Source organism: Ustilaginoidea virens, chromosome 2, assembly GCF_000687475.1.
Source record: "Ustilaginoidea virens chromosome 2, complete sequence".
Lineage (NCBI taxonomy): Eukaryota > Fungi > Ascomycota > Sordariomycetes > Hypocreales > Clavicipitaceae > Ustilaginoidea > Ustilaginoidea virens.
The window spans coordinates 148,105-266,499 of NC_057317.1; the positions used below are offsets into that span (position 1 = coordinate 148,105).

At 47.9% G+C, this 118,395-nt stretch overlaps 21 protein-coding genes across 21 annotated transcripts; 6 read left to right on the top strand and 15 right to left on the bottom strand.

Moving 5' to 3' along the window:
- Nucleotides 1-5,900: 5,900 nt before the first annotated feature.
- On the top strand, nucleotides 5,901-7,915 carry UV8b_01804 (uncharacterized protein; the record flags this gene model as incomplete). The annotated part of the gene is made up of 2 exons (XM_043139302.1): nucleotides 5,901-6,273; nucleotides 6,333-7,915. The coding sequence occupies 2 exons, from the start codon at nucleotides 5,901-5,903 to the stop codon at nucleotides 7,913-7,915; spliced, it is 1,956 nt and encodes a 651-aa protein (XP_042995236.1).
- Nucleotides 7,916-8,812: 897 nt separating this feature from the next.
- On the top strand, nucleotides 8,813-9,448 carry UV8b_01805 (uncharacterized protein; the record flags this gene model as incomplete). Its single annotated transcript, XM_043139303.1, has 1 exon — nucleotides 8,813-9,448. The coding sequence occupies one exon, from the start codon at nucleotides 8,813-8,815 to the stop codon at nucleotides 9,446-9,448; it is 636 nt and encodes a 211-aa protein (XP_042995237.1).
- A 102-nt stretch (nucleotides 9,449-9,550) lies between these two features.
- UV8b_01806 (uncharacterized protein) lies at nucleotides 9,551-10,960 on the bottom strand (the record flags this gene model as incomplete). The annotated part of the gene is made up of 1 exon (XM_043139304.1): nucleotides 9,551-10,960. The coding sequence occupies one exon, from the start codon at nucleotides 10,958-10,960 to the stop codon at nucleotides 9,551-9,553; it is 1,410 nt and encodes a 469-aa protein (XP_042995238.1).
- Nucleotides 10,961-11,728: 768 nt separating this feature from the next.
- Nucleotides 11,729-12,532, top strand: UV8b_01807 (uncharacterized protein; the record flags this gene model as incomplete). Its single annotated transcript, XM_043139305.1, has 1 exon — nucleotides 11,729-12,532. The coding sequence occupies one exon, from the start codon at nucleotides 11,729-11,731 to the stop codon at nucleotides 12,530-12,532; it is 804 nt and encodes a 267-aa protein (XP_042995239.1).
- A 1,165-nt stretch (nucleotides 12,533-13,697) lies between these two features.
- On the bottom strand, nucleotides 13,698-14,528 carry UV8b_01808 (uncharacterized protein; the record flags this gene model as incomplete). Its single annotated transcript, XM_043139306.1, has 2 exons — nucleotides 13,698-14,114; nucleotides 14,178-14,528. The coding sequence occupies 2 exons, from the start codon at nucleotides 14,526-14,528 to the stop codon at nucleotides 13,698-13,700; spliced, it is 768 nt and encodes a 255-aa protein (XP_042995240.1).
- Nucleotides 14,529-16,195: 1,667 nt separating this feature from the next.
- UV8b_01809 (uncharacterized protein) lies at nucleotides 16,196-17,022 on the bottom strand (the record flags this gene model as incomplete). Its single annotated transcript, XM_043139307.1, has 3 exons — nucleotides 16,196-16,399; nucleotides 16,480-16,588; nucleotides 16,643-17,022. 3 exons carry the CDS (start codon nucleotides 17,020-17,022, stop codon nucleotides 16,196-16,198), a joined length of 693 nt encoding a protein of 230 aa, XP_042995241.1.
- A 287-nt stretch (nucleotides 17,023-17,309) lies between these two features.
- UV8b_01810 (uncharacterized protein) lies at nucleotides 17,310-17,651 on the bottom strand (the record flags this gene model as incomplete). Its single annotated transcript, XM_043139308.1, has 1 exon — nucleotides 17,310-17,651. The coding sequence occupies one exon, from the start codon at nucleotides 17,649-17,651 to the stop codon at nucleotides 17,310-17,312; it is 342 nt and encodes a 113-aa protein (XP_042995242.1).
- A 2,806-nt stretch (nucleotides 17,652-20,457) lies between these two features.
- On the top strand, nucleotides 20,458-21,549 carry UV8b_01811 (uncharacterized protein; the record flags this gene model as incomplete). Its single annotated transcript, XM_043139309.1, has 5 exons — nucleotides 20,458-20,818; nucleotides 20,874-21,084; nucleotides 21,129-21,220; nucleotides 21,279-21,433; nucleotides 21,487-21,549. 5 exons carry the CDS (start codon nucleotides 20,458-20,460, stop codon nucleotides 21,547-21,549), a joined length of 882 nt encoding a protein of 293 aa, XP_042995243.1.
- Nucleotides 21,550-22,619: 1,070 nt separating this feature from the next.
- UV8b_01812 (uncharacterized protein) lies at nucleotides 22,620-23,971 on the bottom strand (the record flags this gene model as incomplete). Its single annotated transcript, XM_043139310.1, has 4 exons — nucleotides 22,620-22,918; nucleotides 23,000-23,131; nucleotides 23,192-23,298; nucleotides 23,373-23,971. 4 exons carry the CDS (start codon nucleotides 23,969-23,971, stop codon nucleotides 22,620-22,622), a joined length of 1,137 nt encoding a protein of 378 aa, XP_042995244.1.
- An 11,787-nt stretch (nucleotides 23,972-35,758) lies between these two features.
- UV8b_01813 (uncharacterized protein) lies at nucleotides 35,759-36,097 on the bottom strand (the record flags this gene model as incomplete). Its single annotated transcript, XM_043139311.1, has 1 exon — nucleotides 35,759-36,097. The coding sequence occupies one exon, from the start codon at nucleotides 36,095-36,097 to the stop codon at nucleotides 35,759-35,761; it is 339 nt and encodes a 112-aa protein (XP_042995245.1).
- Nucleotides 36,098-66,810: 30,713 nt separating this feature from the next.
- On the top strand, nucleotides 66,811-67,125 carry UV8b_01814 (uncharacterized protein; the record flags this gene model as incomplete). Its single annotated transcript, XM_043139312.1, has 2 exons — nucleotides 66,811-66,844; nucleotides 66,920-67,125. 2 exons carry the CDS (start codon nucleotides 66,811-66,813, stop codon nucleotides 67,123-67,125), a joined length of 240 nt encoding a protein of 79 aa, XP_042995246.1.
- A 629-nt stretch (nucleotides 67,126-67,754) lies between these two features.
- Nucleotides 67,755-69,072, bottom strand: UV8b_01815 (uncharacterized protein; the record flags this gene model as incomplete). Its single annotated transcript, XM_043139313.1, has 2 exons — nucleotides 67,755-68,631; nucleotides 68,744-69,072. 2 exons carry the CDS (start codon nucleotides 69,070-69,072, stop codon nucleotides 67,755-67,757), a joined length of 1,206 nt encoding a protein of 401 aa, XP_042995247.1.
- Nucleotides 69,073-74,040: 4,968 nt separating this feature from the next.
- On the bottom strand, nucleotides 74,041-74,415 carry UV8b_01816 (uncharacterized protein; the record flags this gene model as incomplete). Its single annotated transcript, XM_043139314.1, has 2 exons — nucleotides 74,041-74,243; nucleotides 74,292-74,415. 2 exons carry the CDS (start codon nucleotides 74,413-74,415, stop codon nucleotides 74,041-74,043), a joined length of 327 nt encoding a protein of 108 aa, XP_042995248.1.
- A 2,142-nt stretch (nucleotides 74,416-76,557) lies between these two features.
- UV8b_01817 (uncharacterized protein) lies at nucleotides 76,558-76,801 on the bottom strand (the record flags this gene model as incomplete). The annotated part of the gene is made up of 2 exons (XM_043139315.1): nucleotides 76,558-76,706; nucleotides 76,780-76,801. The coding sequence occupies 2 exons, from the start codon at nucleotides 76,799-76,801 to the stop codon at nucleotides 76,558-76,560; spliced, it is 171 nt and encodes a 56-aa protein (XP_042995249.1).
- A 2,390-nt stretch (nucleotides 76,802-79,191) lies between these two features.
- Nucleotides 79,192-80,469, bottom strand: UV8b_01818 (uncharacterized protein; the record flags this gene model as incomplete). The annotated part of the gene is made up of 3 exons (XM_043139316.1): nucleotides 79,192-79,682; nucleotides 79,746-80,043; nucleotides 80,110-80,469. The coding sequence occupies 3 exons, from the start codon at nucleotides 80,467-80,469 to the stop codon at nucleotides 79,192-79,194; spliced, it is 1,149 nt and encodes a 382-aa protein (XP_042995250.1).
- A 2,560-nt stretch (nucleotides 80,470-83,029) lies between these two features.
- Nucleotides 83,030-86,355, top strand: UV8b_01819 (uncharacterized protein; the record flags this gene model as incomplete). The annotated part of the gene is made up of 9 exons (XM_043139317.1): nucleotides 83,030-83,320; nucleotides 83,385-83,835; nucleotides 83,906-84,027; nucleotides 84,088-84,303; nucleotides 84,405-85,424; nucleotides 85,492-85,563; nucleotides 85,630-85,747; nucleotides 85,809-85,956; nucleotides 86,082-86,355. 9 exons carry the CDS (start codon nucleotides 83,030-83,032, stop codon nucleotides 86,353-86,355), a joined length of 2,712 nt encoding a protein of 903 aa, XP_042995251.1.
- Nucleotides 86,356-87,059: 704 nt separating this feature from the next.
- Nucleotides 87,060-88,604, bottom strand: UV8b_01820 (uncharacterized protein; the record flags this gene model as incomplete). The annotated part of the gene is made up of 1 exon (XM_043139318.1): nucleotides 87,060-88,604. The coding sequence occupies one exon, from the start codon at nucleotides 88,602-88,604 to the stop codon at nucleotides 87,060-87,062; it is 1,545 nt and encodes a 514-aa protein (XP_042995252.1).
- Nucleotides 88,605-89,323: 719 nt separating this feature from the next.
- UV8b_01821 (uncharacterized protein) lies at nucleotides 89,324-91,519 on the bottom strand (the record flags this gene model as incomplete). The annotated part of the gene is made up of 2 exons (XM_043139319.1): nucleotides 89,324-91,397; nucleotides 91,470-91,519. 2 exons carry the CDS (start codon nucleotides 91,517-91,519, stop codon nucleotides 89,324-89,326), a joined length of 2,124 nt encoding a protein of 707 aa, XP_042995253.1.
- Nucleotides 91,520-93,717: 2,198 nt separating this feature from the next.
- Nucleotides 93,718-94,567, bottom strand: UV8b_01822 (uncharacterized protein; the record flags this gene model as incomplete). Its single annotated transcript, XM_043139320.1, has 2 exons — nucleotides 93,718-94,473; nucleotides 94,565-94,567. The coding sequence occupies 2 exons, from the start codon at nucleotides 94,565-94,567 to the stop codon at nucleotides 93,718-93,720; spliced, it is 759 nt and encodes a 252-aa protein (XP_042995254.1).
- Nucleotides 94,568-94,941: 374 nt separating this feature from the next.
- UV8b_01823 (uncharacterized protein) lies at nucleotides 94,942-95,766 on the bottom strand (the record flags this gene model as incomplete). The annotated part of the gene is made up of 3 exons (XM_043139321.1): nucleotides 94,942-95,121; nucleotides 95,212-95,343; nucleotides 95,431-95,766. 3 exons carry the CDS (start codon nucleotides 95,764-95,766, stop codon nucleotides 94,942-94,944), a joined length of 648 nt encoding a protein of 215 aa, XP_042995255.1.
- A 374-nt stretch (nucleotides 95,767-96,140) lies between these two features.
- UV8b_01824 (uncharacterized protein) lies at nucleotides 96,141-97,773 on the bottom strand (the record flags this gene model as incomplete). The annotated part of the gene is made up of 4 exons (XM_043139322.1): nucleotides 96,141-96,560; nucleotides 96,675-97,369; nucleotides 97,456-97,566; nucleotides 97,629-97,773. 4 exons carry the CDS (start codon nucleotides 97,771-97,773, stop codon nucleotides 96,141-96,143), a joined length of 1,371 nt encoding a protein of 456 aa, XP_042995256.1.
- Nucleotides 97,774-118,395: the final 20,622 nt, after the last annotated feature.

Genomic DNA, 118,395 nt, shown 5'->3' on the forward strand with positions numbered 1-118,395 from the left:
TTAAAGGTTATAAACGGGGAGATTAGGTGTATTATTTAACGAAATGATTTATCTATCGACCCTTAGATTAAGCTATTGGACCTAAAGTGGGTATTTACCTGTAAATAGGACTAAGATGGGTATTTCACCGGTTATAAGGCACGATTGTGCGTTCGTAGTAATTAATAACCCTATGATCTTTATAATATCTAGGCAGTAGCGCTTGCGGTATGTATATTTCGGCTTCTTATGGTGTTGATATGCTTTTTTAACCTGGAAACATACTAATATGACTTTATTACGGCCTTTCTTAATGTATTACTTAATGAGACTATCTATTGCAAATAACCCGATGGATTCTATAATAGTTTTATATTTATCAGGTTATTGCGTGCCTTATACGGGCTTCGAAGGTCTCCGCTATTATAGTTTAAAGAGTTATTACTGTCGGAATCGCTGTCATAAGGTGCCCAATTGGGCATATTGCGACGGATGTGCCGCGCACACCCGTTGCGCACGATGTGGCCACTTTGGCCACTTTTGCCCCTTTGCCCCTGTGCCCCTGAGCCCGGTAGGGCACGCGGGCAGCCCGGCCCGACCGCGCCGATGCACGTGACTACGGCACGCACAAAAAGGCCATATCGTGTAATTACTCTTTTACTTCCTTTCTTTCCTCTTAATTAGTCAGTCATAATCAAAGAAGTAATTATACCTTTAACCGGTGACCTCACGGTACTTAATACCACGCGCGCGACCCTATATATAACTAGGTACCCCGAGTTTATATTAATATTGATTAGTAGTGATAACCACCACTCACAGGATAATATCCCGCAAAGAATAGTGCATTACAGATCAGTAAGATATTAATATCGAAGAGGCAGTTAAGCAATCTTAGCTGTGCTAACTAGAGGGAGAACAATTTATGACCTCTCCTTCCCTTTGTCTATTACGAGGAAGAAACTTACGCTAAATATCACGATATTTGAAGATACCCTTAGCATCTAGAAAGAACGATTTGTAACCTCTTCCTATTCTTTCTTTCTTTTACTACTACGGTAAAAGCCCCCTTTCGAATCTTGCACTCTTTACAAAAGGGAATCTTGCACTCCTTGCAATATATCCCCCCCCCCCCCTCTCTTCAAACCCTCATCTTAATACTATAGCCTTATTATAACAACCACGAGAGCTACCTGAGAGGATATAACGATTTGCCTTACTCTTTGACGATAATTAGACCAACGCTATAGAGCCCGTCGACCCTAATAATGCTATAAATGTATAGCTACACAACCGTATCGCGTTCCTTATAGATACCTATGAGGAAAACACCTACCTGGATGATGATCTTTAGGAATAATTCCGCGAGGATTATAGCGAGTGGAATGAAGCCTTATTCTGCTGTATTAACGCTCAGGTTTTACGGCAATTCCGCTTAATATTACGGGAACGCGGCGTATATATTGGAGTATCGGGTTCCCTAACAACACCAACCCTATTTAAATGCCTTCAATAGCAACAAAACCCATAATGGCCTCAAGAGGAAATAACCCGGCAATTTGCTCGTAGTATATTCTTATCCCGGCTTAACCCTACTAGGGAAGCCTTATTACCTATCGGTAATACCGAGCAAGAGATATAGAGGCTCCAAAATACGCCCTCATATACACGCATAAGGCCCCCATCACGATAATCATTATTAATACGAGCACCTACAATAGTTATGCGAATACCCTCACTAAGGCTCGCGTTACGGCTCTTACAAGCCCCGTCAACGCCAAAGGAATTCGCAATACTAATGGCACGATCATAGTCATAACAACCTATCGTCCCCCCTCTATATCGAAGAAGCCTTATGCCCCTACCGAATAAGAAAGGGGCCGGTCCCTATAACTAAAAGGGAAGACGCCTATTTATAATAGGTCGCTATTCGAATTAGGGGAAAGCTCCCGCTAATAATAATATACAACAGCCGAAGATTATAGCCCGACCGACCAAATACTATACCCTAAGGGTTATACCCCTAGCCGGGCTAGCCGAGGCGGCTATCTCAATGCCCCTCGAGGTTATAGCATACCCAATAGAGCTCGGGTTACAGGCCCTGATGATATGCTTCCTTTAATAGAGGACCCCGATGACGATAATACCCTCTAAGCCAATGCCGCCCGTAATACCAGATATCGGGCCCAAACGCCTCACCCGATAATGCTAAAAATAGGTGCCCCGGCGGCCTATCCCGACAAGATAGATGCCCCGGCGGCCTGTCCCGACAGGATAGAGGCCCCGGCCCGTCCTGACAAGATAGGTGCCCTGACGGCCTGTCCCGACAGAATAGAGGCCCCGGCCCGTTACGACAAGATAGATGCCCCGGCCTATCCCGACAGAACAGATAGCCCGGCCCGTTATAACCGTCCTAATAAGATAGATGCCCCGGCCTGTCCCGATAGAATAGATGGCCCGGCCCGTTATAACCGTCCTGATAGGATAGATATCCCGGCCCATCCCAGCCGGATAGAGGTCCCGGCCCGTCCCGATAAGATAAAGGCCCCGGCCCATCCCAATAGGCATATATCTTTCGACCTACCCATTTCATAACAACAAAGGCCTAATTTTAAAGATATCGCGAGATAGAATAAGCGCCTTAAATAGCAGGTCGATAACCAGCTCTATATAGAGCAAGCATGTTATATATAGCGCAATCGCTTCCAAGCCGTAAAGTATAGTACGAAAGGGAATAACAATCTCGCCGATACAATAACCAAGGGAACGCCGAATAAAGCCCTTAAGACCTTTATCGACCGTAATCAGGCTATTATACGTGTAGAAGGGTGGGTAAAAAGGCCAGTCAATGTCTGACTGCATTTGGGAGGTATTGGTGATATCATGGGTGGCAAGTGTGTAGATTTTCCTATGTTTAATGTTGTGATTTTCCTATGTTTAATATTGTGTGCATTTGTTGCTTTTACTGCGTTTACTACTGCCCCTTTTTACCCCTTTATTTCGGCTGCGATATTTAATATACTGGCTGTACGGTATGATCCTGTACAAGCCGGCCGCGCGGCGCAACAGCGTTATCGGCGGCACAACCTGCCGAGACCGCGCCGCACTTTCTTTTCTATATGTGCGCCTTACATCCTGGCGATTCCGATATTTGCTTCTATAAAAAGAGAAGCTGCCAGTATCGGAATCGCTATCACAAGGTGCCCAATTGGGCACATTACGACGGATATGCCGCGCACACCCGTTGCGCACGATATGGCCACTTTGGCCACTTTTGCCCCTTTGCCCCTATGCCCCTAAGCCCGATAGGGCACGCGGGCAGCCCGGCCCGACCGCGCCGATGCATATGACTACAGCACGCACAAAAAGGCCACATCGTATAATTACTCTTTTGCTTCCTTTCTTTCCTTTTAGTTAGTCAGTTATAATCAAAGAAGTAATCATACCTTTGACCGGTGACCTCACGGTACTTGATACCACGCGCGCGACCCTACGTATAACTGGGTACCCCGAGTTTATATCAACAATTACGATTCCTATTATAATAAGGCTTCAAATAGGTCTGTAAGGACCTCTATATCTTTATCAATAGCTTCCTTATTGTGTTCTTCTATATTAATGACCTAGTCGTACTTTATTATAAGTCACAGATAGAGGCATTTGAATCGTTCTATACGGCATTAATAGCGGTATTTAAGATTAAAGATCTCGGCGAGCTATAGTAGTTCTTAGCAATTAAGGTTATTCGCAACCGTACGGCTAGAAAGTTGTAGCTTATATAGAGGGCTTACTTCGATAAGCTGGCGATAAAATATAACCTTACCGTATTTAATAATACTAAGGACCGCCTTCTAGAGCACCTGCTATATACAGTAAGACTTAAGGCATTCGATAGGATAGCTAAACCATACGATACGAAGCGATACTAATTAATAGTAGGCTCGTTGGTGTATCCGATTATAATTATAAGGCCTGAATTAGGCTATATTAGATCGCAGCTATTAAGATTCCTTTAAAACCTAGGTCTAGACTATTTATGAGCCGCAAGGAAGGCACTCGACTATAGCTATATATGGAAGAATACTGCGATAGAGTTCCAGGCTGATATAGCAGAAATAGAGGCATTTTTTAATACTTCTTATACTGACGATATTACGACGCGATAAAGTAGTTAGGGCTATATAATTAAGCTCTTTAGTGGCCCGATTATATATAAATCGGGTTAATAGGATACTATTATGATATTGTTAATAGAGGCAGAGCTTCTTACGATATCTTATACGGTAAAGGAGGTTATCGCCTTTAAGAGATTATGCGAGGAAGTTAGGCTTTAATTATATGCCGATATCCCTATAATTTAATACGATAATATCTAGACTATTCGCCTATTAAAAAAGGAATTCTTTAAGCTCGTGACACAGCTTCGTCATATAGATATTTATTACTATTAGTTGCGTTAGGAGGTTTAGAAATGAACAATCGATATTATATAGGTTCCAACAGGCAATATAGTTGCTAATAGTTTTATAAAGCCCCTAATAGGCCAGAAATTTGAAATCTTCTGCTGGCAGCTTAGGCTTATTATTTTGAAGGGATCCTATAATACCGGACCGTAGTCTTATGATGTTAATTTTAGTAGTAAAGAAGAGCCTTATAAGGATTAAAAGACGCCCTGAAAAATCAGATTGAAAGGGGCTTTTCAATAGCTATATTTGTTTCCTATGGAAAATTGGAATCTACGGTTTATTGCTATTTTCTTACTTTATATGTGTGCTATTGGGCCAATTTACCCCTGTACAGGTAGCCTGTTCAATAATGGCACCGTCATTTTGCGTATATTGTTTTGAGTGGATTGATATTTCTACTTATTATCTTGCTTTGCATTGAGTTTAGCTATATGGTAGGATATCCTAGAGAAAGCACATCCTGAGGGGGTATATTGGAGGGAAATTGGCTTGTCTGTAATGTGGATATCGGTTATGTCCGAGGTCGGATGTGCCGAGTTCTCCCTAGATTAGTAAGCCCTTAGGGGTACCCCCTATCCCACTATAAATAGCTGGGAACACAAGTCTCTTAGAGAGGACTTGGTTCCTTCAATCAAGCATTATCGCATTTTCCCTGTGCATTCTGACAACAAGCACCCACCCGGCCCTGGCGTTCAGCGGCAAATCGTTTCGGAGCTTTTTTTTCGGGGGCCGTGTCCCTTGCCAGTCGCGGGTTTTTATGAGCGCTCGGGCCATTTCTCGCTTCAGCCATGGTGGGACGTCACCAAAAAGTTGATGGCGCCATGGTTCGGCATTCTTTTCCTGAACAAAGGTGTTTCCGCATTTCGAGAAACCAGTGACTGTTTAGAGTCGTTGATGCGACAAGATTCCATCTGGGGCAAAATTGTATTGTCAAAAGACCTGCATGTCGGATGAGTGTCCCATATAGAAAGCATCCGAACGTCTACGCTGGAACTCTGGATAAGCCAATGTGAACAGTTGCCAAGGACCTGGAACAATAAATGGAGCAAGCACAGCGGTAGGGTCGATGCCTAGACTAGTCCTTCCAATAACTGCAGATAGACGCACTGAAGTGTAGCAAGGCCATCACTCTCGACGGCAGCCGGCATATGCCAGTTCGTCAACGCCTCAAGTCAAGTTTGGTCACTTTGCAGACTGGCTTGCAGACTGGCTTGCAGCCTCGGCGATTGCAATGAGGGGGAGACAACAAGGCGGCGTTGATGCTTGCTGGCTTTTGGTTGACCTCGTGTCCTGTTGCGTCTGGTCGCATCAGATGGGATGGGAAAATGGCATAACAAACACCCTTGTGTCTTTTGCATCGCAAACCACTTGTTAGTACGGACTGCTCCGTACGGAGTTTAATAACGTTACATACTGAACGGATTCAAGGCTCCAGGGACGTCAAGCGCTGGAGAAATGGCGCCAGTGGCCCCTATTGCCTGTGCTCAGACAATTGCGTTTTTGCACCTTCTGCATTCAGTTCCCACCCAACCAGTCCGCAACCCCACGGACTGTCACCGTCACTCCTTCCTCACGGGCCAGTCGAATCGACATGTCCTCCCGTTTGAGAAGGAGCTCTTCTTGGCCAGCACTCTTGCCTTTCTCGCCAGTATCAATGACAATCCGAATCGCATACCTGCCATTTGCGTGCAGGAGGACTCCGAGGCTGCATCGTTGAGGGTGCTTATTGCTGTCAACGAGGCCAAGTGCGGTGACGGCCGCTCCATTCTACACGACTTGAAACACGGCTTTGAGGGGATATTTTCGATCCTCTCCTCAAAGCCGCCCAGTGAGTAGCTGCCCGTCACGAGCCCGAATGCAGGAGGAACTAAGCGCTCGACAACGCAGCCGCCGAAAATGACGTTTTCGCCGCCATTGTGTCCATGTGCTCGAAGCGCATCCTCTGCCGCCTGCGACTCTCTGGGAGGAACAAAACCAGGCAATCCATCAACAGCCTCCTCCCGAGCGCCATACAGGCACTCGCCAAGAGATTTCCAAGCTTTGCCGAAAAAGCAAAACATGTGCTCCAACTTGCCGACTCGTGGAAGAAGCACCAAACATCCGATCGACTGCAACATGTTGTGCAGAGCGTTTACGAGCTCTCACAGACTGCTAGTATTTCCGAACTGCTGAACTCCATTCCCAACGGACAAATGAACCCCAGCTCAAGAACCAGTTTGACGAACATGATAAACAAGGTTGCAAGATACCGGTCGTCCGCCAGGCTTCTATACCGCATCGCCAAGAAGTATCCCATAGCTCGACATATGGAGGCAGTCCCGGTTACGCTTCCCAAAAGCGCCTTTGGGAACCGAATGCCTGATAAGATCCCACCACTCGAGCTTTTTCTGAAGGAAAGCGGAGTGTTCCACGACACCAAGAAGGGTCGTTTGCGGGTTTTCAGGCTGTTACAGTGCAACGAACAACAGGCCAGTGATGTGTTCGCTAGGCAGACGAGAAAGACCTTGTCAGAGGCTAAAATACACGCCGAGATGCAGCTCATATTTCACTGCGAGGTGGCAAAGTACAGCCCCTTCCCCCGAGTCATCAGCTCCAGCAAAGACGCCTGCTTCTTATGCAACGCTTTTATTCAAATGCACGGCAAGTTCTTCACCCCACGTTGCCACGGGCGGCTATATCCAGGCTGGCGGCTCCCAATCATGCCCGAAACAGCGGCCTTTGAGCAACGTTTCGTCCAGGTCTTGCAGATTGAAGCTCGAAAAAGTACAAAGACGTTGCTTGATAGGGGGAAAAGGACCGTGTTTCCGGACCCCAACGAAAGTACTGTCCTGACGATACCTGTAACCTCGTCAACGTCGAGCTCCGCGATGCCTCAAAAAGACATTTGGGTCACGTCTGGCACAGCATCATATAAATTCTTGGCTGGATCCTCAACATGTCCGATGGTAGCTGTTGCCGATGCTTCAGATAGTAGAGCTTCAGCCTTGGGTGCAGCAAAGAGCTGGAACAGCATGGAAAAGCCGAGTTCCGCTCGGTCTACTGGCGCATCATGTGGCCAAACTGCTCCGACATGCAGCGCAACAGTCGGAGCTGGCCCGGAAGACGTAAAAGGTTCGGGCGTACAGTATCAGACTGCTAGAGGCGGCTCCGCTGTCCGTCTTGGCAGCGAGGACCTGCCTTTCTCTCAACGTGTCACGATTGACCAAAGGCCCATGCAGCTCAGCTACGGAGCGGTGACGTTCCTTTTCGAGTTCCATGGCGTAAAAGACGGACGAATGTGCATTTCGCAGCAAGAGGTAAGCTGTATCGGGAAGCCTGCGCCGATCAACGTGCTGGACATTCCGACACACAGAGACCTGACCGTGGAGTGCTCCCGAGGAGGGTCCCGATTCTCTGTATGTATCTCGACGTCAGTTTTCTTGGAATTCGAGTTCACATGGAGTCTGCTGATGGATGATGTGGGTACTTGATGGCGTGAATTGGGACAATTGGGAGGACCAAGCCAGCCAGCTCTTTCCATCTGATCAACAACTTCGTTCAGCTGCATTTCGACAGAGAGTATATACATTGGACTCTCATGCGCTGGACTCGCTAACGCTACCAAAAAAAACACAGGCTGGCGTGGTAACACCTGATGGGTCGATCAAAGCCAGTGACTCATGATTGCACTAGGCGGGATAAGCATGCGGCGCCTGCGGAAAATATAGTGCTCTACAGTACATGCATCTGCATGGAGTTGACCACAAAAAGGAAAAAGACGGGTCTATGGAATCCCGCAGGGATCTACTTTGAAACAAATAGCTTTCTGGCAAATACATGTGCGGACGTGTACGTGTTCAACACCGCGCAGCAACGGATTCGAAGTGCGGAGGCGCAGCCAGCCCCAACTGTGGAGGTACTCCGCCGCATGAGTTTATAGGTAAAAACACCTCGCGGCACCTGGGCATACCATACTCCGTACCCACCCGTTGCTCCGCGTTGACGTACTCTACTCCGCAAATACTCCGTAGCGGCCCCGCTTTAACGCCATTTCAGGGCAAGCTGCAAGGAGCACCCCGCACGCAAACTCCGACTTGCCGAGCGCCGTGCCGGCACTGGGGGAAAAGACGACCTAATGTTCACGGTCGACGTGAACTTGCATAGTACATGATGAGTGAAGGTGCGTCTCACCATCGAACCCGATCGCGCTATAAGAGGCACACGCTTCGCCAACTGCGTCTTTCCATCAAACCCGCACACTCAGTCACAACCTTCCACCAGCGCTTCGTAAAGCTTTCATCAGCTACATTTTTTCTCCTTCCACCCCACGCAGCCATCCACTCGAGCCGCAAAAAGGAAGAAAAAAAGTAAAAAAAAAAAGTATCATCATGGGCCTCACGTTCTACTTTGCACCCTTTTCCACCGCGGTCATCACCGCCACGGTGCTGGACGAGCTCGAGCACGGCCAGTCCCCGCTGGCCGAGCGCGTCGAGCTCTCCCTCGGCGACGGTACCCGCTCCCCCGAGTTCCTGGCCGTCAACCCCAACGCCAACGTGCCGGCCATTGTGCACGACGGCGTCTCGGTGTGGGAGTCGGCCGCCATCACCATGTACCTCGGGGAGACGTTCGGGGTGCGCCGGTCGCTGTACCCTGACCTGGGGCCGCGGCGCGGCGAGGCCATGAAGTGGATCGTCTGGACCAACGTCAGTTTCCTGGCGCACGCGAGCCGGCTGGGTGCGCTGCTGCGCGCCGACCGCTCGGGCGACACCGAGGCGCAGGCCGAGGCCGCGCGGATCGGAGAGCGCGACGCGAGGGCGGGCGTGGACCGGGCGCTGGGCATCCTGGACGCCGCGCTGCGGGGCAGGGACTACCTGCTCGGCGATGCGTACTGCCTGGCCGACACGCACGTCTGGGCCCTTTTGCCCTGGCTGGCCATGCTGAAGGTGGATCTGGACGGGTTTCCGGACGTCAAGGCCTGGCAGGCGAGGGTTGCCGCCCGGCCGGCGCTGAAGAAGGCGGCTTGAAGAAAGGGGGCAACGGGGGGGGGGGGGGGGGGGGGCAAGAGAAGAGCCGGTGTACCGAACTAGACTACTCCGTATGTACGTGATTACACGCTAAATGCTTGCCTATTTGCTTTCCGCCTGCCGCTCAGGGCCCGCCATGTCGAGAATCGTCCGCTCCACCGTGTCCATGGCGCGCATGTCTTCGTTCTCCTGCTTGATCTGCATGACGCGCTTCTTGTACCTGCCGTCCCGCAGCACCGTCTCCACGCCCTCGAGGATCTGCTGCTCGGACGGGGACCCCGTGCGCAGGTTCACCGCGATGCCGGCGTACTCCCCCCGCGCCGCGTTGTCGGGCTTGTCCTCGGTGTCGCCCGCCAGGACCATGGGCACCCCGTTGAGCACGGCGTGGATGAAGCCCCCGTAGCCGGCGTTGGTGACGAAGACGGCCGCGTGGGGGAGGACGGCGTCGTAGGGGAGGAAGTCGGCGACGCGGGCGTTGGGCGGGACCGCGCCGTCCGGCAGACGGGCGCCCTCGCGGCCCAGGATGGCCACGACCAGCAGGTCCGGGCGGGCGGCGAGGGCCCTCAGCGCCGGCATGAGCAGGTGCGCGTAGTCGACGGCAAAGGTGCCCTGGGTGACGACGACGACGGCGGCGGCGGCGGCGGCGGCGGCGGCCACCACCTCGTCCCAGAAGGGCGGCGGGGCAAAGTCTCGCGGCGGGGCGGGCGGGAGGGCGCCGGCGAAGCGGAACCGCGGGTGCAGGTCGGACCGCGCGTACTCCAGGCTCGGGGGGCACATGAGCAGCACCACGTCGGCCGAGGTGACCATGAGGTCCGGCCACGGCATGGCGGGGGGCTCGGCGCACCCCAGCCCGAGGAGCATGCGCCTCTGCGCGGCCGTCGTCTCGGCCAGCCTGGCGGCGCGCTGCTCGTACAGCGCCGGGTAGGTGCTCCTGCTCTCGTCGGTGTAGTCGGGGAGGATGCCCGACGCGGACGGCGCGTGGTCGCGGCTGGGCAGCGTGTACGGGATCGCGTGGATGCTGACCGTGCGGGGGCGCTCGGCGAAGCCGCGCGGCAGCGGCGGGCCGCCGAGGTACATGGGCTGGTCGCCCAGGAAGAAGGGCTCCGTCAGGACGACGACGGCGTCGCGCGGGTGCTCCGCCCGCTCGCGCTCCAGCACCCGGCGCAGCGCCGCGCCGCGCTCCGCCGTCGGCTCGAGGAACATCTTGCGGGCGAACCAGGTGCGGTCCGCCAGGCCGCGCCGCTTGTGCTGCACGGCGGCGTGGTACGTGGTGGCGGGGATGCCGACGAACGCGGCGCCGACGGCCTCCACCCGCGCGCGGAACTCGTCGCCCGTGATCAAGGTGACGCTGTACCCGCGCTGGACCAGCCCGTCGACGACTTTGATGACGGGCAGGACGTGGCCCGTGAGGGGGGAGCCGCAGGCGATGATTCGGGGCTTGGTGCTGTCCGCGGCGGGCTCGGGCTCGGGCTCGGGCTCGGGCTCGCTGGCGAGGCGGTTGGACGCCGTCATGTCTGCGCGTCACGGTAGTATCCGGATCAAGATCAAGGCTGTCGGGGATGAAGCATCAGATGGGGCTTTCAACAGCTGCGGTGGTGCCGGATAATGGCCTCTGGGGTGTTGGGCAGTGGAATATTGGGCCCGGGCCGCGATGGACGGGAGAACCGAGCGGGGAGCTTGGCCGGCCATGCCGAGAGTCCAGACCCCAGGGACCCGAGACCCGAGAGATCCCCAGATTCCAGGCTCCAGACTCGACCAGTGTTGCTGGGGATATCGTTGGCTTTGGCGCGGTAATCGCCGAATCCCGGCTCGGTTGGGTTTCTTTGTCGACGGATGACTGGCGTCTCGCCGAATGGTGAGCCTCTGCAAAAACCCTAACAATGCAAGTGGCTAGCAGCAGCTAGCAGAGACCAATCCCTGCAGCTTTCCCCCGCTCGGCTCTGAGGAATACGAGGCAATAATTCAAGGAAATCCTTGCCAAAGCCCCGGACGGCGTGGCCGGATGCAACGCAGCGCAACGCAGCGAAACGCAACGTGACGCAGGCAGTCGTCGGGCACCAGGAACAGCGACGCAAGACGCCGCAGCGTTGCTCATGGGTCGAACCGTCATGGCTGTGCCCCGGACCTCTGTGCCGCAAGACTTGAGGCACCCCGATTTCCCGCAAGATGACCAAGCTGATCCCCGCCCACCTCCCCCATATCCGCAAGTGCCCCTACATCAATCGTCCGTCCTTGCCGCCCTCCCCGACCGGGAAACAAAGATGACCGCAAGCGCGCAAAATGCCCATCACTGGAACCCCCGACGCGGAGGAGCCCGAGTTTCAGCAACTCAAGCTGGCAGACGGATTCTCCGTCTACGCCAGCCCCCTCGCCTCCCGTGAAACCAGCTTCATCTACAAGGAAATCTTCCAGGACGGATGCTACGACGTTGCGCGCCTGCCCCCCGACGCCTTCGCGGTGGACGCCGGCGCCCACATCGGCCTGTTCACGCTGTACATCAAGGCCAGGTACCCGTCGGCGCGGATCCTCGCCCTCGAGCCCGCGCCCGCGACCTTTGCCGCCTTCCAGCGCAACATGGCGCTGCACGGCGTCGCCGGCGTGGACGCCCACCAGTGCGGCCTGGGCCGCGACGACGCCCGCCAGACCCTCGTGTTCTACCCCCGGCTGCCGGGGAACGCGACCTTTTTCGAAGCCGACAAGCGCAGATTTGTCGAGACGATGAAGCAGGCGAAGCCGGTGCTCGAGCTCCTCGCCGCGAGGGAGGAGGTCGACGTCGAGGTGAGGCGGCTGTCGGGGTTCCTGAGGCGGATCCCGGGCCTGGCGAGGATTGACTTGCTCAAGATCGACGTCGAGGGCGGGGAGGTGGCCGTGCTGGAGGGGCTGGACGAGGACCAGTGGGAGCTGGTGCGCAACGTCGTGCTGGAGGTTTACAACCACGACGGGGGGCTGGGCCGGCTGAGGGCGCTGCTGGAGGCGAGGGGGTTTCGGGTGGAGGAGCAGCGGGCCAAGTGGGCGAGCCAGACGACGGAAGTGTATATTGTGGTCGGGAGGAGGGAGTCGGATGAAGTAGCCGGGGGGTGTTGACGGGCTGGACGGGAGGGGAGACCGCCATGCATCATGAGCGCGCCTGTGAGAACTTGAGGATTTCCAAATCCTGGTCGAGGCTTTCTTGCATCCTGGTTGGTGGACGCAGGCCCATGCTGTGTCCGGAACAACGTAGGTCCGTCGTCTTACCCCCATCCCAGGGTAGCTGCCAGAGCCATTGCTGCCATTGCCTCGTCAGAGCATCCTTCGGCCTTGTTATTATTTTCTCAACTTTGCCGCTCAGATACGCTGGCGCCGCTAGCAAGCCGAGTTGAAACCAAGACCAGTAGCCGGCTAAGCCAGGCGCATCCGAGGCCCGAGACACCACGCCACTGGCCCCGACAGCTCTGGCAGCTCTGAACGGTTGGCCATGCAAATGAACCCCCCCAAGGAGGCAACGCAAAATTAGCCATGGCTCGCTTGTCGTGCTGAACATGGCAGCGTTTTGCATACGAAGAAGACGCAGGGTCTTCGGGACACACGCAGGATGACGTGTCTCAATCCGACCTGCGATGCTCCCGTCCGTGAGGTGCCAAGAAGCGGACAATCTTAACCCTTCAAGCCAAGGTTATGTTCTCATTCTCTATTAGATGCCAAGAAGCTTGGTAGTCAAGGCACATGGCTATGGAAGCCACCATCCAATTGCTGCGTTGTGACTGTACATGAGCACCTTTCTATAGTGGAAACAAGCAGAAACAGAAGGATACGTGATGGCTTCAGATGATGAAACAGTCATGACTGTGGCCTTTCCTGGCCGCCCTGAAATCGCCCTTTATCGACGAGGCCCCGTTGCGCCTCGTGTCCTTCTTGTCTCGGCGTCTGCCTACCCCAACTCGGCTGGCATGCTTGCAGCACTGGTCCTCCCGGCAGAGGGCAAGCAACATGTTACGCTCAAGCACCAGAAAGACCAACTCGTCGTGTACGCGCGGAAAGCACACCTCAACACGAAAAAAAACCGCCACCAACACGACGACGTTCCAGCTTCTTCGATCCCGGGTGGAGGTCCAAGCGGCACATCAAGCCCTGCTCAATTGAGGCACGTATGCCATTCCCACAAGCAGCATCATGGCGTACAACGACGTGCACATTACGCCAGAGGTGCACATGTTCCAACTTCGGCAAGCATGGACCATTGGCAAGGGCCCTTGGGCGAGTCTCGCCCAACTCAGGTCAAAGCAGCCAACAACCAGCAGAAACACCTGTTGCGGCCGCCGACGCCGCCTCGAGTCAGAGTCGAGAAATTCGAGAATGGATTTTGCAGGGGGGGGGTGTAATGCTTAACTGTTTCTGCCACATCTGCGAGGGCTGCCCCGATGTAGAACAACATGGCCGGGTTTCCGACATGCCGGGGAACGCTGATGCTGCCCAGGGCGACGGAAGTGAAGGACATTTCCGAAGCGTACAATCTTCGCAAAAGGCCGTCCAAGGCAAGCGCGAGGGGAGCCAAGACGGTCAGGTAGAGAAGCCTGAGCCGAATCACATCCAGGAAGCGACGCAGGAGAGTCCGCTTCTTCGGATATGAAAAACAGGCATCGGGGGCTCCGTGAAGGAGCCCTACGTTGCAAGGGTCGATGTCCAGTCTCTGCGCATGAGGTTAGAGGTACTAATTGGCTAGGGCCCCTGGAATAGCCGTGCTTGCACTTACGTTTTGTCGGATGGACTCCAAGGAGCCAAGGACTTGAAAGGCCAAGCAGCAGTGAGCAAAAGGACGAGGATCGAAACCAGGACGCGCGACGTCAGGAGCGGAAAGGCGGAAAGTCGAGCAGAAACAGCCCAGGGATATGAGTAGGGCGGCGGTGGCAATGTGATAAAGGCGTGGCCATGGTTCATCGCGCGGTCCTCTGACGACGAGGATGACGAAAAACGGCAAAAGAGGGACGAGGAGGACGTAGAAAAGCACCGCCGGGACGCCTGATTTCAAGGTCAAGACCTGGTAGATGGTCGCTGCTGCGCAGGCAACAAGCCAGTAAAGACAGTGATGCTTTACAGAACGCATGTTGGGGGGTTGCTGAAACGCCCGGCTGTGCTCTTTCCCATCAAGTGCTGGCGTAGATGCCGTTCTGGGTTGGAGTACAAGTGGACGTGAGCAAGGGTGACGTCAAATTTATTCCCATGACAGAGTACGGAGGGCTTTCACCTTAGGGCTAGGGTAGTGTTGAAAACTTTGGCGAGGTTTAAAGTTGCGCCCGACAGAGCGTTGTTTGCAAAAGAGTTTGGACTAGCCAGCAGCTTATAAAGGCTACAGGCTCAACATGTCAGTGGAAACACCAGCTACATGATTATTCACGATCAACCGCTCCCGTCCTGGGTGAATATATCAAGTGATGGCTGAAAAACTGACATGCAGAGTCTCTACTCGTTAGCTGAGATGTGCGACCGTCACCAACCAGACGGACAAGTATATCTCCGGACCTCTGACCGGACCCCTGCTACCCAAACGCCCAATTGCAGGAGCGAGGCCACTGACAGGCCACTTGCAGGGATATTTCAGCAAGTCTCGGGGCTCAGAGGGAGTTAGCAATGACACCAGACAAAGGATCTCTTAGGCATCGCAAGCCACTTCGCCCCAGGTCCATCTGCGGACAATACGGCTCCCTGGATAAAGGCGGAGCGCACGGCCAGCATGAACCCGCCGCGGACGGCTCAAATACAACAGACGTGGCCGAAACATGTAGCGCTTGAAGCATTCCCGCCCCAGAATCTATGGATACCTAGCCAGTGAGGGGGCCGTTACGACGCTGAGGCGAGTCAATAGGCTGGTCTGGTACCTAACTGCTTGACAAGGTTGTCATCATGTATCAAGAAAATCTACAATACCTTCTGACCTAGCTCGCAGCGGTCGCCAACCCAGCGTGTTTTGACCCCCGAGGTACACCGCGGTCTTGTCGTGCGTCAGGCTATTGATATTTGTTCTGCGCCTCACTTATGATACGATACTTGCTGGGCGTGCATTTCGCGGGTTGGGGTAGTATGGAAATTTCCTGTCGGCGTGATCGATAAAGAACGGCGGTCTGCTCTCTGGGCCAGTCGGATTATGAAGATGTCGAATATCGCGGTTGACTTTGTTCGCCATGGGTCTGCCAGCAGTGCTTACGCTTTCCTTCCGGCTGAGCGACACCAAGATGACTGGCAGCTCAGTTCCAGCGGGCACATGTCACTTGATAAACCTCTACATTCAACATCGCCATCATCAACCTGACTGCTGGAAATTCTCATAGATCATCTCACAGTTCGGAGACGAATCAGGAGCTACCAATCACTTCGTAACAGGACGGAGGAGTCAAAAGCACCGGCCCCAACAGCGTATTGAAATGCTATCCCATTCACCAGACGCATATACGCCTGACAATGCACAAACACCTCAATCAGTGAGTTTAGGGGCGGGGATGCCATCTCTATAGAGGCTCCCGTCAGGATAGGAGTAATCTGTCCAAACTGCACGGCCATTGACTTGAATCGTACAAAGACTCACCAGATGCCATACAGAGTGAGATTGCATGCCAAAGATCCGCAATGCATCAACATAAATATCTAAATGCAGACATCGACGTCGACTCTCCCGCTGGCCGAACAATTTTCGGCACGGGGAGTAAATACTCACGGAGTCGCTCCCTGGCGGTGAGCACGGCCCGATTCGTGACCTGCTACAATTGACCCCTTCATTCAATGGAAAACAGAATATCTGCCCAGGACGGATCCTTCAACAGGGGCCTTTTCGTGTTGCTGCAAAAACTCGTAAAGCCGCGTAGCATTCCGGCACTGATGCCAGCTTCCCAAGAGCGGATCTTGATCCCCTCCGGCCTCGGCTTCGTCGCTCAACCTGTTGATGGATTTTTCGAAGCTATCATCCGCCGCGCACAAAATAACCTGTACAATGCATCACCGAGCCGGGAGGTAAATCAGAGTCGTGCGTAAGACGGCGCTGGGGGAGCGGCTGCGGCACATACCTGCGCTACAAAGTTGAAGCAGTGCTTGATGTGGTCTCGTCGATCTTTCAACAGCCCGCCGCGCTTCAGGATGAGTTTCTCTTCCTCTGTGCCAAACATGGCGATTCGGCTACACGAGTGGTTTTAGCAAGCATGTACGACGTGTCTCGGACGGGATGCGCACATCATTTTAAGACAGTGCAGCTGGTGGAACATGGCTATCCCGACGACGTGCTCCTTGCCGTCGTGCATGTCGACTTTGATGAACCCTTGACTGGGCGGGACAAGCAAGTCCCAGAACTCGGACTCGTTTGACGGTAGCGTCCTGCTGAAAGCCGGGTGCGTCCATGGCTTCATGACAAAGCTTACAGATGTGAGTCCGGCAGCGAGGCTGTCACGCGGCTGGGGGAAGTCGTTGGATGCAGAGGGAGACTGTACACGGTCAAACAGGGTGGTGATGATGTTGTCGTGGCTGGTTCGAAGGAGGACGAGAATCGAGACGATTGTCACGACAGAAGAGAAGCTTGCCACGAGAGACGCGTACAGGACCGATGGCAGAGTCATTGTCAACTACTGGCATGATGGCTTGGGGTAAAGCATGGGATGTAACGATGAGCTGAAACGTGCTGTGCTGTCAACACCCAGATATTATGCGAATCAGACATGGGATGCCGTCAGGTGATTTTGCGATTCTGCCACCGGGTTTTTTCACGCGCAGCGCTTGTAACTTGGACGGAGATTTAACCATGACGCGATTATCGTGGCCGAGTTTCTGCTGTAGAAAGCACGGGTGCGTGGCTGTGATTGCCGAGTTTTTGGCTGTGATTGTGAGGCATTGACAGAACGCCACGTTATTGTAGATGCGAGGGGCCATTTAGCCATTTGAATGCTAATTTGGCCACTGCCCTGGCAGCCCAAGATGCGCCGAGGTTACCAAGAAGCGTCATTTGATTTGCTGCTGGATCTGGTGCCGACTGAGCCGATCGACATGGACCGGTGGGCCGAATCTGCGGGTGGTTCAAGCTTGCGCATCTCACCTCGGGTGGCGGCGACTCGTGATACACGGCTGCTTCGTTTCGCTTTTCTTGGCCGCCCGATGGTATCTTTAGAGGAATTGGGTGAGGTGCCAAAGTTTCACTCAGAAAGGCTTTGCCCAAAACACTCGTGAAAGCAGGCGTCATGGCTGGATGCATCGTAATTGAACCGTGTGAATAAATGCAATTGTCGGGCGCATGACTCCAAAAAAATGCTTCCTTTGAAGAGTACCAGTTGGGAGTGAAGGCTGCATGAGATGAGATGCCCCAGGATGCCTGGGTAGTAGGCAGCTTGCAGGGATTTGTCGCGCTCGGAAAGTCAGGCTGGATGAGCCCTATCAATCGTTATGGATTCGAAATTGGCGACAAATGATGCATCATATCGGTGCGCCACCTTGACGATCCTGTTGACAGGGCTCTCCAGGGTGCCGTACTCCTGTCTGCTGCATTTTCTCCCGACAGGCGGGATTTCTTGCGCTTTGTTCCAAAAAGATTACCTCTCGGCAACACTGCAGAAGCCTTTGGCATTGCGCATCACTTTCTCCAAGTTGCGTATTGACGGCCGTGCTGAGCGGACTGTTGACCTGCAGGAGTCGGGGGAGGCTCAGGACAAGGCTGCCTCTATTTGCCTAATAGCAAGATGGGATGAACCGGATGCGTAGGCATGTCGTCCATTTCACTGGTGAGTCAGTCTGAAATTAGGTGCGATGACCCTACAGACAGATGAGCTTCACCCAGGTATAGCGGGATCAAGTTTGCGTCCAAGCAGCTATTACGGCCTGGTTGTGTCCATCTTGACGGCATCACGGCCCAGATTTTTGCTTGGTTGGTAATTCGCTACGGAATGTGTTTTCTCAAGAGATGCAGTGTCTCCTAGAATCTTCATCGGTCAAGAACCATGCGCAGGCACTTCGAAAGACGGTTAGCTGCGCTTGGCACACAATATCCTTTTCAAAGTCGGAAACCATTTGGGTTGTGTGCCGGCTGCGGACCGGCTGCCATGCCGGCGCCGTAAAAGCCGTGACTAACAATAGAGTCGGAAGCAGGTGAATGGCGCCTCGTCTGGCCTCGCAGCCAGACATGGTGGTCTTGTGACGGTGTGAGTTGCGCCTCGTTGGATGCTCCAATTATAAGCCATACCCGGGTATGAGCATTCAGACTGGCGGCATTGAATCGGGCTCCAGCAGACAGTGCAACAAATGGCTAGAACAGCAGCAAAAGCAAAGCGTATACACGCATGCTTTTTGAAGTACGAGGCCACGGAAGCCAAGACGCAGTTTCATGCCTCGACTGCCCCTGCCAAAGGAAAAGAGACATGCTGCACAACGTCAATTAGGAAGCCAAACAGAAAGAGAGAGAATCCGCGGTGCACATCGAAGTGGTGCACGGCTCCTTCTTCTGGAGCGGTTTTTTTTTTTGCAGGACTTTTTGATCCGTTTGGCCATGTTAGGCTTACTCGAGATGCCGACCTAGTCGTTTCAAGCAGCCAACGACGCTGCCCCTATAAGTCGACATTAGTTACTTTGTACTCCATCGAGGCGCGGTTTCCCGAGGCTAGACATGTAGTCTCATAGATTGCTCCAATGTGCGGAACTCAATATCAAGGCTCTTGACACACGAGTATACACCTTCACCTCTGGTTCTGCCGAAGCATATCGATACATGTACGCCCGTGTCTTTTCACCGTACTGCTGAAGATGATCTTTACACAGCCTTCCATATGATACAGTCTCACATTTGGGATGCAGTGAAGAAGACGGCTGTCAAGAATTCATCGTCACATCTGGGCCAAGGCCCTGCCAAAGACAGATCATAGTATCGCGAAAAAAGGAGGACCAAAAGGACAAAGTAACGGCTTTGAAATCGCCTGGGTCGATGAAAAAACTTGTGCGTACACGTATGAGCAGTACGCGAAATCATGAGGTCCTGAGTTCATTCTAGATCGTAGATGGCGACTTATTTGCGCCGGTCCCTGCCACTTTGCTGACTGTAACGCGGGCGTAGCAGGATGGCGAAGCTAGATGCAAAAATACATGAACAATAGTTAGGACTGATTGCGGCTGGGTGGGGATTATACGTGGCGTTGCGAAAGTCTGATTTCATGTTCGGACGTCGATGAGGAAGCTTACTGGCATCCTAATGTTTTCTGAACAGCTTCATTAGGTAGTTATGCTGAAGAACTGTTTTGCATTATCTTCCGCGTTGGTCCCAGGTAGCTGCATGGCTTTGCAGAGGCCGATAGGGAATAATCTTGGATGTAATGGCCAAGGCAACTATGAAAAATTGTCTGTCCTAAAATAACTTATCATGAACCAGTGTCCAGCCTGACGGAAGGCTTATACATATCATCTGGAGACTCTATGCCTCATAGATCATCAGAGTACTAGTTTAGAAGAGCCTTTGTCCTCTTCTTGCTTCACGGTAGTTGTGTATGCAGGCTGGTTTCGTGAAAAACTGTCTAGTAATCTCGCCACTTGAAGGAAATTTGGAAGCGTTCCACGGCCGAATGCTCGGAGAGTCTGGAAAATATGCTATGGAGGAAACAGCGATATTATCCATGAGAAAATTTGCCTCTCATGATCGATACCTACCGAGGTTGCAGATTGAGTCACCAGAGCCATGAGTTGAATGTTTGTTCGCCAGCTGACCTTGGCATTTAGGCTGATTCACGAGGCCGCCACCGCTGGATGGAAAAGGATTGCGTGGTATATTTTCCAGGCAGCGGAGACATCAAGTGAAACGGCAGTGGCTGGTACAAGTCTTGTTGTCGTGCCAACAGCTGCAATTGAGACTACGTTCTACCTTGCCAGCTGTCTGCTCGCAAAGTGGACGGAGCAGGAGGACAAATTCAACTTTCAAATCTTCGACTGGCCATCGATGAAAGATGTTATTGAACTTCGCCAACCAAACCGTTTAGATTTACTCCCCAGCACCCGTTTTTCGATATCAGTTCTATAGCAAGGACATGGAAGTTCCTGGCCTTCCTCGAATTTCTGCCCATGTTATCATCAACGGCCAAGTGGCGAAAGAATACGCCCCACCCGAGTTTTTAGAAGAGGAAGCCAATCTTCCGACGAGAATTCGCTACATCGAATCTCAGTCAGGACAGACTTATACTGTCCGCGTCAAGCTCGACGACAGGAAAGCCCCGCTACAATTCCCAGATTTTAAATTTTCCATCAACCTCTACGTAGATGGAGAGCACATCGAGGGTCACTTTCTGACACGTCATGAGTCACGCTACGAGTTTGTCGGGCCTTGCCATAGAACCTCTGTGCCTGAACAATTAATGAGGCAGAAACTGGTATTCGCGCCCATTTCAGCAGGTACTGGATGCGCATTTCTGACTGCACCTAAGTAGCTCTACTTACCCATGTATAGTTGAAAGCGAGCCTACGGCCAAAAAAACCGCTCTGCAAAAAGGAGAAGAAGCTAGGGTGGTGAAGGATATTGGAACACTTCGTATTGAAGTTGTAAAAAATCTCGCTTTACTAAAGAAGGGGAAATTGTCCTATAAAATGATACGGGAAAAGCCTAAATTAACCATTTCTGAGAAGTTGATCAAGGGCAAAGCTATTTCTCATAGGACGGTGTACGTACATATCTTTTTCTCTTTATCGTTTGCTAATTTCGTAGCTTCTCCGAGGGCACAATTGAGGGGGATCCCACTGTCTACTATTATGATTATACTCCACTAGCCGATTTCATATTCCGCTATCGCTCTCACCGTACGATGCGAATGGTTCCCTTTCAAGCCGTGGTGTTCCTGACTGACTCCTGCTCTAGGTGCCCTTCAGCAGGAGTTCATCATTCCGCGAACTCCGTCTCCTGAACCACCATCCGTCTCACAAGAGATTGATTCCATGTCCGCAGCGGATATCAAGCGTCTTGCAGAGCGCATGCTCGCTATCGATAGACAAGACGTAAAAAGAGTGAAAAGAGTAAGCTGGATCGATGTATAAAATCAGAATGGAAGTAATCTGACCTGGCATAGGAGAGTAGCACTTCAGAGCGCCGCCGGGTGTTCATCGATCTTGTGGACGAACCGGACGAATAAAGTGCGAATGCCAAGATTGCGAGCGTTGCCTATTGGGAAGCGAGACATCACTCGCGCAAATACTGTCGATAGGACTTTGGTTTGAGAAAGAAAGGGCATGGTGACGTGCTGGAACATTGTCTGGGGGGTATTCGCCTTTGCCTACGTTGAGATCCGGAGCATGCAACAAGGTGACTCTAGCCCGGATACTGTGCTATATCGTTGAAACCATTGCAAACTGTGTCACTTGATTAGTATTAAAACTATATCGCTAGAGTGCCATGGCACAGTCTGAAAGACGCAATACATCATCATGGCAAGAAATGGAGGCGCAGCTGGCGGGTAGTGCTTGCGACGTTTGACACATTCTACGAGGCAGAGTATTTAAGGCAGATAAGATCAAGAGTGTGGTCCATTCGAGACTATGTATTCAGCATCTCGTCGGCTTCGACAGCGTATCATTTGGCCTCACGGGCTTGCTGATGGCGGTTCGTTGCAGAGCGCCATGACTGTTCCTTGGGCTTCTAGCTCAGATATTCTGGGAATCACCCCCTCGTTGAGAAGCACACTGAAGAGGTCTGGTTGAGCAGTATGCCCGTATACCGTGTTGCTAGAATGGAACATTTGCCCTCCTGACCTTGCTCATCTCCTGCCAAGCGACAAGCCAGGAAGACTGCTCTTTCTCGCCATGCAAGATGGCATTCCGACGCACCCGCGTCGACAGAGTCAGCTGTGAATTCCCAACCTGTCCGATCCGGGTGCCAGATCCATCCACGTTACAAGGTGCGAGTGCCCACTATACTCTGTAACATCGTTTCAATCGCATCGATTGCTGCCAACTCTCGATAAATACATTCTCCCACAGGGTGGTTGCGCCTCAAATATGCAACTTTGCTGGACCCAATCAGTTGCAGCCCAGCCCCCCGTCCTGGTCCATCGCGGCTGCTCGCCCCTCCCCCTGGGCCTGGCGGTTCCTGCGCAAACCTTTTCGTCCCAATCAGCCGTCAGCAACGGTCGAAGCTTATATCGACCCTCGAGTGGCCAGGTCCAGATCCAACAGATCAACAAGGAAAAACTCTCAGGTGCCAGAACTAAGCATACATGGTCCTGAGCTCCTCCCTTTGCAGCATCGCATAACGGCCCTCCTCCACCAGCCTCTGCGTGGTGATCCGCCCGGGGTAGTTCCTCATAAACATGTCGGTAAAGTGCTTGCCGTAGTGCACGCCCTCCCGCGGCTCCTGGCCGGCGTCGTACCCCGGCAGCGGCTTGATGACGGCCTGGAAGCTCGGCTCGTGGAAGTAGGCAAAGGCGAATCTTTCCTCGGTGTTGAGGCCCACCTTGTGCGGAGTGGACGGCAGCGCCGAGTTGGTCAGGAACTGCATCATGTCGCCTGGGAGGCATCGTCAGCAACCCGTTCAGCTTCTTCTCTCGCGGATGAAGAAACAAAAAAAAAAAAAAAGGGGGGACGCACCTGGGAAGACGGTAAAGACATTCTCGGCCGGGGGCACAAACACCCATCCTTCGTCGTCCTCTTTGAACCCGGCAGCGCTTTCGCTCCAGTTGGCGAAGCTCTCGTTTTGGTAGGGAGGGCGGATGAAGAGCGCTGTCCCGTGTCAGTCGGTACATGCGGGCAACAACGGCGGGCCAGACGTGTGCAACTCACCGCCAACGTTGTCGGCCGCGGCGAGAACGAGGAGACCGTAGTCGGTGTGGGAGCCGATCCCGCGTCCGTCCTTGCCTTTGCCGTTTGTGGTGTTGTTTGCCGGGAACCTATTTTTTTTTTCCTCTCCCCGGTCAGCAGTCTGTCCCCGTCCGCCGCTTGCCTTGGGTCCGCGTTTACGCACCTCAGAACCCTCATGTGGTGCCAGCCGTCGCGAGTGTACTGGACGAGAGAGCCCTCGGGGACGCCCAGCCCCAGCTCGGTCAGCTTGAGCAGGAGCTCGCCGCTGCGTCCCAGCCCGTCCATGTACCGCTCCATGGGCTGCTGGAAGGCGGCGTCGGGCCAGGGGCACCGTCCGTGGCAGGGCCACATGCCCAGCACGCGCTCCTCGTCGAGCGGCAGGTCCTTGGTCACGGTGAAGATTTCGCTGTAGTCGGCGATGCCGTCCGTCAGCTCTTCCCCGCTGGCAATGTACCCCGAGTAGGTCTGGCTGTCGACGCAGGCGGCCTTTTGGGCGTAGGGCTTGCCGAAGAAGCGCTTGCTGGCCTCGTCGGCGGCCTTGTACTGCGCCTGCTGGGCGGGCGTCATGGCAATCTGCAGGATGCCGTCCTGCTGCCACGCCCGGACGATGGCCCTACCGAGCTCCGCGTCCTCCTGCCCGCCGGTGAAGGTGTCGGGCAGGGTGAAGGTTTGCAGACGCCCGACCTTGGCCTTGTAGCCTGGTGGGATGCCGCTGGCCTTGGAAGGACGCGGGACGGTAAGCTCGGAAGTGGCGGCGGGCATCTTTTTTTTTTTCTCTCCAAATCTTTTGGGGAAAGAGAAGGAGAAGGACGTGCGAGAGAGAAGAAACAAGGTGCTGAAGAGTCTGGATGTTGGGAGCTGTTGGTGAAGCCTGGAGAAGCTGCATGAGAATCACGCACGGGGCTGGAAGCCGATATTTATATTCGCGGACCACTCGTCGAGTCTCCAACACGGGTGTCTTTTTTTTCTACGACATGGCAGGTTTGTATTGACATCGGAAATCTAGGTTGATCCGATGCCTCGGACTAACATTATCCCGACCCAATAATACTCTTCTCTCTATCTTCTGTAGACTCTATACATTAGTTCTTTATCGTATTAATACAACACAATATAATCATATTGCTACAATTAATAGGTTATAAGCCCGGATAGCAGTAAATACATAAGAGGATAATCAATATATAGACCTAACTAGCTATACTTCTACTTACAACCTAAAGACATCTTAGCCGAATATTTACCGATAATAACAAATAAGCTAAATTAAAAATATCTCTCCTAATTACTATACAGAAGACCGATAAACTAATAACTGTAACTATAAGTAACTATAGGTATAACCTTAGACCGAGGGAAACGATCTAAAAGGCTATTATAATCCGGTTCCTCTATAAGGAATATTTCCCGCTCTTAACTTAGGCTATTGGTGCGGCATATAACTATAACGCTTTTAATATTTCTCTACCGCCTAGCGATACCTATAGCCCAATAATACTAAGCTTTTATATTATTATAAGTAGATATTCTAATAAAAAAAAATACTTTTAACTCTAAGCTTGGATAAGATTTAGGGAATAGAAGCCCGTATAATCTTAGATCTATCTATATGCGATATAAATGCATTAGGATTAAAGTTTTTATATACCCTTATATCTAAAAACCTAGACTAAAGGGTTAGCCCTTAGGTAGAAATAGGGGGAGATTACTAAGAACTACTACTAACTCCTCCCTCTTATCTACAACCTTTATCTAATCCACTAGATGCTCTTAGTTATTCCTATCTACCTATTAAGCGCTTTCTTCTAAAAACTCTTAGCGATTATAATAAAAGAAATATCTAGTAGATTAGGAGGGCTCTTATCTATACTAAAGTTAAAAATGCTATCTTACTAGCTAAACTAAAAGCTTGAGATAGAAGACTAAATAGGTATAGTAGGCTATAAAGACCTCCTTAATTAGAACGCATTAGCCTTAAAATAACTAAAAGGAGAAATAGAAGAAGCCTATATTAATAAAGTCGAACTTTAGTAAGTCCGCTAAGATAAAGTTATATTAGGGATAAAGAATAGGCTGGGTCTCTTACCTAAAATAATTATAAACTATAAAATAACTACGAAAGAATTATTTAATCTTTTCGAGCTTAAATATTAGCCGTAAGGAGATGCTATCTTCTAAAAGCTTAATGCGAAATACCAGGCCCTATTACTTATAACTACCGAAAGCATTATAAACTTTATAAGATAACTTAAAGAAACCTACGATAAATTTAAATAACTCTATAGTATATATAATATTAAAGAACCTTATTTTATTAATAAATTCCTAATTAGGCTCGATTCTAGCTTTTACTCCTTCCAAATGGTATTCTATTAGAATAACCTACTTCTTCCTAAAAAAAATAAAAACGGAACTAAAACTCTAGCTATAATATTTAATACTACTCTTTTTACTGCCTAATAGGAAGAACTCGCCATAAAGCAATATAACTTAAAGATAGCAATAATCGCTAAACACAACCTACTATATTATAACTAATCAAAATACTTCTATATATACTATAAAATTAATAGATATATAGATAAATAATGCTTTATTCTATATCCTAAGCTTAAGCGAAAGCAAGCATAAAATAATAACTATAGAAGAAAATATAGATTTACCCTACGATAAGAATAGCTAAAAGAATCTATAGATGCAGATATAGTTGCCACTTTAGCCTTCCTAAACTCGGCCTTTATAAGCATAGATGCAACTACACTTAAGGTATTACTATCTAAAGTAGTGCAGACGCTTATAAAAATATATATCTTTAATAATAGCGCATCCTTATATACATTCTATAAAAGCGATAATTTTATTAACCTTATTAGCTACTCTAGAAGCCCAGTTAATAGTATTATTAATACTATAATTATACTATAGGGTTAAAGAATATATAAAATAATACTTTAGAATGCCTAGCTAATTATCTTAAAGAATACTTTATATATACTAAATGCATATATTAACCTAGTATTAGTCGCAGCGCTAAATAAAGATAGAATAACTATTATCTTTAAGAACGGTAAAGCAATAGTTACTCTTAATAGCATAATTATTCTTATAGCTATAAAGCAATATAGCATATATATCGTAGATAAAGATACAGAGAATTTTAATACGGCCTTAACTAGCTTTAATATTATAGACCCAAACCTATAGATCTAGCATAATAGGCTGGGTTACCTAAGCGAGGCTAATATTAAACGGTTGCAAAATATATTAATAGGCATTTAGCCTATGTAACTAGGTTATATTTACAATAGATACTATAAGGGTAAGATGCGTAAAATTCTATATACTTAGTTAATTAAAAGGGGAATTAAACCCTTTAAAAGCTTATATATAGATATTACTAGTCTATTCTCTAAGCTAAAGTTAAATAGCGAAAAATATTAGGCAGCCTTTATAAACGACTTTACCAATATAACCTAGGTTTTCCTAATTAAATTTAAATTAGAATTTAAATTTATTGCAATTCTAAAGGTCACTATAAAGCAAAGCCTTACTAGCTAGCTAGATGGCACAAGACTGTCTGCGACCTGTGACTTAATCTTAGTATAAATACTAGATTCGTCACTAAGTCCTAAGACTATACAAGTGCTATAAAGCGAGGCAAGTGTAAAGGCAAGGCAAATATAAGATAACCAGAATAACGCAGGAAAGGTGGGAGTTAAGATGCATGTAGTGCATTAACAGGTTCGATTGTGCTGCCCTTCTACTATCTAGAAAGAAGGGGAAAAGCTATCCTATATATACACGAAGGAGGGGTGGGCCTAGGCATCCAAGGTAGCCAGTAAGAAAGCTCCTCGTAATGCTCGCTTTGCCACGTATATAATACGTCAGCAGCCCCACTATATCGGGCCTTTTCAACCACCCTAACCACCGCACTAGTAACTAGTCACCGCACTAGTAACTAGCCACCACGCTAGTGACTAACCACCACATTAGTGGACTAGCCACCACGCTAGTAGGCCACCACGCTAATTTAGCAATGCCACACCACGCTAGTAGGCCGCCACCACGCTAGTAGGCAACCACGCTAATTTAGCAATACCACACCTTTTTAACAAGGCCTACCTTAAGGCCTACTTACTTGATATACAGTAAATAATCCACTAAAAATCCTAAGGTAAAAGGCAAAGGCCTAAGGTTAGTAAGACTACCGTAAGTCCAAGAGGCGGTATAAGGACTAAAAGGTCAGTAAGCCAGTAGGGCATTAGGCCAGCAGCCTAGTAGGCTACTATAGGATTTTAACACCCCCTCTGATTAGCTACTATAGTAGCAAGCTAATCGTATAAAGGATAGGGAAAGAAAATGCAGTAAAAAGTGCTAAGGAAAAACATAAGAAAAACCTTAGTAAAAGTATATTAGTATAAGTTAGCAGGCCCTAAGACCTAGTAACTCGCGGAACCTAGTAAATTTAGGGCCCAGCAGTGGCTTAGTAAGGCCGTCAGCAGGCATACTATTAGTAGGTAAGTAGGTAATTTTCACCAAGCCCAGCTAGGCTTACTCCCTAATATACCGGAATTTTAATAGTGTATGCTTAGTGCGAGCATACTGATTAAAGTCATTAGAATTTAAAATAGAGCCCTGGTTATCGCAATATAGCGGTATAGGGCGTAAAATATCAATTTCCAGCTCCTTACAAAGGTTAGAAAGCCACTATACCTCACGGATAGTCTCAAGTAATACATCAGATTTAGCTTCTAAAGTAGATAGCACTACTAAAGAGGCTCGCTTAGAACGCCAGCTAATAGGACCACTATTAATAGTAGTCAAGAAGCCTCCAGTAGATTTAGAGGTTTCTTTACAGCCAGCAAAATCGCTATCAGAATAAGCGGTTATAATAGGCTGTTGGTTGCTTTTAGTAGTACTAAAGCAAATAGCTAGGTTCTCAGTGCCTTTAAGGTAGCTAAAGCTGCCTTTCGCAGCATTTAGATATACATTAGTTGCCTTGGATATAAACCAAAAGAGGTATTGGGTAGGAAATACTAGGTCGGGCCTAATCATCATCATAAGCCACATTATAGTGCCAGTAAGGCTCTAATAAAGGCTCTAATCAGTAGGGCTAAGGTCTTTTCCACTAGATTCATTTAGAATCCCTAGTTAAAGTGGAATAAGCTGAGGTTTAGTATCCTATAGGCCGAATTTAGCTAGGACCTCTACTATAAATTGGGCTTGGTATAGCCATAATAGACCTTCTTTCCTATTTCGTATAATTTGTATACCTAGGAAGAAGGAAGCCAGACCGTAGTCTTCTATAGCATAGACCTTATGAAATTTCCTTTTTAGCTGGCTAATATAAGTTATATTTAGACCAACTAATAGGCAATCGTCAATATAGGTAATAATAAAGGTGCTGGTTTGCTTATTATAAAAGACGGCAGCATCAGAAGCTAAAGATAAGAAACCTTTACTAGAAATTAGGTCTTTTAGCCAATATTGCCATTCGCGGGGTGCTTGTTTTAGCCCGTATAGGGCCTTTTTTAGTAAAATAGCTTGCTTAATAGAAGGATTAAAGCCGGCTTTTTTTAAGTAAAGTTAGTAGCCATTGCCGTTGAATATCAGACCAAAGCTTGCTATCGCTATTAGTTAGTAGTAAGCTCTCTATAAATTCAAAAAATCTATTAGAAATATCCATATAAATAGTCTCAGAAAGCTCGCTATTTAGAAAGGCGCCTATAAAGTCTTCTGACTTAGGAAAGTAATCCACGGTGGCATTAGTATTAGTAATATCATCCGGGGTAGCATTAGTAATGCTAGTAAAATTAGTAGGGTCCGGCATGCTTTCTAGGTCATCCGGTATAGCATTAGTGTTAGTAATGCTAGTAAGGTTAGCAGAGTTAGTAGGGTCAGGAATGCTTTCTAGGTCATCCAGTAAAATAGCAGGTTCTTTACTGCTAAATACCCCCTCTGAACCTATATTTTGCCCTTTGTGAAAGTCTCCTTTTAGACCACTAGAAATAGGGCCTATACCTTCATTTTGGTGGATAAAGGTAATAAAGGTTGTTTTAGTAATAACCTTCTTCTTTAGAAGGTAGACAAGGTAGGTATTAGCATAGGTCTTTTTAAGTAGCTGAATACCTATATGCCCTAGCCGTACATGCCAAATGCCGGCTAATTGTAATAGCTTCTGATATTCTGTATCAGCAGCTATAAGGGCAGGAGTAGGGCTAGTAGCCACTACAGGATTTTCGCTAGTCGTAATAGCGGGATTTTCGCTAGTCGTAATAGCGGGAGAGTTAGTAGTAGGGCTGGTAGCCTCTACAGGGTCTTCGCTAGTTGTGGTAGCGGGCTGGTTAGTAGTAGGGCTAGTAGCCTCTACAGGTTCCTTACTAGTCGCAGTAGTAGGAACGGGGGTAATAGTAGTATCTTCAGGATTACTATAATCAGCAGGGTTAGTAGGGCTGGGGACCTCTACTGATATACTATTAGTAATAGTATAATGGCTACAAGGTTGATGTAGTAGTGGTGTGTCTATTCCTTTCTGTGGAAGGAAAAAGCCGTATTTATCAAAGTTAAAAATGCCGATGCATTTACGGCTTGCTGACCAAAGCTGATTTTTAATTAGTACCCCTTTAGCGGCATAGTGCTTTACACCGCTAATAATGTTAATATCCAAGGCAGGAATATATAGTGCATTCTTAAGCTCTATAATACCCCATTTGGTGGGATTAACGCCCTGTAGCACAGTAAATCGTGCTATGCCCCAACCAGTAGGGGAAATAGGGCTACCACTAGTAGTAATTACCGGCTTATTATCCTTCTCAAAATGGTGAAAAGTGGTGAAATACTTCTTGTCATTTACAATATGATAAGTAGAGCCTGTATCGTAAAGGAGGGCATCTTTAGGGGTCCTACTGCCTGATTTAGCACTATAGCTTATATCAGTGGATATAGTGGTAGAAGAAGAGGAATAGGATATATTAGTATTCTAGGTATTATAATTGCCTATAATAAAGGACTCGATATTTTGCTGTTTGCTGCTATTATTAGAGTCCTGTTCCTTCTTCTTTTGCTGCTTCTTCTTCCTATTATTAGTAGAATTATTCTTACTATTATTAATAGAAGCGGCATTAATAGTAGTAGGGCTAGTAGCCTCTACAGGGTCCTTGCTGTTCATATTAGTAGGACCGGAGATGGTAGGGCTAGTAGCCTCTACCAGTTCCTTGCTAATTATAATAGTAGGAACGTTACTATTTCGCCTACTAACTAAGCCTTATAAAAGGATAGTTAGGGTGTTCATCTGGGACTTTATATAGTCCATATCTAGCTGTAGTTGTACAGTAAGATCAGCTTTAGAGTCGGAATCTAAAGTGGCCTTATAAGTGGAAGACCTAGACTGTGCCATTATAGTGGCTAAAAGTCGTTAAAATGGTGCCAATAGCTGTAAGAACAGATGAATAACCAGCTAAATAGCTGGCAAAATAGTCGAGTAACTAGCTGGACAGCTAATAAATATAGTGGCTAGTAGCCTACTATAAAAGGTAACCGCAGAGTATAGCGGCAGGTCTCAGTATAAAAGCACAGATGCTGTAAGCGTTGTGCAAGTCCGTATTATAGCGTTGGTATTCAAGGTGCTTATATGGTGCCGTAATATAAAGGTGCCGTAAGTGCCGTAGGTGCCGTAAGTGCCGCAGGTGCCGTAGGTGCCGTAGGTGCTATAGGTGCCGTAATATAAAAGGTGCCGTAAGTGCCGTACCAAAAGTGCTATAAGTGGGAGAGTATAACAGGTGCCGTACAGTGCAGTAGGTATCGTGCACTAGGTGTAAGGATGTTATACAGTGGTATAGTGTGGTAGATATCACACTATAAAATCCGTAGGTGCCGTAGGTTACTCCGAAAATAACGTAAGATTACGCTAAAAGTGCCGTAAGGTTACACCGTAAGTTGCCGTTAGGTACGCCGTTGATTGCCGCAGGGTAATGCCGTAGGTAACAAAGGGTAAGCCAAAGGTGATAAGGGTAAGCCGAGGATACCAAAGGATAGCTGTTAAAATCCTATAGTAGCCTACTAGGCTGCTGGCCTTATGCCCTACTGGCCTACTAACCTTCTGGCCCTTATACCGCCTCTTGGACTTACGGTAGTCTTACCAACCTTAAGCCTTTGCCTTTTACCTTAGGATTTTCAGAAGATTATTTACTGTATATCAAGTAAGGTAGGCCTTATTAAAAAAAGGTGTGGCATTGCTAAATTAGCGTGGTTGCCTACTAGCGTGGTGGCGGCCTACTAGCGTGGTGTGGCATTGCTAAATTAGCGTGGTGGCCTACTAGCGTGGTGGCTAATCCACTAGTGTGGTGATTAGTTACTAGTGCGGTGACTAATTACTAGTGCGGTGGTTAGGGTGGTTGGAAAGGTCGGATATAGCGGGGTTGCTGACGTATCATAGCGAGCATTACGGGGAGCTTTCTTACTGGCTACCTTAGATGCCTGGGCCCACCCCCCCTTCGTGTATATATAGGATAGCTTTTCCCCTTCTTTCTAGATAGTAGAAGGGCAGCACAATCGAGTCTGTTAATGCACTATATGCCTCTTAACTTCCACCTTCCCTGCGTTTCTGGTTATCTTATATTTGCCTTGCCTTTACACTTGCCCTGCTTTATAGCACTTGTATAGTCTTAGGACTTGGTGAAAAATCTAGTATTTATACTAAGATTAGTTCACAGGTCGCAGACAGTCTTGTGCCATCTAGCTAGCTAGTAAGGCTCTGCTTTTATAGTGACCTTGAGAATTGCAATAATAGCTATATTAGTAGTACTAATAAGCAAGAGAGACCAAGGGGTGAACACAAAAGAGGTAGGGTAAAAACAAAGAAGTAAAACCCGGGCTCATAACCTATTGCAATTCTCAAGGTCACTATAAAAGCAGAGCCTTACTAGCTAGCTAGATGGCACGAGACTGTCTGCGACCTGTGAACTAATCTTAGTATAATACTAGATTTTTCACCAAGTCCTAAGACTATACAAGTGCTATAAAGCAGGGCAAGTGTAAAGGCAAGGCAAATATAAGATAACCAGAAAACGCAGGGAAGGTAAGAAGTTAAGAGGCATATAGTGCATTAACAGACTCGATTGTGCTGCCCTTCTACTATCTAGAAAGAAGGGGAAAAGCTATCCTATATATACACGAAGGAGGGGTGGGCCTAGGCATCCAAGGTAGCCAGTAAGAAAGCTCCTCGTAATGCTCGCTTTGCCACGTATATAATACGTCAGCAGCCCCACTATATCGGGCCTTTTCAACCACCCTAACCACCGCACTAGTAACTAGTCACCGCACTAGTAACTAGCCACCACGCTAGTGACTAACCACCACATTAGTGGACTAGCCACCACGCTAGTAGGCCACCACGCTAATTTAGCAATGCCACACCACGCTAGTAGGCCGCCACCACGCTAGTAGGCAACCACGCTAATTTAGCAATGCCACACCTTTTTAACAAGGCCTACCTTAAGGCCTACTTACTTGATATACAGTAAATAATCCACTAAAAATCCTAAGGTAAAAGGCAAAGGCCTAAGGTTAGTAAGACTACCGTAAGTCCAAGAGGCGGTATAAGGACTAGAAGGTCAGTAAACCAGTAGGGCATTAGGCCAGCAGCCTAGTAGGCTACTATAGGATTTTAACAAAATTATTATTTTATAAATTAGTCGATTAATATAAAATATTTACGTAATACCTATAGTACCTCCGCCTCGACTAAGGGGGAAAGAACTTAATATATTCGCTCTAACTTTTTTATAATAATTATAAAATCGAAGTGCTCTATACTGCGATAGACTAATACTAATAGAACAGTCTAACCGAAAGGACTAACTATATATTAATAGAGAAGCTTAACCTAACTCTTATCGATATAAGACTTAAAAAGAAATAATAGCCATATATCCTTAAGATAATTAACTATCTATATAATATTAGCCCTATATTAAGCATAGATAAAATACCTTATAAAGCCTAATATAACGAAAAACTAGATCTCTAATATATATAGGTAATAAGCTCCTATATATTCGTATTTCTACCTCTTAAAAAAAGGCAAAAGATAAAGGAATAAAGTACCCACTATCGCCTCCTCGGCTACTAAAGGAGCTATAACTATATACTACTCGACAATAATAGAAAGGTATTTATAACTAATAATATCTAATTCGCTAAGACCTAAGATAGGAAGTATAAAGACCTATAGCCCTATAAGTAGAAATAATAAATATTCTAGCTTTTCCCGAATAATATAACTCTACTAAGGGTGTTGGTGTCACATCAAGGGGTACCCAGTTGTACGTAGGGTTGCGCGTGTGGTATCAAGTACCGTGAGGTCACCGGTCAAAGGTATGATTACTTCTTTAATTATGACTGACTAACTAAGAGGAAAGAAAGGAAGCAAAAGAGGGTAATTATACGATGTGGCCTTTTTGTGCGTGCCGTAGTCATATGCATCGGCGCGGTCGGGCCGGGCTGCCCGCGTGCCCTACCGGGCTCAGGGGCACAGGGGCAAAAGGGGCAAAAGTGGCCACATCGTGCGCAACGGGTGTGCGCGGCACATCCGTCGCAATGTGCCCAATTGGGCACCTTGCGATAGCGATTCCGATACTGGCAGCTTCTCTTTTTATAGAAGCAAATATCGGAATCGCTAGGATGTAAGGCGCACATATAGAAAGAAAAGTGCGGCGCGGTCTCGGCAGGTTGTGCCGCCGATAATGCCATCGCGCCGCGCGGCCGGCTTGTATAGGCTCATACCGTACAGCCGGTATATTGAATATCGCAGCCAAAATAAAGGGGCAGAAAAGGGGCAGCATTGCACATAATATTGAATATAGGAAAATCCACACATTTGCCACCCATGATATCACTAATACCTTCTAAACGCAGTTAGATATTAACCGGCCTCTTTACCTACCCTTCTATACGTATAATAGCCCTATTTTGGTCGACGAAGGTCTTAAGGGTTTTATTTGGCGTTCCCTTAGTTATTGCATTGGCGAGGTTATTATTCCCATTGATCTAGCGAATCTTATAGATTTCCTGGCGCTCGTATGACTATCGTAAGGCTATAATATATATTATGAGCCTCTTCTCTTTCGTAGTGCCTAGCTTAATAAGGCATTCGTATAACAAAAAAGAATCTATGTATACTATCGTAGGAATCTTTGGTAGTCCCAACCTGCTAGTAATTATATTGAGGGTTATACCTAACGCATATGCAATATCGACCCCTTGTACCATACTATACAGCTCCGAAGCGAGTGCGCTACATATTACGCGCTTACTTTTTGTAGAGCTATAAGTGACGATATTACCGGTCAGCAGGAAGACGTTATCCGCAGTATCTGCCTCATTCCCTAGCATAATCACGTAACTAATCTAGGAGCTTAAATCTTTATTGTTAGCAAAGGATCCGTTAATAAATACAAAGAGTTTAGCTGTAGTAAGGGCTAGATTGATGTACCGTAAGCCACGATCCTGGTTATCATACTGCTATTGAAGGCGTTTATTTAACCTCGCGATATCTTCAGGGTCAGGTTGCTGGTGTTATACTGCGACAGATAGGTCAAAAGACGCCTCGGGCTGGCAGACCGTAGCCACGTAAGCACCGCGAGCGCGTTCCTCGACATAATTATGCTGGGCTGTGGGCGCATTCTTGTCGATGGTTGTGATCTTTATGCTTTGACCTTTCTGGCATAATATTATTATGCCGTCGGTAGTGACCGTTAGTATATATCCGTTGAATATTAGGGGCACGGTTGGTGATAGCCTCGTCTTAAGCTTGGCATTAAAGCCTGCTTTAGTAAGCTCTAATTCTTCCTATTAGAAGAAGGTATCGTCACTTAGGCCGAGGGTATCATCAGTCTATATACCCACAATACCGAAGTATATAGTATCGCTAGTACGGTCGGTAACGTCAGTAGATATTAGCAAATAGGGGTTATAGGTCGATATAGTTATGCCTAACTTCTCGCGATGGTGCCGAAAGTATGTCGCCTACCAGTGGGTGCCTGCCTTAGCTATTCCGTATAGTGGCTTCACCACTTCCATAATAGTGTTATTAGGGTATTGGTGAGCTATTTGCTTAGGTAACTTGGCGATGATCGACCGATTAAGGGTAGTTAATGACTGCACGTAAGCCTGTGTGATATTATATATCCAGAGGAATAAGCCGTAAGAGCATTATAGTAATAGGGCCAATGATATAAGTAACTATTGATTAGCCCGTTGGATTATGGGGGACTGAGTTAATATCAATTGCTTTTCATCATCACTATGACCTTGTATGACAAGTCGTGATTTCTTATATGGTATATCTATGCCTTTACCCTTAATCTCTCGTACTATATATGAGTTAAATAGGCGTTAGGCTCTATATTGATCGATATTAAAGGTAATAAATCGGAATGTATTACGGGCTTATAATGCTTTAATCTCTGTATGGTCCGACTGCTTAAAAGGATCTCTAGGGGTTATAATCTTGCCTTCCTAGTGTAATTAGCTAGCAAGCTATAGGTCGGCTTACTCTTTCGCGGTAAGGAAGGAGATATTAATAATAGTGTTAGAAGCTATAGTGTTAACGAGAGCTTCTTCTTGGTCCTTATTGATTATAATGTTAGATATTATATGTGCTGGTGATACTAGCCTGACTTGATTAGGGCTAGTGGCTGGCGACGGATATGTCGCGGCTGCTAGTGTTATCGCGGCTGGAGGGGCGGCTGCAGCCGGTATCCTGACCTCTAGCCTGCTAGGGCGGGCCGGTCCTTCGGCATAGACGATATCTTTAGGATCGTCTATATTAGGGTCGTAGTTATACGGTTTAACAACCGTTAACCGGAACTTGACCGGGCTATATAGCATCTGTACGATACAGGTCTTATTATTAAGGCTAATTAGCCGGTACGGCCCATGCTATCCACCCTTTTCTCTCTATACCTATTGTTAAAATCCTATAGTAGCCTATTAGGCTGCTGGCCTAATGCTCTGCTGGCTTACTGACCTTCTGTCCCTTATACCGCCTCTTTGACTTATGGTAGTCTTACCTTAGGCCTTTGCCTTTTACCTTAGGATTTTCAGTGGATTATTTACTGTATATCAAGTAAGGTAGGCCTTATTAAAAAAGGTGTGGCATTGCTAAATTAGCGTGGTGGGCCTACTAGTGTGGTGGCGGCCTACTAGTGTGGTGGCTAGTCCACTAGTGTGGTGGGTAGTCACTAGCGTGGTGGTTAGTCACTAGCGTGGTGGCTAATTACTAGTGCGGTGGTTAGGGTGGTTGGAAAGGCTGGATATAGTGGGGCTGCTGACGTATTATATACGTGGCATAGCGAGCATTACGGGGAGCTTTCTTACTGGCTATCTGGATGCCTGGGCCCACCCCTCCTTCGTGTATATATAGGATAGCTTTCCCCCTTCTTTCTAGATAGTAGAAAGGTAGCACAATCGAGTCTATTAATACACTATATGCCTCTTAACTTCTTACCTTCCCTACGTTTTCTAGTTATCTTATATTTGCCTTACCTTTACACTTGCCCTGCTTTATAGCACTTATATAGTCTTAGGACTTAGTAAAAAATCTAGTATTATACTAAGATTAGTTCACAGGTCGCAGACAGTCTCGTGCCATCTAGCTAGCTAGTAAGGCTCTGCTTTTATAGTAACCTTAAGAATTGCAATAGGTTATAAGCCCGGGTTTTTACTTCTTTGTTTTTACCCTACCTCTTTTGTATTCACCCCTTAGTCTCTCTTACTTATTAGTACTACTAATATAGCTATCCTTTAGTACCCTCGGCTTACCCTTATCACCCTTGGCTTACCCTTTGTTACCTACGGCATTACCCTGCGGCAATCAACGGCATACCTAACGGCAACTTACGGTATAACCTTACGGCACATTTAGCGTAACCTTACGTTATTTTCGGAGTAACCTACGGCACCTACGGATTTTATAGTGTAATATTCTTTACACTATACCACTATATAACACCTTTTCCCCTAGTGCACGACTCTTACTGCACTATACGGCACTTATTATACTCTCCCACTTATAGCACCTCTTAGTACGGTACTTACGGCACCTTTATATTACAACACCTACGGCACTCACGGCACTTACGGCACCTTATATTACGGCACCTTATATTACGGCACCTATAAGCACCTTAAATACCAACGCTATAATACGGATTTGCACAACGTCTACGGCATCTATGCTTCTTATATTGAGACCTGCCGCTATATTCTGCGGTTACCTTTTATAGTAGGCTACTAGCCACTATATTTACTAGCTGTCTAGCTAGTTACTCGGCTATTTTACCAGTTATTCGACTATTTTGCTAGCTATTCAGCTAGTTATTCCTCTATTTTTACAACTATCGGCACCATTTTTCAACGGATTTTTAAACCCTTTTTGCCTACTATAGCAGAGTCAGGATCCTATAAGGTCCCTAAATCCGATACTGAAGCTAATGTTAATGCACAACTACAGCTGGATATAGACAATATGAAGTCCCAGATAAATACCCTAACTACCCTTATATAAGGCTTAGTTAGTAGGCAAAATAGTAACGTTCCTACTATTATTATTAGCAAGGAACTAGTAGAGGCTACTAGCCCTACTATCTCCGGTCCTATTAATACGACTAGTAAAGACCCTATAGAGGCTACTAGCCCTACTACTACTAATGCCGCTTCTACTAATAATAGGAAAAAGAAGCAGCAACAGAAGAAGAAACAGGACTCTAGCAGCAATCAGCAAGACGTTAAGGCCTTTATTATAGGCAACTATAATACCCAGGATACTAATATATCTTATTCTTCTTCTACTATATCTACTGATATAAGCTATAGTGCTAAATCAGGCGGCAGGACCCCTAAGGATGCCCTCCTTTATGATATAGGCTCCACTTGTCATATTGTTAATGATAAGAAGCATTTCACTACTTTTCACTATTTTAAGAAGGATGATAAGCCGGTAATTACTACTGGTAGTGGCCCTATTTCCCCTACTGGTTGGGGCATAGTACGATTTATTATGCTATAGGGCGTTAATCCTACCAAATGGGGTATTATAGAGCTTAAGAATGCCTTATATATTCCTACCTTAGATATTAATATTATTAGCGGTATAAAGCACTATGCCGCTAAAGGGGTACTAATTAAAAATCAGCTTTAGTTAGCTAGCTGCAAATGTATCGGCATTTTTAACTTTGAAAAATACGGCTTTTTCCTTCTATAGAAAGGAATAGACACACCACTACTACATCAACCTTGCAGCCATTATACTACCAATAGTATAGTAGTAGAAGTCCCCAGCCCTACTAACCCTACTGATTATAGTAATCCTAAGGATACTATTAATACCCCTATTCCCGCTATTACAACTAGCGACGTTCCTACTACTATAATTAGTAAGGAACCTGTAGAGGCTACTAGCCCTACTACCTAACCTTCCGCTATTACAACTAGCGAAGACCCTATAGAGGTTACTAACCCTACTATCCCTACTCCTGCCCCTATAGCTGCTGATATAGAATATCAAAAGCTATTGCAATTAGCCAGCATTTGGCATATACGGCTAGGGCATATAGGTATTCAGCTACTTAAAAAGACCTATGCTAATACCCCTGGTCTACCTAACCTTAATAAGGTTAAAGATGCTGATTTTCGCTGCCTAGCCTATATATAGGCTAAGAAGGTTAGAAGACCTTCTAAAGATGCGATACCTAATCTAGCTAAATGCCTAGATATTATAGAAGGTGATACTTTTGCTATATCACCTATGCTATATAATAAACGACCTGTTGCCTTTATATTAGTGGACAGAAAATCCCGATTCCGTTGGCTTTACTTACTGCCTAATAGGGAAGGCACTATTGTTTTTAAAGTATTACAGAGCTTTATATAGAGCCTATAGATCAGATATAGTAAAACGCCTATTGAATTCTACTATGATGGTGGAAATAAAATCAACAAAATACTTAGTGATTAGCTTGTCGAATAGGGTATAGCTTTTAATACCTTTTGCCTTTATATTCACGAATAAAACGGCCTAGCTAAGCGCTCCATTAGGGTTATAGCTGATAGGCTACGTGCTACTATGGCCTGGTCAAGGCTACTATCTAACCTCTGGTCTGCTATAATTACTGGCGTTGTTATGCTAGTAAATATAATAGTAGTTACTAACAGACCTTCTAGCCTCTATCAGGAGCTACTAAAGGATTACGACTAGATAATACTAGAGCACTACCCTGACCTTATTAACCTTAGGGCTATTAGAGCAGCTATTAAAGTGCTTATACCACATAAAAAGCGTATAAAAAGCCGCAAATTAGCGCTCCATACCAAGCCTAGTAGGCTCCTTACCACTCTAGGTAATAATACTTACCTAGTCTACCTTCTAAAGAAGAAGGTTATTACTAAAACAACTTTTATTACCTTTATTCATCAAAATAAAGGTATAGGCCCTATTTCTACTGGCCTAGAAGGAGACTTTCACAGAGGGCAAAATACAAATTCAGAAGGGGTATCTAGCAGAGAACCTGCTATTTTACTGGATGACCTTGAAAGCATGCCGGACCCTACTAACCTTACTAACATTACTAATACTAATGTTATACCGGATGACCTAGAAAGCATGCCGGACCCTACTAATTTTACCAGCATTACTAACACTAATGCTACCTTAGATAACCGTCCTATAATACAGTCCCCGGCTACTGCAAAGGATGACCTTATAGATATCCTTACTAGCCTTAATCCTACCGACCTTGCTGGCCCTGCTGGCCCTACTAATCCTACCGACCTTATTGGCCCTACTGGCCTAGCTGGCCCTACCGACCCTACTAGCCCTACCGACTTATTCCCTCAGGAAGGTAATATCTTACACTACCTGATATAGGATTCCTGCTATACAGCTAAGCGTAAGCTAGCTAAAAAGGCCCCCAATAGTACGCCTAATAGCTGGAAGGATATGCTACAAAGCCCTAAAAAAGACCTTTAGATAAAGGCATTATTTAAGGAATTTAAGCAGCTATTAGATACTAAAGTCTTCCAATTTATTCCTAAGTCTAGCGTTCCTATTAATAGGAAAATTATACGCAATAGGCCTGTTTTTCGGGTTAAAAAGGATGCTAATAATCAGCCTATAAAATATAAAGCTAGATTAGTTATTAAGGGCTTTATGCAAATCGAAAGAAAGGATTTTCAGCATACTTATGCTTCTACCTCTATCCCACCCACCTGGAGGGTTATACTAGCTTTAGCTGCTAGTAATAACTAGGAGATAGAGCAAATCGACTTTATAGGCGCCTTCCTAAATAGCGAACTTTTTAAGACTATTTATATGGATATCCCTAACGGATTTCTTAAATTTACGGAAAGTCTACTAACTAATAGCAAGCTTTAGTCTAATATACAGCGCCAACGGCTACTAACTTTGCTTAAAGAAGCTGGATTTAACCCTTCTATTAAGCAAGCTATCTTACTAAAGAAGGCCCTATACAGGCTAAAACAAGCACCCCGCGAATAGCAACACCGGCTAAAAGACCTGATTTCTAGTGAAGGTTTTCTACCTTTAGCTTCTAATGCTACCGTCTTTTATAATAAGCAAACCAGCACCTTTATCATCACCTATGTTAACGATTGCCTATTAGTTAGTCCAAATATAACTTATATTAACCAGCTAAAAAGGAAATTCCATAAGGTCTATACTATAGAAGACCACGGTCCGGCTTCCTTCTTCCTAGGTGTACAGATTATACGAAATAGGAAGGAAGGTCTATTGTGGCTACACCAAGCCCAATTTATAACAGAGGTCTTAGCTAAATTCGGCTTACAGGATACTAAACCTCAGCTAATTCCACTTCAACCAGGGATTCTAAATAAATCTAGTGGAAAAGACCTCAGCCCTACTGATCAGAGCCTTTATCAGAGCCTTACTAGCACTATAATATGGCTTATGATGATGACTAGGCCCGACCTAGCATTTCCTACCCAATACCTCTCTCGGTTTATATCTAAGGCAACTAATGTGCATTTAAATGCTGCGAAAGGCAGCTTTAGCTACCTTAAAGGCACTGAGAACCAAGCTATTTGCTTTAGTGCTACTAAAAGCAACCAACAGCCTATTATAACCGCTTATTCTGATAGCGATTTTGCTGGCTGTAAAGAAACCTCTAAATCTACTAGAGGCTTCCTGACTACTATTAATAGTGGTCCTATTAGCTGGCGTTCTAAGAGAGCCTCTTTAGTAGTGCTTTCTACTTTAGAAGCTGAATCTGATGCATTACTTGAGACTATCCGTGAGGTACAGTGGCTTTCTAACCTTTGTAAGGAGCTGGAAATTGATATTGTACGCCCTATACCGCTATACTGCGATAACTAGGGCTCCATTTCGAATTCTAACGACCCTAATCAGCATGCTCGCACTAAGCATACGCTATTAAAATTCCGGTATATTAGGGAGCAAGCCCAGCTGGGCTTAGTTAAAATTACCTACTTACCTACTAATAGTATGCCTGCTGACGGTCTTACGAAGCCACTGCCGGGCCCTAAATTTACTAGGTTCCGCGAGTTACTAGGTCTTAGGGCCTGCTAACTTATACTAACTCACTTTTACTAAGGTTTTTCTTATGTTTTTCCTTAGCACTTTTAATGCATTTTCTTTCATTATCCTTTACACGATTAGCTTGCTACTACAGTAGCTAATCAGAGGGGGTGTTAAAATCCTATAGTAGCCTATTAGGCTGCTGGCCTAATGCTCTGCTGGCTTACTGACCTTCTGTCCCTTATACCGCCTCTTTGACTTATGGTAGTCTTACCTTAGGCCTTTGCCTTTTACCTTAGGATTTTCAGTGGATTATTTACTGTATATCAAGTAAGGTAGGCCTTATTAAAAAAGGTGTGGCATTGCTAAATTAGCGTGGTGGGCCTACTAGTGTGGTGGCGGCCTACTAGTGTGGTGGCTAGTCCACTAGTGTGGTGGGTAGTCACTAGCGTGGTGGTTAGTCACTAGCGTGGTGGCTAATTACTAGTGCGGTGGTTAGGGTGGTTGGAAAGGCTGGATATAGTGGGGCTGCTGACGTATTATATACGTGGCATAGCGAGCATTACGGGGAGCTTTCTTACTGGCTACCTGGATGCCTGGGCCCACCCCTCCTTCGTGTATATATAGGATAGCTTTCCCCCTTCTTTCTAGATAGTAGAAGAGTAGCACAATCGAGTCTGTTAATGCACTATATGCCTCTTAACTTCTTACCTTCCCTGCGTTTTCTGGTTATCTTATATTTGCCTTGCCTTTACACTTGCCCTGCTTTATAGCACTTGTATAGTCTTAGGACTTAGTGAAAAATCTAGTATTATACTAAGATTAGTTCACAGGTCGCAGACAGTCTCGTGCCATCTAGCTAGCTAGTAAGGCTCTGCTTTTATAGTAACCTTGAGAATTGCAATACCTATATATCTGACTATAGGGGTAGTCGGTGGATGGGCCGGGTATCCGGGCCGTTCTGTTGGACGAGGGTATCGCGAACCTATTGCTTAGCGAGGTATTTCCTAGCTTTATTAGTAGCCTTTTGTAATATTAAGGCGTGTTATAATACTGATAGGCTAGGCGGTGATTTATCTATAAGTCGAGGATACGCTCTAAAGACTAATAATATAGGCATTAGACCGTTAGGTCTAGCGGAATCGTTAATAGCTTTTATAGCGAGCTGTAATTTCTATTCCTTTGTCATTAGGTCGCCTATTTCGTTGTCAATAATAGTATAGGCTTGGCGTAACGGGGCGTAGTATCTTTCGACTTTGCCAATGCTGTTATGGGCTTCTATAGGAATTTTATCTATATTGATAGATAGAAGCCGGGTATTATAACGGAATTCGGCGGAAGCAAAGTTTGGTCTAGCATTATAGACTATCTAATCTAGTGGGCTAAGGTAGGTATCAATCTAGCATTCCTTAAAGGCATTTTAAATATCATGGGCCTTCTGCCTTTATGGATCAAGAAATCTAGCTGCCTGGAAGCTTATTGCGGCATTTATAACGTATAATACCGGCCGATTATTAATATAAAGGATATCAACGATAATCTCGTAGTTAAATTGGCTAGTATTATTATCTTTAAGCGTGAATTTAAATCGGCTGGGTGCTTTTGCGTTCATCTAATATTAATGGCATATATAGGTGATGCTCTCGATGATATTGCGGTCAATATCATTATAACTAGCCTATTAAAGCAATTTAGAGAGCCTATTAATGGAGGGGTGCCCGAATCGACGATATAGTTGACGGATTTCTTATAACAATAGATGGAAGGCTATAGTATCTATGGCATTAAGAGTCCACTATAGATATCCCCATTTCCTAATAATTGGAACCTTAATATCCCCTTAGATTAATAGGTTATTAATATTATTAAGCTTTATACCCATCCGATCTATATCTATAATAGAATAAAGGAAGGGGGTGCTACTATTAAGGACGTGAAAGGGGATATTGCCGAATATTATTGGGATATTTAGTATACCGGAAGATGTGGCAGAGCTAGCGCTAAAGTTCACTGTATGCTTTTTGTCAGTCGCCTCAATAGTTAGGGTCTTTATTAATCTTATTAGGGCCTTTGCTTAACCTAGGCCTACTGTGGATAGGCCGGAAGTGCCGGTATCTAGTAGGATTCCGCGGAAGGTGTGGTCACTATAGCGTTCTTCTTCTAAAAAGGCAGAATTATAGTCTGGTAAGGGCATTCGGAAGGGGTTAATTTGTAGGAAGGTATATCGGCATGATTCATCTTATAAGGCTTATAATATCTCGATAGATAAAGAAGGTAGCGGTTCTATTTGCATAGGGGCTAAGAAATACTGAGTGGCTGTAAATTGTAGTGCGATAGCGTCCTCTGTATCCTAATGTATAACCCCTGCTATTATGACTTTAATATCTTTAATAATATTATCAAAATCGGTATTTTTAAGGGCTTAATCGGCGGTCCCTTTGTATTCCTATAGGAAAATGCGGAATTTTTTATTATTAGGAGTAGTCCGATTAGAGCGGTTCTTTAGCTATCGTGCCTTTAATTCTTATTGCTCTTTATTAGTATGGTTGGATAACTAATATCCTAATTTATTGCAAACGAAGTATCTTCTTTAACAGAGCCTAGCTAGAAAGGCGCGATTCTATTATTACCGTTGAGGGGGTCTATATCGTTGGGGGCGTTAATACCGGTTGTGGGATTAACTATATCTACGATCTGTAAATAATGCCATATTATTATTAATATCTTTAATATCCTATTATTATTAATGCTGCTTTTGTTAAAGGAATTGATGCTATTGAGTCATATAGGTAGTCTTATAGATAGAAAGGGATCGCTATAGGTTAGCAGCGAGGCCTTCGAATATAGAGGTATAACGATATATAGCCTGGCTATACTTAGGGGTATCCTTTATAGCGTTAAGTATTTGCCGATGAAACTCCATATTAGCTATAAAAAGGGGAAAAAGACTATAATATAGGCGCTAAAGTTCCTCTAGTAGGATATTAAGGCATTCTAGCTTTAATTTATCGGGATGTTTCGCGATAGTTGATTAAAGCGTTATTCTATTCTAATAGTGCAAATAGAATTGCTTTATGCTCTCATTCTCGAAATGGCTTTTAACTTTACGGACTATATCGTTAAAAGTGAGGGTATTACAAATGCGTTCGATATTATTAAAGTAATATATCTTAGTATTGCCGATTAGTATGATTTAAAAGGCTCTTGTGAGTATATAATCGGGCAATCCTAGAAGGCAGCACTTGCTCTTAAAGGATACTACTTTTAGTATAAGGAAGTCATCTATTTTGCCACTATATCTATCCTCTATACGATAGCTGCATAAGAGGTTAGATATCTTCTTCGAAATATCGTCAAACCTAGCCCCTATATAGGCTCTTTAGGTATAATCTTCTTAGTGGTATTATTATTCCGGAGGGTGTTCTAGAATAGCTTATCGGTAGCCTTACGGTAGGCTGGCGGGATCTCTGGCTGGGTTATCCTATAACTCGGGTCGGTCTAGGTTTACTAGTCCTCCTATTAAAACGGTCTATTTATCGGCCTAAGTAGGCCAATAGTGCCGGGAGGGGTCCGGTGCTATGCCTATCTTTGGCATTATTAGGTGAGGCATTAGAGCCGGTGGTTGAGGCATCTGGGCCTATGGGTTGTGGCTGCGATACTATAATTCGTAATATCTGGCATTAGGGGTAGCTGTTTTATTAATATTAGGGGCTTGCCTGGTACCGCTAGTAGCGGTATATCGGGGAATATTGATATTAGTGGCTTAGAGGGTATCGCTAGTGTTAAAATCCTATAGTAGCCTACTAGGCTGCTGGCCTTATGCCCTACTGGCCTACTAACCTTCTGGCCCTTATACCGCCTCTTGGACTTATGGTAGTATTACCTTAGGCCTTTGCCTTCTACCTTAAGGATTTTCAGTGGATTATTTACTGTATATCAAGTAAGGTAGGCCTTGTTGAAAAGGTGTGGCATTGCTAAATTAGCGTGGTTGCCTACTAGCGTGGTGGCGGCCTACTAGCGTGGTGTGGCATTGCTAAATTAGCGTGGTGGCCTACTAGCGTGGTGGCTAGTCCACTAGTGTGGTGGTTAGTTACTAGTGCGGTGACTAATTACTAGTGCGGTGGTTAGGGTGGTTGGAAAGGTCGGATATAGCGGGGTTGCTGACGTATCATAGCGAGCATTACGGGGAGCTTTCTTACTGGCTACCTTGGATGCCTGGGCCCACCCCTCCTTCGTGTATATATAGGATAGCTTTTCCCCTTCTTTCTAGATAGTAGAAGGGCAGCACAATCGAACCTGTTAATGCACTACATGCCTCTTAACTTCCACCTTCCCTGCGTTTTTGGTTATCTTATATTTGCCTTGCCTTTACACTTGCCCTGCTTTATAGCACTTGTATAGTCTTAGGACTTAGTGAAAAATCTAGTATTTATACTAAGATTAGTTCACAGGTCGCAGACAGTCTTGTGCCATCTAGCTAGCTAGTAAGGCTCTGCTTTTATAGTGACCTTGAGAATTGCAATAGGTTATAAGCCCGGGTTTTTACTTCTTTGTTTTTACCCTACCTTTTGTGTTCACCCCTTAGTCTCTTTTGCTTATTAGTACTACTAATATAGCTATCCTTTGGTATCTTCGGCTTACCCTTATCACCTTTAGCTTACCCTTTGTTACCTACGGCATTACCCTGCGGCAATCAACGGCGTACCTAACGGCAACTTACGGTGTAACCTCACGGCACTTTTAGCGTAACCTTACGTTATTTTTGGAGTAACCTACGGCACCTACGGATTTTATAGTGTGATATCTACCACACTATACTACTGTATAACACCTTTGCACCTAGTGCACGACACCCACTGCACTGCACAGCACCTGTTATACTCTTCCACTTATAGCACTTTTGGTACGGTACTTACGGCACCTCTTATATTACGGCACCTATAGCACCCACGGCACCTACGGCACCTACGGCACTTACGGCACCTTTATATTACGGCACCATATAAGCACCTTAAAATACTAACGTTATAAGTACGGACTTGCACAACGCCTACGGCATCTGTGCTTTTATATTGAGACCTGCCGCTATATTCTGCGGTTACCTTTTATAGTAGGCTACTAGCCACTATATTTACTAGCTGTCTAGCTAGTTACTCGGTTATTTTACCAGTTATTCGACTATTTTGCTAGCTATTTAGCTAGTTATTCCTCTGTTTTTACAACTATCGGCACCATTTTTCAACGGATTTTTAAACCCTTTTTGCCCACTATGGCAGAGTCAGGATCCTATAAGGTCCCTGAATCCGATACTGAAGTTGATACTAATGCACAGCTACAGCTAGATATGGACGATATGAAATCCCAGATGAATATACTAACTGACCTTATACAGGGCCTAGTTAGTAGGCAAAATAACGACACCCAGGCTACCCAGGCTACTAATAAGAAGCCTACTAAAGCCACTGAAGCTGGACCTTCCACTAAGACTACCACTAAAGATGATAATAGTGAAGCTGACGTTATGGAAATCGACCAACCTTCTACTCCTATAAAATATAAGGGTAAAGAGCCTATTTATACAACGCCACCAATAACTATCACCAACCAAATTAGTGATGGGGCTATTAAGGAATTAGCTAAGACTGCCAACCGCTTTAAGGAGTCCCAAAAGCTAAAAAGCCCCTATAATTTCGACCAGTGGAAGCAGGCCCTTACAATACAACTCAGGGCCTTTAAAATAGCTAATTTTGTCAACGACCCCTCTATAGCAAGGCACTTTGATGAGTCTGAGCAGGCACTTTTACTACTAATGCTAAAGAATAGCTGTGGTGAAGAAGCTGCAGAGGCTATAGACTAGTGTAATGACCCAGAGGAAGCCTACCTTTTACTGGTGGCCCAGTACTGCCACTCACCAGAAGTACAGCGGGCACACTTATACCCTACGTTTCACACCCTTACATTTACCGGTTATAAAGGCACTTTGGAGGCTTTTAACAGCGAATTTAACAGCTATATATCTCGCCTCAGAATCCTAGGTTCTAAGATCGACTCTTTTGACCAAGTTAACCAGTATCTTTGGGCTGTAGAGGGGGTATTTACCCGCTGGACTGAACGCCAACGCTCTATGATTAGGGCTTATAGCGCCCAAGGTGTTATTAACAGCAGCAAATTTAACCTCCAGTATTTTATGGTTGACCTACTAGAAGAACAGCGTTCTAAAGGGTCTAATAAGGTAGCTGCTAATAATAACCCCAAGCAGCTCAAGGCTTCCAAGGACTCTAAGAATAAAGGGTCTGCTAATGCCGCTTCTACTAATAATAATAGCAAGAATAATTCTACTAATAATAGGAAAAAGAAGCAGCAACAGAAGAAGAAACAGGACTGCAGCAAACAGCAAGATATTGAGGCTTTTATTATAGGCAACTATAATACTCAGGATATTAATATATCTTATTCTTCTTCATCTATATCCACTGATATAAGCTATAGTGCTAAATCAGGCGGTAGGACCCCTAAGGATGCCCTCCTTTACGATACAGGCTCCACTTGTCATATTGTTAATGATAAGAAGCATTTCACCACTTTTCACCACTTTGAGAAGGATGATAAGCCTGTTATTACTACTGGTGGTGGCCCTATTTCCCCTACTGGTTGGGGCACGGCACGATTTACTGTGCTACAGGGCGTTAATCCCACCAAATGGGGTATTATAGAGCTCAAGAATGCCCTATATATTCCTACCTTAGATATTAATATTATTAGCGGTGTAAAGCACTATGCCGCTAAAGGGGTATTAATTAAAAATCAGCTTTGGTCAGCAAGCCGTAAATGCATCGGCATTTTTAACTTTGAAAAATACGGCTTTTTCCTTCCACAGAAAGGAATAGACACACCACTACTGCATCAACCTTGCAGCCATTATACTGTTACTAATAGTATAACAGTAGAGGTCCCCAGCCCTACTAACCCTGCTGATTATAGTGATCCTGAGGATACCACTATTACCCCTGTTCCTACTACTGCAACTAGTAAGGAACCTGTAGAGGCTACTAGCCCTACTACCAACTCTCCCGCTATTACGACTAGCGAAGAGCCCGCTATTACGACTAGCAAAAATCCCGTAGTGGCTACTAGCCCTACTCCTGCCCCTGTAGCTGCTGATACAGAATATCAGAAGTTATTACAGTTAGCCGGCATTTGGCATGTACGGCTAGGGCATATAGGTATTCAGCTACTTAAAAAGACTTGTGCTAATACCCCTGGTCTTCCTAACCTTAATAAGGTTAAAGATGCTGATTTTCGCTGCCTAGCCTGTATACAGGCTAAGAAGGTTAGAAGACCTTCTAAAGATGCGATTCCAAATCCAGCTAAATGCCTGGATATTATAGAAGGTGATACTTTTGCTATATCACCTATGCCATATAACAAACGACCTGTTGCCCTTATATTAGTGGACAGAAAATCCCGATTTCGTTGGCTATACTTACTGCCTAATAGGGAAGGCACTATTGTATTTAAAGCATTACAGAGCTTTATACAGAGCCTACAGGTCAGATATGGTAAAACGCCTGTTGAATTCCACTATGATGGTGGAAATGAAATCAACAAAATGCTTAGTGATTGGCTTATCGAACAGGGTATAACTTTTAATACATCTTGCCCTTATATTCACGAATAAAACGGCCTAGCTGAGCGGTCCATTATGGTTATAGCTGATAGGCTACGTGCTACTATGGCCTGGTCAAGGCTTCCATCTAACCTCTGGTCTGCTGTAATTACTGGCGTTGTTATGCTAGTAAATATAACAGCTGTTACTAATAGACCTTCTAGCCCCTATCAGGAGCTATTAAAGGATTATGACCATATTACGCCGGAGCACTACCCTGATCTTATTAACCTTAGGGCTATTAGAGCAGCTATTGAAGTACTTATACCACACGAAAAGCGTGTAAAAAGCCGCAAATTAGCGCCCCGTACCGAGCCTGGTAGGCTCCTTGCCACTCTAGGTAATAATACTTACCTAGTCTACCTTCTAAAGAAGAAGGTTGTTACTAAAACAACTTTTATTACCTTTATTCATCAAAATGAAGGTATAGGCCCTATTTCTAATGGCCTAGAAGGAGACTTTTACAGAGGGCAAAATACAGGTTTAGAGGGGGTATTTAGCAGAAAACCTGCTATTTTACTGGATGACCTAGAAAGCATTCCTGACCCTACTAACTCTACTAACCTTACTAGCATTACTAACACTAATGCTATACCGGATGACCTGGAAAGCATGCCGGACCCTACTAATACTAGCGTTATTAATACTAATGCTACCTTGGATAACCGTCCTACCTTGGATAACCGTCCTATATTACAGTCCCCGGCTACTGCAAAGGATGACCTTATAGATATCCTTACTAGCCTTACTCCTGCCGACCTTGCTGGCCCTGCTGGCCCTGCTGGCCCTGCTATACCTGCTAGCCCTACCGACCCTACTAGCCCTACCGACTTATTCCCTAATCAGGATTTATACCACCTGATATGGGATTCCTGCTATGCAGCTAAGCGTAAGCTAGCTAAAAAGGCCCCTAATGGTACGCCTAATAGCTGGAAGGATGTGCTACGATGCCCTGAAAAAGAAAAAGACCTTTGGATAAAGGCACTATTTAAGGAATTCGAGCAGCTTTTGGATACTAAAGTTTTCCAGTTTATTCCTAAGTCTAGCGTTCCTATTGATAGGAAAATTATACGCAATAGGCCTGTTTTTCGGGTTAAAAAGGATGCTAATAATCAGCCTATAAAATATAAGGCTAGATTAGTTGTCAAGGGCTTTATGCAGGTCGAAGGAAAGGACTTCCAGTATACTTATGCTTCTACCTCTATCCTACCTACCTGGAGGGTTATACTAGCTTTAGCTGCTAGTAATAACTGGGAAATAGAGCAGATCGACTTTATAGGCGCCTTCCTAAATAGCGAACTTTCTGAGACTATTTATATGGATATCCCTGACGGATTTCTTGAATTTACGGAAAGTCTACTAACTGATAGCAAGCTTTGGTCTAATATATAGCGCCAACGGCTACTAACTTTATTTAAAGAAGCTGGATTTAACCTTTCTATTAAGCAAGCTATCTTGCTAAAGAAGGCCCTATACGGGCTAAAATAAGCACCCCGCGAATGGCAATACCGGCTAAAAGACCTGATTTCTAGTGAAGGTTTTTTACCTTTAGCTTCTGATGCTGCCGTCTTTTATAATAAGCAAACCAGCACCTTTATCGTCACCTATGTTGACGATTGCCTATTAGTTGGTCCAAATATAACTTATATTAACCAGCTAAAAAGGAAATTCCATAAGGTCTATGCTATAGAAGACCGCGGTCCGGCTTCCTTCTTCCTAGGTGTACAGATTATACGAAATAGGAAGGAAGGTCTATTGTGGCTACACCAAGCCCAATTTATAGCAGAGGTTTTAGCTAAATTCGGCTTACAGGATACTAAACCTCAGCTTATTCCACTTCAACCAGGGATTCTAAATGAATCTAGTAGAAAAGATCTTAGCCCTACTGATCAGAGCCTTTATCAGAGCCTTACTGGCACTATAATGTGGCTTATGATGATGACTAGGCCCGACCTAGCATTTCCTATCCAATACCTTTCTCGGTTTATGTCGAAAGCAACTAATGTGCATCTAAATGCTGCAAAAGGCAGCTTTAGTTACCTTAAAGGCACTGAGAACCTAGCTATTTGCTTTAGTGCTACTAAAAGCAACCAACAGCCTATTATAGCCGCTTATTCTGATAGCGACTTTGCTGGCTGTAAAGAAACCTCTAAATCTACTGGAGGCTTCCTGACTACTATTAATAGTGGTCCTATTAGCTGGCGTTCTAAGCGAGCCTCTTTAGTAGTGCTATCTACTTTAGAAGCTGAATCTGATGCATTACTTGAGACTATCCGCGAGGTACAGTGGCTTTCTAACCTTTGTAAGGAGCTAGAAATTGATATTTTACGCCCTATACCGCTATACTGCGATAACCAGGGCTCCATTTCAAATTCTAACGACCCTAATCAGCACGCTCGCACTAAGCATACGCTATTAAAATTCCGGTATATTAGGGAGCAAGCCCAGCTGGGCTTGGTTAAAATTACCTATTTACCTACTAATAGTATGCCTGCTGACGGTCTTACGAAGCCACTGCCGGGCCCTAAATTTACTAGGTTCCGCGAGTTACTAGGTCTTAGGGCCTGCTAACTTATACTAACTTACTTTTACTAAGGTTTTTCTTATGTTTTTCCTTAGCACTTTTTACTGCATTTTCTTTCCCTATCCTTTATACGATTAGCTTGCTACTACAGTAGCTAATCAGAGGGGGTGTTAAAATCCTATAGTAGCCTACTAGGCTGCTGGCCTTATGCCCTACTGGCCTACTAACCTTCTGGCCCTTATACCGCCTCTTGGACTTATGGTAGTATTACCTTAGGCCTTTGCCTTCTACCTTAAGGATTTTCAGTGGATTATTTACTGTATATCAAGTAAGGTAGGCCTTGTTGAAAAGGTGTGGCATTGCTAAATTAGCGTGGTTGCCTACTAGCGTGGTGGCGGCCTACTAGCGTGGTGTGGCATTGCTAAATTAGCGTGGTGGCCTACTAGCGTGGTGGCTAGTCCACTAGTGTGGTGGTTAGTTACTAGTGCGGTGACTAATTACTAGTGCGGTGGTTAGGGTGGTTGGAAAGGTCGGATATAGCGGGGTTGCTGACGTATCATAGCGAGCATTACGGGGAGCTTTCTTACTGGCTACCTTGGATGCCTGGGCCCACCCCTCCTTCGTGTATATATAGGATAGCTTTTCCCCTTCTTTCTAGATAGTAGAAGGGCAGCATAATCGAACCTGTTAATGCACTACATGCCTCTTAACTTCCACCTTCCCTGCGTTTTTGGTTATCTTATATTTGCCTTGCCTTTACACTTGCCCTGCTTTATAGCACTTGTATAGTCTTAGGACTTAGTGAAAAATCTAGTATTTATACTAAGATTAGTTCACAGGTCGCAGACAGTCTTGTGCCATCTAGCTAGCTAGTAAGGCTCTGCTTTTATAGTGACCTTGAGAATTGCAATAGCTAGCAACTTCGAGGGTATTGCCGTCGGCGCTCTCTATTGATTGAAGCATATCATCGGGGCCTATAACCTGACCTCTGGTCTTTATAGGCATATTATGATTCCGAGGGGCATTAGGATAGCCGCCTCGGCTAGCTCGGCTAGGGGTATAACCCCTAGGATAAAGTATTTAGTCGGTCGGGCTATAGTTATCGTCCGTTGAATATTACTATTATCGGGAGCTTTCCCCTGTCTTAAATAGTGGCCTATAAATAGACGCTTTCCCTTTCTATTATAGCGGCCGGCCCCTTTCTTCTTCGGTAGGAATAGAGGCCTTCTTTAATATAGATAGAGGGATAAGAGGTTATTATGCCGTTGGTATTATAAAGTCCCTAGGGGTCGAAGGGGCTTATAAAGGTTTTCGCGAGGGTAATCGCGAGGGTGTTTGTAAGAGTATTTATAATGGTATCCATAAGGGTATTCGAACAATTATAGTAGGAAGTGAATTCCTTAAGCTTATAATAGAGGGGGCATCCTGGTTCATTTGCATCTCCCGTTCGGTATAAGCAGTAGGGACTAATTATTCCCTATCAGGGTTTAACCGGGATATGAAGGTCTTGCGTATAAGTTGGAGGTCTATTTCTTCTTAAGGCCATTTAGGCATATATTCTTGTTGTATGCAGTAGAGAAGGGTCCTAATTATTAATAATCCTATGCTTCTAATATACACCCTACGTTCCCGTAGGGTTGTTCGGAATTCCCATAGGAGCCGTTTATTGATACGGCTGAATAGCTCTTTAGTCCACTCATTATAATCCTTACGGAATTATTCCTATAGATTATCATCCTTCTCATCGCCTGTTATATAACTATTGATGAGGTAGGCGATACGATTGTGTAATTATTTGTCTGTAGTATTTGTAGGGTTAATTTGGTCTATCGAATCGATTTAGTCTTTTATAATAATCTTAGCGAAAGGGTTGAGCTTTTCCGGTAGTAGTGCCTCTATTGTGATATTGATAAAGGTAAGGATAAAGTAGAAAAGGCAGAGAGATAGGGAGCGTTTGGCGTAGGTATTAAAGGAAGTAATTGATAGAAGAAAGAAGGAAGGAAGTAAAAAAGGAAGTAATAGTCGGGTAGGATATTATAGGCGTTCCGGTTGCTTATTTAACTGTTGAATATATCGGTAAATAGGTCCTTTACTGTAGATGTTGTTGTTGCGGTTTAGAGTCGCTTGCGTAATAACCTGCGTTTTGTGCCTACTAATGGTATTATGATAGATTTAGTGCTCTATAGTTCCCGGCACAACCAAAGATATCGTGATATTTAGCGATCGTTACTGACTGATACAATCAATCAGTGTAATATTGGCGGTTATTCCTCGTGATAGACGAATAGGGAAGGTTAGACACAATCAATTTATCCCTTAGTCCGTAATATATAAGCCGTTTTCGACTAAATTAGGCTAAATCACGTTCCTTATTAGTACGATCTTTTTAAATCGCCTCTTCTTGCTGGTCTTAGCTAATCTATAAAGTGAACTTTAACTTCACTGATCAGTATTGGTGTCACATTAAGGGGTACCCAGTTATACATAGGGTTGCGCGTATGGTATCAAGTACCGTGAGGTTACCGGTTAAAGGTATAATTACTTCTTTAATTATAACTGATTAACTAAGAGGAAAGAAAGGAAGCAAAAGAGGGTAATTACACGATGTGGCCTTTTTGTGCGTGCTATAGTCATATGCATCGGCGCGGTCGGGCCGGGCTGCCCGCGTGCCCTACCGGGCTTAGGGGCACAGGGGCAAAAGGGGCAAAAGTGGCCACATCGTGCGCAACGGGTGTGCGCGGCACATCCGTCGCAATATGCCCAATTGGGCACCTTGCGACAGCGATTCCGACAAAGGGTAACCCTAATATGCATAAATAATAATTATATAATAGAACTATCTAATACTAATATATTAGGCAGCCTTTATATACTGGAAAACGAAAGCCAAAATAAATACAAACTTAATATATAAGTCCAAAATCCTTTAGATTAACTAAATAGAACGCAAAGTACTATTATTATTACCATACTAGATACTCCTTAATATATAATTATAAATAGAGTAGCTACCTAGTCGAGTCTATAACTCCCTAAAGATAACTAAACGAAACTAAACTATAAACTCTATACTTAATAGTACCTAACCGATAAAGATAATATCCTAATCAGGCTAATTTCGATAAATATATTATTAGCCGCCTAAAGGATTAATCTAAATAAACCTAAGATATATAAGCAGGCAATATCTAGAGTATATTAGGATGATTAATTAAAAGTAATATGTAATGAATTTAAATTTGTTAAAATCCTATAGTAGCCTACTAGGCTGCTGGCCTTATGCCCTACTGGCCTACTAACCTTCTAGCCCTTATACCGCCTCTTGGACTTATGGTAGTATTACCTTAGGCCTTTGCCTTTTACCTTAAGGATTTTCAGTGGATTATTTACTGTATATCAAGTAAGGTAGGCCTTGTTGAAAAGGTGTGGCATTGCTAAATTAGCGTGGTTGCCTACTAGCGTGGTGGCGGCCTACTAGCGTGGTGTGGCATTGCTAAATTAGCGTGGTGGCCTACTAGCGTGGTGGCTAGTCCACTAGTGTGGTGGTTAGTCACTAGCGTGGTGGCTAGTTACTAGTGCGGTGACTAATTACTAGTGCAGTGGTTAGGGTGGTTGGAAAGGTCGGATATAGCGGGGTTGCTGACGTATTATAGCGAGCATTACGGGGAGCCCTCTTACTGGCTTCCCTGGATGCCTGGGCCCACCCCTCCTTCGTGTATATATAGGATAGCTTTCCCCCTTCTTTCTAGATAGTAGAAGGGCAGCACAATCGAGTCTGTTAATGCACTATATGCCTCTTAACTCCCACCTTCCCTGCGTTTCTGGTTATCTTATATTTGCCTTGCCTTTACACTTGCCCTGCTTTATAGCACTTGTATAGTCTTAGGACTTGGTGAAAAATCTAGTATTTATACTAAGATTAGTTCACAGGTCGCAGACAGTCTTGTGCCATCTAGCTAGCTAGTAAGGCTCTGCTTTTATAGTGACCTTGAGAATTGCAATAAAATTAATTAAAGATAATGAGACCTAATATAAAGCCTACCTCTTAAAGGGGCAATAAGCGCTATAAGGAAAATAGGTATATAAACTCAAGCGAGGTCTAAATAGTAATATACTTAGGTATAAGGCTAGATTCGTAGTTAGAGGCTTTAAATAGGAAGAGGGCATTAACTACTATAAGACCTTTGCCTTAGTCGTTAAACCTATAAGCTATAAACTAATTTTCGTAATTGCTACTGCCTTAGATCTTAAAGTTAAATAGATAGATATAAAAACAGCCTTTCTCTATAGAAATATTAATAAGGAAATATAGCTTAAATAGCCAGAGGGCTTTAACGATAAATCAGGCAAATACTACCGCCTATAAAAGGCCCTCTATAGACTAAAATAATCACCGCGTATTTAGTATAATACCCTTAGTAAGTTCCTTCTAATACTAGGATTCTAACCACTTCACTTAAATATTAGGGTGTTGAAATCAGCGCCTTTTTAGCTGTATTTTGGTACTGGTCTCGCCACCATACGACGTCTCTGCGTTGAGATATCGCGGTGGCTATACCAGGCGCTATAGTGGGGCACAGCGCCCCACAACGCCGATTACAGTGGGCCACAGCGCCGGTCACGGCACCGGCACAGCGCCCCACAGCCGGCCACAGCGGCCGGTCACAGCGGGCCACAGGGCCCACAACAGGCGGCGCATTTCTACGGGATTACCAAATGGGCAAATCAGCACTTTCGGCCTTCTACATACAGTCACCCGCTACACCGCGCCTTTACGGCACACCGGTATAGGGCTTCCGGCCCGTACGGCACACCGATATAGGGCTTCCGGCCCGTACGGCAGGCTGTTATAGGGCATCCGGCACACCGCTATAAGCCACTGGGCTTGGTTGGGTGTGCACTGGGTAGGATATTGGGCACAGACTGGGCACGGTTGGGCAGACCGACTTTTCGTCGGGTTTTTCGCTATTTTTGCGGTTTTTCATTATTTTCAACCACTTTTTCAAGATGGTAGAAATATGCCCAAAATTCCCTCTTTCTAGCTAGAATAGTTACCAACAATTAGAATCAGATTTCCCTGATATCTTTGCTCTGGTCAACCTCTTGTGCGCTTTAAATCTTTAACCAGCTCTTTGTTTTATTCTGCAACGCCTTATACGCCACTGTCGGTATCCAGTACATTTCCAACAGTGTTCTGAATCACCATTTTGCAACAGGTTATAAGCCCGGTATCTCAAGGCTTCCAGCTTAAGACTTTTTTACGCTAACTTAGGATTTTAACGCATTTGGCAGCTAACCTTCCAGAAATCTACTAACAAGGGACTGATCATCCCAGATTTAGGAACCCAGCTACCACACCAAGCTGCAACACATCCTTGCAACAGGATTTTCTAAGGTTATTCCTTAACGCAGCTTTCTTCTAGTTTTATCTAGATTTTCAGTCTTGATTTTCTTCGCATTTTTAAGACTTTCCGGCACCTTTTCTCTTCCTACAATAGCCAGTCAGAACGTTCCTACCGCTAATAACCCAGGCTACCAAGTCCCTGATACGGCAGAGGTAGAAGAATCTGATAATAACCAGGAAATTGCCCAGCTCAGGGAAGACCAACAGGAAATAAGAAAAGAATTCAACCATAAATTTAATCGAATTAATTCTAAAATCGATTTTTTGGCTGATAAGGTAGGCACCTTAGTAGACAGACTAATTAAGCCTGCTACTAGCCTACCATCCCAGGATATAATGGATGTGGATACCTTCCAAACCCCTATAGGTAAAGGAAATAATCCACCATTACTACCTAAAGCCTAGCAGCAACCCCTGCCGGTTCCATCCAGCATTAGCAGCTAAGTCAGCGCTATAGCTATTAAGGAACTAGCCAAAACAGCCAACGGATTCTAAGAATCCCAAAAGCTAAGGGGGGCATCTAACTTCGACCAATAGAAACAGGCCCTTATAATTCAACTTAAGGCACTTAACATCGCTAAATTTATCGAAGATCCTTCTATTGCCAGCAAATTTAACGACTCAGAGCAAGCACTTTTACTATTACTTATCAAGAATAGTTGCATAGAAGGACCAGCTGCCGCTATCAACTGGTGCACTGACCCAGAGTCAGCCTTTACGTTACTCACCAAACAGTATTCTTACTTATTAAACGTACAGCAGACCCACCTATACCCTGCCTTCCATCAACTAAATTTTACAGGCTATAAGGGTACCTTGGAATCTTTCAATGCCTCCTTTAATAGCTACCTATCCAGGCTGCAAATTTTAGGCTCCCATATACAACCTTTCGACCAAATCAGCCAGTATTTACATACTATAGAAGGGGTCTTTTTTCAGTAGGCAGAACGGCACTACATAATAATAAGAATCGCCTATACTTAGGGAAATACATTAAATATTAACCTGCAATTTTATATGGTTGATTTACTGGAAGAACAACGCATTAAAGAGTCATCAGTAGCAAGGGCTACCACCCACCTCGCAAAGGTCAAGGGTGCCGCTACTAATAGCAACAGTAGCAAGCCAGCTAGTAACAACACTAGCAAGGGTGGTAAAAACACTACCACTAACGCCAACAAAAAGAAACAGGGGTCTTCTACCCAACAAAGGTCTTCTTCAGCCACATAGGGCAAGCCGGAAAATAAGAAGAAGAATAAAGAAAAGAAAGATTCAGCTAATAAAGCAGATACCCCACAAAAGACCAACGAAAAGGAAAAGACTATTAATTCCTTCGTACTAAGGAATTATAATACTCTAAGTCTTACACCCAGTGAGACAGTCTATTCTTCTTTCCAGGACCGCGAATATATGCAATTTCTAGCTACCAGCTATAGTGCATAATCCGGTGGAAAAACGCCAATAGATTCTTTGCTCTACGATACTGGTTCTACGGTGTATATCATCAACGATAAAAAGCACTTCACCTACTTCCAATACTATACCGGAAACAGACCAATTATTAGCACAGGTGGTGGCCCAATTAAGCCTAATAGGTGGGGCACAGCGCGTTTTACCGTGCTACAGGCCACCAACCTACCTCAGTAGGGCACCTTAGAGCTGACTAACGCCCTCTTCATACCAGCTTTTGATATTAATATCTTTAGCGGCGTTAAACACTATCTGAATCATAGCAGTATTCAGGGCCAAAGCCTAGTTAATAGCAACAACAAGTGCATTAGGCTTCTTAATTTTAAGAAGTATAGCTTCTTTTTATAACAAAAAGGGGTAGATTCGCCGTTTTTACACCATACCAGCCAACCGGTTTCACACAGTATCTCGGTCGAATTACCTGCCCTAGCCAACCCAGAAGAATACGAGGAATATCCCCTGCCAGAGGATTTACCTACCCTACCAGCTGACTCGGACTATCTACTAGCTAATTCTCAAGCTAATCCACCAGCTAATTCGCAAGCTACCCCACCAGCTAGTCCTGGTTTTTCGGTGGTACCAACAGAGGCTGCTATTCCCAATACAGCCCAACCACCACAGAGGGCCCCGGTCACCCTCGACCTAGCCCCAGCAGCTGATACTGAGTATCAAAAGCTGCTATTACTAGCCGGAATTTAGTATATCCGGCTTAGGCACATCGGAATCCAACTTCTAAAGAAAACCTATATATCAACCATAGGGTTACCTAATCTTAGTAAGGTAAAGGATTCTGATTTCAACTGCATCGCCTATAAAAGGGCAAAGTCAGTTCGGCGTTTTACATCAGGGGCTATACTAGACCCTATGCATTATTTGGATATTATAGAGGGCGATATCTTCCAAATCAACCCTCTACTATATAATAAACGCCCCATTTGCCTCATCTTAGTTGACCGGAAATCACGCTTCCGTTAGGTATATCTACTACCTAATAAGGAGGGACCCATAGTATTCCCAGTATTACAGGGGTTCTTCCAAAGTCTTAAGAATCGCTACGGCAAATCAGCTGTTGAATTCCACTATGATAGTGGCAAGGAAATCAATAACGTCATTATAGCCTAGCTAGCTCTTAAGGGCATAGATTTTTTAACCTCTTCCCCTTATATTCATAAGCAAAATGGGTTAGCAGAACGCTCTATATAGGTCATCGTTAACCGACTTAGAGCTACTATACTTTGGTCTCGGTTACCTTCTTACCTTTAGTCTATAGTGATTTTTAGTATTACTACCTTGGTAAATCTAATAGCAGTCTTAAACCGTTCCTCGTCACCTTTCGAGGAATTAAAGAAGGACTTTCCGGAAATTACGCACTACCACCTACCCGACCTTACTAGCTTTAGGGCTATTAGTGCGGCTGTAGAGGTGCTAATCCCTCTAGAAAAACGGGTCATCAGCCACAAGCTAGCCCCCCGGACCGAGTCAGGTAGGTTACTAGCTACACTAGGTAACGGCACCTACCTCGTCTATATCCCACATCGCCAGGTCGTCACTAAGACCTCTTTTATTACTTTCACCTACCAAAATGAAGGTATAGGCCCTATTTTAAGTGGCCTAGAGGGCAAATTCGACTTCCTACCGTCTTCCATTTTAGAGGGGGTAAACATCGACCAAATTGCTCTGGAAGAGCCTATCTGGAAGTCGCCTCGCCTAGATATGCCTATTTCGTCTAAGACCGACGGTATGGGCCTAGTCGAAGGCACAGGCCTACCACAGGCCACGGATCCACCACAACCAGTAGGCCTACCAATTAGCCCGCCACAGCACTCTGCAATATTTCCTAGCAATTCGCCGTCTTTCGATTCTAAATCGCTTTAGCCTAACTCAGCTTTTCAGCTTAGGCAAGATGGTCCTTTTTCACCAGCTAAGGAATTTGCGCCTTTTTCCCATACAAAAAGGCTGCAAATGCTAGGAAATACAGAAAGCTCTCATTACTAGGAATCTCAACTATAGAGATTTTCCGAATCTATCACAAAAGTGGGCATAACCCACACAAGTGAAAATTCTAACTTGCCCTATATAGCAAATTTTCAATAGTCTGAATCTCAAAGCCCTACACACACTGATTTTCTGCGACTTTCCGACACAATAGATTTTGCCTTTTCGCCCGGCTTCCTAGTAAATGCAGTATTTCGCTATAGTAAAACGCTGCCTACACTAGAATATCTAAAATTCGAGAGTCCAGATATCGCCTCAAATGAGAGACTGTAGGAGAAAATGTTTCGAGTATTAGAAAAGGTGCCTATTCAGCTATACCAGGTTAGGGCTACTAGGGGTAGAATTCGAGGAAGAATACAGCTACGGATATAAGACGTGCAAGGTATCCTAGGTTATGGATACTATAGGTCACTATTAGACCTACAGACTGACCAATAGTCTAACTAATAGTCTGACCTATAGACTGACTAATGGGGTGCTTTCCTACCCACCCAGCCGAAAAACGACCAGATTTTCGGATACCTAGGCAGCCTCCTAGAGGCTTCTACACAGGATTTCCCCCCTTCCTATGCTTTTTACGATATTTGCTGTGCAGTAAAGATTAAGGCTGCAAAACGGGCCCTAGAAGGTGTGCCTAATAGCTGGAAGGAAGTCTTATACAGCCCACAAAAGGATAGCTGGGTTAAGGCCTTATTTTCGGAATTCGAGTAATTAATCGACTTAAATATCTTCTAATTTATACTAAAGGCTAGTGTTCCTACTAGTAGGAAGATATTACGCAACCGGCCTATTTTTTGTATAAAGAAAGATGCGAATAATAACCCGGTTAAATATAAGGCACGATTAGTTGTTAAAGGCTTTATGTAGGTATCTGGGCAAGACTTTACGGAGACCTATACCTCTACTTCGATCCCACCAATATAGAGGATTATCCTTGCTCTTGCTGCTGCAAACAACTGGGAAATAGAGCAGATCGACTTTATTAGTGCCTTTCTAAATAGTAAACTACTAGAGACGATTTATATAGAGATTCTAGCTGGTTTTCTAGAATTTGCAGAAAGCCTACTCTCACCTAACCCAGCCTTATGGTCTGACCAGTAGCGTTGTCGACTTCTAGCCTTGCTTACTAAAGTTAGATATGACCCCTCTGTATTATAGGTCATACTGTTGAAGAAAGCCTTGTATGGGCTAAAATAAGGCCCTCGCGAATAGTAGTTACGGTTAAAAGACCTTTTAGTGTAAGAGGGTTTTAAGCCGTTACTTTCTGATGCTGCCGTTTTCTATAATAAAGGAATGTATACCTTTATTATAACCTATATAGATGACTGCTTGATTGTCGGTCCGGATTTTAGCTATATTGACCAGCTTAAGACTAAGTTTTATAAGGTTTATGCTATAGAAGACTGAGGACCTGCCTCCTTCTTTCTTGGAGTGTAGATTATTAGGGATAGAGAAAAGGGCCTGTTATGGCTGTACTAATCGCAATTTATTGCGGAAGTCCTTAAGAAGTTTAACCTTAAGGACGCACGACCGCATCTAATCCTACTATAGCCTGGTATACTTGCTGAGGCTGATGATACGCCGCTGGATGCTAGTAATTAATACTTATTCTAGTAGCTGGTAGGGATATTGATGTGGTTGATGATGATGTTAAGACCTGACCTTGCCTTTCTAACGCAATACCTGTCACGATATATGCAACAGGCTTCCACTATATAGCTTAATGCTGCTAAGGGCGCTTTTCGCTACTTAGCTGGTACGGCTAATATAGCCATTTATTACCGAGCCGCTAAAGCTACCGTAGTATTAGCTGCGTTTTCTGATAGCGATTTTACTGGTTGTCGCCTTACTTCTAAGTCTATTGGTGGTTATCTTACTACCTTGAATGGTGGGCCTATTAGCTGGAGGTTAAAACGGTCTTCGACTGTGGTTTTATTAACGCTTGAAGCCGAGTCTAATGCAATACTTAAGGCGCTTCGCGAAGTGGAGTGGATATCTAATTTATTTAAAGAAATCCAGGTCGATATTCAACGCCCGATACTACTATACTGCGATAACTAGGGGTCTATTTCTAACGCAAATGACCCAAATCAGCATGCCCGCACTAAGCATACCTTGCTTAAATTCCGGTATATACGTGAGAAGGCCTATAGTGGCCTGGTAAAAATATCTTATTTACCCACGACAGATATGCCTGCGGATGGACTCACCAAACTACTTCCAAGCCCGAAATTCCCTATATTTCGGCAGCTATTAGGGCTGCAATCCCTATAGCATCATCATCTTTTTTTTCTGATTTTTTACAGGGTTTCTTTCTTTTATTCTAACGCTAGGATTAGCCATATTGCTAATCAGAGGGGGTGTTGAAATCAGCGCCTTTTTAGCTGTATTTTGGTACTGGTCTCGCCACCATACGACGTCTCTGCGTTGAGATATCGCGGTGGCTATACCAGGCGCTATAGTGGGGCACAGCGCCCCACAACGCCGATTACAGTAGGCCACAGCGCCGGTCACGGCACCGGCACAGCGCCCCACAGCCGGCCACAGCGGCCGGTCACAGCGGGCCACAGGGCCCACAACAGGCGGCGCATTTCTACAGGATTACCAAATGGGCAAATCAGCACTTTTGGCCTTCTACATACAGTCACCCGCTACACCACGCCTTTACGGCACACCGGTATAGGGCTTCCGGCCCGTACGGCACACCGATATAGGGCTTCCGGCCCATACGGCAGGCTATTATAGGGCATCCGGCACACCGCTATAAGCCACTGGGCTTGGTTGGGTGTGCACTAGGTAGGATATTGGGCACAGACTGGGCACGGTTAGGCAGACCGACTTTTCGTCGGGTTTTTCGCTATTTTTGCGGTTTTTCATTATTTTCAACCACTTTTTCAAGATGGTAGAAATATGCCCAAAATTCCCTCTTTCTAGCTAGAATAGTTACCAACAATTAGAATCAGATTTCCCTGACATCTTTGCTCTGGTCAACCTCTTATGCGCTTTAAATCTTTAACCAGCTCTTTGTTTTATTCTGCAACGCCTTGTACGCCACTGTCGGTATCCAGTACATTTCCAACAGTGTTCTGAATCACCATTTTGCAACATAGGGTTTTCGTATATAATAGCACCTTTATCGCGGTCTATATTAACGACCTCCTTATCGTCGGACCTAATAAGCAGAGAGTAACCTATATTAAAAAAAAATTATCTAAATAATTCTAAATAAGCGACCTCGGACCCTATAGCTACTACCTAAGTATAGCAATTTCCCGGGATCGCCGTAAATATATACTATTACTATTATAATAAGCGTATATTATAAAGATCCTATAAGACCTAGGGATATTAGAATGTGCTATAATAAAGAACCTAATTAACCTAAAAGTCAGACTTATTTCCGCCACCGATATAAATATACTAGACCTAAAACTAAAAAGTTAGTATATAATAGCAATAGGATGCCTTATATATGCGATGCTTAGTATTCGGCTAGATATCGCATTTAGTATTTCCCTTTACAGCCGATTTATATAAAACCTAATGCCTACTTATACTATAGCTATTAAACGGATTCTATACTACCTAAAAGGCATATTATACCTCGTACTCTAATATAAGGGTGACCTAAGCGATATATAAGGATAGATAAATACAGACTAAGGAGGTAATATTAAAATAAGGCGCTCTACCTCTAGGTATATTTTTAATATCGGTAGTAGAGTAATTAGCTAGAGCTTACGATACTAAGCAATTATTATACTTTCGACTATAGAAGCAGAATATATAGGCTAAACCTAAGCGGCAAAAGAAGCCATTTAGCTATACGAGCTCCTTACCGAACTAATAGGATAGGTAAAATAATAGTCCGATATTAAAGCGATTATTATTTATAGTAATAACTAAAGAGCTATCTTAATAATAAAAAACCCTAAGTTCCATACTCGAATAAAGCATATTGCTATCTAATAATACTTCATTAGGGAGAGAGTCGCAGATAGATAGATCGACCTAGAATATATACTAATAGACCATTAAATTGCAGATAGCCTAATAAAGCCGCTATCTAGTCAATCTTTTAAAAAATTTCGTAATACCTTCGGCCTTATAGATATAAGAGATACGAGGCTATAATCTAAATAAAGGGGAGTCTAATTAGCACCTATCTCTTAAGGGGGAGATATATATATAATAAGCTTATTATAAGAAAATCACTCTTTATTTCTATATGGGTTAGATATAAGGTAGTACGATCGCCCTTATTTCTGTATAGGCTAGGTATAAGGTAATATAACCGCCCTTATTATATGCGTTAGATATACGATAGCATAATCGTCCTTTTTATATGCATTAGATATATAATAGTATAGCCGTCTTCTTTATATGCGTTAGATACGCAATAATATAATCGTCCTCTTTATATATATTAGACATACGATAGTATAATCGTCCTCTTTATATGCATTAGATATGCGACGATATAATCGCCTTTCTTATATATATTAGATACGTAACGGTATAATCGCCCTCTCTATATATATTAGAATAATACTAAAAGCGAGGGAAGAATGGGTACTATAGGTATTACTATCTAAGAAGAACTACTATTGGTTCGAGGGGGAGTATTAATATCGGAAATCTGGGTTGATCTGATGCCTCGGACTAATATTATCCCGACCCGATAATACTCTTCTCTCTATCTTCTGTAGACTCTATACGTTAGTTCTTTATCGTATTAATACAACACAATATAATCATATTGCTACAATTAACAGTTTGAGCAACCCAGATTTTCAGCCAAGTGCGTTTCCCCCCATGATGCCGCGTTGGTGAGGAAGCAGCCGAGGCCGGAGCAACATCTATACAGACTCGGCAAAGACTGCTTCACAGAGCTCATCCACGGTACCGAATAGATTGAGTCCAGCAACCGTCTGCCCAATGAGGCGCAACTCCGCGTCTGTCGAGCTTCCTCTCTCCCTGCTCGATTCGCCACGCCTCGCCGACGGGCAGCCCAGTCGCTTCACGTCGATTGATACGTCTTGCCAGCCCGCAGCCGCATCGACCGTCTCATGACTCGCTCGTCGGTCGCATAAGCCTCGCTCGTCGGTCGCATAAGCCTCGCTCGTCGGTCGCATAAGCCTCGCTCGTGGGCCAGATTATCCCCGTGGCATAGCCGGCTTCGGCGGCTGCACTCCGAGGCGGAACTTTTTACGCCAATATCCTGATTCCCCTTGCCCACGTGGACCTGTTTTCCAGAGGCGAGCGAGCCAGCGTTAGTACTGCTTTGCTGGTGCTCGCCATTCTCGCAGATCCGCTTGACGGCCATCTGGCGTTTTCCGGTTCCGCCTGAAAATCAAACACGATGAAAGCCCATGTTTGGCCGTCCAATCTCCAACATCCCCGATGACCGCTATCCCCGGCTTGCCAGCAGCAATCGCCAAGGCGAGGCCCGCTGCCCACGCTGCAGCGTTGGGCATGACGGCATATACGGGCCCCGGCACTCGACTGCGTTGCCGTGAGGCCGCGCAGGCATTTCGAGGCCGTGACTCCAAACCATCGGGTAAAGCCTTCCACGTTGATTTGACCCCGGCCAGCGCACTCCAGACCGTGCGAGCGATTACCGTGGAGAGCAATCCCGGGGCTAGTTCGGCTTTAAAGAACTTGCTGGGATTTACCGCCCTAACTTTAAGCGAGTGCCACATACTAATTCAGAGCGAAGCGCCAAGGCCTCGCATGAAATGGGGGTCAATTCGGACCACCCATGCTCGCCACCCCCCCCCCCCCCCCCCAACAGCTTCCCTTCTAACGCCGCATTTTGAACGGCCGCGCCCCCGGTACGACAGGGGCTTTTCCCCTCAGCGCCTTCGAGCCTCGAGCCTCGAGCCTTCTCTGGGCGATCGCCGTTGCCGCTGGTGCACTAAGCTCGGGCGCTTGGACGCCCCTCGGTGACGCTTTGCGTCGCTGACCCCGCATGCTAGATGCTGGGCAATCAGGACGCAGGATACGTGAGCCCCGCGATGCTGCTTCCCGTTGCTGTACATGTCACGCGTGTGCTTGCTGACGCCTCGGCCATGTTGCAGGGGTCCAGTGTCGGCCTTCCATCAAGGTTCAAACTGGGGCCATCGAGAAGTCAAGGGGGTGGGGGGTCCTGGACACGGACACGGACATTGAGCTAGTTGACTGGAGAATCAGGCACCGTCAAATCTGGCCGTCCTTGCCGCCGACGGCACGGGCCGCCCCGGTATCGCGGCAGCGGCAGCGGCAGCGGCAGCTGGAGCGACGTTGACGTTGACGTTGACGTGACGTTGACGTGTCGTGCCGGCAGCACTTTCTGCGTCGCGGCGATTCCGGGGCCCGGCGTCTCTGCTCCGCCCCCAATCGGGCGGAAAACCCGGAGCAAGGCGGGGAGCGGCGCCGGATGCAAAAAACCACAACGGAGGCTTTGGCTGCGAAGCTCTCGAAGTCGGTGAGGCTGACCACTAGGCCGTACGGACGCGGCTGTAGCCACGGTAGCCGCGACATGAGAGTATTTTGCCACGGTATGATAAGCCCACTAGGCGGCAGGCGGCAGGCGGCGTACACCTTGGGCCAAGTTCGGCATGATGGACTCGGCACCCGCCAGATCACATGCGGCGAGGCATCTCGCGCAAACTTGGGCATCTCGCGGTCGAGGCGCACTGTCCATCGTCGTCGTCCTGCTCCGGCAAAACATGATTTGATTTTCAAAAAAACGAACGTGATCCTATCTACCCCGAATCAATCTGCTAGCGTACACTCTACGGGAGTTTATCCCGCTCACCCCAGCCCCTTCCCTTCGACCGCTCCCCTCCCCCATCCCCCACCGGGGCACTTGCTTCTCCGTGACGCGCACCCATTTCACAAAGTCAGAGCACACGTAGGCAACTTGCTTACCCCCTAGACCAGGTCCTTCTTGGCGAACCCGAGCCGCGGCTGACCCTGCGACTCGTCAAACACCGCAAAGACGGCCTTGAGGAAGATGTCGCCGTAAATGTTGAACGGGAGCCCCGCGCTGCCCTGGATGCCCCCCACGCACTTGTTGCCGTGCATGACGGCGTATTTGAGGTACCTGCCCGGGATGGTGAACTGGCGGCCCTCGATGTAGACGCTAAAGTTGGGCAAGACCTGGTTGCAGGGGTAGATGAAGATGGAGCCCCTGTAGAGCGTGGACCCGGGCACCTGGGCGTAGTAGGCAAAGGCGGCCTGCTGCTGGACGTAGAGCAGCGAGGAGCCCGTGTCGGCGATGCTGGCGCCCTGGTTGCCCGTCACCTTGGGCTGCCGGCCGACCTTGAAGCCGCTGGGGAAGAAGGTCCAGAAGCCGGTCGACGGGTCGACGGGCGTGTAGGTGATGTCGCCCTTGTACTTGGACGGCTTGATGACGCCAAAGTCAAAGGTCCCGGTGGCCTGGTGCTTGAGGTCGACGGTCCAGAGCTTGTTCCGCAGGCCGGGCTTGACGTTGTCGAAAAAGGTGCGCTGCTTGACCGGCCGGACGGTGTTTATGGCGCTGAAGGCGAGGCCCAGGAGCCCGTCGCTGCCGTGCTGGCCGGTAAACTCGGCTGAGACGGCCGTGGCCGCCTCGACGGCCTGCCCCGTGGCAACCACGCCACCGACGTCAACTGTGTCGGTGAAGACGACGCCTCTGGCGCCGGAGCGGTCTCCGTACGTAATGTTCCAGGTGTATCCGGGGAGAAGCTTCGCGGTGGGGGAGCGCCTGGGGTTGTAGACGGAGTGCCCGACCGACAGGTTTGCCGGGCTGAGAGAGGATTGAACCCATCTAGAGGGGGGGGGCGGGGGGCGTAAGTTGACATCCAATTGCCGGAATGGATCTTTTGCGCGTGAAGCACGATAACTAATAATGACTGGGAAAAAAAAAAAAAAAAACTCACAGGTCGGAGGATCCCGAGTCAAATTCCAGGTAGAACGTCTGGAGCCCAATGGTGACAGGACAGAGGTAGGACACGTCGTTGGTCAGAGGGGTTGCCACTACGGTGCCTTCGTTCTGGGCGGCCTTTGATAGCTTTACCGGCGGCACGGCCCCGGCTTTTGCGTACTTGTTGTACGCACGGAGGAGGAGCTGCGCCGGCGGCAGGCCATGGTGCGGCTTCGCAATCATCTTTTGCCGAATCGACACGGAGCCCGATTCCGACGCGGCGGCAGACCCGCCCAGCGTGGCAAAGATCACCAGCAAGGTGGCTGGGGTGAGAAGTTGAAGCATTGCGTCGGAGCGCTCAGATCGAGGATGAAGACGAGTTGGCGTGAATGATGAAGATGGCAGCGAAAGTCCAGGTGGCAAGGCTGTTTATAAGTCATGGGGGAGCTTCCGAGCGTCCAGGGGCAGAACCATCTCCTCGCCGTCTCATCGACGTCGGATGCGTTGCGTTTACAATTGCAGCCCCGTTTCGTTTCTAGGAGCATCGCCCGCTTGGAGCCGAATGCTGAGTAGAATGCTGCATCGACGGTAATGGCACTGGTTGGGTTATGGCTGGCACTCTGACGGTAAACACTTGAGCTGAAACGTGTTTTCATTTCATCATCACCGCACAATGCGCGCAACGCTGTATAGCGCTGTTAATAACGCATATCGATATGCTGGTCCTGGTGATAGCATGATAACCGACCATCGACCGCAAAATACCACGTTCTAATGTAGGAAGGTCCTGTTACCACTCCAAAGGCGCGCATACACAGCTCGGAAATGGTTAAAGCTCCCGTGATTAACAGCTGTCAGCCAAGCCGCTGTGTAGGTGTTGCATGAAATAAGGGGGTCCCAAGTCATTGTTGAACGAGGCGTGGCCCAACGCTCGGGTTTTGGGGTCATGGTAGGCGTTGTGACGCAATCACTTGGGGGAACTAGTGCCTGACAGTAGCCTCAGATTGAAAAACCATCGAGGCTACGAGGCCCTTGCAGGTATAAAGTTGCTTGATGCGAGTGGGGGTCAGATGCTGGATTGGAAGATTGTGCCTGGCGCTTTCATCTCGACGTCGGTCCAGGTTTATCCTTTTGGAAAGTACTCCGTAAAACATGGTGAAGCGTCGTGAATCGTCGTGAAGCGTCGTGAAGCGCGTCGTGAAGTTGCGTGAAGCTGCGTAAAGCTGCGCAACTAGCTCCAAGCCAAGCAGCCTCGCTGGTGTCGCGAGCGTTTACGCATGGCGCTTCGCGGCCGACCAGGGACAGACGCGTAACAAACAATTACCTGGGACTGCAAGAGGACCCCAGAGATTGGATTACCTCGAGAGGATACAAGAGCACCTGAGACGACCACGTGGGAATCCGCCCAGATCCGTGTCGGCTGGCGCGCGGCAGCATCTCGACAGCACGCCACCCTGGCATGGGTCCGGCCCGTTTGGCGCGTCTGGGGAAGCCCACCGCGGGACTGCACAAGACGAGACGTGTTTTGACGCGTCCGTGCTGATGCAAAGGGCAGAGGCTCGTGAGCTATGGGATTGGCATGTCGGCCGCTTTCTTTCAAGTTGCCCCCCCCCCCGATCTGCTAGGATAGCAATACCCGCCGTCGGATACGTTCTTTTCTTCAGCACCATGCCTATTGAATGGATTAGTATAGCAAACTACGTCAGGTCGTGCCATGGAGAGCGTCGCTTTGAACGAAACTAGATGAAAATCACTTACTTAAGGTGTCGCGGCGTCAGGACGGGTTGCAATTGGAAGCCAAGGTGCCGCGCAGTGCAGTATGACTGGTGGTGCTACTGTGCTGCACAGTACATCCGTCTTGGGGTTTATGAAATCAGGCAGAGGCAGGCACGGCACGGGCAATGCAATGGGTCTCCCCTGCCCCTGCCCCTGCCTTTACCCGGTCCTGCTTCCTGGTGCTTTTCCTGTTGTTGCGTGTTAGTAGGGGCCTAGCCCTACGAGTACGGTACGGTAGCTCCCGGCCATGTTGCTCTGCGACGATGATTTGCCCTGGTCTGGTACTTACATTTCCGCACTGTGATAGGTATGCATAGTGCGCTAAACGAAGCTGGCGTTCTAAAGTTGTCTGTGTCTGGCCCGTCGTCGTTTGCAATGGCGCTACGGATTACGTTCGATTCTATGAGGGTCAAGGTCGACTCGGGCTGGTGATAAATGCAAGGGCAATGCAATGCACCAGCTCCAGTGTCTTGGTCCAGGCCGCCAGCCGTGCGTGTCGCGGCGTCGGGCATTGATGGCTGTCAACTCCTGTCTGGTCGGTGCACGCCGCGGACGATGGCCTGGCCTGGCCGGCCCATACCATACATGCCGTCTGGTCAATTGCAACAATTGATTGATATTCACCAGACGGCTGGGGCACACCACAGCGGCCGCGCCTTGCTGAAACACCAGACTGCTGACCCCTTGCTGACAGACATCAATCATTTGATGCTCTCTGTCGCTGTCCCCCGTGCAGCCTTCATGTTGATCGGAGCAGTGAGGCATCGCGAGCGCGCACTGTGCGCAAAACTACGACAACCATTCGAGTTGAGGGCAGCATTTCGTCGCGCACAGTATACCAGGCTGGTTAAAAGAGCAAGAAACAGCCAGAATCCTCCCATTGCATCATCTTATGATACCAGCCTGCCTGTATCACTCCTTCACCATCAGGAAACTCATGATGCGATGCAGGCGCCCCGCTGTTCCCGGTGGATTCTCGTCCGACAATGGCAAGTGCTCACGACATAGTCGTCAGGCCAGCGTAGCCTAGCAAAATTGCATGTTAGCTTGGATAGACAATCGGCAATTGTTTGGCAAAATTCGTTGAATTAAATGTCAATGTGATAGATGCACTCTGATACGCGGCTTGCACTTGACGCAAGCATCCGAAAGGCAAAGACAGGAGCATGCAAAGTCATGATTGCACATTTGACGTCCAAAACAACTTGCGTTGCAAGGCCAACAGCATTGATACTTCTACACTCTTCCCTGGCCCCCTTTTCCCTTCAATCCCTGCAAACCAACAATCAAAATCCAAGCCAAGACCAAAGTCCGACCAAGTCTCCTCCCTTCAAATCCCCACCAAACAAACTCGAGGTAGGCAGCGGCGGCGCTCGAACCGAATTTTTGTCCCAACCTAAAATGAAATTTCCTTTTGTTAGCCCACGCGAATGTCACGTGTCGGCTAAGCAGGTGCGGTGACAAGGAAAACCCCAAAGGGCAAATGAAAGTACCCGACTTCCCCTCCCCAACAGGCCTCTCAGAGATACATTTGGTTTGATACAGGGGATTTGCAATTAGCGCACCGGATGTGCTCATACGATTAGCTGTTTCATCACTGAGGCCGGAAGGATCATTGGCAAAGTCCTACCTTCAATCATTGATCATCGATGATGAGGCAATGCTGTTCGATGTCCGTCCCGACTGGGATACGACCAAGAAGCCACAGCCTGAAATGTCGCCTGAGATGATTTTATATAGCCGTAGTCGAATTTGATCGCTTCTGGGAATAAAGATGAAATTGACAATATCTATAGAGGGAGATGTTGACCATTAGCTCTGGAACCGATGTCTTTGACTGAGGAAGACGCCTTCTCTAGGGATGCAACGCAGCTCGGCGTTTAACGGAGGGTGAAGAGGAACAGGGACTATAGGTTAGAAAGAATAAGAAGAGAATAGAGAAGATGATGGAGAATATAATGAAGAAAGGGATGGAGAAGGCGGTCGAGGAGGGGATGGAGAATAGGGGTTAAATAGCGAGTCTCTTGGCTGCCTTCCTCTCGTTTCTTTTGAACCGAAATCTTGCCATTATTGGCAAGAAGGGAAGGGGCGCGCGTTTAACTGCCAAGGGAGGCATCTTGGGAAGGCTTCTCGGCAAGTTACCAGACTGCACCTTCCCAGTTGCGCCCAGTAGAACTACACTTGAACCACACTTCGACTTTCCAATTGATTCTTGCCCCAGATGGTAAGCAAGACCTTTATGCTACAGGCATTAGGCAATTCGGTAGGTAGCTACTCGTCCTGCTGATGTTTGTGTTTCCGACTCTAGCCCTAGATGTTTTTGGCTTCAGAATGAGTCAGATGCAAGTTGGCTATGAAAAGAACTGTGCTACTGGTAACAGTATCCTGCGCCAAGTCATTCCACTAGGTAGGTAGGTTTCACTGATTTAGACGTCTGGTAGCTTCCCTCACTGGTCATTGTGCGAATCACTAGGCCGGCGGCCTGGCTTGACAGAAAGACGATGTTTATCCCAACGTGTGCAAAATTAACCGACGCTCATTTAAAAAATAGAGTCGGTTAGAAGTGGATTTAGTCTCTTAAAAGTTGCTCCAGTCCCTCTGCTAAATCGCCTGACCGAAGTTACTCATGACTAACTCCGTTGCTTCTCGAAAAGCCTTGTCACCACGGAGCTGGTGGCACGTCAAGACCATCGGTGCCTAGACGACCTCGGATTCTATTAATCCGTTCGCAGTTTGAAGGGCCTCTCTCGAATGCGTGAGTATATACTCCTGGCATCTTCCAGCCAGGGCTCTTCTCCAAATATACGCTCGCGAGGCCATACATGAATTAGTCTTCGTCACTCGCTCGGCTTCGATTTTCGCCTTTGTCTTTCCCCGCTGGAATAGCGGTGAAGCTGCGTGCGATGCGCTTGCTTCTTCATTCTACCTGGTCCGACGACTGCTCTTAATTGAGCTCGGGTCTAGAGCAATACTGTCTGCAATCCGCTATCCCGTGTTAGCACAACAAAACAGGACACAAAACTCCCTAGCGGCATTGCCGTGCCTCATTTTTACGCGCCGATATATCACTTTCGGTCGATTTACTTGAGCAGCCAATATTTTGTGAATATCTCGCAGAGACAAGCATTGTACAACGGCGCTGAAGACCTGACCGCAGCAGGCTTGAATCCATCTAAAACGTTGCCAACATGCGTGCGTTGAAGTTGTCGTCAAAGATTCTTCCGGGATAAGAAAGAAAAAATCGGCATAAGAAAGACAAAGAGACGAAGACGTCTGCCCCAAGGCTGGGACCGGAAAGTCTGGTGAGCCTTTGTAAGATGGTGCTGCCGTCCACTATGGTGCCGCTTCAGGTTCATCAACCAACATGCATGATGCTTATTCCGGTCAGGGGGCAAGTTGAACACATTTTTTTTTTTTTTCAATGCTAACCCTCCTGATTGTTGACCGAGTTCACTCCGATCCCCCTGGTCTCCTCCCGGGACACCATTCCTTCTTTCGTGCGCGTAAGCCAGGTATACAAACTTGCAGCGAGCCTCTTTAAGACCTAGATGAGAACGCGCCGCCAACCCAGCTCCACGCCCATTTGAGTATAGCCCACGCGGCCGTGGCTACAGCAGCGCACCCAGCGGCAACCGGCACCATGAGCCCCCGCATACCGAAGCTGGTGAGCGTGGCAAAAAGGCTTCCTGCCGGGGTGAAGGCGCCGTACATGTATGACTGGAAGGCGGCAGCAAGAGATCCTACCATGCGTTAGCCCTTGTTCCTGGATGATCTGACCAACGACGCACCAGCACCGATTCCGACTGGCCCAAACCCAAGGAGCAGTGTGAAGCCAAACACGCTGGCGAATTCGGCAGCCCAGGGCCAGTTGGCCAGAAGTTCTCTCATCTGCGAGCAACGCTCAGCGCCCATGACGGCTTGGCAGCACTGCGCCGCCCGGGCGGCATTATTGGTCCAAGTAATCATCCTGAAGGAGGTATGATTCAGAAACAACTTGCTTCCTAGGTGAGCTTGGCATCGGCTAGCACCTTCTTGCGGGTTGCTATATCGAGAGGGCAATTGCCAGGTTCGGGGTGTGTAGAATACGAGGCAACTTAAGATCTGGCTCCGCGATGCTGGAAAGAAATTGTGAGTAGATAGATATTGTAGAAAAGGAAGTGAGAAGAGCGAAAAGTCCCAGGGCCGGTGGTCGGTGCCTTAGTACCTAGGTAGGTATAGGTAGTCAGGCTGCATGCAACAAGCTGTGAATTCGTGAGAAAAATTCAGATATGCCTTTGGCAGCAACTGCATGCCTATTTTCATTGGTATTACTTACTAGGTACGTTCATCTCATCTGGATACGGACCGCGCTTAAAGATGTAGCATAGCTTCTAGGTCACAGCAGCAAAACTCTGGAGAGTCCGCGGTATAAATAAAACAAGCTCAAAAAAGACCAAGATGCAATAATACCGTTTCAGCATCTTCAACAACGAGTACCAGGATAGGTAAGCAGCCCAATGGAGGAAAAAGTTAACTTATCAACGGTCCCCAGGCCCAGGAATCGAGCCCGGCATCTGCGCCAATCATCAATTCAACTGCGACTGCTAAAATCAATCGATGCGACCGCGAGCCATATACATATGATGTGAATGCTGATCGCGCACCACAGCAGCGAGAGCGCGTTCCTCCATCGCAGCGGCGCAATTGATTAAATGCATTCAACTATTCTATTATTTTATAGAGGCATATTTGATTATCTAAAGCAGAGTATTATAACAGTCCAAGTAGCGACTCAATAACAGTCAGTTTATAAACGTTCAATTTTAAAAAAAAAAAAAAACTAAAAAAAAAAACTAGCCCAAGTCCAGGGATCGGAACCGGGGTTCTTGCCCCCTGGCATTGCGCTAATCTTGTCGTATCGTTTTATTGTAACCTCTGTGCCAGCCCAGGTGGAGCTATTGCATTTTAGTCCAGGACGAACATTTACTTTATAGAGGCTGTCGTCAAAGCCATCAATACGTTCTCCACTCCATTACTCTGTAGACATGCTGCAAAGTTCTCGTACAAAGCGCTTGATCTTCTTAATACTCACTTGTGCGCAACTGCTTGTTACTACTTTGTCTTTCGAAAGCCCTAGTGTTTACTGGCAAGCAGCGATAGTCAGCTCAAAGGCACACGCACACGCAGGTCTGCTCCCAACGCCTGTTTCATTCCGCCTGCCAAACTAAACCGGCGATTGTATCAATCGTCCATCAATCGAACAGAGTCGGTCGACCAACTAACTATAAGAGTGCCAATTGCGCACCGCTCTCACAGGAGCGCGTTCACCACTGCGACTAGAAGAGCAAATGACCCAACCAATGCCGCTCGAAAAATTCGGGGCCTACCCAAGGTAGTGGATATGTATGTAGCTTCTTTTAGTTTTTGTGAAGACTTCGATCCCCTAGGCTGGGAATCGAGCCGGAGCTTTGCTCCGCTCCGGACGCCATTTGCGTTTGTAACATGGGCTGAAGCTGTGACATTCGTCTGTTCCAGAAAAGTTCCTGAATGCGTTTCGCCCTATCCTTGCATAAAAGTAATGCGAGAATTGCGTGACAAATAATGATAGACTCGGCACGAGCAAGCGGTCGATGTTGTAGTATCAGGGGGAGACAAACATGAAGACGGCCTGTATAGCCGGGATAGGGCATGGGCCACCAACGTTCAATTGCAGGACTTTCTTCACACCGCCGTAAAGGCGAAGGAGAGCTGCACAGCCTTGGATGTGAGGTCGCCACGTTGGGCTGAGTAAAGCGAGCTGCTGGGTGTTCAAGAAGACGAATAGAAGGAAAAGGAGAAGGAAGAAAAAAAGGGCTCCGCAGACATGGAGAATGCTCATGGGTGAACTACAAGCAGCCTCCCCTCGACGTGTGAAATGTCCCCGATTCTGTAAAACACGCCAATGGCTGGGTTCGGTTCGGGCTGCTGACGAGACGATTGGCCGTGCTGAGGGAATGCGCCATGTGGTGGTAGAACCCCGTCCGAACGTTGAGATACGGAGCTCAGCTGGCGAGGCGCAGGCGGGACACATCGCTCTCAGCAAGCCGCGTTGATGCGATGAGCCGTCACGGCCATGAGGAAGCTGCGCTCGGTGATGACAGTGGGCGGAGACAGGAACTGATTTGTCAAAGGCCACTTGTTGCCGAGTGAGTTCCCCAGCTGCTCCGGGGCCATGACGGCAACGACTGGGCCGACGACGGTCAGCATGGTCACGGACTTTGGCACAATCTGCGTACAATTGCATCGCAGGACACAAACGGCCCTCAAGAGCTTCAGCCATGTCCTATCCCGGAGGCATCGGCTCAGCAGCCGTCACATGGCCAAGTGGGCGACAGGCTCTTGCTCCTTTCCATGGTTGGGGACTGCTGCTCAGGTGACGATGGCAGCGAGGGAGAAGCCAGGCACTAGACAGGCAGCCGACGGAGACCACGAGAAAGACGAGAAAGCAGGCCATGCCAACTGGTGTCTGCTTTGCGTCCTTTCTCTTCTCCCTTTTTTTCCCCCCAAGCCTTCTTGTCAGGCAGTGATGTGCGTGCATCCCTTTGCACCATCTCCCCCGGCGAGGGACATTGCTTGCAACACGGCTTCGTCTCATCGCCGTCAACCCGTCAACGTCTGCATTTCCCCACGCACACGCTCACGCACACGCACACGCACACGCTCGCACGGGCACATGGGCAGCGAGTAAGCCCGACGCGCATGATGCTATACTGCGCCATGTGCAAGACGGCTCCAGCCCAGTCCGTCCAGCACGGACCGACAAGTCTTGCAGCCCGGTCGCAGCCTGCCCAACGTCTCTGCCTCGGCCTGTTTCTTCCATGCGTCGCCTGCACCGCATGCATGCATGCCTGTGCCGGCATGGCTAGTCGGCCGGCCTGCGCCACCCGCAGGCTGCAATGCCTCGAGCAACCGTCACGGCCCACGTGTGACGATTCAAAACGAGTCGGTGGTCGATGGGGCGGTGCCTCGCAGACTGCAAGCTTGTTGGTTCTCGGGAGGGCGGAAACAGAACAAGGATGAGAAAGAAAAGAGAATCGGAGCAAGACGGCAGAAAAATAAAATACAGTAAAAGAATAAAAATAAAATGAAATGAAAAAAATCTCGCCTCACACGAAAAAGGTAAAGAAAAGGGAGAAGTAATGGCAAGAGGTGAGAATCAGGTCGCACCAGACATTATGCACCTCCCGCTCACCTACGGAAAAAAAAAAATCGTTTGAATTTTCGGCAACACTCCCCGGACCGACCAGAATTTATGCAGTGGAGGCCTTTCAGCGTAGAAAGAATGGTCGCAGACACAGAGAGGGTCGAAAGAAGGGACGGATAAGATGCTTGTCATCAAAGTTGGGACCAGACTCGGACGGTGGAGCTGCCTTGCATCTCGTTGGGGAAACTCACCGCTTGCCTAGCAACTCTGTGTTTCATGTTTCAAGCGCTGGTATGCATGCCGCATTGCATTTCTTTCGCGTTCGCTTTCGGCCTCGCTGGATCGCATGGCCTAGGTCTAGCCCTTCGGCGCGTCTATACCCTGTGGCGCAGCGGTTAAGCGCCAAGGGGCTGAAATAAACTGTTCTAGCTCATTCTAACAACTGCTCCACTTCTTATCAACTCCATTCCAACCTAACAGGGCCTAGGTAGTGAGATTGTGGGGCTATCACACTAAATAAGTCGTCGGGCTCGAATCTGGTCAGGGGAACCCGGGGGACCCCTGCCTTTCGTCAAGTGGCAGCGGGGCGAAGTGCTTTTTACATCGGAGAATTCATTATGGGAGGGTCTTTAGCTAGGGTCTTAGATGGCTTGTAGGGGGTATCGCTACTAGGAGTAGGATTTAACAAGGTCCAGAATAAAGGGATAGCAGAGAAGCTAGGTGGCACAGAAGCATTATAAATGTGGTCAATGGTAGACAGGAGGGCTCTTACCTGACCACCCAAGGTAGGTCACCAGCACGGTTCTTCCCTCTGCAATTATCAGTAGAGGCATCAGACCCAGCAGTCAGCGTTAAAGCCGACTACCGAACCTAGCGCACTATACTACTACCCCTCCCCCTTCTCCCGGCCAGTACCACCTTGACAGCACAGTATTCCCAGGCACCAAGCAGGCTCAGCCACTTGGCAATGCCACACAAAATCCGGGTCGCTTCTGCAAGCGGCTGCTCCTATCAGCTCCAGCCTCGCTTGGGATCACAAACACGTGCCCTCAATGCAAAGGCCCCGCATCGTCAATAATCGACACCATGGACGTATGCTCGGAAGGCACGGCAGAGGGGAGAGCTAATTTTGCAACAAACAAATCTCGGCGATGACAACCTTAAAGATGAATATTCTCGAAATGGGAGAGCAATTCGGCATGCATTGTGCGGATCTACTGGTTTATCCTAACCAGCAAACGTTTGGGTATGAGTTGGGGAAGCATGTTCATAACGATCCTCCTTGTGCTGGTGGCTTCGACAGTGCGTGGAACCTCGGCGTTGCGTTTGGTAAGTTGTGTAAAGTAGCCTCTGATGGGCCTTGCTATCTATGCGGGTATAGTCCAGGGACTGCTGGAAAATGAGCTCTAAAGTTCAACCGGCTTGAGGGAGCAGTCGTCTCGCCATCAGGCTGCAGCAGCACTACGATAAAAAGGCAATTTCGACTCCTTTTGCGCCACTCAACAGAACTCCGTTTCCGCATTCCGTTACACAGCCCAGTACACCTCGATCTTGACGTGGTCCACAGTGTTCACCCATCCGGTAAACCTTGCCTTTCCCCATACTGTAACGACGTCGCCCAGACGCAGGTTTCGCACGAATGATCCATCACCAGTTCCCCGGCCGCGTCCCTGGTCATCTAATGCCTTTCCAGCATCTGAATCTGGCTGCATGTCGTCCAAATACGACCACGTCACGACATGCTCCTGCCATTGCATAGTCGCCGCCTTGTTCCTTTGTATTTCCCAATCCGGGTCGCGGTGCAAGGGATGGATATATCTACATCTGTCCTCGTCGCCGTGCTCTTCATTGCTACCCGTGCTTTGCTGTCCGTCATCACCGTTGACGTTCACAGAGCCCACTGCACTTTGCTCCTTCTCGATTTCGGGGCGGAGCGGGCGAAGAGCGCAGACCGAAAGAGAGGGCTCTCCCGAGTCGGCGGATTCTTGCCGTGCATCGCTAGTGCAGCGTGAGTTGCCTGTTGACCAATCAGTTAGCGTACATGTCAAGGCATCAGGGGGAAACGGGTTCCCCTTCTCACAAGACTGGTCGGCGTCGAATCGTTCTAGCCCTGCTTCGAACCACGTCCAGGAGGACTTGTATGTTCCCCTTCCCTCCTGGCTACTCCAACCTTGGTCGTGGCTCTTGATGGTGAAGACAACCTTGCGTGCTGGGCTGAGCAGCTTGGGGGTGGGGTATTTGGCCAGCTTGGCAAAGTAGGCTGCATCTCGATCTGATTTTCGAGGAAGCGGTTTGGCTTCTGTCGTGTCGTACGCGAGCTGCTTGGACAGGGAATCTTGTTCTTGGATGTGCGTCAGGCCCAGAGGGTAGGATCGAAGCTGCCACGGCCGGCAATCTAGATTAGACGTGCTGGTCCGAGGAAGTTGGCGACGGCGAGTACCTACCAAGAACTTGTTTTCTGTCGCGGAGTTTCCGGCAATTCGCAGGGAATCTTGGTGCTCGGCCTGGTAGTCTATCACGTTTATGGAGTGTGCCCAGTATTCAGCGTAGTCGAAGATGGAGTCGACTAGATCGGGCGGAATTCTGAGTGAGCGGGTGAGCATTATACGGGTCACGGTGATGTCGAGCGGGGTTGGGCGGTAGATTCCATCGCGGCTGTCGCTCTTGTCGGATGGCTTCGGATGCGGTGGCTCGGGTGATGCGGCTCTTGACAAGGCCTGCATCCGCCTGAAGCGGTTGACTACCAGGTTGGATGTGATGTGCGCCATGAGGAAGCTCAGCAGGATGGAGACCAAGAGCTGCATGGGGGGTTGGGCTACACCAATGTTGACTTGAACTTGTGAGGGAGAAGGTTAAGGTTGGGGAAGGCGCGGGGAGGGGAGGGTGGGAGTTGAGCTGACGCTGACGATGCAACACGCCACTCCACCCCACGCTACGCCACGCCACGCCACGCCACGCCACGCCACGCCACGCCACGCCACGCCACGCCACGCCACGCCACGCATACGGAAATCAGACATGGCTGACGTCAAACGCACAACGGGCCGGCCGAGTGCGTTGGTGCAAAGCGGGGCTTCAAGGAAGATCGATCTGATCTAAGCATCTGGGTACTCCGGACATGTGCTTCGTACCTCGGGTGATTGATAATGCTCACATCATAATTGCTGCAGTTTCACGCCGCCTTCCATGCCATGCGTTGCCCCGCAGAAAAGCGGCGATTTGCTTGGATTGGCAATCCAGACTTACCCTGCGGTGCACTGCAGGATTGCCTCACCCCGAAGACGACGTCGATTCCGGCTTGGCCTTTGATGGAACGGATCAGGTGACGTGGCAACCATGAACCAACGGAGAAGTTCGCATGGCATCCATGTTCGAGGTCATTAGGCCGGCCCAGTCAGTCCCTGAGCCGCTACTGATATCCTCGCATACCCAAGTACATCCGTTGCAGGGGGGCAGAAATATAAGCTTCAATATCTGCAGGTCTCACCATGACAACTGCGTAAGCGCTAATGTGGCCTGATCATAGCTATCAACAGTGAGTGAATCAAGCGAAATCCGAAATTTGCAATCCTGCCGGAGGAGCTTCTGCATGCACTGGCTCCTGCCGTAGAGGCGCGGCGGCCAACGGCATGGACAGGGAAGGAGCTGACAGCATATCGGCGCAAAGCCCAGGGCGCTCCGTATACTTGCGACATAAGCCGGCCAATCCTTATCATCTATCTTCAGGTTGTCTCTCTCTCTCTCTCTCTCTCTCTCTCTCTCTCAATATATTTATTTATTTACTTATTTATTTATTTATCTATTTACTTTTTTCGGCCGCTTATCTGGTCTCGCGTTTCGGTTTTCCTTGGTCCTCCCTCCCTCTGTTGACATTCTTCTGCTATATCCCCATAAGCACTAATGCCGTGACTTGATGATCACAGGCCAACTTAGGTACCTAGGTACCTAACCTAATCTGCCTGTAACTGGTGGGGTCCCGTGGGCAAACAAGCCAGCCCGTGACAGCGGATTGCATCCTCCTGTAACGAACGCTCGTCGTTCGTGGCCCCCCAACAGTGGCTCTAGCGAACCTCCGTCGCCCTTGCCGGCAGCACAGAGATGCAATCTGCGAGATCCAAGCCATTTGCGCGATTTTCGGCGAGGCTGCATGTGACGGACCAGACGGTATACTGTACAGGGTAATCGGCCAGGATAGGTAGGTGCCCAAGTCAGCCAAGTTGTAGGGGAATCGGGAGTTGGGACGAGACAATGTACGGATTACACACCAGACAGCTGCGGGTCGACCCACAATAACTGGCACTGCACTTGGCAAGCACTGCCAGACGTCAACCAGAGCACTGCCACCCAGAGAAGCGAGAAACCTCCATATCGGCAAGCAAAATAATCCAAGGGAGAAATAGGGGAACCAAAAAAAAATCCGTTGTCGTCGCCTTGACCGTCTCCGTCCCTTCTCTGGCACTCATGCTTCCACCTGCCATGCCTCCGACGACTCGCCAGACCACCGCAAAAGCCCCCGGATACGACGCCGGTGTTGCACAAGGCCCATCACAAACACGCTTGGCCGTCCATCCTGGGGTGATACCGTGGCACCGTGACGCAACGGGGAGCCCCCTCGAGGCTGACTTTGGGTTTTGAACTTTGAACTCGGCTCCCTCCTCTCCCTCCCTGTCCGGTCCGCTTTCAGGCTCGAGTCGAGTCACCACCATGCCTTTTTCCCCAGTAAAACCCCCCCCCCTCTTCCCCTCCCCCTCCCCCCCCCCCCCCCCCAATGGCAAGGCATACGGCCGGCCAGGGGCCAGCATGCTGCAATTTCCCGTTTGCAAAGTAACCGCTGCAGCACCGGCGCTGAGACATGCATGGCTGCCTCTCAACATTCTCCGCTCTTTTTGCTCGCCTCAGATTTTAGCTTCAAACTGCTCGCCCGCGGCAAAACCTTGCTCATCTTATATATCGGAATCAGAGACATCTTCCCTCATTTAACCTCTTTCCCTCTTCCTTTCTTCTCATTCCCACCAGCTCAAGTCGAGCTGCTTCAATCGCAACACTGGAGGACATTACGCTCACAAGTCAAGCAGTCGTGGCGCCAACTGCTGAAGCCCATCGACAACCTACTCGGTTCCGTCCGCCATAGCCCTGTCCAAGCAAGACCAGCAGTTCAAGACTCAACCATTCTGGATGTTTGGAAAAAAAAAAGAAAAAAAGATCCCATCACCCTCTTACAATTGAAACTAACCCTACCGGCTACAATCGCCTACTATCCTCAAGATGCTCAGCTTGTCCAACCCTAACAAGCCTCGTGCCCCCGGTCTGATGGCTAGATTGCTTCCCCGTCTTTTTACTTCGGCTTCCACTTGGCACGGCACCATGACATGGCTCAACGTACCTTCTCTTGCTCACGATTCCTCTGCCGAAGCTGTCCTCATGGCATTCGCGTCAATGGAGCTAGACATGGTGCTGGACCATTTACAGACTCAGAGGGATGGACTCAGCGATCAGGAGGCTGATGCTCGCCGTTCAATCAAGGGCCCAAATGTCCTTCCAACTCACACGGCCCCCTCTTGGATCATCACGCTTCTCAAGGCTATTCCAAATCCGTTTAATGTCCTGCTCATTATCCTGGCAATTTTGAATGCTGCTATTCCGCCTGGGTCCTGGGTACGTACTTGCGCAGAAACCACACAACACGACAGGAATCCTTGCTGACGCCTTTACTCCACAGAAAGGATTCATAGTCTTGGTCGTCATGGTCGTCATCTCGGTGCTGGTCCGTTTCTGGCAAGAGTATAGAAGCAGTGTCGCCGTCTTTGAGCTTCAGTCGTCGGTTACCACCAATCTTGAAGTTCGCCGCCACAGTGGTGTTGTTCTGGACCAGAAACTTTCTACCCTAAGCGAGACGAGCTACAAAACCATGGACGAGGCCGACCTAGTTCCCGGTGACGTCGTCGTTTTGTCCCCCGGATCCGTCATTCCTGCAGACTGCATGATTTTGGAATCGTCTTTTCTCCGAATCAGCCAGTCGACCTGGACAGGCGAAACCGATCCTGTGCCCAAGACTGCGAGCGCGGCTGGCGAAAAAGGCTCGACCCTCTTTGACTTGAATAACATTGCTTTCATGGGAACGAGCGTCATCTCGGGCAACGGGGTGGCCGTGGTTCTCCGTACAGGCGCAGGTTTGTCCTCGACCTTTGTCTCAATAAGCACGACCTGCCTGCACAGGGACACTGATTTTTGTCCCATCAGACGTTCTTATTGCCAGCATGGCCAACGAGTTGAAGAAGCGTCGCCAAGCAAATTCTTTCCAAGTCGGTATCCGACACGTCAGCTACATGTTGATTGGATTTATGCTCATCATGGTTCCATTGGTACTGCGATACCTGGTCCCCCGGATGCTTCATCAGAAATCGAGCACTAACATTGTTTAGGTCCTGGGCATATCGGGCTACACCACAAAGGACTGGAACGGGGCCGCGACGTACAGCATCAGTGTCGCCGTTGGCTTGGTACCAGAAATGCTTCCTGCCATTGTCAACGCCAACCTAGCCCGTGGTGCCTATGTGCTCTCCAAAATGAAGGCAATTGTCAAGCGTCTTGACGCGGTCCAGAACCTAGGCGCCATGACTGTGCTCTGCAGCGACAAGGTACGATTGTAGAAAAAACACATTGTTGCGATTGCTGCTGGAAAGAAACATGGACTTGGATCTGGGCTGGGCCTCACCCTGCTGACGCCATTGGCCCGCAGACAGGGACGCTGACCAAGGATGAAATCACACTCTGCCAATTCATCGACTACGCTGGCGACACCAACACGGACGTATTGAAGCTCGCAACCGTCGACTCCGTCCTCCAAGGCGCAAATGGCAACAACATTGACCGAGCCATCCTAGACTACACTATGCCCGACGGCCAGCCCGTCAACGTGGCACAATACGTCAAAATCGCCGCCATCCCCTTCAACTTTGAGCGCCGAAGATCGGCCTGCATTGTCCAAGGCGCCACTCGCACCAACCTCCTCATCGTCAAAGGCGCATTCGAGGAAGTCCTCCGCCTCTGCACCACGGTGCGACAAGGCGGCGTTACGCTGCCGCTGGACTGTCAGAAAAGGCAGACGCTCGTCCAACGTGCCGACGCGCTCAACAAAGACGGGTACCGCGTCCTCTTGGTGGCTGAAAAGAAGGTCGGCCAGGTCAACGCCGACGACGAAGAGGGCCTGCACGAGCTGGAGGACAACATGGTCCTTGAGGGCATGCTCACATTCATGGATCCGCCAAAGGACGACGCCGCGCAATCCATAGCGCAGCTGAAGGACCTCGGGGTGGAAGTCAAGGTTTTGACGGGCGACAGCCTCGCCGTTGCCATCAACGTTTGCCAGCGTCTGCATCTCATTGGGCGGGACGACATCTCAAACGACGACGACGACGTGCAGGCCATCACGGGACCAGAGCTGGCTCTTGTTGAAGGCACGGACTCGTTTGACAATGTGGTCAAGACGTGCAAGGTATTCGCCAAGCTGAGCCCGAATCAGAAGGCGAGCGTGGTGGCAAGTCTCCGCAAGGCAGGTCACTGCGTGGGCATGCTAGGGGATGGGATCAATGACTGCATGGCGCTGCGCAAAGCCGATGTCGGCATCTCGGTAGACTCTGGCGCCAGCGTTGCCAAAGATTGCGCCGACCTGGTGCTGACGCAGAAGGGGCTGGAAATAATGGTGACGAGCGTGACGACGGGCCGGCTTACCCACGGCAACACAATCAAGTACATCAAGGTGAGTTTTATTGCCCGAACGTCTTCCCGAGTCCGACGCTAGCTCACTATTGCATGCGCCTCCTTAGATGGTGGCCTCGTCCAACTTTGGCAACGTCTTTAGCATGCTCGCAGCCTCGGCCTGGCTGCCCTTTACACCGGTAGGGAACCGAAGGCCGCGGCCCAAGGAAGCAAGCAAGCAAGCGCAAAGCTGACACGCCACACAGATGCTCGGCATTCAGATCCTGGCGCAGAACCTGCTGTACGACATTAGCCAAATCGCCATCCCCTGGGATCGAGTAGACGCGGAATATCTCAAGACGCCCAAGAAGTGGCAGACATGGGGTATGCTTATTCGCTGGCAAAATGCAAAAGGAGCAGAGAGGCTGTTGCTAACGGCACCCAGATCTCCTCCGCTTTGTCGTAGTTCTCGGACCAACCAGCTCCGTCATTGACCTTCTCACCTTTACGCTGGGGTGGTTCTACTACGGCGTCAAGACGGCGGACGACGAAAGCGCCGTCAGGCTTTTTCAGACGCACTGGTTTCTGCAAGGGTAAATGGCCACGCCGGGGGAACTCCGCCCCCCCCCCCCCCCCCCCCTTTTTTTTTTTTTTTTGCTTTGTTTTGTTTTCTTTTCTTTTCTTTGGCTGCATCTCGTTCTCTGCTAACACATCCAAGGCTGCTCACGCAGACGCTCATTGTGCACCTGTTGCGAACCGCCAAGGTCCCCTTTGTGCAGAGCCGCGCCGCGGTGCCGCTCTCGATTTCGACCGCGGCCATCATGGTGATTGGCTTTGTGATGACGTGGATCCCGCCTATTCAGCGGGCCTTTAGCTTTGAGCAGCCTGCGCCGACGTACGTGGGGTTTCTGGTTGCCGAGCTGGTGCTGTACTGCGTCGAGGTGCAGGTGGTCAAGATGATTTACGTGCGGGTTTTCCGTGCATGGCTGTGAGTGCATGGGTGTCAGTGAGGTGGTTGCTCGGGACGGGAATGGTTGTGTGTTTTGTACATTTGTGCATTGATGGGCCGCGTCTAGTCAGTCAATCGCGTGCCTTGCGACAATGGTTTGATACCGCGAGGGAGCTGCTGTCAAGACTGCTCGTAGGTCGCCAAGGCGAATTGTCCCTGCTCGACGTGTTTCCACGCGTGTCTACCCGCGAGTTGTCGTCGCCAAGTCCCTCTGCCCTCCCTCCCTCCTCTCTCGCGGACCGGATACCCTGCTGTGCCCAAGTGTTCTCCTTGCCTCCAGGTTTGCCCCGTCGATCCGAGTCGCACCGACGACAGCGACAGCCCCAGCCCATCATGACCAGATGACGGACGGTGCAGTCCGCGCAAGGCCGCACGCACAGGTCCGCTTGCCAGCCGCGCGCGACCCAGGCCCGGCCCAACACGTCCCTTTCAAACCTCTCTCTCTCCTGTCCCATTTGGTCTGGTTAGTCTACAAGCCATGGCGATGACCAACCAGCTTTTTTACACCCCGGTACCGCAGCACGCCGCCCCGTAGATGCAGCCGGCCGCCGCAAACCGCTCAAAAACAAAATAAAACGACGCGGGAAAAGGAAGAGAAAAAGAAAAGAAAGCCAGCCAGCCAACCACGCCCAGCCAACGCCATGGGAGCGCCCCGCCCCGCCCCGCCCCGCCCCGCCCCGCCGGCCGTCACTGCAGGAAGCGCCGGATGCTGCCGCCCACGTTCTCCAGGTCGAGCAGGAAGGTGTCGTGGCCAAACAGGCTCATCTGCTCGGTCAGCTCGACGTGGGTGACGCGGGCGTTGCCCCCGGCGCGCAGGGCGTCGGCAATCTCGCGCTGCTGCCAGGCCGGGAAGAGGATGTCGCTGGCGACGCCCATGACGAGGGTGGGGATGCCGCGCAGGGCGGACAGGCCCTCGGCCAGGTCGGCGGCGTCGGCGTCGGCTTCGGCAGCGTCCTGCGGCTGCTCCTGGTACGGCGAGGCGGGCAGGGTCAGGCTGCACTCCGGGGCGGGCGCGCGGCCTTGGCCGGCGGCGAGCTCGGCGCGGCGGGCGGCGCGGCGGGCGGCGGTGGCGGCCTGGGCCTGGGCGCCCAGGTCGAACAAGTCCATGGCCTTGCTGACGTAGAGCAGCGAGTTGGGGTCGTAGCCGAGGCACCACTTGTCGCCGGCGTGGTCGAGGTACGTCTCGACGAGAAAGTCGGGGCACAGGGCGGGCGGCTTGGCCGGGTCGGCGCGGCGGCGGCCGAAGCGGCGGTCCCACTCGGGCCCGGAGCGGTAGGTGACGGTGGCGATCTCGCGGGCCAGCTTCATGCCGGCGTGCGGGGGCACGGCGTCGTAGTAGAAGCCCCGGTTCCAGAGGGGGTCCATCATCAGCACCTGGCGCTGGGTGTGGCGCATGGCGATGCCGTAGGGGTGGGAGCGCGCGCAGCCCGAGACGCTGACGACGCGGCGCACGCGCGAGGGGAACAGGGCGCCCGCCGCGAGGGCCTGCATGCCGCCCATGGAGCTGCCCACGGCGGCGTGCAGCGGCCCGACGCCCAGGTGCCGCAGCAGGCGGAACTGGGCGCGCACCATGTCCTGCACCGTCAGGACGGGGAAGCGCGTGGCGTAGCGCTCCCCGTTGCCCGGGTCGACGCTGCTCGGGCCCGTGGACCCGTGGCACCCGCCCAGCACGTTGGTGCACACCACGTGGAAGCGGTCCGTGTCGAGCGGCGCCCCGGGCCCGATGAAGCGCTCCCACCACCCGGGCTGCGCGTTGGCGCGGGTCGACCGCGCGTGCGACGACGCCGAGAGCCCCGTGTGCAGCAGGATCGCGTTGCTGCCGTCGGCGTTGAGCTCGCCCCACGTCTCGTACGCGATGTCGAACTCGGGCAGGATGCCGCCCCAGTCCAGGAGCAGCGGCTCCTTGCAGCGGTACACCTCGGTCGCGCCCGACGTGTACGACGGCTCGGGGCCCGACGACGCCGACGCCGACGCCGACCCCAGCCTCGACTGCAGGCTGGCCGAGCGGCTTTCCAGCGCGTCTAGGCAGGGGAACGCCATGGCCGGGTTCGACGCCGCGCCGGCCCTCGACGAGAAGGGGTGCCGGGCCCGAGGGGCATGGTCACGCAGACGAGCCGACGACGGCCGTGTCGGTGCCGGTGCCGGTGTCGGTATCGGTGTCGGTGTCGGTGCTGGTGTCTGGAGGGCGAGTGGTTTCGAGAGCTGGCGGGCGACCTTGACCAGCCGCGTCATTTTTTCCAAGACGCTTGGGAAACTGCTTTCCCCCCCCGCAAAAGCGACAATCGAAAGGAAGGAGGAAGTTGAGTTGGGCCGAGCCCATCCATGTTCGTCGACGGACGAGTTCGGAGGCGGATGAGTAAGCAGGCGGTTCTCGCCAAGCACACCATTTCACGTGCCCCAAGGGATACTTGGCCCCCCTCGAGCATGTTGACGAGAAGGGACGCACTGGCTGCTCGGCGCAAAATGTTTCCCGGCGCATCGGGCCCAGTCGATCGATTGATGGCCTGTCCTTGGAACAAATAAATCGATGCATGTTGCAATAGCGTCGTGCCGGCATCCGCTCCGGCATCCGCTCCGGCATCCGCTCCGGCATCCGCTCCGGCATCCGCCCCAGAAGTGGCTACGGGCGGCAGTTTGCGGTAGCAGAGGCATGCACGGACAGAGAGCATGGCTGTCGCAAACGTCTCCGCTAGCAGCGCGGCCATGCCGGGCTCGGCTGCTTAGACTCATGCTTTACCACTTATCAACCAACAGCTGTCCGACCAGCGATATATACACGCCTATGTACAGCAGACGCAAAACATATCCCAGATACCCAATACATCCCACGGTCATCCAATCTTCGTGTCAAGCCCTGATTCTTTGCCCTTCCCAGCCAGCAGGCTGTACTCGGGGAAAAAAAACGAAAAAAAGAAAAAAAGAAAAAAAGTCATTCCCTGTACACCCCCCTGCTAAATGTGGGTTGCGGCAAAATGGGCGGCACTCGGCGACTTGAACGGAGACGTACATCTGTCGTGGTTTACCAATAAAGGCAAACTTGCTGCCGCCAATCTCGGAGGCGCCTTCTTTGCCATGACGCGTCCGGAGTTTCCAGCGCTGGACCTCGGTCGCCCGTCAATCGATGGAAATTCGCCCACCGTTGCTGCTGAGCCTGGGGGCTCGTGGCCATTGGCCGGCCCGAATGTGTTGTTGCTCGAGCCGGACAGGCTCGTCTCTAACGATGGCAATGTCGGGCTGGGCATAAGCGCCGTGGCTGAAGTTGGCGTGGAGAGGCCCGGGCTCCCTCCAAAGCTCGCGCACGCGCGATTCGGTGTCAGCGGCGCAGGCATAGCCGATCGACGAGGCTTGGACCGGTCAAAATCCAGCCATGCGGGAAATGACAAGACCCCCGAGTCCGGCGCGACGTCGGGCGTGGGCGCTGGGCTAGTCTGAGGGGTCTGAGGGGGTTCCAGTCGACGCCCGCGGGGCAGGCCTTTGGAGACGGGAAAGTCTCCTCTCAAAGGGGGCTTCGAAAACGGACTGCAGGGCAGTCTCTGTCCGGGCCAGGCCCGAGTCTCATCCAAGCCCTTGTGGCGACCGTCACTGCTCAAGTCTGTTGGCGACCCATCCGGGCTTCTTGTACTCGGTTCCAAGCCATCAAGCGGGGGTGCAAATGCAAGGGATCGGAGTGGCCTTGGCGGCGGGGCTCGGCACGAGCTGGCCGAACCGAAGCGAGACTGGAAGCCTTGCCGCGGTCTGAACCTTGCCGACTCTCCGGGAGGCTGAGGAAGCTGATCAATCAACGCAGAGTTGCTTGTTTGGTCCTCGGAAGCCTGCGTCGGTGCCGGCGAAGCTGACCCTTCCCGCTCCCCGGCGTGGGGCCCAGAAACCGACCAACTGCTGAGCCGTTTGTTCGGCTTGACTTGCCCATCGTTGGACGAGCCTCGGGATAGTCGTGAAGTCATGACATGTTCCAAGCAAGTCGTTTCCTCCCCGACGGTGGTATTGCTCGCAGTCTTGGTCACCGTCTCTCCGAAGTCAAAGTCCGCAAAGTTACCGCTGAACCTTTCCGTTGACAAATGCATCGTAGTTGCGCGGCGGTGTCCTTCCTCAAACTCTAGGGCGCAACTCGGTCTTCTAGGTTGGTGGAAGGCCAAAGTGTCGCGTCTGACGGGGACGTTTCGGACAACTGGACCTTCGGTGCGCTCTTCGCTCGTTCCTCGGACAGATGTTGCTGGGCTGGGCAAAGGCTCCATTTCCGGGACATCTGACTGTGTCAACGCGCCGGAAGCATTGGCTTTGAATTCGCCAGCCGAGGGATAGATGCCAGAGGTGTCATCGTTGAGGGATGATGAGGCTGCTGCGTCGGAATATCTGTGTGATGCTGGCGGCGATGGATGCCCATTAAGGATGACGGTTTCTTCGGCTGAATTTTGGGCGTGACTGGGCGCAGGATATCCAGAGGCCGTCGCAGCGGCAGCGGCGGCGGCGGCGGCGGCGGTTGCTGTTGTCGGCTTGCTCGGTTCCACACGGCCGTGTGCCCCATCCGTCTGGCCTACGTTGCTCGGGGGGGTAACAGCGACAGCTGGAACCGTCGCAGCAACCGCGGCAGCAGGCCCGGGGCGCTGGCTCGTCTGGTCCTTGCCAAAGTGAACGTCCAACGGGTTCACCCACTCTGCGTTCCTCGATGCCGCAGGTCTGTTCGGGTTTCCGGGTCGAATTCCGGAACCACCCAAGGCGGCAGGCAGAGCGGCGACGGGGCCGAGATGCAAATCCGAGGAGACGTGTCGCAAACTGCCCACGCTTGGCCGTCGCTTCGGGGGCTCCAAATCCACCAATGACGAGGTCACGGCGCGGTTCTTGAAAACGGAGCGCCAGTTGGAGCTGCCCTGTGCCGAGTTTGGGGTCGCTGGACAGGTATCCGACGTCGGAAGCTGCGGCCGCGAGAAGTTGTGGCCAAAGTACTGGCCCTCACCCAAGGTGTTTTGGTCGACGCGGTTCCGCTTGTGCGGCGCCTTGGTTTCCTTGGCTCCGCTGCGACGGTTCCTGATGAGCAGCAATTAATACGGGCCATTTTTGGTCGGATGGCCGGCCTAGCGGCGAAGTGGCAGAACATACTGGGATTTTTTCCTGTCACTGCCGAGCTTCAATCCAAACAAGGAGACCATTTTCCCACGCTGTAAGCAGGAAAGAAAAGGAAGGCAGGAAAGAGAAAAAGAACGAAAAAAAGAACAAAAAAAAAAAAAGAGAGAGCGAGTAGGGAACGATGGGCTGGAATTAGCCCTTCCGGATGATGAGCTCGCCGTGGAGCTTCACCTGCCGGCAATTTCAGCGCGTCACAAGCAGGAGAGCCTCGCAATGTTGCCAGACGGGTTTCCGGAAAGAGTAGGTCGGTTCACGGGGGGGGGGGGCGCAGATTCCGTGGCAGGCTGGACGGGCGCATTCGGTGAGCTGACCAAATCGCAGTTGCAGCCTCCTCGGCCTTTCGGCGTCTTTGAGCAGGTCTGGTTGGTTTGGCGCCGGCGGAAATGCCAGCACTGAGGTGCTCGAGCAAACCAGGGGCGCCCAAGGAGGGCCAGGTTTTGGAAACGAAGCGAACGAGTCTTGGTCGGCAGCAGGAAAAGAGACAAACGAGTCTGGTCGGTCGACAGCTGGTCGGCCGACAGCAGGGGCCGGGCGGAGCTGGCTCTTTCCTCGCCACCCACCAGGTGCTGCGCGGGAAGGAGCAACTAACTGGCCGACTACCTATGTAATGTAACTGACCGCCGACTGATGACTTCAATGTTAGGTACTGACCAACCGACTGGCTGGGCGACGCGGACCAGCGCCGGGCAAAGGACAGGAGAAGGAGAGGGCCAGACGTCTGGCGACGAGAGTGAGCCTGGAGAACAGAGGGAAGATGCGCTCGACGGCGGGATCCTGCGGCAGGAACTTTGAATGCGTCGAAAGAAAAGGGCCCGGGGGCGAAAAGGGCTTTCTTGGAAAAGGCGAGAGATATAGAGGCTCCAAGGTCCCCCCCTTGCCGACCTGAATAAGTGACCCCCGACGGACCCATCGTCAGTCGTCAATGTAGGTCGGTCACCGTCAACCCCCCTTGCGCCCCTTACCCGCCAAGCCGTCTGACTAAGGTCTGCGAGGCCGACCCCGTCTTGCAAGCCCTGTCGAATGGATCGCCGGACCGGCATGGGCTTGCAACTCGGACTATGAGCATGGGCCTGGGATTGACGGGTCAGGGTTCATTGGTCTGGGGGGCTTGATTGACGAGCCCACCACCACCAGGCTGGGTCTGCCACGAGTGGACCAAGGCAATACTTGACTACCAGTTGGACATTATTTTATAGGTATCAAATAGTATGAATACTGTGAACGTGGAGCTGTGGGTTCGGGCAGCAGGACACCGGACCCGGCCCCCGTAGCGCCAGAGCCAGCGCCAGCGGCAGCCGCATAGGCAGCAGCCGCCCGTTTCCCAGAGGCCTGGGCAATTGAAGCCCACTGAAGCCTTGCCTGAAGCTCGACCGACCCGGGGGGGGGGGGCTGCATCCGTCATTGGGCCCTGCCAAATCCCGCTCGAACCGCCCCAGGTATACGAATGATACCTACATGTACCTGCCCGGCAGACAGCCACACAGACAGCCACACTGGCCCGAGGCCAATCAGCCCCCCCCGGCTCACCAGCGCGCTAGTGCTTTTTTCGCAAGAGCCAGGCCGTTTCCCGTTTTCGTTAAATTGGCTGCTGGGTGCGCGGCGCGGCAAATCAACGGCAGTCAAACTCTTCGCGGCAACCTATGTCTGGAGGCGGTGCAACGTGCCAGGTGCCATGTACTACTGTAGGTGCCGAGAGCGGGCAGCTGGTTAGGGGCTGGGGTGACTGTCGTTGCCTAGGTACCTGCGGAGTACCTGGGTAGGTAACCTCAACCAGCACCCGGTGCACGTACGTGTACTTGTACCGAGCAGGTCAACAACTGGACGCCGCAAACTGGTGCTTGGCGGTTGCCCAGAAGCTTCTGCAATAATTGACCGCCGCCATGCACGCATCATCGTCTTGGGCAAACAATTGACAACATTGAAATAAAACGACGCCACGGCCGAGACAAAGAGGGAAACATGGCAAAAAAAAAAAAAAAAAAAAAAAAAAAAGTACGCCGCCGTTGATCCCTCCGACCTGCTTTTTGCGGGCCATTTCGCCGTCAGCTCGCACGTTGCTTCCCATCTTACCGTCCTTGTACACACAAAGTTCAACGCCATGGACACCACCCACCTCCAGCATCCCCCCATCCCATTCCCAAGCATCCCCAAGCATCCCCAAGCATCCAGCCTCATCATTCTCATCCCGCCCCCCAGCCCAGAGGCTGCTCCCCGCCCTCACTCACAGCTGCTCCAGCAGCTTCCTCTTCCTCCTCTCCACCAGCTCCAGCTGCACCTCCTCCATCGTCGGCAGCCGCCACCCCCCCTCGCCGTCCGCATCCCCCGGCAGCGCCTCCCACCCCTCCGGCACCCCCTGCGGCCCGTTCCTGGCCAGATTCTCCGCCGCCAGCCTCTCCTTGTCCGCCTCGTACGCCAGCATCGCCTCGTCCTCCTCCCCCGGCGCGAACCCGTAGTAGGCCGCGTCCACGATCCGCCGCGCCTCCCTGCCCTCATCGGCCGCCGCCGCCGCCGCCGCCGCCGCTCCCTCCCGCCGCTGGCTCTTCGCCTTGGCCGCCTCAAACAGCTCCCTCACGCCCGGCAGCTCCTTGGCCCGCCCAAAGTACTTGTAGCCCTTGCCGCGGCCGGGCACCTCCCGCCCCTGCTCGTCGTACAGCCTGGCCCCCGCGCGCATGTAGTTGGGCCCGCCCAGGTTGCGGATCTGCACCTCCCACATGTGCTTCTCCCGCATGAGCTTGTTGATGTCGTCGTTGAGGTCGCGGATCTGGTAGTCGCTGAGGACGGGGTCGTGGATGCGCGACACCTTGCGCGAGATGTCCTTGAGCACCTGGCCGCGCCACTTCTCGCACACGGGCACCGACTCGACCTCGGTGATGAGCTTGGGGCGCCGGGCGCGGCCGGCGTCGATGATGCCCAAGTCGGCGGCCTGGGCCTCGCGGAAGCGGAAGAGCATCGACTGCGCTTTTTCCGAGTTTCGCGCCTGTTGGGGGGCAGTGTGTCAGCTGATCTAGTTGATGAAGCGGGGGAAAGGGGGGGGGGGGAGGCGGGTTTTGCGACCGTTGCCGTCTTACCATCTTGGGAGGCAAAGCGACGCCCGAGGACGTCCAAGGCTGCGGTGACGAGGCAAGCTGTAAGCTGTAAGCTGGGTTGGGTTTGATGATGGCTGTCGAAACTCTGGTTGACGGGGCCCCGTTTTGGAGTTGAAAGCGGTCCGACGGAAACCCGGCAGGCAGCCTCAGGGCTCCACTTTCGGTACCTAGGTACTGTACTTCACCCAGGCCCAAGCGCCATCGGCCGCGCGGAATTTTTATTTTCCCTTTCCGTCGACCTTGACCTTGGCCTCGACGCCGCGCTTACTTGACCGACCTTCAACACTTTGTCGTCGACCTGCTTCAACCTGACCTGTTTGGCGCCTCAGAGCCACAAGCCATCAATCTATGGCTCATCTTTAAATCTTGCTCGCCGTAGCGGCTCCGCGGCTCCGCGGCTTGCAGCTCCTCCTCCAGCCCGCGAAGCTGCACGTCCCGACAGCACTGCCATCCGCCCATCCCTCGTTAAAAACGAACGCATCACCACCACCGGCTCCAACATCCCACGTTGCCGCCGCGCAGTTAAGCGATTGCGCAGACTAAGAAACTAATTCGACCAACCTCTACCCTCCTCAACACCCCCAACCCCCCGACCGCCAATATTCGTCCCGTCGCTCCTTAAAACCAACCACCCCATTCATCATCATCAAATTCCCCCCCCCTGCGGTGAAGACGCCCACTCCACGATGGACGGCCGGTTTGGACTCCCTTTTCTGTCCGCACCACAAAACCGCCGTCCAAATGACCACCAGAACAGAGATCTGAGCAGGCCCACCCCCTCCCCCCCCTCCCTTATCCCTTCCCCCGTCCCCCCGCCGGCCACAGAAGCCGCAATGACTGACACCCACCACCAGGAGATGCCTTGTTCCTTCCGCCCCCTCGAGGCGCGCGGAGCACGCCCCATCCGTGACTGGACAAGCTATAGTTTTCAATCGGAGCAGGCTGGCCCGAGGGGCGGCAGGGCTGGGGAAGTAGCGGGGAAAACATGGGGACCGGAGACGGTGTATCGCCCGGTGATGATCAAGGACCAAAAAGCCAAATTTGCAGGCAGCAGCGGCGTGGACGTGTCCCGGGCTGCGGCTCGAGTCGCGCGTTGTCGGTGAGAACGTAAGAGAGCTGATCTGAGGGCTGGCGGAGCGTGCTTCATGCGTCCTCGGGGTGCTTGTGTCGGGGGGCTGGAACATGGATGTTGGTTGCTGCGTGGCGACTTTGCGGCGGGACTGGGTGCTGTCGTCGCCCGCAAGACTTGATTTGATCATGCCCAAAGGAAACTCGTGGTTCGAGAAGCAAAGTCGAAGCTGCATGCATCGTCATCGTATAGCTACTATTATCCAGGCTCGTGGCCCCGTGTCCTATGTCCGATGGTTCACTCACGACCTCCTGTGTGTACGTACTCTGCCTCGCATGCATCTAGATTGTACATTTTTTTTTTCTGTTCGCCAAACCTTACCCACACCTTTTCCATTGCCCTGCCTTTCCACTGCCCTGCCTTTCCACTGCCACTGCCCTGCCTTTCCGTCCCCTCATGTCATTTAAATTACACGGCACGCCTTCTCCCCTATTTGGTCTTGCTCTTCTCGTCAACCGGCTTACTGTACATCCAGATGGCGCAGAATCCCAGGAATCCAGACACCGTCGCGGCAATGCCCGAAATCCACGGCCAAGCTCCGGAGATGACATAGCTTCGGGGCCACTCGTCGTGCGCAATGTGGCGCACGCTCACAGTGTTCTTCTCCTCGATGTTGGTCAGGAACGGGCGCTTGTAGTTGACCTTGAAGTTGAAGATGCCGTGCTGGTCCGGCAGCGTGAATGTCGTGCCGTAGACGGTGGCGGCGCCCGTGGTCGCTGCGACGGGCTTCAAGTTCAGGCGGTGGAACGGCGAGAGCATGGAGAATTCGAGCTGGAGCTCATCGCCAGCAGGGAGGGTGAAGGGGTGCCAGGCGTCCCATGAATACTCGGACAGAGCAATCTTGTAGGACTAGATGACGCAAAAAAAGAACATATGGGGTCAGCACCCGAAACGAGAAGCTAGTCGGCAAATCGAGAAACATGACCAAGAGGGCAATGATAATAATAAAATAAAGAAACTCACGACATCGGTCTTGATGCGGTATATCTCCGGGTTGGTGGCATTGTCACCCTTGAGCCGATGCTCCACGCCGTCGACCCTCAGGACCCCCATCTCCTGGAACGTCCAGCCCGAGACTCTCTTGGCAAACTCCCGGTTCGCAGTCTTGGTCCTCGGGCCGTCCGGGCGGGAGACCTCGGCGTCCAGCCACTTGTCCTGCAGCATCTCCGCAGAGCCCACCACGGCCAGCCGGGCCGAGTTGCGAGCCTGGAAGACAGACACCAGGGCAAGCTGCGCGCCGGCGGCGAACAAGTCCTCCGGGTCGACGACGCCACCCTGGTCAGCGGGGTTGCAGCTGTACGCAGTGGAGGGCGCACGCAGAACGGGCGTCAGCAGAGCCCCCGGACCGAGCGCATGCCCGCAACCGTGAGGGAACGAGACCGGCCCCGGAACCTCAAAGTACGTCTTCAGGCCGGGACGCACGTTGGCCGGAGGGTCGAGCACGAGCACGTCGTGGGCGTCGGGGGCCGACACGGCGTCGTAGTTGAAGTGGTCGACGACGGTGCCGGTCCGCTCGGCGGGCAGCGTAATGTCCACCTCGGCAAGGAGGGCAGTAAGCGACGACGACGCGGGCGTCTTGGACGACAGCGTGACGAGGATATTGCCGTTGGCGTTGATAAAGTCGACGAGGATATTCGGCGTCAGGTTGGGGCCAAGAGCTACCGTTTCCCCTGGGTCAGCACAAACGGGAGGGAGCAGACGAGCCGGCCGGTACGGTCCGCGAGGAATGGGCCCCTTTTCTCACCCTTCATCTTGGCGGGCAGCAAGATCAAGTGGTCGTACGTCCTCGCCCCCAGATCGAACAGCTTCACATGCTCGCTTCTCGGTGTCTCGTAGGTGATTGCGAAGCCTCGCTCTGCGCACCACCGTCCACGTTAGCACCTGTCCCGACGGGGCCCCCCGCCGCTCCTTACGCACTCGTCAAGTCTGCAAAGAATCGCCCGTAGTTTTCCTTGTCGGCCAGCTCGTCGAGAACCACGAGCAGTCTGTTGCCGGTGGTGCTGACGGCCGAGGCCGCGGCGGCCAGCAGGCAGACGGCAGCAGCACCCAAACCGAACCGCATGTTGACGGGAGCCGCCACTTGGTCGCTGTTCCGAATTTTCCTTTCAACTTTTTTTTTTTTCCCCGTGCAGAAGGCGAGACACCACTAGACTTTTTGGAACGGCCGAGCCCAATTGCCGTGAGGGTTGAATTCGTTTCGACGGAGCCGAGTTGTGTGGCAGGGACAGCCAAAGTCAGACAAACTCCCTTTCCTTCGACCTTGGGGATACGTAGCCTTGGCCCCAGAGCTTTGATGGCAGGCAACCAACCAAGCAGGTTGAGGTGGGGGGTGTGTGTCTGGCGAGCTTGCGGCAGGGGGGGGTGCTGGCTGCGTTTTTCCGGTGGTTGGGGGGGGTGGGGCGTGCACGCCCTGCCGGTGGGTTTTTGTCGGCGGGGATACCGGTGGATCATCACATGTGTCGGGAATGTCCGGATACGAATGTGGCACATGTAACCGAGGGAACAGTAGCCCCTTAGGGTTACCCCCGTGCCCACTATAAATAGCTGGTGACCTAAGTACTGTTGAGACAGGTCAGGTCAACCTTTGATAATATACCGCTTTCTCTCCCTGCTTACTAATATGGTAGCAATTGTGAAAATAATACAATAACCTTATTATTCTCATCCTTTTGTTAGGTGCTATAGCACTATATCGTTCGATATCTAAGATTGTGCTACGGTTACCATTCTCCTCGGATACCTATTGAGGTATGACAGTAGATTCCTGCTAGATCTATTAAAACCTTGTGTTGCTGTTATACTCGTGTGGCCTCCTATAATAAAAAGGAAGCTATTTGGAAGATCGCGATACTTTTCGTGGTTTAACTTTATCTGTAATTAACCTATTTAGTTAGATAATCAGCCTTTCGTGCCTAGAATATTGCAAATAGCAAAGATAGGTGCCGATACGGTTGATTATAATAAACCTGTATATATTCTGATATCCCGATACGAGTGGGATGTCTAGTATAATTATATTTGGAGTGAGGCTTAGGTAAGGAAGGTATAGGATCTTATTAATCCTAATTAAGTAGTAATCCTTAATAAACCTAAGGATGTTGCGCTCCAACTATATCGACCTATTCCGGTATAATCGTCGGTATTGATATTAGAAGAAATACTAATAGAAAGTGGTCCTTTTGGGAATATAAGGGCAGCTTTAGCGTTAAAGGCAGCCGTAACGCGAAGCTATTCGCAGCCAGATTAATAGCTAGAAGACCCGAATAATTATTTTAAATGGAGATAAATCCTAGATAGCCTAGGCCTTAACGAATAGGCTACTCTCGTTAATATTATATTAAGAAACGATTGGCATAATTATACTAAGCTGGAATGGGCCTATTGCAATTCTCAAGGTCACTATAAAAGCAGAGCCTTACTAGCTAGCTAGATAGCACAAGACTGTCTGCGACCTGTGAACTAATCTTAGTATAAATACTAGATTTTTCACCAAGTCCTAAGACTATACAAGTGCTATAAAGCAAGGCAAGTGTAAAGGCAAGGCAAATATGAGATAACCAGAAACGCAGGGAAGGTGGAAGTTAAGAGGCATGTAGTGCATTAACAGACTCGATTGTGCTACCCTTCAACTATCTAGAAAGAAGGGGGAAAGCTATCCTATATATACACGAAGGAGGGGTGGGCCCAGGCATTCAGGGTAGCCAGTAAGATAGCTCCCCGTAATGCTCACTATGCCACGTATATGATACGTCAGCAGCCCCACTATATCCGGCCTTTCCAACCACCCTAACCACCGCACTAGTAATTAGCCACCACGCTAGTGACTACCCACCACACTAGTAGACTAGCCACCACACTAGTAGGCCACCACGCTAATTTAGCAATGCCACACCACGCTAGTAGGCAACCACGCTAATTTAGCAATGCCACACCTTTTTTTAACAAGGCCTACCTTACTTGATATACAGTAAATAATCCACTGAAAATCCTTAAGGTAAAAGGCAAAGGCCTGGGTTGGTAAGAATACCGTAAGTCTAAGAGACGGTATAAGGGCCAGAAGGTTAGTAGACCAATAGGGCATTAGGCCAGCAGCCTAGTAGGCTACTATAGGATTTTAACACCCCCTCTGATTAGCTACTATAGTAGCAAGCTAATCGTGTAAAGGATAGGGAAAGAAAATGCAGTAAAAAGTGCTAAGGAAAAACATAAGAAAAACCTTAGTAAAAGTATGTTAGTATAAGTTAGCAGGCCCTAAGACCTAGTAACTCGCGGAACCTAGTAAATTTAGGGCCCGGCAGTGGCTTAGTAAGGCCGTCAGCAGGCATACTATTAGTAGGTAAGTAGGTAATTTTCACTAAGCCCAGCTGGGCTTGCTCCCTAATATACCGGAATTTTAATAGTGTATGCTTAGTGCGAGCATGCTCACGGATAGTCTCAAGTAATGCATCAGATTCAGCTTCTAAAGTAGATAGCACTACTAAAGAGGCTCGCTTAGAACGCCAGCTAATAGGACTACTATTAATAGTAGTAAGGAAGCCTCCAGTTGATTTAGAGGTTTCTTTACAGCCAGCAAAGTCGCTATCAGAATAAGCGGTTATAATAGACTGTTGGTTGCTTTTAGTAGTACTAAAGCAAATAGCTAGGTTCTCAGTGCCTTTAAGGTAGCTAAAGCTGCCTTTTGCAGCATTTAGATGCACATTAGTTGCCTTAGACATAAACCGAGAGAGGTATTGGGTAGGAAATGCTAGGTCGGGCCTAGTCATCATCATAAGCCACATTATAGTGCCAGTAAGGCTCTGATAAAGGCTCTGATCAGTAGGGCTAAGGTCTTTTCCACTAGATTCATTTAGAATCCCTGGTTGAAGTGGAATAAGCTGAGGTTTAGTATCCTGTAAGCCGAATTTAGCTAAGACCTCTGCTATAAATTGGGCTTAGTATAGCCACAATAAACCTTCCTTCCTATTTCGTATAATTTGTACGCCTAGGAAAAAAGAAGCCGGACCGCGGTCTTCTATAGTATAGACCTTATGAAATTTCCTTTTTAGCTGGTTAATATAAGTTATATTTGGACCAACTAATAGGCAATCGTCAACATAGGTAACGATAAAGGTGCTGGTTTGCTTATTATAAAAGACGGCAGCATCAGAAGCTAAAGGTAAAAAACCTTTACTAAAAATCAGGTCTTTTAGCCGGTATTGCCATTCGCGGGGTGCTTGTTTTAGCCCGTATAGGGCCTTCTTTAGCAAGATAGCTTGCTTAACAGAAGGGTCGAATCCAGCTTCTTTAAGCAAAGTTAGTAGCCGTTAGCGCTATATATTAGACCAAAGCTTGCTATCAGTTAGTAATAAGCTCTCTATAAATTCAAGGAATCCATCAGGGATATCCATATAAATAGTCTCAGAAAGCTCGCTATTTAGAAAGGCGCCTATAAAGTCTTCTGACTTAGGAAGGTAATCCACGGTGGCATTAGTATTAGTAATATCATCCGGGGTAGCATTAGTAATACTAGTAAAATTAGTAGGGTCCGGCATACTTTCTAGGTCATCCGGTATAGCATTAGTGCTAGTAATGCTAGTAAGGTTAGCAGAGTTAGTAGGGTCAGGAATGCTTTCTAGGTCATCCAGTAAAATAGCAGGTTCTCTGCTAGATACCCCCTCTGAACCTATATTTTGCCCTCTATAAAAGTCCCCTTCTAGGCCACTAGAAATAGGGCCTATACCTTCATTTTGGTGGATAAAGGTAATAAAGGTTATTTTAGTAACAACCTTCTTCTTTAGAAGGTAGACAAGATAGGTATTAGCATAGGTCTTTTTAAGTAGCTAAATACCTATATGCCCTAGCCGTACATGCCAAATGCCGGCTAATTATAATAGCTTCTGATAGTCTGTATCAGCAGCTATAAGGGCAGGAGTAGGGCTAGTAGCCACTACAGGATTTTCGCTAGTCGTAATAGCGGGATTTTCGCTAGTCGTAATAGCGGGATTTTCGCTAGTCATAATAGCGGGAGAGTTAGTAGTAGGACTGGTAGCCTCTACAGGGTCTTCGCTAGTTATAATAGCGGGCTGGTTAGTAGTAGGGCTAGTAGCCTCTACAGGTTCCTTACTAATCGCAATAGTAGGAACGGGGGTAATAGTAGTATCCTCAGGATTACTATAATCAGCAGGGTTAGTAGGGCTAGGGACCTCTACTGATATACTATTAGTAATAGTATAATAGCTGCAAGGTTGATGCAGTAGTGATGTGTCTATTCCTTTCTGTAGAAGGAAAAAGCCGTATTTTTCAAAATTAAAAATGCCGATACATTTACGGCTTACTGACCAAAGCTGATTTCTAATTAGTACCCCTTTAGCGGCATAGTGCTTTACACCGCTAATAATGTTAATATCCAAGGTAGGAATATATAGTGCATTCTTGAGCTCTATAATACCCCATTTAGTGGGATTAACGCCCTGTAGCACAGTAAATCGTGCTGTGCCCCAACCAGTAGGGGAAATAGGGCTACCACTAGTAGTAATTACCGGCTTATCATCCTTCTCAAAATGGTGAAAAGTGGTGAAATACTTCTTATTATTTACAATATGATAAGTAGAGCCTGTATCGTAAAGGAGGGTATCCTTAGGGGTCCTACCGCCTGATTTAGCACTATTATTGCAATTCTCAAGGTCACTATAAAAGCAAAGCCTTACTAGCTAGCTAGATGGCACAAGACTGTCTGCGACCTGTGAACTAATCTTAGTATAATACTAGATTTTTCACTAAGTCCTAAGACTATACAAGTGCTATAAAGCAGGGCAAGTGTAAAGGCAAGGCAAATATAAGATAACCAGAAAACGCAGGGAAGGTAAGAAGTTAAGAGGCATATAGTGCATTAACAGACTCGATTGTGCTGCCCTTCAACTATCTAGAAAGAAGGGGGAAAGCTATCCTATATATACACGAAGGAGGGGTGGGCCCAGGCATTCAGGGTAGCCAGTAAGATAGCTCCCCGTAATGCTCACTATGCCACGTATATGATACGTCAGCAGCCCCACTATATCCGGCCTTTCTAACCACTCTAACCACCGCACTAGTAATTAGCCACCACGCTAGTGACTACCCACCACACTAGTAGACTAGCCACCACACTAGTAGGCCGCCACCACACTAGTAGGCCCACCACGCTAATTTAGCAATGCCACACCTTTTTAACAAGGCCTACCTTACTTGATATACAGTAAATAATCCACTGAAAATCCTTAAGGTAAAAGGCAAAGGCCTAAGGTAAGAAAGACTACCGTAAGTCTAAGAGGCGGTATAAGGGCCAAAAAGTCAGTAAGCCAGTAGGGTATTAGGCCAGCAGCCTAGTAGGCTACTATAGGATTTTAACACCCCCTCTGATTAGCTACTGTAATAGCAAGCTAATCGTCGTATAAAGGATAGTGAAAGAAAATGCAATAAAAGTGCTAAGGAAAAACATAGGAAAAACCTTAGTAAGTTAATATAAGTTAGTATAAGTTAGCAGGCCCTAAGACCTAGTAACTCGCGGAACCTAGTAAATTTAGGGCCCGGCAGTGGCTTCGTAAGACCATCAGCAGGCATACTATTAGTAGGTAAGTAGGTAATTTTAACTAAGCCCAGCTGGGCTTGCTCCCTAATATACCGGAATTTTAATAGCGTATGCTTAGTGCGAGCGTGCTGATTAGGGTCATTAGAATTCGAAATGGAGCCCTGATTATCGCAGTATAACGGTATAGGGCGTAGAATATCGATTTCCAGCTCCTTAAAAAGGTTAGAAAGCCACTGGACCTCTCGGATAGTCTCAAGTAATGCATCAGATTCAGCTTCTAAAGTAGATAGCACTACTAAAGAGGCTCGCTTAGAACGCCAGCTAATAGGACCACTATTAATAGTAGTAAGGAAGCCTCCAGTAGATTTAGAGGTTTCTTTACAGCCAGCAAAATCGCTATCAGAATAAGCGGTTATAATAGGCTGTTGATTGCTTTTAGTAAAGCAAATAGCTAGGTTCTCAGTGCCTTTAAGGTAGCTAAAGCTGCCTTTCGCAGCATTTAAATGCACATTAGTTGCCTTAGACATGAACCGAGAGAGGTATTGGGTAGGAAATGCTAGGTCGGGCCTAGTCATCATCATAAGCCACATTATAGTGCCAGTAAGGCTCTGATAAAGGCTCTGATCAGTAGGGCTGAGGTCTTTTCCACTAGATTCATTCAGAATCCCTGGTTGAAGTGGAATTAGCTGAGGTTTAGTATCCTGTAAGCCGAATTTAGCTAAGACCTCTGCTATAAATTGGGCTTGGTGTAGCCACAATAGACCTTCCTTCCTATTTCGTATAATCTGTACGCCTAGGAAGAAGGAAGCCGGACCGCGGTCTTCTATAGCATAGACCTTATGGAATTTCCTTTTTAGCTGGTTAATATAAGTTATATTTGGACCAACTAATAGGCAGTCGTCAACATAAGTGACGATAAAGGTGCTGGTTTGCTTATTATAAAAGACGGCAGCATCAGATGCTAAAGGTAAGAAGCCTTCACTAGAAATCAGGTCTTTTAGCCGGTGTTGCCATTCGCGGGGTGCTTGTTTTAGCCCGTATAGGGCCTTCTTTAGTAAAATAGCTTGCTTAATAGAAGGATTAAAGCCGGCTTCTTTAAGTAAAGTTAGTAGCCGTTGCCGTTGAATATCAGACCAAAGCTTGCTATCGCTATTAGTTAGTAGTAGGCTCTCTGTAAATTCAAGAAATCCGTCAGGAATATCCATATAAATGGTCTCAGAAAGTTCGCTATTTAGGAAGGCGCCTATAAAGTCGATCTGCTCTATTTCCCAGTTATTACTAGCAGCCAAAGCCAGTATAACCCTCCAGGTAGGTGGGATAGAGGTAGAAGCATAGGTATGCTGAAAGTCCTTTCCTTCGACTTGCATAAAACCCTTAACAACCAATCTAGCCTTATATTTTATAGGCTGATTATTGGCATCCTTTTTAACCCGAAAAACAGGCCTATTGCGTATAATTTTCCTATCAATGGGAACGCTAGACTTAGGAATAAATTGGAAGACTTTAGTATCCAATAGCTGCTCAAATTCCTTAAATAATGCCTTTATCCAAAGGTCTTTTTCAGGGCTTCGTAGCACATCCTTCCAGCTATTAGGCGTACCATCAGGGGCCTTTTTAGCTAGCTTACGCTTAGCTGCATAGCAGGAATCCCATATCAGGTGGTATAAATCCTGATTAGGGAATAAGTCGGTAGGGCTAGTAGGGTCGGTAGGGCTAGCAGGTATAGCAGGGCCAGCAGGGCCAGCAGGGCCAGCAAGGTCGGCAGGAGTAAGGCTAGTAAGGATATCTATAAGGTCATCCTTTGCAGTAGCCGGGGACTGTAATATAGGACGGTTATCCAAGGTAGCATTAGTATTAATAACGCTAGTATTAGTAGGGTCCGGCATGCTTTCCAGGTCATCCGGTATAGCATTAGTGTTAGTAATGCTAGTAAGGTTAGTAGAGTTAGTAGGGTCAGGAATGCTTTCTAGGTCATCCAGTAAAATAGCAGGTTCTCTGCTAGATACCCCCTCTGAACCTGTATTTTGCCCTCTGTGAAAGTCTCCTTCTAGGCCATTAGAAATAGGGCCTATACCTTCATTTTGATGAATAAAGGTAATAAAAGTTGTTTTAGTAACAACCTTCTTCTTTAGAAGGTAGACAAGGTAGGTATTAGCATAGGTCTTTTTAAGTAGCTGAATACCTATATGCCCTAGCCGTACATGCCAAATGCCGGCTAATTGTAATAGCTTCTGATATTCTGTATCAGCAGCTATAAGGGCAGGAGTAGGGCTAGTAGCCACTACAGGATTTTCGCTAGTCGTAATAGCGGGATTTTCGCTAGTCGTAATAGCGGGATTTTCGCTAGTCGTAATAGCGGGAGAGTTAGTAGTAGGGCTGGTAGCCTCTACAGGGTCTTCGCTAGTTGTGGTAGCGGGCTGGTTAGTAGTAGGGCTAGTAGCCTCTACAGGTTCCTTACTAGTCGCAGTAGTAGGAACGGGGGTAATAGTAGTATCCTCAGGATTACTATAATCAGCAGGGTTAGTAGGGCTGGGGACCTCTACTGATATACTATTAGTAATAGTATAATGGCTGCAAGGTTGATGCAGTAGTGATGTGTCTATTCCTTTCTGTAGAAGGAAAAAGCCGTATTTTTCAAAATTAAAAATGCCGATGCATTTACGGCTTGCTGACCAAAGCTGATTTCTAATTAGTACCCCTTTAGCGGCATAGTGCTTTACACCGCTAATAATGTTAATATCCAAGGTAGGAATATATAGTGCATTCTTGAGCTCTATAATACCCCATTTGGTGGGATTAACGCCCTGTAGCACAGTAAATCGTGCTGTGCCCCAACCAGTAGGGGAAATAGGGCTACCACCAGTAGTAATTACCGGCTTATCATCCTTCTCAAAATAGTGAAAAGTGGTGAAATACTTCTTATCATTTACAATATGATAAGTAGAGCCTATATCGTAAAGGAGGGCATCCTTAGGGGTCCTACCGCCTGATTTAGCACTATAGCTTATATCAGTGGATATAGTGGTAGAAGAAGAGGAATAGGATATATTAGTATCCTGGGTATTATAATTGCCTATAATAAAGGACTCAATATTTTGCTGTTTGCTGCTATTATTATAGTCCTGTTCCTTCTTCTTTTGCTGCTTCTTTTTCCTATTATTAGTAGAATTATTCTTGCTATTATTAGTAGAAGCGGCATTAATAGTAGTAGGGCTAGTAGCCTCTACAGGGTCCTTGCTAGTCGTAATAGCAGAAGGTTGGATAGTAGGGCTAGTAGCCTCTACAGGGTCCTTGCTAGTCGTAATAGCAGAAGGTTGGATAGTAGGGCTAATAGCCTCTACAGGGTCTTTACTGTTCATATTAGTAGGACCGGAGATAGTAGGGCTAGTAGCCTCTACTAGTTCCTTGCTAATTGTAATAGTAGGAACGTTACTATTTTGCCTACTAACTAAGCCTTGTATAAGGGTAGTTAGGGTATTCATCTGGGACTTTATATAGTCCATATCTAGCTGTAGTCGTGCAGTAAGATGAGCTTTAGAGTTGGAATCCAAAGTGGCCTTATAAGTGGAAGGCCTAGACTGTGCCATTATAGTGGTTAAAAGTCGTTAAAAATGGTGCCAATAGCTGTAGGAACAGATGAATAACCAGCTAAATAGCTGGCAAAATAGTCGAGTAACTAGCTGGACAGCTAGTAAATATAGTGGCTAGTAGCCTACTATAAAAGGTAACCGCAGAATATAGCGGTAGGTCTCAGTATAAAAGCACAGATGCCGTAGGCGTTGTGCAAGTCCAGAATATAGCGTTAGTACTTAAGGTGCTTATGTGGTGCCGTAATATAAAGGTGCCGTAAGTGCTGTAGGTGCCGTAGGTGCCGTAGGTGCTATAGGTGCCGTAATATAAAAGGTGCCGTAAGTGCCGTACCAAAAGTGCTATAAGTGGAAGAGTATAACAGGTGCCATATAGTGCAGTAGGTGTCGTGCACTAGGTGCAAAGGTGTTATACAGTGGTATAGTGTGGTAGATATCACACTATAAAATCCGTAGGTGCCGTAGGTTACTCCGAAAATAACGTAAGGTTACGCTAAAAGTGCCGTAAGGTTACGCCGTAAGTTGCCGTAGGGGTACGCCGTTGATTGCCGCAGGGTAATGCCGTAGGTAACAAAGGGTAAGCCAAAGGTGATAAGGGTAAGCCAAGGATACCAAAGGATAGCTATATTAGTAGTACTAATAAGCAAGAGAGACCAAGGGGTGAACACAAAAGAGGTAGGGTAAAAACAAAGAAGTAAAACCCGGGCTCATAACCTATTGCAATTCTCAAGGTCACTATAAAAGCAAAGCCTTACTAGCTAGCTAGATGGCACAAGACTGTCTGCGACCTGTGAACTAATCTTAGTATAATACTAGATTTTTCACTAAGTCCTAAGACTATACAAGTGCTATAAAGCAGGGCAAGTGTAAAGGCAAGGCAAATATAAGATAACCAGAAAACGCAGGGAAGGTAAGAAGTTAAGAGGCATATAGTGCATTAACAGACTCGATTGTGCTGCCCTTCAACTATCTAGAAAGAAGGGGGAAAGCTATCCTATATATACACGAAGGAGGGGTGGGCCCAGGCATTCAGGGTAGCCAGTAAGATAGCTCCCCGTAATGCTCACTATGCCACGTATATGATACGTCAGCAGCCCCACTATATCCGGCCTTTCTAACCACTCTAACCACCGCACTAGTAATTAGCCACCACGCTAGTGACTACCCACCACACTAGTAGACTAGCCACCACACTAGTAGGCCGCCACCACACTAGTAGGCCCACCACGCTAATTTAGCAATGCCACACCTTTTTAACAAGGCCTACCTTACTTGATATACAGTAAATAATCCACTGAAAATCCTTAAGGTAAAAGGCAAAGGCCTAAGGTAAGAAAGACTACCGTAAGTCTAAGAGGCGGTATAAGGGCCAAAAAGTCAGTAAGCCAGTAGGGTATTAGGCCAGCAGCCTAGTAGGCTACTATAGGATTTTAACAACTATAGCTTATATCAGTGGATATAGTGGTAGAAGAAGAGGAATAGGATATATTAGTATCCTGGGTATTATAATTGCCTATAATAAAGGACTCAATATTTTGCTATTTGCTGCTATTATTATAGTCCTATTCCTTCTTCTTTTGCTACTTCTTTTTCCTATTATTAGTAGAATTATTCTTGCTATTATTAGTAGAAGCGGCATTAATAGTAGTAGGGCTAGTAGCCTCTACAGGGTCCTTGCTAGTCGTAATAGCAGAAGGTTGGATAGTAGGGCTAGTAGCCTCTACAGGGTCCTTGCTAGTCGTAATAGCAGAAGGTTGGATAGTAGGGCTAGTAGCCTCTACAGGGTCCTTGCTAGTCGTAATAGCAGAAGGTTAGATAGTAGGGCTAATAGCCTCTACAGGGTCTTTACTGTTCATATTAGTAGGACCGGAGATAGTAAGGCTAGTAGCCTCTACTAGTTCCTTGCTAATTATAATAGTAGGAACGTTACTATTTTGCCTACTAACTAAGCCTTATATAAGGGTAGTTAGGGTATTCATCTGGGACTTTATATAGTCCATATCTAGCTGTAGTCGTGCAGTAAGATGAGCTTTAGAGTTGGAATCCAAAGTGGCCTTATAAGTGGAAGGCCTAGACTGTGCCATTATAGTGGTTAAAAGTCGTTAAAAATAGTGCCAATAGCTGTAGGAACAGATGAATAACCAGCTAAATAGCTAGCAAAATAGTCGAGTAACTAGCTGGACAGCTAGTAAATATAGTGGCTAGTAGCCTACTATAAAAGGTAACCGCAGAATATAGCGGTAGGTCTCAGTATAAAAGCACAGATGCCATAGGCGTTATGCAAGTCCAGAATATAGCATTAGTATTTAAGGTGCTTATGTGGTGCCGTAATATAAAGGTGCCGTAAGTGCCGTAGGTGCCGTAGGTGCCGTAGGTGCCGTAGGTGACGTAGGTGCTATAGGTGCCGTAATATAAAAGGTGCCGTAAGTGCCGTACCAAAAGTGCTATAAGTGGAAGAGTATAACAGGTGCCGTATGGTGCAGTGGGTGTCGTACACTAGGTGCAAAGGTGTTATACAGTGGTATAGTGTGATAGATATCACACTATAAAGTCCGTAGGTGCCGTAGGTTACACCAAAAATAACATAAGGTTACGCTAAAAGTGCCGTAAGGTTACGCCGTAAGTTGCCGTAGGGGTACGCCATTAATTGCCGCAGGGTAATGCCGTAGGTAACAAAGGGTAAGCCAAAGGTGATAAGGGTAAGCCAAAGATACCAAAAGATAGCTATATTAGTAGTACTAATAAGCAAGAGAGACTAAGGGGTGAACATAAAAGAGGTAGGGTAAAAACAAAGAAGTAAAAACCCGGGCTCATAACCTATTGCAATTCTCAAGGTCACTATAAAAGCAGAGCCTTACTAGCTAGCTAAATAGCATAAGACTGTCTGCGACCTGTGAACTAATCTTAGTATAAATACTAGATTTTTCACCAAGTCCTAAGACTATACAAGTGCTATAAAGCAAGGCAAGTGTAAAGGCAAGGCAAATATGAGATAACCAGAAACGCAGGGAAGGTGGAAGTTAAGAGGCATGTAGTGCATTAATAGACTCGATTGTGCTACCCTTCAACTATCTAGAAAGAAGGGGGAAAGCTATCCTATATATACACGAAGGAGGGGTGGGCCCAGGCATTCAGGGTAGCCAGTAAGATAGCTCCCCGTAATGCTCACTATGCCACGTATATGATACGTCAGCAGCCCCACTATATCCGGCCTTTCCAACCACCCTAACCACCGCACTAGTAATTAGCCACCACGCTAGTGACTACCCACCACACTAGTAGACTAGCCACCACACTAGTAGGCCACCACGCTAATTTAGCAATGCCACACCACGCTAGTAGGCCGCCACCACGCTAGTAGGCAACCACGCTAATTTAGCAATGCCACACCTTTTTTTAACAAGGCCTACCTTACTTGATATACAGTAAATAATCCACTGAAAATCCTTAAGGTAAAAGGCAAAGGCCTGGGTTGGTAAGAATACCGTAAGTCTAAGAGACGGTATAAGGGCCAGAAGGTTAGTAGACCAATAGGGCATTAGGCCAGCAGCCTAGTAGGCTACTATAGGATTTTAACAGGGCCCTTTCTAAATATATAGAGTGGTTCAATATAACCTTCGGCCTAGAATTCAAGTAGATAATAGCGATAAGGTCGATGATAAGGGATAAATTATATATTCTTATTAAACGTATATAGCTGGTAAAGACTGCTATTACTAAGCACGTTATATAGCGCTTCGTTCAGGTTATAGAATGGAATCTTAATAAATATAACGTTTTAGAATAGCTTAGTAAAGTATTAACTATTTATAACCGATTAGAATAAAGTGGCTTAATCCTCCTATTAGGGAATAAGCCTGCTAATATATTAGCGAAAGCCCTCTTTTAGAAGTATCCTAGTATCCAGGATAATATTAACTAGGAAATTACTAGAGCTAAAAAGCGAGGGCAATATATTGACTTTCGTGAGATTATTAAAGATGTAAAGTAGCGGGTAGAGCTTTAAGAGAAAAGGAATATTACTAAAGGGAAGTATACTGTATTTACTATTGAAGGAAAGCCTTTATTAAAGGCCGCCGCCGCCCTTAGGAATATTACTAATATAGCTTCAGCTTTAGCTTTAAAGGAACTATCATTAGAATTAACGCCTTATAAATACTATAAGCAACTATATATCAAGAAGAAGGGACTGTATTATAAGAGCTATTAGGCTCTTATTCCTTCTTTAGCGCCTAATAAGTTCCGCTTAAGGATTTAGAAGGAAACTTGTTAAAATCCTATAGTAGCCTACTAGGCTGCTGGCCTAATGCCCTACTGGCTTACTGACCTTCTGGCCCTTATACCGCCTCTTGGACTTATGGTAGTCTTACCTTAGGCCTTTGCCTTTTACCTTAGGATTTTCAGTGGATTATTTACTGTATATCAAGTAAGTAGGCCTTAAGGTAGGCCTTGTTAAAAAGGTGTGGCATTGCTAAATTAGCGTGGTGGGCCTACTAGTGTGGTGGCGGCCTACTAGTGTGGTGGCTAGTCCACTAGTATAGTGGGTAGTCACTAGCGTGGTGGTTAGTCACTAGCGTGGTGGCTAATTACTAGTGCGGTGGTTAGGGTGGTTGGAAAGGCTGGATATAGTGGGGCTGCTGACGTATTATATACGTGGCATAGCGAGCATTACGGGGAGCTTTCTTACTGGCTACCTTGGATGCCTGGGCCCACCCCTCCTTCGTGTATATATAGGATAGCTTTTCCCCTTCTTTCTAGATAGTAGAAGGGTAGCATAATCGAGTCTGTTAATGTACTATATGCCTCTTAACTTCTTACCTTCCCTGCGTTTTCTGGTTATCTTATATTTGCCTTGCCTTTACACTTGCCCTGCTTTATAGCACTTATATAGTCTTAGGACTTGGTGAAAAATCTAGTATTTATACTAAGATTAGTTCACAGGTCGCAGACAGTCTTGTGCCATCTAGCTAGCTAGTAAGGCTCTGCTTTTATAGTGACCTTAAAGAATTCAATAGGTTATGAGCCCGGGTTCTTACTTCTTTGTTTTTACCCTACCTCTTTTGTGTTCACCCCTTGGTCTCTCTTGCTTATTAGTACTACTAATATAGCTATCCTTTGGTATCCTTGGCTTACCCTTATTACCTTTGGCTTACCCTTTGTTACCTACGGTATTACCCTGCGGCAATTAATGGCATACCTAACGGCAATTTACGGCGTAACCTCACGGCACTTTTAGCGTAACCTTACGTTATTTTTCGGCGTAACCTACGGCACCTACGGATTTTATAGTGTGATATCTATCACACTATACCACTGTATAACATCTTTACACCTAGTGCACGACACCTACTGCACTATACGGCACCTGTTATACTCTTCCACTTATAGCACTTTTGGTACGGCACTTACAGCACCTTTTATATTACGGCACCTATAGCACCTACGGCACCTACGGCACCTACGGCACTTACGGCACCTTTATATTACGGCACCACATAAGCACCTTATATACTAACGCTATATTCTGGACTTGCACAACGCCTACGGCATTTGTGCTTTTATATTGAGACCTGCCGCTATACTCTGCGGTTATCTTTTTATAGTAGGCTACTAGCCACTATATTTACTAGCTGTCCAGCTAGTTACTCGACTATTTTGCCAGCTATTTAGCTGGTTATTCATCTGTTCCTACAGCTATTGGCACCATTTTTAACGACTTTTAACCACTATAATGGCATAGTCTAGGCCTTCTACTTATAAGGCCACTTTGGATTCCAACTCTAAAGCTAATCTTACTACACGACTACAGCTAGATATGGACTATATAAAGTCCCAGATGAATACCCTAACTACCCTTATACAAGGCTTAGTTAGTAGGCAAAATAGTAACGTTCCTACTATTACAATTAGCAAGGAACTAGTAGAGGCTACTAGCCCTACTATCTCCGGTCCTACTAATATGAACAGCAAGGACCCTGTAGAGGCTACTAGCCCTACTACTATTAATGCCGCTTCTATTAATAATAGCAAGAATAATTCTACTAATAATAGGAAAAAGAAGCAGCAAAAGAAGAAGGAACAGGACTCTAATAATAGCAGCAAATAGCAAAATATCGAGTCCTTTATTATAGGCAATTATAATACCCAGGATACTAATATATCCTATTCCTCTTCTTCTACCACTATATCCACTGATATAAGCTATAGTGCTAAATCAGGCGGTAGGACCCCTAAGGATGCCCTCCTTTACGATATAGGCTCTACTTATCATATTGTAAATGATAAGAAGTATTTCACCACTTTTCACCATTTTGAGAAGGATGATAAGCCGGTAATTACTACTGGTGGTAGCCCTATTTCCCCTACTGGTTGGGGCATAGCACGATTTACTGTGCTACAGGGCGTTAATCCCACCAAATGGGGTATTATAGAGCTCAAGAATGCACTATATATTCCTACCTTGGATATTAACATTATTAGCGGTGTAAAGCACTATGCCGCTAAAGGGGTACTAATTAAAAATCAGCTTTGGTCAGCAAGCCGTAAATGCATCGGCATTTTTAACTTCGAAAAATACGGCTTTTTCCTTTCACAGAAAGGAATAGACACACTACTACTGCATTAACCTTGCAGCTACTATACTAATAGTATAGTAGTAGAGGTCCCCAGCCCTACTAACCCTGCTGATTATAGTGATCCTGAGGATACCACTATTACCCCTGTTCCTACTACTGCGACTAGTAAGGAACCTGTAGAGGCTACTAGCCTTACTACCCAACCTTCCGCTATTACGACTAGCGAAGACCCTGTAGAGGTTACTAACCCTACTCCTGCCCCTATAGCTGCTGATACAGAATATCAGAAGCTATTACAATTAGCCGGCATTTGGCATGTACGGCTAGGGCATATAGGTATTCAGCTGCTTAAAAAGACCTGTGCTAATACCCCTGGTCTACCTAACCTTAATAAGGTTAAAGATGCTGATTTTCGCTGTCTAGCCTGTATACAGGCTAAGAAGGTTAGAAGACCTTCTAAAGATGCGATACCTAATCCAGCTAAATGCCTGGATATTATAGAAGGTGATACTTTTGCTATATCACCTATGCCATACAACAAACGACCTGTTGCCCTTATATTAGTGGACAGAAAATCCCGATTCCGTTGGCTTTACTTACTGCCTAATAGGGAAGGCACTGTTGTTTTTAAAGCATTACAGAGCTTTATATAGAGCCTATAGGTCAGATATGGTAAAACGCCTGTTGAATTCCACTATAATGGTGGAAATGAAATCAACAAAATGCTTAGTGATTGGCTTGTCGAATAGGGCATAACTTTTAATACATCTTGCCCCTATATTCACGAACAAAACGGCCTAGCTGAGCGGTCCATTAGGGTTATAGCTGATAGACTACGTGCTACTATGGCCTGGTCAAGGCTACCATCTAACCTCTGGTCCGCTGTAATTACTGGCGTTGTTATGCTAGTAAATATAACAGCAGTTACTAACAGACCTTCTAGCCCCTATCAGGAGCTATTAAAGGATTATGACCAGATAACACCGGAGCACTACCCTGATCTTATTAACCTTAGGGCTATTGGAGCAGCTATTGAAGTGCTTATACCACACGAAAAGCGTGTAAAAAGCCGCAAATTAGCGCCCCGTACCGAGCCTAGTAGGCTCCTTACCACTCTAGGTAATAATACCTACCTAGTCTACCTTCTAAAGAAGAAGGTTGTTACCAAAACAACTTTTATTACCTTTATTTATCAAAATGAAGGTATAGGCCCTATTTCTAGTGGCCTAAAAGGAGACTTTCACAGAGGGCAAAATATAGGTTCAGAGGGGGTATCTAGCAGTAAAGAACCTGCTATTTTACTAGATAACCTTGAAAGCATCTCGGACCCTACTAACCTCACTAACATTACTAACACTAATGTTTTACTAGATGACCTTGAAAGCATCTCGGACCCTACTAACCTCACTAACATTACTAACACTAATGTTATACCGGATGACCTGGAAAGCATACCGGACCCTACTAATTTTATTAGCGTTACTAATGCTACCTTGGATAACCGTCCTATAATACAGTCCCCGGCTACTGCAAAGGATGACCTTATAGATATCCTTACTAGCCTTAATCCTACCGATATTGCTGACCCTACTGACCCTGCTGGCCCTGCTGGCCCTGCTAGCCCGACTAATCCTACAGGCCCTACCGACCCTACTGGCCTTACTGACTTATTCCCTAATCAGGATTTATGCCACCTGATATGGGATTCCTGCTATGCAGCTAAGCGTAAGCTAGCTAAAAAGGCCCCTGATGGGACGCCTAATAGCTGGAAGGATGTGCTACGAAGCCCTGAAAAAGACCTCTGGATAAAGGCTTTATTTAAGGAATTTGAGCAGCTATTGGATACTAAAGTCTTCCAATTTATTCCTAAGTCTAGCGTTCCTATTGATAGGAAAATTATACGCAATAGGCCTGTTTTTCGGGTTAAAAAGGATGCTAATAATCAGCCTATAAAATATAAGGCTAGATTAGTTGTCAAGGGCTTTATGCAAGTCGAAGGAAAGGACTTCCAGCATACCTATACTTCTACCTCTATCCTACCCACCTGGAGGGTTATACTGGCTTTGGCTGCTAGTAATAACTGGGAAATAGAGCAAATTGATTTTATAGGCGCCTTCCTAAATAGCGAACTTTCTGAGACTATTTATATGGATATCCCTAATGGATTTTTTGAATTTACGGAAAGTCTACTAACTGATAGCAAGCTTTGGTCTAATATACAGCGCCAACGGTTACTAACTTTGCTTAAAGAAGCTGGCTTTAACCCTTCTATAAAGCAAGCTATTTTATTGAAGAAGGCCCTATACGGGCTAAAACAAGCACCCCGCGAATGGCAACACCGGCTAAAAGACCTGATTTCTAGTAAAGGTTTTTTACCTTTGGCTTCTGATACTGCCGTCTTTTATAATAAGCAAACCAGCACCTTTATCGTCACTTATGTTGACGATTGCCTATTAGTTGGTCCAAATATAACTTATATTAACCAGCTAAAAAGGAAATTTCATAAGGTCTATGCTATAGAAGACCGCGGTCTGGCTTCCTTCTTCTTAGGCGTACAAATTATACGGAATAGGAAGGAAGGTTTATTGTGGCTACACCAAGCCCAATTTATAGCAGAGGTCTTAGCTAAATTCGGCTTACAGGATACTAAACCTCAGCTAATTCCACTTCAACCAGGGATTCTAAATGAATCTAGTGGAAAAGATCTTAGCCCTACCGATCAGAGCCTTTATCAGAGCCTTACTGGCACTATAATGTGGCTTATGATTATGACTAGGCCCGACCTAGCATTTCCTACCCAATACCTCTCCCGGTTTATGTCCAAGGCAACTAATGTGCATCTAAATGCTGCAAAAGGCAGCTTTAGCTACCTTAAAGGCACTGAGAACCTAGCTATTTGCTTTAGTACTACTAAAAGCAACCAACAGCCTATTATAACCGCTTATTCTGATAGCGACTTTGCTGGCTGTAAAGAAACCTCTAAATCTACTGGAGGCTTCTTGACTACTATTAATAGTAGTTCTATTAGCTGGCGTTCTAAGCGAGCCTCTTTAGTAGTATTATCTACTTTAGAAGCTGAATCTGATGCCTTATTTGAGACTATTCGTGAGCCACTACCGGGCCCTAAATTTACTAGGTTCCGCGAGTTACTAGGTCTTATGGCCTGCTAACTTATACTAACTCACTTTTACTAAGGTTTTTCTTATGTTTTTCCTTAGCACTTTTATTGCATTTTCTTTCCCTATTCTTTACACGATTAGCTTGCTACTACAGTAGCTAATCAGAGGGGGTGTTAAAATCCTATAGTAGCCTACTAGGCTGCTGGCCTAATGCCCTACTGGCTTACTGACCTTCTGGCCCTTATACCGCCTCTTGGACTTATGGTAGTCTTACCTTAGGCCTTTGCCTTTTACCTTAGGATTTTCAGTGGATTATTTACTGTATATCAAGTAAGTAGGCCTTAAGGTAGGCCTTGTTAAAAAGGTGTGGCATTGCTAAATTAGCGTGGTGGGCCTACTAGTGTGGTGGCGGCCTACTAGTGTAGTGGCTAGTCCACTAGTGTGGTGGGTAGTCACTAGCGTGGTGGTTAGTCACTAGCGTGGTGGCTAATTACTAGTGCGGTGGTTAGGGTGGTTGGAAAGGCTGGATATAGTGGGGCTGCTGACGTATTATATACGTGGCATAGCGAGCATTACGGGGAGCTTTCTTACTGGCTACCTTGGATGCCTGGGCCCACCCCTCCTTCGTGTATATATAGGATAGCTTTTCCCCTTCTTTCTAGATAGTAGAAGGGTAGCACAATCGAGTCTGTTAATGCACTATATGCCTCTTAACTTCTTACCTTCCCTGCGTTTTCTGGTTATCTTATATTTGCCTTGCCTTTACACTTGCCCTGCTTTATAGCACTTGTATAGTCTTAGGACTTGGTGAAAAATCTAGTATTTATACTAAGATTAGTTCACAGGTCGCAGACAGTCTTGTGCCATCTAGCTAGCTAGTAAGGCTCTGCTTTTATAGTGACCTTGAAAATTGCAATAAAACTAAAAAGGCCGCAATAGTAAAGATAAAGTAGGAAAGTAAAGAAGTATAAGCTATATTTAAGGCCTTCTAAGATATGTATAATAATAATAATAATAATAAGAATGACTTGATTGAATCGAAGGGAAAAGAAAAGGAAAAGCAGGCCTTTGCCGCAAAAGGTATTTCTATTAAGTCCTTTTCTAATAAATCTCCTACTTTACGCGCCTATATTATCGTTAATACTAATGTAATGGCATATATATTCAACGACGAAAAGTGGTTTCTATATATTAATAAGGCTATTGATTAGTATATTCGAGGTATATCGGGCACTATTAGGGTCTAAAGTATTAGAACCGTTTAAATCGTGCTGGAAGATAGATGAATTATTACTTTTGCCGATATTCTATACGTTCTTAGGATATTTATTAATATTCTTTCTGAATTATTAATAAAAAAGAAAGGATTATATTAGAATACTGAGATAGATAGGATTTACCTTAGGAAAGGAAGAATATAAGAAAATATCTTTTATATCTGCTGAATTAAAGAGAAACCCTGTATTCTATATTAGGCAGGCGGAAATAATATGCCTGCGAGCGAATTTCTTATAAGGGCTTAGAATTTCAGAGAAGAAAAGCCTTAATATGCCTATTTAGCTCGAGGAGATAATCGCCAGTCGAAGATTTTAATGAAAATACCTTATACTATATAGTACGCCCGATTTAGGCACCCGGGAAGGGATCTAATAGATTATATCTTTAAGGATATATTGAATATGCCTCCTAAGTAGGCAAAATCGGATTGTAAGGTTTATAGTAGCGTGAAAATTACGCAGTAGATTTCACGATGCCTATAAGAGGCATTAATGCCTTAGGAACCCTTTAAGGTTGTATCTTTTGACCTTTTCGTATAGTTACCTGCTTTTAATAGTGATAAATATATTGCGTTATTCA